The sequence below is a fragment of the Leuciscus leuciscus genome, assembly GCF_965113295.1.
Source record: "Leuciscus leuciscus genome assembly, chromosome: 22".
NCBI classification, from domain to species: domain Eukaryota; kingdom Metazoa; phylum Chordata; class Actinopteri; order Cypriniformes; family Leuciscidae; genus Leuciscus; species Leuciscus leuciscus.
The window spans coordinates 26,094,724-26,211,984 of NC_138746.1; the positions used below are offsets into that span (position 1 = coordinate 26,094,724).

The 117,261-nt window shown below is 38.6% G+C and overlaps 3 protein-coding genes across 3 annotated transcripts; 2 read left to right on the plus strand and 1 right to left on the minus strand.

The window, feature by feature from the left end:
- Positions 1–25,140: 25,140 nt before the first annotated feature.
- Positions 25,141–32,572, plus strand: prop1 (PROP paired-like homeobox 1). Its single transcript, XM_082154559.1, has 3 exons — positions 25,141–25,295; positions 26,407–26,633; positions 32,038–32,572. Exons 1-3 carry the CDS (start codon positions 25,226–25,228, stop codon positions 32,416–32,418), a joined length of 678 nt encoding a protein of 225 aa, XP_082010685.1. The 5' UTR covers positions 25,141–25,225; the 3' UTR covers positions 32,419–32,572.
- A 264-nt stretch (positions 32,573–32,836) lies between these two features.
- mcfd2 (multiple coagulation factor deficiency 2, ER cargo receptor complex subunit) lies at positions 32,837–39,159 on the minus strand. The gene is made up of 4 exons (XM_082153559.1): positions 39,019–39,159; positions 38,365–38,541; positions 36,295–36,454; positions 32,837–34,566 (listed from the first exon to the last, which is right to left on the minus strand). The coding sequence occupies exons 2-4, from the start codon at positions 38,535–38,537 to the stop codon at positions 34,435–34,437; spliced, it is 465 nt and encodes a 154-aa protein (XP_082009685.1). The 5' UTR covers positions 38,538–38,541; positions 39,019–39,159; the 3' UTR covers positions 32,837–34,434.
- A 1,157-nt stretch (positions 39,160–40,316) lies between these two features.
- Positions 40,317–107,610, plus strand: ttc7a (tetratricopeptide repeat domain 7A). The gene is made up of 21 exons (XM_082154442.1): positions 40,317–40,388; positions 50,658–50,844; positions 54,384–54,547; positions 56,492–56,660; positions 60,098–60,228; positions 60,540–60,664; positions 63,575–63,653; positions 63,730–63,899; positions 65,719–65,782; positions 68,234–68,371; positions 71,428–71,511; positions 73,300–73,404; positions 75,894–76,011; positions 76,132–76,189; positions 78,363–78,435; positions 78,731–78,891; positions 88,082–88,198; positions 90,389–90,492; positions 90,562–90,696; positions 93,699–93,901; positions 105,912–107,610. Exons 1-21 carry the CDS (start codon positions 40,332–40,334, stop codon positions 106,128–106,130), a joined length of 2,661 nt encoding a protein of 886 aa, XP_082010568.1. The 5' UTR covers positions 40,317–40,331; the 3' UTR covers positions 106,131–107,610.
- The last annotated feature ends 9,651 nt before the right edge of the window (positions 107,611–117,261 follow it).

Below are 117,261 nucleotides of genomic sequence, written 5' to 3' on the forward strand. Positions count from 1 at the left end.
ACATTTTTATCAGTGACTACGTTAGCATGCACCCTTATAATGCAATTATAATGAGATTTAGGCGAATCTTTACCTCATGTTAACTCAATACTTCGATCAAATTGATGCGATTAAGCTTATAAACGTAGCAACCATAATCGCAGTAAAATATGAGGCATATACCAATTTTTATCGTAATAAACAGGCATGTAAACAGTTTATTTGCATCTATTCCACTCTGACCAAAGTGTGAATGTGCTTGTGACGTACACAGATGCATTTCATGCTCCTGTAGTTATGTGCAAATGTGTAAACATGGCGGGAAAGAAGGCATCGCATTTTTGTGGTGCCGCAGAAAAATGAGTTCAGTGTTGACAGCATTGCGCGACATGAATATAATGCAGTGTATTGATGGTCGAAAACACTGAAATTGAGACATTGGAGACACACTTCCACATTTTAATGTTCTTAGCAATAATCAGAATAATGGAAATTGCATGTAAACGGGACTGAAGAGGTTTGCTTTTGTCATTTAAGCATCTTACTGCGATTTAGCCCTTACTCTGATTATTGGAAATAATCGCATTATTGGTACACTTGTAAACGTAGTCACTGAATGTCTTGCATCAGATAAGATGGGTTTTGGAAGCAGCATTTAACGTTGACTTTAACCTTTGGTTGAATTTATTTGCCTTGGCAGAGACTTCTGCATCTGTTGCTTTTCAGTACTATTCAATACCTGCTTTTTTTCCAATCCAGCATTTCATCTTTTTCCAATTGTTCAACCTTTTGTCATTTTACACTCTTACCTGGCAAGTGAATGATATAATCTGCCATTTTTGTGTTTTTTCCATTATCTCATTCTGTCATAATCCATACTGGATACGTCCTATCAAGGGTCTGTGTTTAATTTAGCTGAAGTCATGCTAAAGTATCCTCAAGCTGAATGTAATGTATAAAAAACTGATTTCAGTTTCATCTTATCATCAAGATCAGCATCTGCTTTGGATCATCAAAATGCATTTCCTAAGTATTATTTATTGATATCTGTCTCTCTCTATTCTTTTTCATCCCTATAGTTGAATCCACCTTCTCACTATAGTGTGTCATTGTTGTTTGGCTGGCCTTACTGTAAACCTAAGGACTGGGGTCTCTGGTCTCTCTCTCTCTCTCTCTCTCTCTCTCTCTCTCTCTCTCTCTCTCTCTCTCTCTCTCTCTCTCTCTCTCTCTCTCTCTTGCTTGCCTGTAAGACTCAAACCAGCTCTGGAAATTTTTCCTCAGTCTTAATCCTGGCATAGTTATTCCACTCTATGTACGTGTTTATGAAGTCCTGACAAAATCCTTCCTCTTCAGCCTCTCCCTCTCTCCTTCACTTCCCCTCTTTCTCCCTCTGGGGCTCCACTCTCATAGATTTAATTTCAGCTCTCCTGTCTAAAGGAGAAAGATTCTACTTTGTAAGGACAGAAATGAAGCTGTTTTTTAAATGTGTGTTTTAAAGTTAGACACCATGCACCAATGCAATCAAAATGTGTTTTCCCCCCACCATATATGTGTGTTAACCCGTGTGGTCAAAAAGTTGAACAAATGTTGACAAAATTATCTTTTAGAAGAAGAAGTCTCTACTGGGAAAGTGGTCCAAAAATATTAATGACTTAGCTTCCACTCGTGAGGGTGTCCAGACTATTTACCAATCAGATGCTTTCTAGAATGAGAATGTCCCTCCCCCTAATACCATCTGCCTATCAATAACAAGAATCAAATCTTTGTTAAAGGGATACTTCACCTCTGGAAAGATGAATGTGTATTTAAAATAGGTCATTTATGTAGAAGAAATGTGAAATTATTTTAGAATTTGGAGCTTTCTAGACTGAGAAAAGCCAGAAAATGTATTTTTGGCTTATGTGGACGAAAGACAACAACTCCCAGAATGCACTTGCTTCGCTGCCCTAGGAGGCCACTCCCAAGCCACGCCTACCGGTAAGAGAGCGCAGTTGAAAACAACAAGGCTAGGCTACTAGTGAGTCTCCGTGACGAGTTTGCCCGGGATTTCGAGATCGCCCAAAATGTCCGGGATTCGGCTTTTGCGTTCTACAGTCGTCATTCATTATGTTTACTGTGGCGAGCAGGACAAGGCTGAGGGGCGCGGGAGAACGGCGTGAGGCCGGTGGCGTGATTACTGATGAGCGACATCGGTCTCGTAGGCTATCTCTCACGGAGGAGTGGGAATTTTCTTAGTAATGTTAAAACGCACATCAACCGACCACTTGTTTAGCGTTCATGTAAACATTACATTCAGATTCACCAATCGAAATGAATTCAGTTAGATTGAACCAAAAGGTGTGCTTGTAAACAATGAATGGCGACTGCAGAAAGCAAAAGCCGAATCCCGGACATTTTGGACGATCTCGATGGCAGGACATGTCCGGGAAAAAGAGGATGGTAACCCCTACTACTCGGCTTTCTCCTATACTACTCAGCTTTCTCCACAGAACAAGAGCCTTCTAGCTTAGCTTCCAAAAAAAAGATGGCTGCACTGTGTGTACATTCTGTGAGTGAGATCCCACCTCCTATGGGCGGGTTGAAAACATGCGGGACAGCCCCTACTACTGGCTGTAGTCTTTAGCCTCTGGCCAAAAACTCCACCGATGACGCAAAATGACGATTTTTGCGGCATCGGAGGATTTTTTCCAGACAAAAAATACATAAATCTCTCATCTCAGGGGGATATGAGGGTGGAAAGCACGGTAATTCGAAAATACTACAGGTTCCCTTTCAAGGGAACTCGCGTTGCGTCGAATTGACGCTATGGGGAACGCTTTGCGTGATGACGTCTTGAAGCACATGTAAAATCAGTCCAATGGTGTGGCGGAACGTCAGAGGCGGGTGACGTCACGTACCAGGAAGCTATAAAAGCCGGCCCGAAACAGAAAACGAAAGCTTTCTGAGTCTTCAGTTGCGCTCTGTGTGAAATCTGTCTGTATATTTAGTGCTGATACGGTGTCTGAACTGCGTAGAGCCACAGATTTGTCTCTCAGGGCCACCAAGGAGACGGCTAAATCCATCGGCCGCTCTATGGCAGCCCTGGTGGCCACTGAGAGGCATCTGTGGCTCAACTTAAGTGACATAAAGGACAAAGAAAAACATGTTCTTTTAGATGCACCAGTATCCACTCAAGGGTTATTTGGAGATCAGAATCAGAATCAGAATCAGAAAGAGCTTTATTGCCAAGTATGCTTGCGCATACGAGGAATTTGTCTTGGTGACAGTAGCTTCCAGTACACATACAATATAAAGTGACAAGACAAGTGACAAGTAACATAGGTATAAATAAAAAATAGAAAAAATTAAAATAAAATAAAAATAAAAGATTATAAATTATAAATATATATAAAGTTATAAGGTGCTATAATGAAATGTCTGAGGGAAGTATTGCACATGTTTGTTCCACAGTAGGGGAACATTTAAGTGTTCATGAGGTAGATGGCCTGGGGAAAGAAACTTTTCCTGTGTCTGGTTGTTTATGTGCTCGGTGCTCTGTAGCGTCGACCAGACGGTAACAGTTCAAACAGAAAGTGTGCTGGGTGTGACGGGTCCAGAGTGATTTTGCGAGCCCTTTTACTCACTCTGGATGAGTGCAGTACTTTGAGTGTGGGAAGGGTAGTGCCAGTGATTCGCTCAGCAGTCCGAACTATCCGCTGTAGTCTACGGAGGTCGGTTTTGGTAGCAGAGCCGAACCAGACGGTGATGGAAGTGCAGAGGATGGACTGGATGACAGCTGAGTAGAACTGTACGAGCAGCTCCTGTGGCAGGTTGAATTTCCTCAGCTGACGCAGGAAGTACAGTCTCTGTTGGGCTTTCTTCACAATAGAGTCTATGTGAGTGTCCCACTTCAGATCCTGAGAGATGGTGGTGCCCAGGAACCTGAATGACTCTACTGCAGTCACAGGGCTGTCCATGATGGTGAGTGAAGGGAGTGCAGGGGGGTTTCTCCTGAAGTCCACGATCATCTCCACTGTTTTGAGCGTGTTCAGCTCCAGGTTGTTATAACTGCACCAAAGAGCCAGCTGCTCCACCTCCTGTCTGTACGCAGACTCGTCACCGTTCCGGATGAGTCCGATAACAGTAGTGTCGTCCGCAAACTTCAGGAGCTTGACAGAGGTGTCTTTAGAGGTGCAGTCATTTGTGTACAGGGAGAAGAGCAGTGGTGAGAGAACACATCCCTGTGGAGCACCGGTGCTGATGGTGCGGCTGTCGGACGTGATTTTGCCCATTCTGACTAGCTGTTGTCTGTCTGTCAGAAAGCTGGTGATCCATTGACAGATGGAGCTAGGGACAGAGAGCTGGGTCAGTTTGGTCTGGAGCAGTGATGGGACGATGGTGTTGAAGGCAGAACTAAAGTCCACGAACAGAATCCTTGCATAGGTCCCTGGTTTGTCCAGATGTTGTAGGGTGTAATGCAGTCCCATATTGACCACATCATCCACAGACCGGTTTGCTCTGTAGGCAAACTGCAGGGGGTCCAGCAAGGGTCCAGTGATGTCCTTCAGATATGCTAACACCAGTCTTTCGAATGACTTCATGGCCACAGATGTTAAGGCAACAGGTCTGTAGTCATTGAGTCCTGTGATCTTTGGTTTCTTCGGGATTGGGATGATGGTGGAGCGTTTAAAGCAGAAAGGGACTTTGCACTGCTCCAGTGATCTGTTGAAGATCAGTGAGAAGATAGAGGCCAGCTGGTCAGCGCAGGTTTTCAGACAGGCTGGTGAAACACCGTCTGGGCCTGGTGCTTTCCTTCTCTTCTGTTTCCTGAAGATCTGACGCACATTATCCTCACTGATCTGAAGTGCAGGGGGGGAGGGGAGGGGGATGGCTGGAGGTGTTGATGGCTGTGTAGAGAGATGGTCAGGGCGGGTATGGGGTGTCTGATCGGGGGTCTCAAATCTACAGTAAAAGACATTCAGCTCGTTCGCAAGATGCTTGTTGCTGTCGATGCTGGGGGATGGTGTCTTGTAGTTGGTAATGTCTTTCAGGCCTTTCCACACTGATGCAGGGTCGTTGGAGGAAAACTGGTTTTCCAGCTTTTTGGCATAGCTCTTCTTAGCCACTTCAATCTCCTTTGTCAATGTGTTCCTGGCCTGATTATACAAGATCCTATCCCCACTCCTGTAGGCATCTTCTTTGACCTGACGAAGCTGTCTGAGTTTTGGTGTGAACCATGGTTTATCATTGTTGAATGATAAGTAAGTCCTGGTAGGGATGCATGAATCCTCACAGAAACTGATGTATGATGTTACAGTCTCTGTGAGCTCGTCCAGATCGCTGGCAGCAGCTTCAAAAACACTCCAGTCAGTGCATTCAAAACAGGCTTGTAAGACCTGCTCTGTGTCGTTGGTCCATCTCTTTACAGTCCTTATTACTGGCTTTATTAGATGCCTGTATGACTGTATATTTATTAATATACAGTCCTTATTAGATGCAGTTAACAGTGCTGTAGCTAAATCACAAGAAGCTTCAAAACAGGCAGCTGCACTTCAGAAACTTCTCCCCCGCCGTTCTTTCATTGAGGCTGCTGAGCGGGAGCAGCCTCACTCATCTAAAAAGAGCGCTGAGCACCGTGCCACTCAGAAACAGAGCGTTTCCTCCCGTGCTCCCCCACAAAAAGCTCGGGGACACGGAGGGCGCTCTCAAACCCAGCAGTCTTCGAGGGGTAAAACGGATCTGCGGACCGTTATTACCGCCAAGAAGGCTGCTGGGAAAAAGTCCTGATGTCTGAGGGCTCAGGACAAATGAGGGTAGTCCCCCCGAAGCAGAGCGGTTAACACCTCTTTTCACGGTGCCCGTCTCTCTTCGGTGCCCTCAGGGGACCGTTCTGCCAACCCTGCCGCCTCCGGTGTTACAGGGCGCAGCGGTCTCCGGCGAGCACATATCTCAAGGTCCACCCGGAAACGTAGTGGCCTCGGGATGCCCGCCCCCTCTGAGGAGGGTGCTAGAGCAGTCTGTTCGGTCGTTCCCTGCCGGTGCGCCGTTACAGGGCGACGAACCGACTACTCAACAGCAGGAGAACAATACGGTGCCGTCTCTTTTCGGTGCCCTCAGGGGACCGTTCTGCCAACCCTGCCGCCTCCGGTGTTACAGGGCGCAGCGGTCTCCGGCGAGTACATATCTCAAGGTCCACCCGGAAACGTAGTGGCCTCGGGATGCCCGCCCCCTCTGAGGAGGGTGCTAGAGCAGTCTGTTCGGTCGTTCCCTGCCGGTGCGCCGTTACAGGGCGACGAACCGACTACTCAACAGCAACACAATCCAGAAACCAGTCTCGAGAGGCTGGTACCTCTAGTAGAATCTTTGACAGCGTGGAAGCTACTGTCAAATGTTTCTCGTTGGGTCCTGCAGACCGTGGCAAAAGGGTATCAGATACAATTCTAGAAACGCCCAACTCGGTTTATGGGGGTCCTGCCCACAGTGGTGGGCCCCGAGCAGGTTCTGGTTATGGAACAGGAAGTAAACACTCTGTTAGAGATAGGGGCCATAGAATATGTACCTCCCTCCGACAGGGAAACCGGGTTTTACAGCCGGTACTTCATAGTTCCAAAGAAGGACGGGGGATTGCGTCCCATTTTAGATCTTCGAGTTCTGAACAAGTCATTCATTCAGCTCAAGTTCAAAATGTTAACATTGAGACAAATCGTGTCACAGATCAGGTCCGAGGACTGGTTTGTCACGATAGACCTCAAGGACGCATATTTCCATATTTCCATCCGTCCTTGTCATTGGAAGTTCCTGAGGTTTGCTTTCGGGGGCAAAGCAAACCAATATCGAGTTCTTCCATTCGGCCTGGCTTTATCACCCCGCACTTTCACCAAATGCGTGGATGCAGCTCTGGCGCCTCGGCGCCTCCAGGGTATTCGCATCATGAACTACATCGACGATTGGTTGATTTTAGCTCAGTCGCATCAGTTGGCGGTTCAACATCGAGATGTTGTTCTCGCCCACATGAAAGAGCTGGGGTTATGGCTGAACGCCAAGAAGAGTGTGCTTTCTCCACTTCAGAGGACCACTTTTTTAGGCGTGGTTTGGGATTCAGTGTCGATGCAGGCGCGCCTGTCACCGCCACGTGTAGATTCCATCCTTGCAGCTGTGAAAAGTGTAAAGCTAGGCCAGCTACTCACTGTCAAACCGTTCCAGAGACTGTTGGGTCTCATGGCAGCAGCTTCCAACGGGATACCTTTTGGACTACTGCACATGAGGCCCCTGCAGTGGTGGCTCAGGACCAGAGGGGTTTCCCCGAGGGGCAACCCATTTCGCACAATCAAGGTCACGCGGCGATGCCTACGTGCCTTGGTTATGTGGAAGAAACCTTGGTTCCTGTCCCAGGGCCCAGTGCTGGTAGCTCCTTGTCGTCGCAAACTGCTAACGACGGATGCTTCCCTCACGGGTTGGGGAGCGATCCTGAGGGTCGCTCATCTCAAGGTCTGTGGGAAGACCATCATCGTTCCTGGCATTCTATAGCCTAGAGATGTTAGCTGTCTTCCGGGCTCTGAGGAGCTTTATCACAGGTCTCAGGGGACACCATGTGTTAGTACATACGGACAACACGTCGGTAGTCGCCTATATCAACCACCAAGGGGGTTTGCGCTCGCGCCCATTATCCAATCTGGCACGTCATATCCTCTTGTGGTCCCAGGGGAAGTTGCTGTCACTCAGGGCAGCCTACCTCCCCGGGGTTCAGAATATAGGAGCAGACACTCTGTCGAGACAGGGGCCGAGGCCCGGGGAATGGAAGCTCCACCCCGAGGTGGTGGAGCTGATATGGAGGGACTTTGGTCTCCCTCACGCATCCAGCTCCTCTGGGACTGGATGCTATGGTACAGACGTGGCCGAGGCTACGTCTGTACGCTTTTCCCCCAGTGGCTCTGCTCCCGGGAGTTCTGGAGAGAGTTCGCAGGGACCGGGTTTTCCTGCTTCTTATAGCCCCGCGCTGCCGGGCAGAGTATGGTTTCCCGATCTTGTGTCCCTCCTCGACGGGCATCCTCTGGAGCTTCCTGTCAGGAGGGGCCTTCTGTCCCAAGCAGGGGGCTCAATATTTCACCCCCGCCAGAACTGTGGAACCTGTGGGCTTGGCTTCTGAGGGGGCCCAGCTCATAGAGTCAGGTCTCTCAACTGAGGTTGCTGAGACCATTCTACAGTCCAGAGCTCCCTCCACGAGGAAACTTTATGCCCTGAAGTGGAGAGTATTCACTTCTTTGTGTAGTGACCGTCGGTTGGATCCAGTCAACTGCCCAATTGGTACAGTTCTGGAGTTCCTGCAGGACCGGTTCACTGCAGGTCTAACCCCGTCCACTTTAAAGGTTTATGTGGCGGCCATAGGTGCTTACCACATTCCTTTGGGTGGAATGTCTGTGGGGAAAGACCCTTTGGTATCTCGTTTCCCTCGTGGCACTTGGAGGTCCTCCTCCCTTTCGAAATCGGACCAGGAGGCGAATAATTTGCTTTGCCCTGTTCGGGCGTCAGACACATATGTCCACAGAGCTGCCCTATGGCGTAAGAGTGATCAATTGTTTGTTCGCTTTGGGCCCCCTAACAAAGGAGGTCCAGTGTCTAAGCAAAGGATGAGCAAGTGGGTGGTTGAGGCTATCTCACTTGCTTATGAGGCGGCTGGACAGCCTTCTCCTTTGGCTGTCCGGTCGCACTCTACTAGGAGTATGGCGGCCTCTAAGGCCCTTATATCAGGAGTATCTTTACAGGACGTTTGTGATGCGGCAGGCTGGTCCTCACCGCACACCTTCGTCAGGTTCTACTTGTTATTGTCTTCCTAGTGCTGCGCAATTGATTTCACACAGGACAGACATTTGTAGCTATGGTTTCATGCCTGTCAGCACGACTTCAGACTCTACGAAGCTTTCGTTTTCTGTTTCGGGCCGGCTTTTATAGCTTCCTGGTACGTGACGTCACCCGCCTCTGACGTTCCGCCACACCATTGGACTGATTTTACATGTGCTTCAAGACGTCATCACGCAAAGCGTTCCCCATAGCGTCAATTCGACGCAACGCTCGTTCCCTCTTCAGGGAACCGAGGTTACAGTCGTAACCGAGGCGTTTTCTACTAATACAAAGCTTAATGCTAAATCCTGAAGTATCCCTTTAATGACTGTGATAAACTCAAACCTATTGGCTATCTAAAAAGGCATATGTCCTTCGATGTTCTGCCCCAACTTCTCTTTTCAATATGAAATACAGGACAGAAAACTGTCCAATCAAACACAGTTGATGATGGTGCAAATTAATTTGGCTACTTAGATGATTGAAGGTATTTTATTTTACATAAATGAGTCAGCATCGTAATTAGGCTTAAGCTGCATGTGACAGAATTGTATTTATTTATTTGATAAATAGACTTCATGAGAAGCTTTGGTATGAATTTCTAATTGCCACACAGCAGAGCTGTGAAATATATTTTGAGGAAAGTTTTGAGAAGATTAGTAGGCTCTCAACCAAATGTGTTCATGCAATACAGTTTAGTTGCTCTTGTGGCAATAAAAATATGTATGGAGTAGGATTATTGTAAACCTTAAAATGGAAACCCGTGGTTTCTGAGATGAAGCTCTCATGGCCACAGTTTAGACCACTGTTAACCATGTTTTGGAGATGACTTGGCCTTGACTTGGCAGGAGATGTTTTCACCCTCATTAGATTTTAGACCAAGATACTGAGAATCCACTGTGCCAAGTAATGGTGTTTAGAAAGCGAATTTTTATCAAATGTTACAGCTCTAGCCACAGCTGAAATGATGTGAATCATAAAACCCCTGGTAGGTTATTTTACTGCTTTCATTAACATGTGAAATCACACTGTAAATCACAAGTTTTTTTGAAAACTTTATATTTGTTTAGCATTTCATTCCCATTGGCTGCATGTCCTAAGATCTGAAATCATGTGGAACAGCTCCAAGAGCCGCAGTGGATTGGATGCAAGATTAAACCTCAAGGACTTCTGGACTATCTCATTTTTTAAAAGGCACACTTGAGCAATGACAGTTAAAGTACTTTCACACTACAGCTTTTTGTAAGTCTGTTTGATGCCAGAGCTTGGCTCGTTTGATAGGTGTCAAAGCATTTTTTTCCGAACTTGGGTGTGCACCAACGAAACACACCAGTTTAGGATTTGATTCATGTAAATTCTGGTACAATTTGCTATTAGTATGAAAGCAATTGTCTTAAATTGCAGAAGTGAACCCCTATTGATAACATATAATTTGCATCCTTGCATGATTCCATTCACTCTATGCGAGGGTCAATAATTATCTTTCCATCCACACATTTGTATGCAGATTTTGAGGTATCGCATAAAGAAATGCTGGATGGAAATGCTTTGCCTCAATATATAACTGAACTAACCAGTGGACTAGTCTCATTGCACACCATCTAAAATATTGTTTTAGTCATTCTGAAATGCCTAAGCCAAAGTCTGTCATCAAATGATTTAAGAGTAGGCCTTTTAGAGTTGATTTTTTGTTACAATTCATTTTTATTTTGCTGTTCTCATGATAGCTGTATGAAACATGTAAAGACAACAGTACCTAGGGTCATGAAGCCCCCCCCCCCCCCAACACACACACACACACACACACACACACACACACACACACACACACACACACACACACACACACACACACACACACACACACACACACACACACACACACACACACACACATGTATCCACTAACAAGTATACATACTTGCCATTTGTAACTCGTGGTCACCCAGTGTTAAAATGTGACAATGAATCATATGTAGATGTGTATATCAGCTCAAGTTGCACTGTGTGAATGTATTGTTCTGTGCTAGTGATTTTCTGTAACTTAACCTTGAAGGGAAAGGATATCGCCTATGTTTGTCTTTGCAGAGGTTGTTTAGGAATGTGGTAGGCAAGTGACAATGCCAAAGGAACAGTCTCCAGGAAAAATCGACAACCTTCCAGATGAGAAGTGTCCTCACAGGATTGATGACTCACCTGTGACCCTTTTAGTTGCTTACGAATGAGAATGTGTCACAGATATTGACTTTAAACATATTTGTGTAAAGAACTGAACACCATGTTCAGACTGTACTGTTAACCAATCAGATACCTCAACTTTTCCTGTGTGCCTATGAGTATTGATTATTCTGTGTCCTAGTGTTAGTTTGCGGCTGGATCCTTTTACTAAGTTTCGATGGCCTTCTTTTATGCCCTAAACTCTGTCAACTAATTGAACTTCAGATTTGACTACTGGTCTCTAGTAAATAGTAAACATATTGATCTCTCTTTATGGGGTCAAACACCAAACTAACACATGGGATGGGAACAGATCCCATAGAGTTAAAAGATATTGCTGTATTTCTTTGTAGAAGCATACATTGCTATCTGCTCTGATCAATGATTTGAACGCACCTGATGTGCTAATTACAACCAATGTCCCTTTAAGACAAGTCATTTCACTTGGCGGCCATCTTTGAAACACCTCTCGGGCATGCAAGTGCAGCTCCTTGCATATTTAAAATCACTAATGAAATCTGAAAACAACTGCCTCATACATTTTGTTTCTAAACACTCGAATCATGACAGAAAACAACATTTTTCAGACTGGATCAAGCTAATGCGCATGCGCAGTAGTGGAAGCGTGTGTCTGACTGTTTCTATAGGAACCAGAGCTTCTAGCGGCAGCTGCAGTGACTCGATGACTTTACCAATCTGCGATTGGCTCTGATGCACTTTTCCCCATTCAAAACAATAAGAGTGACGCATTTTGTGTTATTCCATAGTCTTTGTTACGACTTCCCAACTTATAAATACCAGAGGACTTGAACACACTCAGCTTGACATATTCATTGCATTTACGACAAACTGTTGCCATAAGTTGTTGACCTGAAAGAAAAAAAACTGACCATAGAAAAAAACTGTCGACACTCAGGCAATGCTAGGAATGGTACACGTGTGTTACATTTTGAATTGTGGTCCGACACATTTCTGTGAAGAAATTAGCTAGAAGCGTTTTTGTCCACAAACTTGCCCTGAGTATTTTTCGCCCTCCATCTCTCTCTGTTGTCTTGATTGGCCTGTCAGTGAGATTGTAGCTCTAAAGAAGGAGGGAGCCTTCTGTGGTTTTCTCTCTCTGCTCTTTCCCAGAAAGATGAATCAGAGAGTGGTGACCGCTGAGTGGCCCAGGTTTCTTTCATCCTGCTCTTAAATCTCCCAATGCGCTGAAGGGGGTCCAAGACTGCACCATCTCAACACCCCCGCCCCCCTTTCCCAGAGGGAATACAGCTGTTTAGAGAGTCCTGGCCTCGGATTTAAACATTACAGATTAAATTAGACTCCGCACTGTGATCATACCAGTAATGTATTCGTGAGCTTGATGAAATGTTTTGTTTTCCCTTCATGTCTTGTTTAAAAAGACACACAAAAAAAGTAATTACTTTCATTAGTGTTGGAGCTGTGGTCTAGCGGCTTCTCAAACACATTGCACTGTAGCTTTTATGCGGGTTATGCAAGTTTGTATTTGGCCTAAAGACATATAACAATGGATTTCATTACATTACAACATTATGCACAAAAAACATCCAAAAGAGCAAAATCAAATAACTTTGACAACGCCAAGGTCTATCAGTACGTGGATGGTGAATGCACAAATTCAAAGGGACAATTCACTCAGTAAATGAATAATTTACTCAATATCATGTTTTTTTAAACCCATTTTGACTTTCTTTTTGAATGGAGAAATGGTGAAGAATTTCCGCACATGCAAAACAGTTTATGTCAAGCTCAAATAAGGACAAAACAACATGATAAAACTAGTCCTGACTTTGACGCTATTTTCTAAATATTCTGAAGAAAGGTCACATTGAGGGCCCTATCATACACTAGGTGCAAGGCAAGTGTTTTTTGCTAGTTTCAGCCCGACGCAGTTATAATTTTCACGTCCTGTGCTCAAACAAAAACCTGACCAACAAAACCTGGTCTAAAGTCAATGGCGTATTTTTTTTTTGTGTTATCTAAAGAGCGCATTAGTAATATGCGCCTATAGGCGGGTCCACAATGAGCATACACTCTGCTTAGTACACACGCAGCAGCACACTACAATGTAAAAGTTTATTATTGTGTACATAAAGATATGGTGGAATCCGGCTTGTCCCGTAGATGGTCTGCTTGCGCTTTAACCTCGCGAATGAGCTGATCTGTTTCCTTGCTAGAGAAGCGTTCAGTCTTTACGCTTGCAAATTCTGCCATGTAAATAGCGAATCCGCCATGGTCAGCGCAACTGACTTTTAAAGGGAATGGGAGATGAGACTCTGATTGGTTTATTTCATGTTACCCCCAAAACACACCCATTACTCATTAAGAGAATAGGGACAACCCTTTTAGACCATGCGCCGGGTGCGCAGACCATTTTTCCCGTCGTTAAACTAGCAAAAGTGGATTCGGACAAAGTGCACTATAAGTGCACTAGTGCCGTGCGCTTTAGACCATGCGCTTAGATCGTTAAAATCGGTCCTAATTCATTCTTGGGTCTAGTACAAAATCTTCATCACTGTCACCCTTTGTTGAAATCGCAATACCCTCAAGGGTATTTACTATTTACCATCATTCAATCTCTGTCCAATGTATAGCTTTGAATTAAATCATTCACATATGATTATCTTTTAAAACTAACTCAAAAAGGATATTACTCTACACAGATCTGATATGTATCAGTGGAAAAGTGTTGCTCCCCTCTTCCTCCTCTGGAGTAATGGGTGGATGTTTTCCTGGTAATGGTGATTAATACTTTTTACTCTCTATTACATCCAGATCTGCCTGCAGACACAAACTCCAGACACGAAGAATAGCATGTAACACAGACCTTATCAACTACTGTTCTAAGACAAATGAACCACCAGTCACATATCACATCATTTGGACAAGCACCATAACCGTTAACACCTCAATTTAAGTCCCAAACTGCAAATGTCAGACGACACCAGCCGCAGGAAATGACCAAACCCTGAATGCGGCTAAAAATAAGCCTCGTAGTTAGAAGAGAATAGGACCAGGAAGGCGGCAAAGTACAGCAAATATTATTCCTATTCAACCACTGCTCGACCACAGCACTGTTTTTGGAGTGGAATGGGGGGAGTGGGGGGCAGCAAAACAGAAAAGAAAGGGGGCTGCATGATGGGATAGAGAAGGGTGAAAAGAAAGGCCTCACATAGAGTGCTGGAAATCTGACAAAACAAACTATGAGAAATAAGAAAGGGGAGTGGAAGGAAGAGGGCGGAAACGAGCAAAAGGAAGAAAAAAAAACACCTCGCTCACATTGACACAGCTGAAGACGCTGTAAAACCTCAAAACCTGAAGAGCAGCGGCGCGAATAAAAGCGACTTTACATTGGAGAGCTGAGAAAAGTGTCTGCTCGCTCCTGCTGCTCTGTCGTTTTTCTTTTTCTCAGTGGCTTGGTCACACTCACTATTGTCAGAGATGAAAAAACTGCAGAGCTGTAATGCTGGCACGGGACCCACACCACAACCCCGCTCCCTGCTCCCCCTCCCCCTCACCTCCCTTCCTCCCTGGCAAGCGTGATGCAGCCTGGCACGGTGCTCAGCCCAGCCAAGAATGGAGCTCTTCTCGCCTCACGCTATGTGGTGTGCTGAAATTTCCTGCAGTAAAAGACTGATTGGGGAGACACCCATTAAAAACGTGTAAAGAGAGAGTGCCGGGCACGGCAGCACGCAAGGACGGGGGGCAAACACTGAGGAGAAACCAAAAAACAAGAACGATTCAAGACTGGTTACCCCGCCGCTGCTCTTTCGCCTTTCCATTTCACATTATTTCCTCCCTGCTTTTTCGAACCCTGTTTTAATTTAAATCGTGGCAAAGCTCCCTCTCGCTCGATGTGTTTCCCAAACCGAGAGCTATTTCCTAAATCACTCCCTCTTTTATATAATTATTCCACAGTCTTGCGTTCTCTTTTATTTTTTTCGTTAGCTTCTGCAGTTCCACGTTCTCATTTAAAAATGACGTCATGGCCTCCAGGTCCGTTGTGGTTTGGCATGAGTCTGAAAAGGGCAAAGTTCAGCAGAGATTTGGGAGAATGTGGCAGAAAGGGAGGGAGAGATGAAGGGAGGGAGTGAGAAAGCTAGAGAGAGAGAAAAGCTGCCAAGTCAGTTCTGGTTCATTGAGAATAGCATGCATGGTTGTTCTCTGCACAAGCACCCACAATCATGTCCTCGAACAGCTTCCTGGTAACTGTTGCTACTAAAATCTAATACATCAGTGCAAACACAGAATAACATAATTTGTTAGCTATTCTGTTATTTCAATAATTACAGCTATGGATTTAATAAATTAAATGAATAAGTTATATATTCTTTTTGCACTATGTTTAGCTGGACTGATCAGATGATTGTAGTTGTAGATGTGTTTTTAATGTAAGCTGGGTTTCTGCTATTTTTGACTTTATATCTCACAATTGCAACTTTACTCCTTAGAACTGATACTTTTTATCAAGTGACTATCTCTCACAATTTGCTCAAAATTTGTGACTATATCACAATGTGACTATATCCCGCAAATCCGTCTTTCTCTCAATTAGAAGTAAAATAAAGCTGATTGCAATTTTATATCTCACATTTGCAACTTTATTTCCTAGAATTTAGACTTCATATATCAAAATCTCCTGATTGTGATTTTGTAATTGTGAATCTTGCAATTGGGAGTTTTAAATCTCACAACTGCAAATCTATTTCTCAATATTTGTGACTTTATATCTCACAATGTGATTATATCTTGCAATTGCATCTTTATATCTCACAACTGCAACTTTATTTCTTAAAATTGAGACTAAGGGCCCGATTTTAATGATCTAAGCGTATGGTCTAAAGCGCACGGCACAAGTGCACTTAGGGCGTGTCCGAATCCACTTTTGCTAGTTTAACGATGGGAAAAATGGTCGACACATGGTCTAAAAATGTTGTCCCTATTCTCTTAATGAGTAATGGGTGTGTTTTGGGCATAACGTGCAATAAACCAATCAGAGTCTCATCTCCCATTCCCTTTAAAAGCCAGTTGCGCTCGTGCCATGGCGGATTCGCTATTTACATGGCGGAATTTACAAGCGTAAAGACTGAACTGTCCAGAGAGCAAACGGATCTGCTCTTGCGCAAGGTTGAAACGCGCAAGCATACCATCTAAAAGGACAAGCCGGATTCCACCATATCTTTATGTACACAATATTAATCTTTTACATTGTAATCCTTTTATTTTTAACATTTGGCATGTTTGTGTACTGCTGTGCATCCCTGTGTGTGTAATAAGCAGAGTGTACGCGCGTTGTGGACCCACCTATAGACGCATATTACTAATGCACCCTTTAAATAACAAAAAAATACTGCGCCATTGACTTTAGACCAGGTTTTTGTTGGTCAGTGGCGCAGTCTATTTCAGTTGCCTCAAAATAACAATGAACACACCTCGTTTTCAGACCAGCACACAAATAGGCGCAAATACATTTGCTATTTAAACAACGTGACGCAGGACGTGAAAATGATAACTGCGTCGGGCTTAAACTAGCAAAAAACATATGTGGTTTTATATCTCACAATTACAATAATTAATTATAATGAAAATAATAATATACACACATTTATTTTTTGTCTGTGTCTTCATTACGTTCATTTGATGTGTATGGCTAAGTATGATTGTAATGCTTCTTGCGTTAGCTGTGAGGGTGGTTTTGGTCATTGGCTTGATGATGAGAGATTTGCACAAAAATGAAGACGTTGTTCTAATTAATACTGCAACCAATGAGCAGCCACAATGACACATTCTTAGTCACTTTATTATACACAAACATCACACATGCTTACTCACCACAGAGAGGGCTGTGCTGTGACTGCAGTTTAAAATGGCTGACTGTCACGCCATACCCTCGTCCTCTGGACTGATTTCACTCTAATGTACCAAGGGCTTTTGAGGGTTGAAGAAATTATGGCTTATGTTCTTTAAATGAACTTTCTCTACTGGGAATGTTTTCATTGAGAAATAAACACAGTTGTACACACATTCAGTGATCTGTGTGTCTATGTGTGAACAAATGTAAAACATGCAACGTGCGATTTTCTTGGCCTGTCTTCATGTTTTGACTTCTTGCAAGCCATTTCCAACAGTGTTTGATATCGTGTATGTTTATGCATGTGTATATTTTTGTGTGTGGTCGTGTTTTTGCGTGCTTCAGGCCATGATCTGAGTCATAGCATGAAAAATAAAATGTCCAAACAAGCAGTCCCTGCTGGAGAGATTAAACAAACCTGCGATGACCCACAGAGCAAGGACAAATGCCATGACATGTGGCACAAGGACTTGCACAACTACTACTAGTTATATTTCACTATTGCCCAGAAAAATTACATTTCTGAAGCATCAGCACTAGAGATGCGCGGTTTGCGGTTACAGCCGCGAACTCCGCGGATAAACCGCGGATCGGGCGGATGACGTGACGAAAAATTATATTTTAATTAAATTCGGGCGGGTGGCGGGCGGTTGAACCAATCCAATGAAAAATATATGTATACACCAATCAGCGGATGGCGGGTGGGTGCGGTTTTGAAAATTGGTCAAAAACGTTGGTGCGGATGGATGGCGGACGGATGATGAGTTTTGTGATGCGGTTGCGGATGAAATAATAGCCCATCCGCACATCTCTAATCAGCACATTTGCTTTTACAATTACTTTACCTTTAAAATGTACAATTTACAATATAAAACTAATATTAAACATTTACATTGGAAATTTACATTTATAAAATGTTGTGTAGAAACTGTCCTACATTTGATCTCACAATCATTTCTCAGATGTGTGTATGTGTGATTCAGAGAACGAAGCCTCTCCTCCAGATGTGAAATCTATAAATCGCAAATGATCTTGAAATTGTGCGCAGCTGAATGGTTTCAGATCTCCCTCTTGTAAACGCTGCCTAATTAATGTCATTAGCATATAAAAGATTAGTCAAAGTCTAAATGCTTTACTTGAGAATGGCGAGCAGCAAGACTTGCTTAGATTTCCAAATACAGGGGCCAGTTGCATAAATATAGCCATTATGTTAAGACTGTGTCTTAATAACTAGTATGATCAACTAGAAGTTAGTTAGGGGTAATCAGTCTTACTGTTCGGTGTCAAATTAGACCAATCTACGTTTTTATGTTACTGACTTTAAAAAGTTATTAACAGTTTTAAAGAATAAAATTGGATGACTAACTTGTAAGACTAGTCTTAACAGTTTATGCAACTGGCCACAGGTCTGCAGTACCCCGAGTCTCTGTACATCTGCTTAGACCCTGATTTGGCGCTTTTCCATGTCAAAGACCGTTTTTATAAATATGAATGTTGGCGTGTGGCGCACACACACTCTGAGATCAAATCTGTGCATACGCACGTTTTATGGTGCTTGGTGTTTGAGTGGGAGTGTTGATCAAATTCCCCACAGGAGCCCAATAATGTTAAAGGGGTGGCATAATGCCCTTTTCACAAGATGTAAAATACGTCTTTGATGTCCCCAGAGTGTGTATGTGAAGTTTAAGCTAAAAATACCCCACAGATATTTGTATATAGCATGTTAAAATTGTACATTTTTGAGGGTGAGCAAAAACACACTGTTTTGTGTCTGTTCCTTTAAATGCAAATGAGCTGCTGCTCCCAGCACAGAGGGCGGAGCTTCAACAGCTTGCACTCACACAGACATGCGCTGAAAATTTCAAACACTTTTAGTTTTTTATGTTCAAACCGGAGTCAGACAAAGATGGAGAGACTCAAGAAGAAGTGACAACATGTAGAAGCAACAGGATGTTTTTAATGGTTAGTTGATGAATTTATGTAGCTTATGTGTAGTCATCTTCTAGTCATTGATTAGCATATTCTGTCTTGATCATCTATAAATCGTGTTCAGGGGGCGGGGTTTATGTAAATGTTAGGGTTGGTGATGTCACTAACCCGGGAGAAATGTCGTGTAGTCCCTACCAGCCGTTTGTTGTAGTCCTTAAAAAGCGATTTCTTTGAAAGCAAATATCTCCCTTTGCTTTGAACTTTGAGCCTTGTAACTTTGCAGATGTTGTTTATGCTCAAACAGCAACATTACACACTAACTAAAGTTAAAAAAGTGAAATCAAAATCAACCACCCCTTTAAGGTCGGGTGAATACTTGTTCGCTGAAGTTTTTTGAAGTGCTTGACTCTTGTCAATATAAGATCATTCTTAACCAAAAATGTATGCACCTCTTGATGGAAATAACATCACAACATTTAATTCCATGCAAGAGTCCAGCACTCTGTAAAGTCTACTCCAGCACATCCCAAATACTTTCAATGAACTTAAGTCTTGACTCAGAGGAGCCAATTCATGTCTAAAAATGAGTCTTCATGCCCCATCCCAACCATTCTTTCACACTTTGAGCCTGATGAATCTTGACATTGTCATCCTGGAATATTGCCATGATGTGTCTTCCTACATGGTTGTTTAATAAATGAAAAGCCACACACTCCATCGAGAGGGTTAGAAGTGTTGCCAAACATATAACATGCTAGAAACATAATAATCACTGCAATGATGATCCAGTCATAGACTCTTAAGCATTTGCTAATTTGAATCCAAACAGCAACTTTTTGACCAGGTAGTGTAAATTGCTTGTTAAAAAAGATCTGGGCTATTTCTTTTCTAAGTGTTCAAATGTATGAATTCTGCATGCCATACAATAAAATGACCAAAAAGTCCTATAGAATGAGATTCTCAGGAACAAGTTTTAGGATAGGCTAATTCAGGCATAGCAACCACCAAGAAAAGTGAGAGCAGTGTTATGGTGGTGGCTTATATGAGTAAACATCAATCGCACTAGCTTGAAAATGTATAATAATAATAATTATTTTCTCTCCCCCTTTTTTGTTTGAGTCTGAATATGAGCCAGAGCAGATCTGTGTGTGTGTGTGTGTGTGTGTGTGTGTGTGTGTGTGTGTGTGTGTGTGTGTGTGTGTGTGTGTGTGTGTGTGTGTGTGTGTGTGTGTGTGCGTGCGTGCGTGTGTGAATTGCTGGCAAGTTTGTCTGGCTGGGTAGATTTGCCGAGGTGTTGTCTGGATGCCTGTGAGCGACGGTGGTTTCCTGTTTCTCGCAGCCCCATCTGAGATCCCGTGGAAGCACCTGTGTCTCTTCTCGCTCTCCTTACAGCCACAGGAATATACTGAGAGGTCAAGCCCGCTGGGACGAGGGAAAATTCCACCATCCCACTCACTTACAGCTTTTCGTGCCCCAGACACAAGAGTTTGCACATCACTAATGAACCTCAGAAGCCTATACATCTGCTTTCCCTCTTGCTCCTGGAGAAGTGTACACTATGTGGGAGGGGGAAACGCCAGACAGCTGTATAATTGCCTGTCTAGCTGCACTGGGAGCAGCTTTTATAGGCTGATAAAGTTCTCATTTATAGATATAAACCTGTTTATTATTGCACGAGTCTCCATTGATAAAACTTTCTCTTTCACCTTGCACATGAGTTCGTGTTCTCATACACAAACAAATGGGAAAGTCACCAAAGAGATACATATTGGCAAGACACTAATCTGTCCAGTACGGTTCAAAGATATCCGTCTGATGTTAGAGCACTGACGTCTTTCAATAAAGACCATGTGTGTGAGACTGCACGAAAATGACATTTTCACAAACCACAAAAACAACTGTAATCAGTTAAGAACATTCAGTTTCCATTGCACTAACAAGTCATTTTTTTTGTTTATTTTTTGCTGGCCAGTATTGGTTTTCAAATACCATTGTAGAAATACAATATTCTCACAGGCACATTTGTCTCCCTTAAGTAATTTATTCCCCAACTGAAAGTGTCCAATAATGGAGGGTTCCCGAGATAAAGTCAGCTGGTCGTGTAGTCTCAACATGGCAGATAGCATGAGGGGCAACTGAGGGGTAAAGTTTGGCTGGCAGCATGGGTCCGTTTGCTTCTGGTAGAGGGCTATAACAACACCATCTGGGGGCAAAAAAAAACACCTATTTTCTGTTGACAAACATTCAAAATGTAGCTGTGTATTCTGAAAGAATATTTTTTTCAAGCAACATATATATATTGATATTAGTAGATGTTTTTGTAGCAATGATTAATTATTTTGAAATGTATTTTAATTTATATATACATAGTATATAGTATTTTAATTATATGATAAATCATGAATACGCTTACAAAAAGTGTATTCAAGTGTGCTATTACTGTACTTAAACCTTAAACTAAAAATAAGTATACTTTTTTTGTACTTCTCAGAAATATACTTAAAAAATTACACAAGTATACTTGACTATACTGACAGAAAAGTCTAAGTATATTTGGCCTATACTTGTACACAATCTTTTGATCGAGATACTTAAAAGCATAATTCAGTAGCCTTTTCTAAGTATACTTGGCTTGTAGTTGTGTTTACTCTTTTGATTGAGCCTATTCAGTTTTTATTTTATTTTACATAGGCTAGTTTTATACATATTGTCTTATAAACTTACATTGTTTGAATTGAAAATGTGGATTTTATAAGAAATAAATAATTCTGAGTATGTGAATTTTTGTGTAGTTCACTGGTAGTGTATATAGGAATTTACTTAAAGTACAGTTAAAGGTATATTTCAAGTATAAAAATAATACCTGAATAGGAACATAGTAGTATACTGCCAAAATAATATATAAATAATAAACTGTAAGTATGATGTTAGATCCACTTAAAGATAATGTACACGTATACTTGCAGAATTAGTGTATACTTCAAAGTGTACTTTCATAAACTAAAAAATGTGCCACAAGTATTTAACTAGTAAACCATCAGGATACTTATATGTGAACTTGTAGTATAGTTGCAGTACAAATGAAAATTCTAGTTGTAAGCTACAGTAGTCAACATTTGAAGTGGATCAAAAAAGTTCATCAAAGTTGTCCTAAGACAAGAACGGATATTGTTCAAAATGTATGCATAACTTTGATGAAAGGTTTTGATCCACTTCTGTTGACTACTGTAGTTGTGTACTCAAAGTTTATACTATTACACTAAAAGTATACTTAAAAAATATACTTTTATACACTAAAAAGTGCCAATTTATTCCCAAGTATGTAGTATTGAAAAAGTACACTTACAAGTATACAACTAGTTCATTGATATTAAGTATTCTTAGGCTAAGTACACTTAAAAATAAACTTGAAGTAAGTTTTTGTAAGGGTAGCTTTCTTCAGGTAGCCTATTATAGGTTTAGTAGTAAAAACTAGTATCAGGCTGAATCCGAAATCCCCCCATACCCTCAAATAGAGCCTTATATGAGGGGACAGCCATTTGTAGTGGTGTCCGAAATCATAGTGGACGTTATTGAGTGCAATCCCACACTGCACTGCAATAACGAGTGTATACCCGATGTATCAAGGGCTGTCCGAATTCGATCACTCCTTTTCATTCAATTCTTCAAGTGAACTGTATTAGTGGACTAACGTAGGGAATAGTGAACGATTTCGGATTCGGGAATAGTGAACGATTTCGGATTCAGCCTCAGTGTTTCCAATTTTGTCCCTTGTTCCTTGTCCACTGTGGGAGATGTTGATGCAGTTATATCCTGACATGTGCAAATTAGCATAGATCCAGAGGCCCATTGATGATTCAAACAATGACTTAAGTTCATTAAATAAAAATAAAAATGAATTGCAACGTAATACAAACAACTTATATGTAGTTTGCAAGATTATTACACCATGCCATCTTGGCTCCATGTGCACAGTCAAAAGAAGACTGTATGCTCTTGCACCAGCGCCCCCCTCCTGTCAGGGGTGGCATACTCAGAAAAATAAACAACATTAACAATATTATAACAAAATGGTATATAAAGGGATACTCCACTTTTTTGGGAAATAGGCTCATTTTACAACTCCCCCAGAGTTAAACAGTTGAGTTTTACCGTTTTCGAATCCATTCAGCCGAGTTTCTGATATTTAGAAGAATATCAGTAACCAGACAGTTTCTGGTCTCATTGACTTCCATAGTATATATTTTTTCCTACTATGGAAGTCAATGAGACCAGAAACTGTCTGGTTACTGATATTCTTCTAAATATCAGAAACTCGGCTGAATGGATTCGAAAACGGTAAAACTCAACTGTTTAACTCTGGGGGAGTTGTAAAATGAGCCTATTTCCAAAAAAAGTGGAGTATCCCTTTAAATGAACACATTTTCTACAAATTAAATAAGATTGTGCGTATGGCTCCTACAATAGGCGTCGATTGTGGGTGAAATAAAACAACGTATTAGACTACAACACAATTGTAGTTGTTTCCTTAGTAAATGGAAAAATGGTGAATCTGTGTCTCCATTACACGCATACACACACACACACACACACACACACACACACACACACACACACACACACACACACACACACACACACACACACACACACCCACACACACACACACACACACACACACACACACACATGCACACACACATGCACACAGACATGCAAGCCACCAAGTAGACCAGGGCAGAGAGTGTTGGGTTACATTCCTTCCATCGGGGCTGAGGGATGGCCAGGCAGGTCACTATTAGTTCAGTCCCAGCAACTTGGGAGGAGAGTTGACTATACTCTGAGCATCAATAAAATTTTGCATGCGCATGTATATTTGTGTATGAGTGCAAGTCTGTGCATGTGAGTGTATGGCCGTGGTTAAACTGTGGGCCTCACAGGCAGAACCTCTTCCCAGTTCTGTACTAGGTCTAGTTTAAGTCAGAATTCCTCAGACTTTTGGAAATTCCCAAAGGTCTTGGGAACGGGAGCAGGCTGGTCACAGCGTTGTGGGGGTCTGCAGAGTTTGGCTAGTCCCTGCGATTCTCCAGGTCCAGTTACCTCAGAGCAAAAGCTACTCTGAGTTTTTTTTTGTTGAGGTGAGTGAATAACATGTGAACCCAACTCGCTTTCCTTTCTTCTTGAATAAACCATTTTTCGACTGCAGAAAAGAACTGGCAGATCCTGGCAATCTGGGTCTGGTTGACTGTAAACTCCCTCAGGAACACTAAGTCACCAACCTTGGCAAAGATGAAGTTCATACTTGCCATGTCTCTGACTAGAAGGCCTGAGTGACTTTTATCCTTTCTGTCAGTGCTCTTCAGTATGGTCTTGCAGAGCCAATTAATTTCTTCAACAAATAGACATATTAACTGTTTGATAAAAAAGAAAAAATATATATATTTTGCCACACACTCTCATGGTAATTCATAACTATGGTGGACAATTTGCAACCCATTGACTTTAAGGTTTAGGAGTTGATCATGCTTAGCCTTCTTAAAAAAAAAAAAAAAAAATTCAAATCAAATCATTTGTTTTGTTCAAATCAACCACCAATTTGTCAAAGCATGTAAAATAAATTTTCTCGCTACGTTTTTCATGATATTTTGATATATGCCAAAATAAAGAAGTTGTCGTATTCATATCAGTGGTTTGGCTGTTGTTGTAAAGTAGGTCACATGGCAATGCCAACATGGCTCACATCATAGTCTGATATGCAAATTCGGTTTAATAACTATTTTAGATAAACCCTAAGTGGCATGTAAAAACAAAATGAAAAGACGCTTCCTGTTTAAGTGGGATGGGCTTAATTTGAATAAGCTACAAACAAAGTAGACAAAACTTTTATTTTGAATAAAAATTCAATTAAATTCTGGCTATACAAGGTGGTAGCATAACATAATGTTCAAACATTTTTTACATTAAGTAATCTAATTATGCCATGCTCCCAGATCCCAAATGTTATTGAATATTTATTGTATAAATGAAACACTGGTTAGCTTGTTTTTCTTTCCCTCTTGCATCTTTTTCTTTTGTTTACTCTCCCCCTGGTGGTTAAAATAGTCCATTACAATTTCATCTCAGAATTCCAAGACATATTATTATCCAAAATGTCACTGCACCTATACGATCCAGATTTAGGAACATTTTTACTCACACATGCTTGTCATTATTATGTCACCAGAGTACTACATTAATTAGTTTTATTTTACAATTGACACTGACAGTAACAGGTTACTGTGGGCTTCATCATGTATGGCTAGGTGAGAGGTGTGACTGCTCTGTGATGTCACATTAGATTGCAGTGAAAAAGCATGGCTCGGTTAGGACGGGGGTCAAACCTCAATCCTGCCTGCAGCCCAGAGAGAGTTTGAAATGGACACAGACAAACCTCAGCAACAGTTCTCTGAAAATTACTCTGAGGTCACAGTTAGCTCAAGCGCAGGTAAGAATATTACATTTAATAGGCCTACAGAAATAATTTAGCGTTATACATGATCGAGATATGAAGAATATTTACAATTTAGTCTTTTAGTTGATGCTTTTATCTAATGCAACTTACAAATAAAGAATTTATTTAGAAGCAATTTATCATACTGCAATAGCAATTTCAAGAGTAAACTGAGCTAGAGCACATATAAAAGTAAAAGAGAAAATAGAACAGCAAGTGTTCAAAGTGTTTTTTATTTGATTGTAAGGATAATATCAAAATTAAAACAATAATTTACATTAATATGTAAGCCAGCATTGCTGTATTGTGTTTAGTCTTGAGGTTTTTATTTTATTTTCACTCCCAAGGTGGCTGTACATTTAATAAAAGCTAGCATGAATTTCCTAATATATTTTTGTCATATTGTCATTAAAGAAAACCGTCATTTGAACAATTGTAATTCAGATGCAGTTTTTATATATATATAATAAAATGTTTTTTAAATGTTAATGCTGAAAATATAAGCTGCATTGAAAATATTATATTCAATTAGAAAAAGTGTTTTCATCTGTCGTCTCAGACTCGAGATCCCATGTTTCAGTCACTTTTTTGGAGCTGTATTTTCATAACCCATTTGGTACACTAGGACGCTCAAACATCCTACCATTTCCAACCCTCCACACTAAAGTGAATAGCCCCTGAAAACCAAGAGTCCCACAATTTGACAAATTAGTCACTTTTTCGGCCATTGTTTGCTTAAGCTGAGCGTAATCCTCAGGGTTCTGGCATGCCGCTCTCTCACGATATTGAGTTTAGGTGGCAAAGCCTTCTGTCTTTTGAGTTCCTGGACGTTTGTTTAGAAGCATTGAAGCTCTTAAATCCTCCGTCTTCAGTGAACATCATTTGAGAGAAGAGTACCTGCAAATCCAACATCTCAGATGTGTCAGTGGTTGATGAACTCTCACTGTCAATAGGAAATTGCTTGTAACCAGAGAGAGAGACCTGAGTCAAGACTCTTTCTTTTTGGAAGTTACAAAGTCTTTAAAATCTTAGAAATCTTTAGGAGTGACAAAGAAGTCTACTCATAATGATTTCACCTCCTTGAATTTCACCTTATTGGATGCAGATGTTCAAAATCACCCAAGAGAAGATTCTGGGACATCTGAGAGCACCAGGGGTGGCGGAGGACGAGCAAGACCGTACCCTTCACCGTCCCGCAGGAGACACCGAACTACTTTCAGCAGTGAGCAGCTGGAACAGCTGGAGTTAGCTTTCAGACAGAACCACTATCCTGATATCTATTTTAGAGAGGAGCTCGCGAGAGCTACCAAACTCAACGAGGCTCGCATACAGGTAACTGACCTATTTGCTATGATAACTGAACAGATATACTGTAGTTACATGTAACTGAAATAAATGTTCCTAGTTTTATGTTCACACTAATAGTGATTTAGAGTGGCACAGCAAAATATGTGGATAGAAAACTAGCTGTGATAGCATTGAGTGACAGTTTGGTTTCTCAACTGCTTCATAATGCTCGTCGCATTTGTTTAAAATTCTGAGGCCAGATTCACGGAAATCTTCTTCAAGACATAGTTCACCCAAAAATAAAAATTCTGTCATTACTCACTCACCTTCATGTCGTTCCAAACCCGTAAGACACTGACAGTCCACAAAACTACCACTTTGATGCTTCAAAAAGTTAATAAAGAGATCGTAAAACTAATCCATATGAATTGAGCGGTTTAGTCCGAATTTTCTCTTAGGATCACTTTATGAACAGATTGAATTTAGACTTTTATTCACATAATGAACATTCATCAACTCACACATCAGTTCGCTGATGAGAAGCTCAAGCATGTTCGCTTGACATCATTCATTCTCGTGTTACGCAGCATGTTTGAGTTGAGCTTCAGCAAGAAGCAATGAGGTTCATTCTCGTGTTACACAGCACGTTTGAGCTTCAGCAAGAACCAATGAGGTTCATTCTCGTGTTACGCAGCACGTTTGAGCTTCCACAAGAACCAATGAGGTTCATTCTCGTGTTACGCAGCACGTTTGAGCTTCCACAAGAACCAATGAGGTTCATTCTCGTGTTACGCAGCACGTTTGAGCTTCAGCAAGAACCAATGAGTTTCATTCTCGTGTTACGCAGCATGTTTGAATTGAGCTTCTGCAAGAAGCAATGAGGTTCATTCTCGTGTTACGCAGCACGTTTGAGTTCCAGCAAGAACCAATGATGTTCATTATTGTGTTACGCAGCACGTTTGAGCTTCAGCAAGAACCAATGAGGTTCATTCTCGTGTTACGCAGCACGTTTGAGCTTCCGCAAGAACCAATGAGGATCATTCTCGTGTTACGCAGCACGTTTGAGCTTCCCCAAGAACCAATGAGGTTCATTCTCGTGTTACGCAGCACGTTTGAGGTTCCACAAGAACCAATGAGGTTCATTCTCGTGTTACGCAGCACGTTTGAGCTTCAGCAAGAACCAATGAGTTTCATTCTCGTGTTACGCAGCACGTTTGAGCTTCAGCAAGAACCAATGAGTTTCATTCTCGTGTTACGCAGCATGTTTGAGTTCCAGCAAGAACCAATGAGTTTCATTCTTGTGTTACGCAGCATGTTTGAGTTGAGCTTCCGCAAGAAGCAATGAGGTTCATTCTCGTGTTACGCAGCACGTTTGAGTTCCAGCAAGAACCAATGAGTTTCATTCTCGTGTTACGCAGCATGTTTGAGTTGAGCTTCCGCAAGAAGCAATGAGGTTCATTCTCGTGTTACACAGCACGTTTGAGTTCCAGCAAGAACCAATGAGGTTCATTATTGTGTTACGCAGCACGTTTGAGCTTCAGCAAGAACCAATGAGGTTCATTCTTGTGTTACGCAGCACGTTTGAGCTTCCACAAGAACCAATGAGGTTCATTCTCGTGTTACGCAGCACGTTTGAGCTTCAGCAAGAACCAATGAGGATCATTCTCATGTTACGCAGCACGTTTGAGCTTCAGCAAGAACCAGTGAAGTTCATTCTTGTGTGTCAAGCAAGTTCGGTTGAGCTTCTGTTTATGCTCGCTGATCAATGTTTATATGTGAATAAAAGCTTATGTGAATCGTGAATTAAATATGTTCATCATATAAAGCATTTAAGTCTCTTGAGAAAATTTTGGACAACACTGCTCAATTCATATAGATTACTTTTACGATCTCTTTATGAACTTTTTATAAGCGTCAATGTGGTAGTTGCGTAGCTGTCAACGAAGGGGCAGAATGCTCTCAGATTTCTTCATTTGTGTTCAGAAGAGGACGGTGAGTAAATGACGACAGAATTTTCATTTTTGGGTGAACTATCCCTTTAAGAAAGAAGATATTTCTTAAGAATAATTCAAAAAAGTTCGCAAGAAAGTTCCAACTCTTATACATTAAACAAAAATATTTTCTTAAAGGGGTGGTTTACTGCTTTTTTTCTTTGCATGATTGTGTTTATGGGGTGCAATATAACATGTCTTCGGGTTTTTTTGTTTTTTTAAAGTCTTATTTTTCATAAATTTCACCTTTATTGTAAGCCGCTTTCTCCTCTGTCATTTGAACGACCGGTTGACTTCCTGATTCTATGAAACCACTCCCTCAGAAACAGGCAATGGGCTCAGATTGGTTAGTTGGGCCGGTGTGTTGTAATTGGCTAAACTGCGTAGTGCATGTTGTCCGGAAACTTCACGCCCATTTCCTTTACGGGCGAAACTTGCATGTGCTCCGGTCCAATGTAAATAATGGTGTCAATACTGCCGTATCAGTTTGAGCCAGAATCAGACCCAGAAAGCGGCAATGAAGAGAGTCAAGCAACCTCCGCAAACACGGCTCTTACAAAACGTTTCTGAATGGTAAATTTTTTATTATTATTATTCTATTCTATTCTATTCTATTCTATTCTATTCTATTCTATTCTAATCTACTATTATTTTATAAGAATTTCGATACGCTGTTACTTGAAAATGCTACTGCTGCTTGTTAGCTTTTGAGATACGGTTTTCTCCTGATTAAACATTTCATATAACTGAATAAATGACTGAGTAATACCGTTTTTTAAAGTTATTGTTTTAACTTCAGCAGCTGAAGTTGGCTGTTGCGATTACATATAATTTTTTGAACTTTATACACGTTATTCTTATACACACAAAATAGCATCGAACTAACTGGCTATAAACAAACAGCGTTGGCATTGGTTTACGTTCTTGATCAAATCGAAAAATTACGTCATAAAATATACATGGAAAATACATTTACAAAATTAGTACATAATTACACATTCAGGTCCAAAATGTTTGTACGCGTTTGTACGTGTAAGTGGCTACTAAAGCCAGCGCTGGCATTTGTTTACGTCCTTGATAAAACTAAAACATTACGTATGAAATTATACATGCAAACATTATTAAGTCTTACTTACAGGTTGTGGCCCAACAACTGCTGCCTCTGGTTTTAAAGTTGGAACTGCTTCATATTTTAACAGTTTCTTGTTGAATCCGGCATTTAATTCGTGGAGATTCTGGAAGCTGTCTTCCGTAAAATGCGCAGCACAGAGAGCTATTACGATTGAAATTTTCAGGAACATAATCAAACATAAATTTTAGCCATTGTTGACGAACTACAACATCCGTATGAAGCCCGAACACAGAAGACCTGGCAGCTGAGAGAAAATAACACACTTTCGACGGCATGGCTACAGCTCTTCACTAGAACTCTTCCTCTTCGACAAAGCCGCAGAAATATGGCCATGCCCCCTTTTTGGCATGGGTTAGTTACGTATAAAACCCGGGAAGTATCTCGTTGTAGTCCCATTCGAGTCGTTTTTGTAGGCATTAAACTTCCTGATTTTTAAAAGACGATATCTCTGCTTACGTTGAACTTTCAGCGCAGCAACTTTGCAGATATTGTTCATGCACCAACAGCAACATTACACACTATTTAAAATGAAAAAAGTGAAATCACAATCAACCACCCCTTTAAGAACATCTTATTTCTCTCTTAAGAAGAAATTACTTTGGAATTGGTTTTACTCAATATCACATTTTTAATACACTGTGTTTTAAATAGTTAAATGGTGCTGAAATCTGCTGAAAATGATGTTGGAATTATAATGTAAAAAACACAAATCCTATTTAAGTTGATTTTGTAGAGTTGTTACTAAATTCCAAATTTAGCAATACGCCACTTTACTCATAATAATAACAGATCATTGTTTACATTATCAATCATTGGTGTAAATAAGTAGGCTACTTGTGCAAATCCCTTGGAATATATATTGTGTTGTAATGTTTCATTATTTAAACAACCCACAAAACGCATTAAACATACATTTTTGGAGGTACAAATTTTAAGAGGTTATTTACAATGATTTTTTTTTTAAAGAACATTCTTTTCAGGAATTCAAATTATTCTAAAGTTTTGTCTTTAGAACAATCCTAAGACAAATTAACATTCTTAAGTGATTTTTTTGGAATACACAATATTCTTAACTTTATTCTTGAAGTCACCTTGAAATATAGACAGGTATTTTTAATGAAATATTACAGTGTTTTTTTTTTTTTTTTAAGTGCCCTTGTAATAAAAACGGTTTCATTCTGTTTTGGTTTTGTTTGCTCTGTTTCTATTTGCCTGTGTTCCTGATCGTTAGATTATTTACCCCTACATCTGTTTCAGTTCTTGTTAATTATAAAATTGCACCCTGAGTTCTGTTTGCTCATTGTTCCATGTTGTTTGAGTTTAAATGTGTTAAATTGAGTATTCATAATTTTTTGGATTAAAACTATTTGGATCAAAATCTTTAAACAAAATAACTTCCCCTTCCACTTGCAACGACATCTCTCTACTCTTCTTTGTCTGATGAAGTGTTTACTGGCGCGAGGGCTAGACAACCTGTCACTCACATGAGATCATAGCATTAGCAAACCACTATCCAACAATCCAATCCCCATTCCCAAATGGACAAAATCAGGTACAACCCCACATTTTTTATTGTTTGAGAAGCCATTCTAATATACGGTACAATAGGGAAGAACCTATTTTTTACAGTCTATGGGAAGAACAGACGATTGCAACTTTCCATTTCATGTCGACTTATGTTAGAAAATTTGAAGAAAATAGCCGTTACAGAGATTTTTATTCTTAGATATAAATCCGGCCCCTGTTAATTGTGCCATGTTGCACACACTGTGGACAGACAAATCACTTATCGCTGTAAACTTATTGCATCACACCTGGTTAGGAAATGTCTGGATTATTGTATTGATGCAGTTCTTGGCCATATCTATTATATGGAAGCTTGTGTCTGACACAGAATAAAATAAAATAAAAAGAGAGAGATAAACTCGTAATTGCGAGCAAAAAAGTCAGTCAGAATTGTGAGTTTATATCTCACAATTCTGACTTTATAGCACGCAATTGCGACTTTGTATCACGCAATTCTGACTTTATATCTCGCAATTCTGACTTTATATCTCGCAAGTCAGAATTGCGAGATGGAAACCCCCAACTGTGAGATAAAAAGTCGCAATTATCTTTTTAAATGTTTTATTCTGTGGCTGAAACAAGCTTCCATAATTTTAATATAATGACATGTTAGTGATTTAAATGCTGCTAAAGAAAATTATCTTTCGAATGGCAATCTTCAGCTAATTTGCAATGTTACCCAGCCAAACCTCGACTCCCTGGTCTGATTACTCTAGATGACTCTGAGCTAAACCTGCCTGCTTTTCACTTTCTGCTGCAGGTATGGTTCCAGAACCGTCGTGCCAAGCAGCGGAAGCAGGATCGTATCACCCAGAAAGTGCTGCCGGTGGGCATAATGCCAGGGCGAGGTTCTCTCTTTAGCAGTATGTGTGTGTCTTCCTCTGCCATGGGGCGGCAGTACCAGTGCCCCCATTCCCTGCCACACATCCCCCGATTCCCTTCAGTGCTGCCCCCTGGAGGCTTCCCACCCCATCCGTCCTCCAGCAGTCATTTCTCCTGCCCCTCCGAAACTGCTCCATCACAAGCCAGCAGACAGCCAGACGACTGGTACAATCAGCTGCGCAACATCGGACCATCCGCTACTTCAGTGCTCTCACTGGCCTCTGTGTCGGCACTGGAAACCACTAGTCACTGGAACTAGAGGAAGTGCTGCTGGGTGACTGAGTCGTCGTAAACTCTTTTGGTTTCACTTATTTTGATGGTCCCTTCAACACATTCTGTTGAGTAAGTAACACTGAACCTACATGTCTACTATCTCTCAATAGAGTGTTAGTAGAGTATTAGTAGACTGGTAGGGTTAGAATAAGTTGACATGTAATTGCAAAGTTACTTATAGTCAGGAGAATGTCTGTCGGAGGAGCATCACAATAAAGAGTTAGCAGATATAAAGCAGACAGACTACTAATTTTCTAATGAGAGTTAGCTGACTTGTAGTTGCAAAGTTACTTATAGTCAACAGAATGTTCAAAAGGGACCATCAAAATAAAGTGTTACCACTCGTCTGTCTTTCCTTTTGTATAAGAACAAATAAAGTTTTTTTTCAATGACAAAGCAAGATCGACATTTTCTGTCTTTATTATATTTGCAATCACACGTAACATATTTTCTCTCAATTATTGCTATATCTCCCTAGACAAAAATAACTACATTTATATTGATTTCCTTTAACAATACTAAACTGTGACAATTAAACTAGGTTCTGTTTACACTGTAGACTTTAAATAAGGATCATTATGAACATGTCATTCTCATCTCATTTGAAATGTACAATAGACCCTATGAGCTTTTAAATGACATTTCTATTCAGTCAATTCATCAATAACGATTTACAGATTTGGTAGAAATAAATTACACATGGTTTATGTCAAATGCTGTTCTTCTTGCCATTTTATGTACAGTATGTAAAATAAACAGACATGGGTCAATGACAATCTTTGAAATATTTTGTTGAAAACATATGTGCCAAGGTCTTAGAAATGTGCTCTTTTTTGCTGGTTACAAACATTTATCCTACTGTAATTTCAAGGGGGAAAAACTTCTGCATTTTGGTTGGACCAAACAACTGATTTGGCAGAATATTTTTTTGTCAAATAATAATAAACAGTTTTGTAAGAAGTATGTTTTTCTAGGCAATAACAATAGTATACCAAAATACTTAAAGGTTTCTTCTCAATAATTTCATTATTTTAATAATAAGGCGTTCTTCTTCATTATGGTAATTGCATCACCCAAGCTTCTTTTTTTTTTTTACATTTATGCCAAAAAAAAAAATCAAAATCATAATGATTGTTCATTATGGAATAAGTGCATTAAAGTCACTAGTATATGGATGAATTGCATTTTAATTGTTTTTCTGAATAACTTAATAGATCCTAACAAAAACAGCATCATGTCATTGACCCATATGGCATTTTGTGTAAATTCAGACTCTATAGCAAGCTGAAAATCAGTTCACCATGATGTTTTAGTGGACATAAGTTCTATTTCTGTTCTAGAAATGGATAACTTCATCAAATAGATGGTAGCTGTTAAATCCAACCAAAGTAGCATTAGCTCTACAGCGGGATTCATCCAGGTCCGAACAAGCATTTTGCACATTTCAATGTAAATCTAGGCAAACCCAAATCTACATAGTTAGATGTTCTGTGCTCAACATGTGAAAGTTCTGTCCTTTCAGATCGTTTTCAATGTGTATTTTTATAATGACAGTAACAGTGATAATCCCTTTAAGGCAGAAAGAGTGCATGTTTGCCATCATTCTTCAGCAGAGCAGCGATCACATCCCACTTTAGCTTCATTTAACCATCAGCTTTGCAGGAGAATGTCACTACAAAGTATTTATTCAATAATAACAATTTATGCTTGTTTACAGCTACTAAATTTGGCAGTTTATACATCAAGGGCCCATTCTGATAAGAGATGCAGATGTGAGTGCAACAATGAATTAATGTTACACAGATGGTATAAATACAAAACATCTCGTGTCACTACATGCCCCTCACGATTTCATTGTACGACATATTTTATACTGGTTATACTAAAGCATGAATATACTGTGCCTGTGAAATCGCAGACACGCATTAAGGAATGTGCTGGAGATTTGTACATCAGAGGTAATCTGCATTCACAGTAAGGCCACGGTTGTTCCCGTCGTCTTTTACTCCAGAGACCTCGCAAACTCTGCATAGTCAATGTAGCCATCGTTGTTTTTGTCATCGTCTCGGAGGACGTCATCAATGAGATTGATGAGATCCTCTTCCTTCATTGGCTGGCTATCATCTCCTCTTTCCTGGAAACCAAAGCCAAGTGACAATACTAATTATAATTGAATGGAATGAATAAAACATGACAAACGATAGAAGGAGAGGCTGATACAATTGTACTGAGGGAAAGATTATAAAATTCAATTAAAACTAAATCCCATAAAAATGTAAAACATTTATACGTGTCATTATAAATTAATAATAATATTTTTTTAAATAGAATAAAAAATGAAAAAAAAGAGTGGGTTTAGAGCTGCACAATTCTGAATAAAAAAAAAAATAAAAAAAAAATTTGTTTCAAATTGATCACGATTCTTCCATGATTCTAACAGACAACTACATAAAAATAACAATTTACTAGAAGTTCTGACAAAATATGAATAGCTGCAGTCTATTTAAAAATATGTTTAATGAATTAGAATTAATTTTTTTTTTTTAAATTCGTTTGAATGAATGATTCAATCATAAATACTTCACTTGATTCATTACTGGATCGATCAGTTTTTTAAACAAATCTTTTGAATCAATAGCCCTATTCGGGCAGGATAGGTCTAACATGGAGAGGTGGGGTAAAGCAATTATTACCAGAGCTTCTCAGTGATTTTGATAATGTCAGTAAAGATTACAGCGACTTTAACCTTCTGGAAAAAGGTCTGGAAAAATTACCTCAGGTAAAACTGATCCCCTGTGAATAGACCCACTGTAAATATGTATGTAAATATTCCATAAAAACACATTCCGTGTTTAAAAGTATGGAGGCGCTTGAAAAAACATTTAGTTGTGTTCTAGGCGGTGGGACAAGTCTGTGGCAAAACTCACTGTTTTCCACATTCCATTCAGATCAGAAAGAAGGTCGAAAGCACTTGTTAGAGGCACAAAACATCTTTTAGAGTTAGGTAAGGGCCTATTACCTACACAATCCAATCTTTAATTTAATGAATACATCGTTCGACCGAAATTAACTGTTTTATATATAGAAATATAGTTTTTAAGTGCTTGCGCACATTGATATCAGGAAGCAACGTAATACACACATGACGACAGGAGGGTGACGGTGATGCGATAATTGAGTTACTCCTCCCACTTCTTCTGGTTTTACTGTGATATCTTATCCCGTGAGAATTGGCCAAAATTATTACAGACGTCCTGTGGTAAAAATACATTACTCCATGTACCCTTGTAAAACTAATCCTGTCCGAATAGTGCTAATGATTCAACGACTTCACTTGTTTCATTACTGATGAATCTGCATTTTTGAACAAAATCTCTTGAATCAATGATTCGATGACAAATACATTTTTTAACAGGCACTTGTCACCACCTAGTCGATATATAATAGTTATTTGAAGCGTCAAGCTACTTTCAAAAGGGGATCTGCTCTATTTTGATCACTACTGTAGACTGAACTATAAACTTTTATCCCAGTACTTCTGTGATAATCTGAATTATTTTAAATCAGAAATAACGATACTATGTAGTTGAAAAGACTGTTTGTGAAGCTGTATTATACCTATACATCTCAATTTCTCTCTCTGGGTCAGTGGCAACGCAGATTTGAATGTTCCAGTATGATTTAGTCAAAGGTTTAATAGACATAACCAAATCATTGTCATTTAGGAATAAGATTGTGTGGGTGTTTGAATCGTTATCGCAATCTTTAAACAATTAATCGTGCAGCTCCAAGTAGGTTGTGTCCAAACTTTGAACCGGTAGTGTACACAGCATAAAGTCAAGCTCAAAATTAGAGCACACACCTCTCTATGCACATGAGTAATGGCAGTGGCAAGTTCAAGTCCATCCAGCAAATTGTTGCCATCATAGTCGTGCATCTTGAAATAGTGAAGCTGCAGCTCTTGAGGTGTCATGTCCGACTCCGGCTTTTCAATCACCCCTTCTAAATGCTCCATGATGTGGCTACAGCAGAACAGAAGAAAGGTTAGATTACAGACGGAATAATATTAGCCAGAGGTGGATTGGTATTTGGCCAATTTAAGATGATCAGCATCAGTAGATAACTGTAACCTTTGGTTGATCAAAGTCACGATAAAACTAAAGTTGCAACACATATTTTCTTTCGTATTGTGTTGTATATCCAAGGGAAATTGATTATCCCCCCCCAAAAAAAAAAAAAAAAAAAAAACTTGGTTCTGTGCATTGGTTGTTGCTTGGATTTTGAGATGTGGCTGTTACACTCAAAAGTGGAGGTTTGCAGGGCGGGTTTGACTTGACTAAATTATTGGAGAAGTTCTGCTGTCACTAGAGAAAAGTCTGTCATTTAACAGATGGTCCAGCTATGACAAGGTAAAAAAATCTTTTTAAGAATATAACATAAGCACGGATGAATTATTCACAATACGATCTATATGATGCATTAAGAAAAATACATAGGGTAAACTTTCATTCTATAGATAAATCTACTGACATCCTTTATATACTGTTATATACCCGAGTAGGGCCAAAAAGACTAAGGGCCTATTTCTATTTTACCACAATATTTCTTTATTTCTAATGCTCACCAAGGCTGCATTTATCTGATTTTTAAAAAAATACAATAAAAACAGTTATATTGTGCAATATTATTACAATTTAAAATAATTTAAATTGTTTTCTTTTTTTTTTCTTTTTTTTTTTTAGGGCTCATGAAGTGCAATTTTGTAAAATGTTATAATCTTCTCTGAGGTCCACTTACAATGTCAGCAATATTTTTACATAAAAAAAATAAAAACATCTTAATTTAAAATTAATAAGCCATTTTCTATCCTGTTTTTGACCCTCTTTCCAACACTTCATTTTGATCGGCATGTCACATTCAAGACTTGGAAATAAACAACCACTGCTATGAGTTTTGTATATTAAAATAATTTTCAACGTCCCGCCATTACACGTGTGGAATTGTTTTGAAAACTTCCGATGTTGAAATGGCAACCGGTGAAATTCAACAATACATGTTTGAGCCAGAGTCTGATCCCAAATCAGAAGACAACGAACCTACACCTCAAAAACCAAGGATAGTCCAGCATGGTGATTAATCATCTTTACTTATATTTATTCCTTATGTTTTATATGGCAGTTATTAGGCTACTTAATGTAAGTGTTTAAACAAAGACAATACAAAAAGATGTTTATCTCGTAACATAGTTCAAACATTTGCCAACTGTGAAGCATTTATGCATATTACATATGCTTTGTAAATCTTGGTTGTGGCAAACAGAGTTGAGGTACCACAGTAATTATAGTTGACAAAGGATAACTTATGGTGTTTCTGTTTGGTGTAAATGAATTATGAATTAATAAATGTATCATTGTTTGTCAAACTGTCATTCTTATATTCATTATTTTCAGTGAAGTGAAAGTAAAGTGAGTCCATATCAAAGATCTGTTTCAGACAAAGCAATAGTGACACATGGTAAAAACACTGTTACTCATCCTGTGTGTTGCCAGTGCGACATTACTCTCGGATCAACTGTATTTGGAATTGCATCATCTTTTATTCTCTCTCTCTCTCTCTCTAATACAGAAGATGCAACTAGAATTTACAAAATAATAATAATAATTTATTAGTTACTACTAAAATAGTAAAGAAAAATAACATTAAGATGATTATTGTGGATGGATTAAGTATGACCTTTGTTATTCTGACATATTATTCGCTGAAATCAGAGATCAGGACAGACTGCTCCGGTGCAGAGGTCATTTGGCAGAGAGAATCCAATCAAAATCAACAAACGCTATAAAAATACATTTCACTAGAACAGTTTCACTAAATTTGGATACATGTATAGGCTCTAAAAGCAGTTTTAAAGTTAAAAAAACCAACTACTCACTCTTTATCCTGAACCATGTTCCTGTCCAGCCGGATGATTGGTGGAGGGTCTTGATTTGAAGCAGCTTGTTCTCCATGCTGTCCTCCATGAGCCCATATAGACAGAGTACAGCTGGAGCAGAGCAGGAACCAGCTCCATAATCTGAGCTGCCCAGACCTCTCTTTCAATCTCATTACACTGAAATCACAAGGTAATAAGAGTTCATGCAAGAAAAGAATGACAGCATTCATACTGAAGCTGGAGCAACCCTTACTGACAAGTATTTGACCAATGAGGACCAATGATTTGACCACACATTTCAAGAGCCGTTATGATAAGATTAAACAGGATATCTATAATAAAAAAGCAGTATAAATCTGAGAAATGGGCTCATGTGGCTGACATATGGATGAACTTGAAAAATGAGGAATCTAAACAGATGGTGGAGGAAAGTAATGACTTCATTACTAGCAGAATACGGAATAGAATATATGCGGAAACGTGGAAAATTAAAAAAAGATAGATATGAATATTGAAACATTACAGGAAGAGCAGTCTAGACACTCAAACAACAGTTGCATACAGTAACGTTGCCCAGTCATCTGAACGCTTTTCTGCGTCTCTCTTAATACACCTTACAGCAATATAACAACACACACGTGCAAATTTACTCACCTGCTATGAATCACAGTTGACGGGTAAATATTCGTCCTATTTATTCAGGCACAGTGGAGTAACTGAAGTCCTGCTGATGTTTACTCAACACCGTTCTTTCTGACTACTTTTGCTTGCCGTAGTTGCCTTTCACCCCATGGACACGACAGCTAAACTCTGATTGGACACGGTAGCTTTTACATGTTTTATTTTATGAGGACACGGTAAAATAAATAAATAAATAAAAAATACAATACGACAGGATGTAGGATGGAATAAAAACTATATAAAACTACGCACTATATAAAAATATACACCAAATTTTACCTTAGTAATAAAAACTTTAAAATTCGATTTGCTCGTATATGTATGCATAAAGTCAGCAGCCATATCACCCTGTAGCCCAAGACTGGTTGCCCACTGAAGCTAAGCAGGGCTGAGCCTGGTTAGTACCTGGATGGGAGACCTCCTGAGAAAACCAGGTTGCTGCTGGAAGAGGTGTTAGTGAGGCCAGCAGGGGGCGCTCACCCTGTGGTCTGTGTGGGTCCTAAAGCCCCAGTGTAGTGACGGGGACACTATACTGTCAGAGAGCACCGTCCTTCGGATGAGACGTAAAACCGAGGTCCTGACTCTCTGTGGTCATTAAAAATCCCATGGCACTTCTCGTACACATTCCACCCATTGCCCTTACCAATCATTACCTCCTAATAATCCCCTTACATTGAATTGGCTCTATCACTCTCTCTCCTCTCGCCGTTGTACTGTGGCTGCCGTCGCATCATCCAAGTGGATGCTGCACACTGGTGGTGGTTGAGGAGAGATCCCCTGATATGATTGTAAAGCGCGTGTACAGTAGTACATATGAAAGCGCTATATAAATACCTCATTCATTCATAAAATATTTAGCCAAAAGCTAATTCAGAATAGTCACAAAAAAAATCTGAATCTTATTTTTTACAAACTAAAAAGTAAAATTTCAAAGAATAAGAAAATATCTCAAATTCTAGTGGCTCAGTAGGTAAATGCTGATGGAGAATTTAATTTAATTTAATAATTTGACGAGTCTTTGTTTACATCATTGCATTCTTATTTAAAACAGATATCAGGAATAATAAATTAGAAATTATGCAGAATCTTTTTATTTTTATTTTTATTTTTTCAGGACACGACAGCTGCACGCTGATTGGATTTGAGTGAAACGTCATAATAAGGCCGCGCACGCACTGGACAGTTAATCCACACGCAGCAGCAAAGCGGAGGAATGAATGAGCGCACCTATAACTCTCAGGGATGATGATTTTGTGCCTAGTTAATCAATCACCACGGTCAGCTGCATGGCAAACCTCTACAAAGAAAATGAGAGGGCCAAATCTATTTTCCGACAGCTGGAGGTTCGGTTTATTACATTCTTAGTGACGTAGAAATATGACTTTTAGAATAGCCAGTAGACATGCTTAATGTTTCCTAGCAACTTAGACTAGCCTCTTCTCTATGTAGATTTTAATGGATATATTATTGGCAGTCGATGAATGATTACTTTGTTCTTAGTTTTTATTGAGTTTTTAAAAGCCATGCAATTTTGATAGCTGTACGACGCTTTATTATTTGAACTGCCAAATTACTGACTTTGAATGTGTTTTTCGGAATACTACATTGTCTGTCTCTACCACTCCCACAATATATCGCTTAATCATTTCACAATACATATCACTGATCACAGCTGTTTCTTCAGGCTCTTTAAAAACAAAACAAACGTGAAAAGGTCAGAGTAGCGTAGAGAGAGGACCGCCCTTAGTAGCCATTCAGAAACACTTTTCGTCTGTCAATCATTTTACACGCTCGAGTTTTGGCTGATGTCGGACATTTCTAATATGTTTTCCCCGAAAAGAAATACTTTAGAATTAAACGTTGTAGATATATCTGCTAATGGCTCATTTTTGTCTACGTTCAGGAGTACACCAGCAGCATAGATTACCTAAAATCTAGCAGATTGCAGATGTACATTAAATGCTCAATCAAAACTGTCAACAGGTTATTTTAAATCGCCCGCTAGATGGCGCCACTGTCTCAGTAGAGATCAGGACAGGTCTAATTTAATTGGCATTTGCATTCTGTGGCAGGTGCTTTGCATCAAATTAGTAAGTATTTTCATCTAAACACACTTATGACTTGGGCTGCATCCAAAATCGCATATTTCCCTACTGTATAGTAGACGAAAAACAATATGTGTCAAATAGAGCATGTCCGAAATCACTGTACTTATAAAAAAGTAGGTAAAAGTAACTGGATGACCTTGCCTACTACTTCTGGTGAGATTCTGAAATGTGTATTTTATTGACACTTTACTATCCCATGAGACCATATGAGAGGATTTGTAAATGGCAGTAAAGCGACACAACTGACACTGGTATCACATGATAATGACAGCATGGCGAATGTACTGTACTATGTCTGGATTACATTCACACTACACACACTTTTAAGTGGCCGTGAAGTAAGCTATATACTTTTTCAAAATAAGTACCTACTCAAGAGAGTATGCGATTTCGGACACAGCCATTGTCTCATTCCAGACTATATGGAAGCAGCTCCCTCTCTTGATCTGATAGGCCTAATTCAATTACAACAAGCCCTGCAAATAGTTAACAAGATTTAATCGGTTAAATAGATTTAGTCATCTAGCAGTGAAGGGATTTCAGAGAAATAGGACATAGCTGTCAAGGACAAGGCTTTGCTTCAGAAAGAAGAACTGTTAAACTACGTTTATGGTCTTAGCAGACTCTTAACACATCCCTGTTGGCCCACATGATGTTGCAGCCCATTAAATGGAGTTTGCTGTCTTAATATGCACAAAGGCTATTATTACACTGTCAGAAAATGTTACTTTAATGTGTAAGTAACTTTAAGTCTTTCTTTTTAAGTCTGTATTACATTGTATCATGGTAACTGTGATTTAGAACATTGTACAAGATGGTTCTTATCCACTAATCAGCTACAAGTTGGTCCTACCAGCTTAAAGGGATAATTCACCCCAAAATGAATATTCTTTCATTATTTACTCACCCTCATATCGTTCCAATTGTTGTGACTATAAGATATTTTAAGAATGTCTCAGTGTTTAAGTTTTTGGTCCATACAGTGGACCCTTTTCACCAACAGTGATAACGCATTTTGTCTCGGTTGTAACCCTCGTTCCCTAAAGGAGGGAACAGGAGACGTAACGTCGACGTGACGACGTAATTGGGATCACTTCAGGGAGCCCTATCATCTTCGAGTGTTTGCAGAACGAGCCAATGAACGTTGGCGTGCGTGAATCGCGTCACGCGCCCCGCCCTGCAGCGCGGGTATAAACAGGAAGCGGGCGCACACACAGATTGTTTTTCGCTGAGGAACCGAGATCATGATGGCCATACAGCGGTGGTCAACAATGGTGGCGACGGGATGTTACGTCTCCCGTTCCCTCCTTCAGGGAATGAGGGTTACATTAGTAACGGAGACGTTCCCTATTAGTCGCTCACATTCAACGTAATGTCAATGTGATGACGTAATTGGGATCCCTATGGAAAACGCCACGGTTGCTGCCACATCCAGGGCCCTAGGCAAGACTGTCAGACCCCCAACTGGCTGCGTAGAGGGAGTTCAAACTGCTGTTCTGTTATACCCCGCACAGTGGAACTCTTGGATAACACTGGGAAAGCGTGCCTTTCCAGGGGAGAGGGACGCCGCAAAAGCCACATCCTGCCCGAAGGGAGGTACCATGTGGAGAATTCACATATGGAATGGCCGGTTAGGGGCAGTACAAAATGGCAGAATGTCACTGGGGTGGCTCCAGCCTGAGAAGGGGGTGGCTACACCGAACAGTGATGGCAGAGCGGACTCTGCCAAGGGAAAGACACAGGCTCAACGCAGGGAGCTGATCGTGGAAGAATTCGCATATGGGATTGCCACAGGGATCGCCACATATGGAACCCAGCCTAGCACAAGTTACACAAGCATACGAGCACTAGGTCTGGCGTCAGACGCTCCGCAACGTCTGACTGCCGAAGGGGTGCAGAGGTACTCAACAGGGTTCGCCTAAGTGGGGAACTCGACTGGAGCAGCCAGGTTAGGGTTAGGGTTAGGGCTAGGGCAAAACTCTTCTGCTGGCCTCCGTAACGAGTCGAAGAGCTGATCTTAGGTCCTGAGGCTTTGCGTTCTGTCCACGTATAGATGCAGAGCGTGAACTGGACAGAGAAAAGCCAGGGCTGGGTCTGCCTCCTCCGAAGGCAGCGCTTGCAGGTTCACCACCTGGTCCCGGAAGGGAGTGGTAGGAACCTTGGGCACGGGCCCGGGCCCGGGCCGGGGTCTCAGGATCACATGAAAGTTAGCCGGGCTGAATTCTAGGCACGATTCATCGACCGAAAATGCATGCAGGTCCCCTACCCTCTTGATGGAGGCCAATGCAACCAGGAGTACTGTTTTACAGGACATCATTTTTAACTCAGCTGACTGCTAAGGCTCAAAGGGTGGTCTCTGAAATGTGCCGAAAGGACCAGAGACAAATCCAAAGAGGGTATAGATAGTCTCCTCGCCCCCCTCAGGAACCTGACGATCAATTGGTCGTGCTTTCCCAGCGACTTACCCTCAACTGCATCGTGATGTGCGGCGATAGCGGCAACATACACTTTAAGGGTGGAGGGAGACGTTTGTGAGGCGTGAGGGGCCCACGGAGATTGCCTTCAGAGATAATCTTCAGATCACCCTGGCTAAGCGCCAAAGTAGACCTATTCTGAGGTCCAGAATAGGCACTAGATTCGGGCATAGGCGAGGGGACTCTACCTCCCTTGAGGTAAGCGAGTCTTGATCTTAACGCTGCCATAGTCATATCCCCGCAATGTATAGTTACATGAACTACATTTACATTTTACAGACGCTCTTATCCAAAGCGACTTACATTGCGTTATCCTATACATTTATACATAGGTATGTGCAATCCCCTGGGATCGAACCCACAACCTTGCATTGTTAACGCAATGCTCTTACCACTGAGCTACAGGAAAGCTGACAACTAGAATGACATCTGAATGACATCAAGAAAAGGATGCATGCTTGTGTTGGGGATTGAAGCCAAGAAATGGCCAGGAAACGGCTGATAGGCAATGTCACTGAACAGGTGGAAACAGCATCTAATTGGATTTGGATACAGCGGGAGGTGCGGTGGCAGAGCCAACCTGTTCAAGGACTGGTGTGTTGCTCTTTCATTTGAAAACAAAAAAGAGAAAATAAAACTTTTTTCCGTGCTGAGGCACCCAGGGGTAGCCGCGGCTGTAAGTGAGTATAAACTCAGGGAACACCCACCGATACCAACACACACACACAGTATAATGCTGTGAGAACAGCAGTTGTGAGCTATAAGCGCCGTCACACCAACGCTGGAACAGAGTTAGAAGATTTTTCCAAAAAAATGTCCAACAGTCTCTTCTTGCAGCACTTGCAAAGTCAAATAACCTCTTGGCTCTGAAGTGAAAGACAATGTGTGTGTGTGCCTGCTTCCTGTGCCTGTTTATACCCGCGCTGTGAGGCGGGGCACGTGACGCGATTCACGCATGCCAAGGTTCATTGGCTCGTTCTGTTGACACTCGAAGATGATAGGGCTCCCTGAAGTGATCCCAATTACGTCGTCACGTCAACGTTACGTCGAACGTGAGCGACTGATAGGGAACCACAGTTAGCAACATCGCAAATCTAGTACAGTTTTACATATTTTCATCTTTTTAAAAATGTATATATTATTTATAAAGCTATACACTGCTGCTTGAGTGTTTTGAATACAATGGCAGTAGGAGTGATGGCAAATTTCACATTATTCTTCCTTCTGACTGCTTTAATCAATCTCTTGATATGTTTCCCTCTTTTGGAAAGTCATGGAAATGATATTGTTTTAGTTTTTAGTTTTGTTTTGTTTTTAATTGGAGCAAATGCTAATACAAAAATTGTAATTGCTGTCATCTTCTGTTCACTACTATAGTTTACCCAACTGATGACTGATTCTGAGAACCCCAGAAATGTAAAAAAAAAAAAAAAAAAAAAAAGGTCTATGGTCATTGGACCACGATTTCAAGGCAATAAACTGTCCTGGGGGCTCAAAACTCTAGCAGCACCCCTACGAATATTCTTCAAAATATCTTATTTTGTGCTCTGCAGAAGAAATAAAGTCATAAGTCTTGGTATAACATAAGGTTGAGTAAATGATTTAAATTTTTGGGTGAACTATCCATTTAAGGTTCAGCTGCATTATGGCTTGTTATCCAGCTGCTTGAACAAATAATGGCCAACTTGGACCAACACAAGCTTTGCCAGGATGGGAGACCAGGGGCCTGTACCATGATGGTCGTTGAACAAACTCAGGGTTACAGGTTTAGTTTAGAGTAGACAAAACCAATCCAATCCAATCAGGTATTTGTTGGTACCATATATAATACCATTTGGAATATAATTTGTTCATGTAACTTCAACATGGAATGAAGTCATTTTAAAGCTACACTGTGTAATTTTTTAAGTTGATTCTTAGCAAAAAACACTTTGTTCTTTCAAAATTATATGTGCTCATTTATGTGTAATTACTTCCACCAACTAATCAAGTATTCTCGTAAGCATAGAATCTGTCATTCAGAATACATACGAGCACTGTGGCACTGTGACAAATGCAAGGGGGAGATTACTCGCGACTGGAATAATACGGCCACCGTAGGAGTTAAAACGCCATCGGAATGGGAGGGGGCTAGACAGTAATATTCAGTTGGTAGTCATATACAATTTCACCACTAGATGGGAGAAAATCTTACACAGTGTAGCTTTAAGTGATCTAATAAAGTAATCTAAAAGTGAATTTTTATATGGCTCCATGACATAATTCAGGCATTCAATTTCATATATTCATTCATCCAATTCAATTTCATGTACTTTAGTGTCATACAACTTAACCATTGTATAAGACTGCATTTGCTACCAGATTTTTGCTAGCTTTAACACCCAATAGCATTTTAAATGTCAGGCATTTATCAAATCAGTGAAGAGTTAAGCTGGATCAATCCACACCCTAAGCAAATGCTCCACTCTTCTTCACAATGGTAACCTATAGAGTTGGGGTCCTCGGACTCGGATTCGAGTCCAGACTCGGATGAATTTGTGCTCGGACTTGACACGGACTCGGACATTTTAGACTCGAGAAAAATTTCCGAGTACAGTCGAGTCCGGGAACTGGAGGACACATTATTATTCAAAAACGAAACTACTTGTGTTGTTTCAGCGTTGAGCATTTTAGCCAATCACAGACATGTATATTAAGTGCATGAACACAGTGGCAAATCAGAGGTGTTTTAGAGTCACCATGCAGAGAATTTGCTCAAAATGTATGTTCAGAATCAGCACGAGCTTTATACTGTCCAAATCCCCTCATAAACATCAAAGTCTAGTCACTATATAAATAAGGGATTCACTGTGCAGTGCGGACAACTTCAGTGTTTATGACGAGAGTTTAAGGGAGAGTGCAGAACACGGTAAGTAAGTGATGGTTTAAAGGGAGCGCTATTGACAATCTAAATAATAGTTTTGTTTTTCATGGTTCTAGAGGACCAGTGGTGACTTTCACACTGTAAATTATAAAGAGTGATAACTGCATTTAAATATGGGAGTGAATCCGCAAAATTTTAGTCCTGTGAGTCATGAAATTGCGATGATTGACATAGCAACATGAGAACGTGATAACCATAGCAACATTTTGGTGTCTAATAATGTTAAACACCGCTACCATAGACTGTTTATGACCGTGACCATGGAAAACACTGTTGTTGTTTTTTTTACAGTCTATGGACAGGACGTGCCAGAAGTCCAAAAGCCCATAATTCACCAAAGTCATGTTTATTCAACAAACATAAAACAAACACAACATAACTACTGGCTATTTACATGAGCATGTTAAAGCTAAAGGATTTATACTTTCATTATGCAAAATACGATGTGATTATCGCAGCTGGCCCACCTTTACATGTACTCTGCCCTGCCCCATCTATGAGCCAGTGGCATCGCTCTCTCCTCTCCTTCTCTCCTCCTTTCAAGCACCGTCCTTCTCCCTGGGCCAGCTCAAGGCTTGGCTACATCTCTCAACAATACATGAGTTTGGTGGCTGCAGCCGGTCATCAGATGAGCACCCCCTTCCTTGGTGTTTCGTCGATTTAAGCCCATAACACCTCGGGAGGGCTCGACAGCAAATCCAGCGTCCTGGATCTACCCCTGCTGACCACCACCCAACTCTATGCTAGTCCTTCAACAGGTTGGCTCTGCCACCGCACCTCCCTCTGTATCCAAATCCAATTAGATGCTGTTTCCACCTTTTCAGTGACATTGCCTATCAGCCGTTTCCTGGCCATTTCTTGGCTTCAATCCCCAACAATCCAAGGGTTCTCCAGAGCTACTGTCCAGCAAAACCTCTGCAGCTCACCTCTACTGGTAGATTCCAGGCCTTCCATCCTTTTTGCTGGCTCTCGAGGATAAGGCTTTGATATTTTTGGAGCTTACGCTCATGTGCCTCCTCCATCAGCGTACTGTTAACTCTATGAGCACCACCTGCTTGGTACTGTACCTCTAGTGTGTGCTATCTCATCTGGGAATTTGAGCTGCTTCTTCAGGTCTGCCCGCATCTCCCAGTCATTTGCTGAGGCCAGGACCCCTCAGCTCCTCCGTCCTGCTGCAGTGCTCTCTCCTGTCCTGACTAAATGGAAGGTCGTAATGGAAACGGAAGAGGGCCTGGAGACTGAGGCGGAGCATGCGTCCCATGCTGAGCAGGTGTCCAGAGCGGAGCAGGCAGAGCAGGCGCCCACGTTTCAGGGGGCCAGGGCGGATCCGACACTTCAGGGGGCCAAAAAAGTGTGATGCCCCTCCCCCAAAAATGTTTAAAGGACATGTCCTCCTCAACCTCCCCAACAGTGAAGGAGGAACCACACGAAAGCAGGGCATAATCCAAAAAGTCACTGTACGACCCTCAAGGAGCATCGTGGATTAATTTGTCTTTAAGTGGACAGTTAAGCCTGAAACAGAAAAAGTCGACGAGAGCACAATATGGCAGTTCAGAAACATAATGTCCAGGAAAACATGAATGTGCTCTTCGAGGGTGCGGTAACCTTGGCGCATGCGGACTAACTCAGTTGCTGGATCCATATTTGGTGTAGTCTTCTGTCACGAACTGCTCTGAGACAAGAAGGATTAGGATCCAAATGCAGTTTATTTAAAGGGTTTATTTAAACAGACAGAACGCTCAGAAATGCAGTGTAAACAACTAACAAGACTTTGCAGATAATGTATGAGAAAACCAGGCTTATATGGGGTGAGCTAAACAAGGTAATGACATACAGGTGGATACAATGAGTGGATACGATGACTCCAGGCAGAGAATTATGGGAGATGTAGTTTGTGAGGGAATGACAATAGTCTAATGTGGAGTGCCCTCTGGTGGCTCTCAAGGGCACAGCTGGTGACCATTACACTTATCATGACTGTTACAGATGTGACAGTCTGGTGGGAATACAGTATGTTTCCCACCGGAATTTCCCGTCTGCCAAGTTTGACCGGCATGCTGAAAGGACATGCTCAAGATTGGCTGGCTTTCCACACAGCGTGCAGCTGGGGCTCTCTGCCATCCCCCATCCCCAAAATATGGAGGTTTGATGGAGTAGGCAGGACATCGTAGACAGAACACATAACAAATTTAATCCGACATCCTTCCATGGTCCAGATGTCCTGCCACGTCAGGGTCCTTTCTCGTACGCCCTTCCACCTTGTCCAGCTACCCTGTTTTTTCATGGCAACAGCCTTGACCTGCCAGGTTTCCTTCTCTGCTTTACGGACCTCCCTCTGCACCATGCCACGGCGTTCTTTTGGGTCAGCTTTTTTCCAGCTCGTTCTGGTGGATCAACCCAGTCCAAGCCTGCCCAGAGCTACTGTCCCAACGATGTCAGCATGATGCAGTCGATCCTCAGCCTCCGTCAGTACTCTGCTGGCTTGGACTGGGTTGCTCCACCAGAACAAGCTGGAAATATTCTTCAAAATATCTTCTTTTGTTTTCAGCAGAAGAAATTAATTAATGAATTAATTGAATATGCCACGTAGGAAGAACATGCCAACTAGTTACGGACCTAATGCAGACACATAGCTGAAGCAGACTGATATCTTCTTGGTCTGTAGCGGTTTACGTGAAACGGGGCAGTCTGAAATATGCCCCTGCAGTTCCATTTTTCACCACAGATTTACATTGGATATGTGTGGTGTGCTGTAGAGCTGGGGAGGGCTCAGAGACCAGCTGCCCAGCTTAGTATCATAAATACATCCCTGCCGAATCCATGCGCTACATTTTAATAGGCCTATATCCTGCTCACTTTACGACTTAAAGTCTGGAAAATCCGAAAAATATAATTCAGTGTAGCCTATAGAGGTCTATGTTTGTTTGAATATTTTGGTGGGGCTCTGGCCCACCTTCCATAACAGATGAGGCGCGGCTAAAGAAAAAAAAGAAAGAATGTGTGCACATGCTGTGGATTAATTTAATAAGCTTAGTTACATAGCTTTCTCGATAGCCTTCAGTAAATTAACTTGTCTTGAGAAAATGATTCATAAAACATAAATATCAGTTGACCGACCATGTTTACGTTTTTTTCACTGACACAGACGGAAAAAAAATGTCAATCAAAGAATCTTTGGGAAGGGAAGATAGGATACTGAGAGAAAAAGAAAGAGAGAAGGTGATAGAGATGGAGATGAGAGAGGACGACCACTCTGCCCAGGATGAGAGAGATGTTCTTTGCTAATTACAGTGGAAATATAGGCTCAATTTAACAACACAAACATTTAACATAAATAGGCCTATATCGCCATAATAGTATTATTGAATAAATATATATTTGTAGGCTAACACTTAATTAGTTATGGTCCTCGAATCTGTTTGAACGAGACGCATTCCAAGAATTCTGGGACATTTCACCAGTAAATAACAATAAACATAGCCTAAAGCCTCTTGGTATTTCCAGCAGTGTAGATCATTCATTTGCAGTAGCCTATTTAACAGGTTTAAGAATCTGTTGTCTGCTTGACAAATATTTTGTTACTGCCATACTGACATGGATTTAAAGCTGTTATCCTTTTCTTTTCTTTTTTTATACAATTAAAATGCAAATATGTAGATAAGAGACATCAACATTTTCTAAATTCCCTATGCATTCTATCTATGTCGTTAAAATTATAAAATAAAATGTTTGAATGATGCCTGAATGATGTTCAGTTGCTTAGCTACAAATAACGACATCGCGATATTCTTAAATTTTCTTTGAAATTTAGCTATGGGCCTATCTAATATAAAGAGATGCTGATGAGATTTAGAATGTAAAATTAAATCAAAATGTGTGGGAAGTGGGAACGCTAGCCTATGTGACATTGTATGTAATTTAGGCTACCACGTTCGGTGCAAGTGCAACTGAAGGACATTTTTGAATACAAGCAGCCATAAAGAGGAATAATAATGTTTTAACTTTTATTGAATTATTAACGGGGATGATCAATATTCTGCAGTCCCTGAAATGGGCAAACCCTTCTAATGTTTGTTTGCACATGCTCAGTGAGTTTGTCGTTGACAGTCTGCAGTCACTCCTCTGGTGTCGGCGGAGCGCGGTCACAGAGACGCAGGCGTCGGGATGTCAACGCGGCTCTCCTTCTCTCAGTACCGCCTGGAAGCGGAGGTCGAGCGCTGCCGGGCGGACTGTCACTGGGACAAAATACCGTCTTTAGTGGAGCAGCTCACTGCCGCGCGCCTGCATGACGATGGTAAGTGCGCGTGCCACAGTAGAATAGAAGAGATCCAGCAGTGATGAGTGTGTCTTGTTCCGCATGAACTTTGCACCTTTCTGTTAAACTCTGCCCATGCTTACACGTGTGCTCTGATATCAGTCACAGAAACTCACATTCACTTTTTTAGACGTCTGTTTTGGGGTTTAGATTTGATTTGTCACTACACTTTTTAGAGAGAGAGAGAGAGAGAGAGAGAGACTGTGTGTATAACGCCAGTTACTCATGTGAATCAGAGATGTAAATGCAGTGCTTGCACACACCCTTTAGTTAATGCAGGTAGAAGCTGCTCGACTTAAAGGCATAGTATCATAATTTACTCACCATCACTCATCCAAACCTGTATTATTTGTATTATTTATTTTTCTGTGGGTACTCACACTGACATTTATTTAACAGTAAGCTGTTAATTCTCAATGATTGCTGGCTATTTCTGGTGACATAAATGACATAGGTTGTCAATGTAAGACAAGTGCAGATGGTGAAACTCACTTGATACAATTACTTTAGGGTGTGTACTGAATTTGATGTTGTATTTATCCACCGTTATATTGATGTAGCCTACTGTATAGTAGCAGGCTATAAATACTTTCCCAGACACACTACTGTTGGCATTGTCCTTTGACCCAGATGTTCTCTGACCTAAGATCACGTAAAAACAACTTTAATTCACTCTGGTGTTGTTAAAGATAGTTAACTTAAACATGTTGTCATCATTTACTCAACCTCAAGTTGTTCCAAACCTGTATGAGTTTCTTTTTTTCTGCTGAACACAAAAGAAGATATTTTGAAGAATGTCAGTAACCAAACAGTTGATGGGTCCCATTGACTTCCATAGTATATTTTTAAGTCAATGGGGCCCATCAACTGTTTGGTTACCCATATTCTTCAAAATATCTTTTGTGTTCAGCAGAAGAAATAAATTCTAACAGGTTTAGAACAACGTGAGGGTGAGTAAATGATGAAAGAATTTAACTATTTAACTAGGGATAATGAACTTGTAAATTAATTTGACACGCTTCTATTTGCATACCATCAATAAGATATTTGTTTTTGAAAGAAATTAATACATTTAATCATCAAGGACACGTTAAATTGATCAAAAGTGACAGGCCATTATGTTATTAATATGTTACAAAAGATTTCTGTTAAAAAATACTGTTCATTTGAACTTTCTATTCAAAGATTCCTGGGAAAAAATGCATTACAGTTTCCACAAAAATATTAAGCAGGGCAACTGTTTTCAACATTGAAAATAATATAAAATGTTTTTAAATAACCAAATGAGCATAAGAATGATTTCTGATGGATCATGTGACACTGAAGACTGGAGTACTGATGCTAAAAAATTCAGCTTCACTATCACAAGAATAAATTACATTTTGAAAAATATTATAAAATTGATCATTGTTAATTTAAATTCTAATAATATTTCACAATATTACTTTTACTAAATTTGTGTTTTACAGAAGAAAATGCAAATAGTTTTAGTTTTAAAAAACAGTGTCGCTCTCACTTTCTCAATTTTACAAAGGTAAGCATGGTAAAAGGTAAATATGCTGCTTAAACTGCCATGTTCATTGTTAAATCAACAGCAGTAATCTAGAAGTTAACACATGGCGCTCCCAGGAGGCGTGTGTGTCTGTCCACCACTGTCCAAATCAGATCTCTGACCCAGCACGCCTTGTTTCGCCACCGCAAACACCCTGTGGGGAAACAAACTCAGTCAGTAAAAGGTGGCCACAGAACAGTATTTTGTTTACTTTACAAAATGATATACTGTAGTTATTTCATATTTTGTTGAGGAAAATGTCATACCTAAACTTGACATAACACAAGTCTGGTTTCCGTGGGGAGTGAGAGATTGAACCAAACAGGAAACACCTCATCCACAGTGTTTATACAAAATATGCATGAAGGCAAAGGGAATATTTTTGAAGCACCTCCTTGTAGGACTGTATATTTCATCTAAAACAAACACACGTGACTCTCTAAACCTGATCAGAATGCAGCTGTAGATTAGCATGAAATCTAGACGTGTTTATCAGCGAATGCCATTCTGTTGCGATAAAGTCCAATGTTGGATGAAAAATCACAGTAATTTCTCAACAAAACCCTGTTCTAGACGTGATGCTGGTGAGGATTTTCCCCTTAAAAGAAGTGAAAGAAGATACACTACCATAATCAGCAAACAGCAAGCATGTTCTAGTAGGGGTGGGACGATACACTTAGACAAGACAGTACACGATATTGGGTTCAGAAGAATGAGACGAGATGGTATTTTTAATAAACACTATATTTAAGAAATCTTCATTGACAAAACATGACTGGAAAAAAAATATTTTATTTGCCTGAAAGTCAAAACAATGCAGGTGCATTTTACTTATCAACTAATACTTTAACTAATCTAGGGCTGTCACTAACAATTATATTGGTAATAGAGTAATTGGTCAATTATTTTGACAATTGAGTAGTAGGATCATATTTTTTGTGTTAATAAAAATAGACCTAAGGGAAAACGATATCGCTTTCAAAACCCGTACAAAAAAACCTGTACTTTAAAACCTACTTCAAAGTTTGCGATCTCAGGCCACCATAACACTGCTGTCATGTAAATGAACAGAAAAAAGTTTTCTGTTTTCAGTTGAAAACGGTGTCCTGTGAGTGAGTTAATAACTAATGATTTTTACAACGGAAATTAATCAATCAAAAACTTACTTAAGCTGGACAATGACTTTCTTCTAGAGCTGCTGTATAACCAAAACTATATTTGTTGCATTAGCTTTCTATTATCACTGTAAAGGTGCTTTGAAACAATCTGTATTGTAAAAAAGCTATATAAATGGAGGTGACTTGACTTGAATACCCTTTAAAATGACTTAAAATGCATATTATAACAACGAGACAATAATAATTGGTTTACATACATACATAAATTATCAAAAACAAGTCATTTTATGGTTTTATTGAACAACACTGTTAAAAAACATAATGTAATACAGTATACATAATATTATAAACAATCAACCTATGTACAATATATATTATAACAAATGCCTGCAGACGACGCCAACTTGATGTGATTGTTGACAGCAAATGGTGATTGTTGTTGTTACACTTTACAGCATGATCATCCTTGCTTAATATTGGCCAAACAACATTTAATTCAAGTGTGCACTTAATCTTTAATAGTTGGCCACTTGTTTATGATAGAAATAAAACAAGAACATGTGAACATCAAAAAATGCAAACAGAGCGAGGGTTTAAACTTTTATTTTGAAATCGCAATGAACAACAGTTTGCATATTTAGAAACAAATTGATGTATTCTCATGTGTTAGTCTAGATTTATAAATGATAGAACTATGTAATGCTATATTATGATTTTTAAATGGTTTTAATATATCGTGGACCCTTAGAAAAGCTGTTCATGGATTCTCGTGGCACAATATCTCGCCACACCTCTATGTTCTAGTCTTTCTTCTTCAACCTTTGCCCAGATTCTCTCTCTGTCTGTAGATGATTACAGGACGCTGCTGCTGGCTGAAGCTCTGTTGGAAGAATGTCTGCTGGAGAACATGACCCTGCTGAAGAATTCTACGCCTCTAACTGAACATTCACAGCCAAAACTAGCCCGAGCCAAAGCTCACCTCGACGGCATCCTTTGCAGAGGACTCCTGGAGGTCTGGCACGGCACCTACATAAGTCTCTCTGTTTCTCAAGTTATCCGTTAAGTATCTCTGAGAAAGAGAAGAAAGGGTTTCTGGATATCAGAAGAACTTTTGGGAATTCAGTTCTGTATTGTGAACCACTAAAATTACATCAGTTATTAATTGAACAACTATTAAAATGATAGGGATCTGCAAACAAGGCTGCTACGGTTTTGGTTAAATCTTAACTTTTCCTTTTTTGCAATTATTATTATTAGCTGGTGCTTTGCTGATTTTTAGTGGATGTCAAGTCTAGTCACCTTTATTTATATAATGCTTTATACAATAATGATTGTTTCAAAGCAGCTTCACAGTGATAAACAGGAAAATAACAATCAATGATGCTAACTTCGTCAAATATGAGACAAAGCAGCTGTACAGGAGACAACGGTGGCATTAGTCAGTTGAAGTCAGTTTAGTGTTGATTCAATTCAGTTCAATAACAAAGTTCATCAATAATAAAGTAAGTTCAATTCAGCTCTTAAGCAGCTCTACAGAAGACAATAGTGTCATTTTACATCTCAATTCAGTAGATGTTGATTCATTTCAGTTTAATGCTGCAATGTGTCTGGGTTGCAAAATAAAATGATGAAATTAAGTTATAAAGCAGCTCTGCAGAAAACAGTGGTGTCATGTATGAAGTCAGTTCTCCTCAAGTTCACACAGGTGTCTTAGCAGAGTTATTAATGCTGCATAGTTTGATATTTTATCATGTAATGCAATGATATTCATATTTGGTGAGATTAAATTTAGTTTTTATTTTTGGTCCTTGTTAGAAGAAAATGAATAGGGATGCAAAATCCCTGTAGTGCTTGCATGACTTCTAAACATGTATTCTCTGTTTAGATTGTCAGTAGGGCTGGACAATTAATCAAAATAAAACCTAAATTGTGAAATGGCTAAGTGCGATTATCAAATCGCAAAGGCTGCGATTTGATTAAATAAATATTCACGCTGCGTGTTTCAGAGTGAAATGCGGCCCTCTGTTCATTTACACGTGAGCAGAATGGGTTGGTTCACAGGAAATGCTGCTCCACATGAACACATCTCTGCATCTGCTGTCAATTTGGGTTGCTTTAACATGCATTTGGGAATGCATCATGCGCCAACTTTCTTCGCATTCTTTTAATGAGATGCACTTATCAACAAAAGAGAAGTTATAAGGGCTCCCTGTGGTTTTCCGTCGTAATAAAAGTTTTGTGGGTAACACTTTACAATAAGGTTTATTAGTTAACATTAGTTAACTACCTTAGTTAACATGAACTAAGAATGAATAATACTATTAATCTTAGTTAATGTTAATTTCAACATTTACTAATACGTTATTAAAATCAAAGATGTATTTGTTAACATTAGTTAATGCACTGTGAACTAACATGAACAAACAATGAACAGCTCTATTTTTATTAACTAACATTAACAGAGATTAATAAATACTGTAACAATGTATTGCTCATTGTTAGTTCATGTTGGTTAATACATTAACTAATGCTAACTAATTAACCTTATTGTAAAGTGTTACCGTTTCATGGTTTATCATTAGGAAATTTAGACAGCCTTAAATATTAGTATTGTAATTTTACAGTTGTAATGTAAAATAAAAGTATTATTATTATTATTATATTATTTAAAAAAATATTTTACAATGAAATATTACAGTAATATTTGTTATTTCATTTTAATTTATTTAGCAGTAGTAGTAATGCAATAATAATCATTATTAATATTTTGTAACCACGTTGATATATCACAACATATTGGGCAAATTGTGCAGCCATACAAACAAGCAAAGCAAGCCTAATAAAAAAATTTTAATCACATTTTAAATTGCAATTAAAATATCCGAAAAAATTGCAACTAACCCTTAAATTGTGCAGCCCTAATCGTCAGTGTGATTTCTGGACTCTTCCCCTGTAGCCGCACTACATGAATGAAGCTCTGCTACTGCTGGCTAAAGTGCACTACGTACAGGGACGTTACAGGGACGCCCAGGGCATGTGTGCCAGAGCGGGTGTCGATGATTTCTCCCGCCACGAGCAGCCTGTCTACCAACTTCGCATGCTGGCAGAGGCCTTTGTCATCAAAGGTACAAGTAATTGAGAAATCACTAATAGCTCATTAATCCTTCCTCATTATTGTATAATTAAGTTGTGACAAGGCAATTAACATAGTCTAAATGTTCAACTAATTATATGTGCTGTATGTAGCTTCCTGTAACGCTGACGCAACCTCTTTAAAATCAGCAATACTAATCTTGTGAAACATTTGTTCTCTAAGATTTCATTGTTACTTGGGAGAAATAAATTACACTAATTCCATGAGTGACTTTCAGTCCAATATTCACTCAATTTAAAAGCAGATGTTCCTTATAAGGTCTTATAACTGCTAGAGCAATTTAAAGGGATACTCCACCGAAAAATGAAAATTCTGTCATCATATACTCACCCTCATGTTGTTTCAAACCTGTATGAATTTCTTTCTTCTGCTGAACAGAAAGGAAGATATCTAGAAGAATGTGAGTAACCAGACAGTTTTAGATACCATTGACTTCCATAGTAGGAAAAAAATATACTATGGAAGTCAATGGTATCTAAAACTGTCTGGTTACTGACATTCTTCTAGATATCTTCTCTTCTGTTCAGCAAAAGAAAGAAATTCATACAGGTTTGAAACAACATGAGGGTGAGTATATGATGACAGAATTTTCATTTTTCGGTGGAGTATCCCTTTAAATACAAGATTTGTGTATTTATAGAGTTATCAAGGCATTTCCATTTCTCCATTCCATTGAGTATTTGCCTCAGGCATGCTTTTATTGGATTCATACCCAAGCTAAAGTGTACAGTGAAAGAAAAGTCTGCGTTGCATTCACAGTGTGCAGTTTGTGTGGGCAGGCGAATGTCTTTTCTTACATATCATACATATCCTTAGATAGAATGTAACCAAGGAGGAAGGTTTTACGTCACTGTCTACAGGGAAGCTTGCATATTTATATTTAGTTATCATTTAAATAAGGGGTTTTCCAACATGCCGCTCACCCTGTGTTTGTGTAATGTCCATTATTTTCACATTTTCCATTATTTTCTCATACTGTACATTCTCTCACACTACTTACAAGTACAAACAATATATATTTAACACCTGTCAACATCAGTACCACAATACTCCCACGGTAAGGAACACATATCAAGTATTTTAGAATGTTTTATGGTAGATTATGATGGATTTTATGATAGATATATTAAGAATGCTTAATATATTAACTATATTTGTTCATGTCATAAATGTGACATGATACAATATTATTTAGTTTTTAAAAATCCTCAAACCAACAGGGTTATGATTAACTATGTCCAATTATGTAATGTTGGTATTACATTTTACTAAAAAATTTTTTAGAAACAAAAGTTTTAAGTACAACAACCAGTTATGTCTAAACTTCAAAATCAAATTAGTTAGACTTGCTTAAAAAAAAACAAAAAAAAACATGCAAACCGATTGCCTTAAACAAACCAAGTGAAATAGTAGTATGATGTACTGACAAATGCTTAGTTAGTATAGTTTACTTAAACTAGAGTTCTAGTAACTAAGAAAAGAACTGAGAATACTTGATAATTTACTTCAAACAACATGTAATTGTTACCATTGTTGTGTTTTGCATGCTGAATGTTCAAGTCTGTGTGTGACTCACATGGTCAATTGCAAGATTTTGTCACAAATATAAAGGGATTATATCAACCCAATTAAAATTTCACAAGGTGTTTATGACCTAAGTGTTAGCAACAACATTTTAAAAGATCATTATTTGACATGAAATTTAGTTATATATAGTATATAGTTATAGTGATATAGTATATCACTCAAATTACTGTAATTTCTTGTTGCATCGCTTTATCAATGGGAAGAGAATTACAATAATATAAATGAAGTTCCAAGTGCCCAATCAAATGGAACACTGATCACCATAATGGTTAATTTTAGGAAAATCAACATCAATTTATGAAGTCAGCTTATGTGTTCTCTCAAAATTTTCAGTTGTATTGACAATTGAACGTTTAAGATGACTTTATGAACATCAGTGAATGTAAACAGAGAAAAACAACTGCAGAAGTGGAGGAAATGAGTGAAAAGTCTTAAGAATTGCCCCGCCTCAGAATTTTTTAATTTTTTATTTTTTTAATTTTTTTGCTTGATAAAATAGTACTCAAACAAATCAATTAATCTTAACTTGGGTTTTCTGAGTAAAAAAGACATAGTATGTGAATATTACTGATTACTAGATTTTAACAATTAAGACATTGAGTAAAGTTAACTAAAAAGTGCTATTTACATGGACCCCACCATCTACCCACACTACATGTTCACTCACAAACACATATTTTCAGACAGTAGGCTGGGAAAGTGTAATATTAGCTTATCTTGCGTAGGAAGCAGAACCCACCCAGAATCGGTCCCTCGAGAGACTCAGCAGGCAGAGCTTGTGACAGCCGTTCCGCTCTGACTGACCAATAGTGATATATAGTAATGATAACAATAATGAGCCCGGATTACATTAATTTACTGCTATCTATCTATCTATCTATCTATCTATCTATCTATCTATCTATCTATCTATCTATCTATCTATCTATCTATCTATCTATCTATCTATCTATCTATCTATCTATCTATCTATCTATCTATCTATCTATCTATCTATCTATCTATCTATCTATCTATCTATCTATCTTCTAATCATTATGTTGCAGTTCATTATTCAGTTTAGTTTTATATACTTATCAAAGCCAGTTTCACTTGCATTAGGCACTTGATGAGTCTTCATTTTGGTCCATGTCTACAAGTCTTCTCTTCGTATTTGTACAAATGGGGAACTGTTCTTAAGAGTAGTGGTTTGGTAAATTTGTCCTGATTGTGTAGTTCCTCTTTTTCTGTTCTCCTCTGTGTACTTCCTCATATATGGCTGGAACTAGTGACTTCTGGGAAATTCAATGTGGGCAGCAGTCTCTGTAAATCTGAGATGGCAAAGCATGTCAGCCACAGTCGTTGGTTGTTTGCTATATTCAGAAAATGGTCTGTTTAATAGGACTTCCTCCATGTTGTCTAGGAGATTCATAGATTTGTTTGTTTATGACTATTTTCTGCATCTTGCCCTGTCGAATCACTGGATGAGACCAAGACTCCATGTTCTAGACTGACTGAATAAATAAAAAGTCCCACTAATGTCATTTAAAAATACCCGTTTGTTTGAAAAACTATTTTTGCACTTGTGTTTTTCTCAATTATAAGGATTAACTGGCACATATTGATTAAGAATTGACACTGTAGCAAGCAGAGATTATTTCTTGTTCCGCATGTCTAATTAAGTCTAATTAGCTGTACTGTAATTGGAGATGTAGTGCATTGCTAAATGTATTTTGCATGTCTTGGCTTCTTTGTCAAACTATGTTTCATTCTCTCTTACAGTCATTGTCCATAATTACTATAAAGTGAATCATAACCTAATTGTTCTCCATAAATGTCCAGGTTTGTCTTTGGACCATCAGTCTATGTCAGGTGCTTCCCGTGTTAGACTGTCTGAGAGAGAGGAAGAATGCCTGACCTGTTACCTCATGGCCTGTGATGCTGGCCTTTTATATCTGCAAGAGCTTGACAAGGTCTGTGTGTGCGAAGTCTGTGGTTTCACACAGAATGTGTTTTTCTCTCACTTTGTGTCTCACTGTATTTTAAGTATCTCAGTTTGCGTGATTCAAATAAAAAAAGACATTCAACTTTTAAAAGCACTGACTTTTTCCTTACTGGGGTCAGGGTGTCTCGCATTTCTAAATGCAAGAACATGTTCTGTGTGTACGCAGATTCAGAACCTTAGAATATAAGACCTTTTATATATAGAAAATAATGTTTTTGCATTTTGTGTTTATTTGTAAGCTAACATTACATCTCACAGCGTATGTGTCCTCTTCACCAGACTGTTTGCACGCCAAGTTCCAAAACAGCTAAAAGCGGTTCATCAGCCCATCATTTTGATTTGGACCCAGGCTTCTTCCTGCAGGCGGCTCTTCAGAGCGCATACCTGTCGCTGCTGAGGAAAGGGTGAGCTTGCATGTTACTGATCTCAGACTCTTTACCCACAATTCTCTGCATTTTATATCAAGCACTCATGTTGCTATGTACACAAAGTATTCACAGCACGGCTTCACTTAATCCATTAATGAACTCCACTTGAATATATGACGGGGACTGTGTAAACACACCGCTGGTATTCTTGTCAGCATGACCTTTGTGTGGTGTGGATGTGCCAGTAATGTCCAGCAGGTGTCAGTGTTTTAACACAGGTGATTTGTCAGTCACTCTGATATTGGCTTTGTTTGAAATGGCATCCTAGCATACTACAACTTAAAAATATTAGGGCTGTCAAGTTAAATGAACAGATCATAAAATTGACATTAACAAATATGAAATGTCATTATTTTTTCAGTTCAGGAAAGAAAACAAAATAACAAGTTGTGTTAATTTGTGTCTACGATATGAAACGTGTGCACCTATAGCCTATAATACATAATATATGTGCAGAATAACCTATAAAGACAGTGAACAGAGGTAGATTTCTACATAGTGCTCTTTACTCATCTCAGTTGCACTTCACAGCAATTCAGTGCTCTAACACAGAAATCAATTACTGTAAATGCAGTTATGAATACAGCCTTTATTTCTCAAACTGCATGAAAACACATGGGAGATGCAAATAGTTAAATCAATACAAATCCACACTAATTAAATATAATATAAACATTACTTTTTGTTTTTACTACATTACTACAACTTTTATGTAACATTGTTTTTGTGGTGAATCATTGTAATAATGGCAATTTTAACAATATGAATGATGATGCTAAATAATATATATTATATTATGAATGTAAAGGAACACATTTCAGTTTTGATGCTGTTGCTTAAAGTCCCCCTGTGGTGAAAATCATGTTTTTAATGTTTTATATGTCTATGTGGTGTTTTTAATATGCTTTAAGACAAACCATGTGCAAATTCATCAGTCAACCCCATTATTGAGTATTTTCTACGGTGGCCGAGAGAGCTCAACGCGCTGCAACTGAAGAAAACACATGCAAATAGAAAAACACCTGCAAATTAAGAAAACATCTTCATCAGTTTCACAACACATGTGTGCTCCAAATACTCACAACACAACCAAATACAGAAACGCGCTGCAAAAGTTCACAACACAACCAAATACAGAAACGCGCTGCAAAAGTTCACAACACAAACAAATCAGAAACCTGCTGCAAATAGGACAGAACACAACGGAAATGTTTCCGGGGAAGCCAATAAGTGACGGACCCGACTGGGACATGCTTACGGAGCGGTCTACTTTAATTTAATTTATTATTTTATTTTTGTTGCAAAACGTACAGAGATTACACGTTTATGACATACAACTTTGTATACAATATACAAAATGCATTTGTAATATGTTCAATGTCATAAGAATACTAATCAGAAAAGAACAAGCTGAAGACTAAAATAAATTAAAGAAAAAAAGATAGAGAAAAAGAACATGAGGGAAAGATATTAATATATACATCAGTTACATTGTACACATTCATGTTATGTTAAAATAAGTTTCATAAGAAATGTTAGAATGAAGGGTCCAAATCATAGACAGTAGGCTATATAAGAGGTCCAAATATGAGACAACGCTGCGTTGTCATGGGAACATCCCAGGTGAAAATAATGAGGAAATTACATTGGCTTTCGTTACTCCCTTCATCAAGTCCGTTCCAAACGGCTACATAATGGCACACAAGTGCCCCGCTCCCTCCAAAGTGCCCACTTCAAGGGCTCTGCCGTCTGCCCTTTTAAGGGAGTAACGTTAGGGCATAGGTAATGCTCACGAGCAATAAAAAACCGTTTATATACTGTCTATGTAAAAAACGTCCCAGCCAGGTCCGTCACTTATTGGGTTCCCCGGAAACATTTCCGTTGTGTTCTGTTCTATTTGCAGCGCGTTTCTGTATTTGGTTGTGTTGTGAACTTTTGCAGCGCGTTTCTGTATTTGGTTGTGTTGTGAGTATTTGGAGCACACATGTGTTGTGAAACTGATGAAGATGTTTTCTTAATTTGCAGGTGTTTTTCTATTTGCATGTGTTTTCTTCAGTTGCAGCGCGTTGAGCTCTCTCGGCCACCGTAATTTTCTCCTTAAAACTGCAGTGAACCAAAAACAGCCTCAAAAATGGTTTTGAAATCGCTGGTGTTTCTGACATCACAAACTACTTTGTAACCAATCACGTCAACGTGTGATCGTCAACGAGTGGATCTCTGAGCTGGTGTGAGTGAGTGGAGGCGGGGATAATTTGCATATTCATAGAACCACGTATACTAAATGAGGCAAGGATGTAGAGTTCCATTCAAGCTATTTTAAAGCATGAAGAAATTTATTTTCAAGGAAAAACCATTTAAATATGTAATTTTGGTGATCAGAGATGAGTGGATAAAATGATTGACTACAAGGGGACTTTAAGTACTTGAGCCTGTGAAGGTTGAGAAACACAGCTGTTTCCTATAATGCAATGCGCTTGACTTGACCATCCATTTATTAATCGACAAATGAACCTGTTGTAACATCACCTGTGAATTTTTTCATGTGATGGCAATGCTGAATTGCCAGCATCATTATTCGAGTCTTCAGTGTCACAGGATCCTTCAGAAATCATTTTAATATGTGTGTGTTTGTATTTTTTTTTTGTTAGGTGCGATTAATCACGATAATCGATTTGACAGCACTAATATATATATATATATATATATATATATATATATATATATATATATATACATCTGTCTTTCTAATGTATAATTAACACAGTCAAATGTAGTTATGAAATAATGTCCATCAGTCTTATCTTCTCCTTTTGTTACATCAGCCTTCTTTCATCATCTTATCAATCATGTTGTCCTCCCACAATCACTTCTGCCTGTGTGTGTTAGTCACTTGGCTCAGGGTACACACCAGCTGCGGCGGGTCATGAGGGCCGTGGAGAGTCGGGGTTCGCAGAGTTTTCGTAAGGTGAGATCTGAGTAAATGAGATTTTTGCTGTTCACTTACACACAGCAGGTGTCAGTGGTTGTTTTGTGTTGTTTAGACAGTAGCGCGCAGGCTTGCAGAAGTGTTGCTGGGTTCAGTGTGTGAGGATGCGTACTGGGATCCACTGTCTCCTCCACCACCCGGCTGGCTGAAGAAAGAAGGAGTCACACACCCCAAAGATGCCATCTACCCCTCGTCCAAACCACCACAGCGCTACAACACTGAGGGGTCAGACTCTCTTTCCTTTCACATCTGATATTCTGCTCACTTTTTCATGTAGGAAACATTATTTAAAGCATAATCAGAAAATAAAAGCAGAACAAAATAAAACTAGATAAGTTAAGTTTGATGACAAACTTTAATGTTGGCTTGACAAAGCCCTGTCTGAAATGTAAAAATACATTTTAAAAGCTTGAAGTGTGAAGTTTTACTTCGAGAAGTCGAAAACAGTCTTTTTTTTAGACATACTTCCAATGATATACTACTTTATATAGTCTACTCTGCTAAGACTCCTAAGAAACCACATGAAATGCATTCAAAAAACACTAAGTACACACACTGTAAAGTTTAAGGAGTGACAACCACATTTAAATATTGGATTTTATCCTTTAATTTTTCATTCCGTGAATGTCAGAACACAACTTACCAAGTTTACCACTTTTCCAGAAAGGTTGTGTATTGTGGCCTCTACTGGGAGTTGCTGGCCTCTTCTTGGGTTTTGTTAACATGCTTTATCTTACTTTAATATGTAGTATAAAAAAATAAAAAATAAATCCAGAATGTTTAAGCAAATTGCTAGCATGTTTCTTACATGTTTTTGCATGTTGCTTGCATGGTTTAACACATTTTCCGAGCATTTTGAACGTTTTCATGTTGCTGACATGTTGCTAAGATGTTTCTAGCATGTTTTAGCTTATTGCAAACATGATTTAGGATTTGAGAGCCTGTTTCTAGCCTGTTTAACATATGATTTAGTATTATGCTAGCATGTTTCTAACATGATTTATCATGTTGCTAACATGTTTTAGCTCACTGTTAGCATGTTTTAACATGTTTCTAGTTTGTTTCTAGCATGTTTGTTGCATTTCAGCACGTTGTTACCCTGTCCAATAAGCAAGTTGCTAGGCTTTGCTAGTGAGATAGATAGATAGATAGATAGATAGATAGATAGATAGATAGATAGATAGATAGATAGATAGATAGATAGATAGATAGATTAAGGTATGGTATGAACTTTGTGGATGCAGCTTAAAATTCTCTAAAATAGTTTTTGTATTAAAGTTTTGATCCCCTCAATGAAAGTCTATAGGATTGTTCGGTTTACGAAAACCGTAAGTCAGATAAGTTAGAAAAGATATAGCAGACCAAGTCATATTGGAGGTCTGTGCCGAGTTTGTGGGTCATAACTTTGTCTAACCAGAATAATAAGTGTTAATTTTTAGCAGTTGTATGTACAGTATCTCACTGCTATCATTAAATTGTATTGTGTACATCAGCCATTTGGCAATATTGATCGATCACTAGAGTCAGGGAGCAATGAACAAGGAGACGAGCCGATGACAGTGCTGGGGTTTGTTTGCCTGCTTTAAAATTCAGGACACGGCGGAATGCTGTGTTGTGAATAAAACATACTGTAACTGTACCTGTGAGTCTGCAGACTCCAGGCAGAGAAAGGAAAAATACAAGAGAGATGAAAAGAGATGGAGGGACTTTTGAGAATATGTCTGAAGAACAGAAATTAAAACAGATAAAAGGAATATTCTAGTTTATTATTCCTGGTACAGCTCAGTAACATGCTATGATGGGATTCCAGATGCTGGAGGGAAGTAGGATGAAGGGATGAGATGGGGAAAAAAGGGATGAGAGAAAACTGGCTGTAAAGAAAGAGGAAATTGTTCAGAATACCAATTAAACATTTTAAAAAAGGTACAGCTACGAGGATGGCAGTAAGTCCAGAGAGCTCAGTTACAGACTGACATATGTAACTAGAGACCGACACGCACACATTTGTGACGTGTTTTTTCTTTTTCCCGCTGCCACCATGTAGAGCGTTCTGTCCACAGGACGTGGTTGAAGAGGCGGTGCTGGTGCTCCTCATCACAGAGTCAATGGTGAGACAGTCTTTCTCACATTCATCCTTTCTTCCTTAACATGCTGTGCTGTGACGTCTCTTCTCCTTAGCTGCATCTTAAGAACTATTGCATGAATACTGTATAGCATAAAAGAATAGTTCACTGAAAAATCTGAATATATTAATAATATATTTTAATCTTAATAATGTACTTATCGAATCATTTCAAAACCATAAGCTGTTATTTTTTTAGGTAGTTCACAAAAGGAGGAATTTTTAAGAATGCTCCTCTTTTCCATACATACAGTAGTTTAGTGTGACCTCTAAATTGTCCTCAAAAGGCGAATTAAGTTGGATGCTCCTGAATATACTTTATTTGGCAGGCAAACAGTTCAGTTCAATTCAATTTAAGTTTATTTGTGTAGTACTTTCACAATGCTTATTGATTCAAAACAGCTTTAAAGAAAATGCTTGTTTCAATGTTACAATAAAGTAAGTATTCTGTTATCAGCCAGAGATGAGTGTATCAAAGTAATATCCATATGGCAGTAATAAACAGTTATAATATAGTGCATTGTGTGGTTAGTTAACTTCATGTATTCAGTTAAGCTAACATAACAAACATGCTAAACAGCAATTACAACTTGTACTCGGAATTATTACAATATAAGGATCATTTTATAATATGAGGATAGTATTAAAAGTTTGAATGTCGATCCAAAGTTGCGATCCATAGCATTTTAGGCAAAAGATGATGTGTATTTGGAACTATTTCATCAGATATAATTCTAGTACAAATTTATGAGAAGCATAATGTGAATGCTTGGCTAAAGAGATGCGAGTTTTATCTGATTTAAACAGAGAGAGAGAGTGTCTGAGCCCCGAACTTTATCAGAAAGGAAGTCTATTTTATAATGTAGGAGCCAAGTGCGAAACAGTTACATGCTTCACATAAATCGAGTTGGGTCAGTAATTTTTTTTTTATTTAAAGAAATTATTGCTTATTTTCACCAACTGGCCATAAATGATAGTAAAGACATGTATAATATACAGTATATAAAGAATCCTGAATTGTTTTTTTACGGTTTTCAAGCTGTTTTCAACATTGATATTAATAAGAAATATTTATTGGGCATTAAATCAGCATATTAGAATGATTAATGAAGGATCATGTGACACTAAAGACTGAGTAATGTGCTGATAATTCAGCTTTGCATCGAAGGAATAAATTACCTTTTAGAATATTTTTTATTTTATTTAAATGGTAATAATATGTCACAATTTTAGAGTTTTTACTGTGTTTTTGATCAAATAAATGCAACCTTGGTAAGCATTAGACATTGGTAAGTATAGACATTAATTAAAAAAAAATCTTACTGACCCCTCCCAACTTTTGAATGGTAGTGTATGTTTTCTAGCAGATATCAAGAAAATGTTGAGATATGTAGGATTAATTTATGTCATTCCACATTAGTTGATTTGGTCTGTAACACTTTATTATGGGGAACACATACAGTATTCACTACTAACTATGACTTTTGCTTCAATAAACTCCTAATTTACTGCTTATTAATAGTTAATAAGGTCGTTTTGTAGCGTTTAAGTTTAGGTATTGGGTAGAATTAAGTGATGTAGAATAAGGTCATGCAGAATAAGGCATTAATATGTGCTTTATAAGTACTAATAAAAAGCCAATATCCTAGAAATATGCATGCTAATAAGTAACTAGTTAATATTGAGAATTTAACCCTAAAATAAAGTGTTACTATTTGGTTTCTGACTGTGGTAAAACTTTACATTTTTAACATCAAGGGCTTTAATGTAATGCAACTATGGACGCTTTTATTTTAATCATAGAAAATGTGGTTATGCTTTATTTTGATTCTACTACTTATAAGAAACTTTGCAACTACATGTCTACTAACTCTCCTTAGAGTATTAGTTTACTGTAGTAGACTGATAGTAGACTGTTAGGTGTTTGTAGAATAAGTTGACATGTAGTTGCAAAGTTACTTCTAGTCATTTGAATGTCTATTGGAGGAGCATTAAAATAAAGTGTTATGAAATATTAAGCAGACAGTCTACTAATACTCTAATAAGAGTTCATTCATATGTAATTGCAATGTTACTTATAGTTAGTAGAATGTCTAAGGTTTTTAATTTGTTTGTCAGATACTTAATTTTATATTATAACCTTTTATATTCCACTGGCAAAGTAACACCACACAAGCCTTGAGGGTGAGTAAATATTGACAGGATGGTGAACTATCCTTTTGACATGGGCTTCCAAACCCTAAAGGCATTTTGTGTTTGTCCGTATTTGACACCCAATTCAGTTCTTGAACACTTCACTAATGAGCTGATGAGTTGAATCAGACGTGTCAGATAAGAGAATCATCTAAATTGTGCTGTGCTGGAGGTTCTCCTGGACTAGGATCTAGAGATGCAGCTTCAACAAAACTCCTGAGCCTCTCTCTGTTATCCCCTATAGGCCAGTGGCGAGGCAGTGATCAGCCGCACCCCGGAGCACCGGGAGGCGAGGGAGAGCAGCATGCAGGACGCCTCCTCCGTCTATGACCTGCTGAGCATCGGCATGGCCAGGAGGGGGCAGTACTCCATGCTGTCCGAGGTAAGATGTGTCAGCACAGATCCGTATCGACCCCATGCTTTGCAAACAGGAGCAAGGAAGTGACCAGTATTTTATGTAGTGGCTTCTTTCACCTTCTTTGTCGCAGGTCGCCTCTTCCAATCTTTCAATCTCTCTCTCAATCTCTCCTAGCTGTATGGGTGATTTTTTTCCCTTCTTCCTCCGTCCTGTCCTTTCAGTAGTTGAGCCGTTGCGTGATGGTGAGCGTTTACTCAGAGGCGTTCTCAGGTGAATCTGAATCTAAGCTCAGTGTTTTCAGTAGGTTCATTTCAACTGAATCCATGTCATTTCACTGATAACCCACATTACACTGCTATTACTCGGCATTATCAACAAATGCCTGCATATAGAATTGTTAATCCCGTTCTCATCAATTTTATCCCCACTTTTTCATGCATGTGCCATGATGTGATGTGTACAGGATACACACAATCCCCTATCGGTGCTGTAAACAACAAGATCCTTCCTAGAAATGCTGAGTTATGCTGAGCAATGTCAATCACATTAGGGTCATGCCAAATCAACCAAATATCAGAAACTTCCCCGGTTCAAACTTTTTATTTTGTTCATATTTTTCTGAAGAAAGACAAACATAAATAGTGATGAAAGCCCAAATATTAAATGTCAAATCAAGTCACTTTTATTTATATAGCGCTTTTTACAATACAGATTGTTTCAAAGCAGCTTTACAGAGATAACAGGAAAATAATGCAACAAAGTTTGTTTCCTAATTTACATTCATTTACATTAAATTAAATTATTGTATATTGACTGAGTAATCCTCTTTTTTTTTGTGTCAAAATTACAATTTTCACCTGAGATTTATAGCCAAATTACAGAGGGGTAAAAATGATTTTAGATTTTTACATGGAGATTGGTAGGTCTATTAGTAAAATCTGTTAATTGTTGTTATCTTTGTTGCATTTTATGCCAACAGTGACAGTTAAAAAATGGGAAAAGCACTACTTGTGTTTTTGCCCCAAGTTTTTGCCTGTAACTCAAGAAGTATTAAAGATATCTTAATATCCTTTTAAATTATGGTTCTTAACAAACTTTTCTTTTGGTATCTTAATTTTAAAGGCCCTCTATGGTTCAACCCCAGAGATATGGAGATCTTAATGTGGTTCCATAAAGTTAATTGGTCAATTGCACACATTTTTAGTGGTCGAAAACCACTTTTCTTTTAAAGAGGAATATCTTAACAACAAATAATGTTGAAACTAGAAATGTATCTCATGTATTTTCTATCAACACAATTGTATAGAATGTTCCTGTCTGAGTGCCATAAAGTTTGTGTGCCTGTAACTCTAAAACTGTTAAAGAAATATTAATATCCTTCTATACTTTTCTTTTGGAATCTTAATTTTTAAGGCCCTATATGGTTCAATCCCAGAGATATTGGGATCTAAATGCAGCTCCATGTTCAATTTGTTGTTTACCCATTTTTAATGGCCCAAAACCAAAATGTGGTTCACTTTTCACACAGCTGATACTTATTGCATTTAAAGATGAATGTCTGAAGAACAAATAATGTTTAAACTAGAAATGTATCTTGTTTCCTTCCATCAAAAAAATATAACACACCTGCCAAAAATACACTGAAATGGCCAAGTTGAGGCACATTAACTTGCTCTCAAAAGTGTATTTATAAGATTATATATTTTAACTAGGTTTAGAGATATTTGTATGAAGGGAATTTGTTAATTTTAACAGCTTCTGAAGCTACCAAAAGTTCAAATATGCAGTATCATTTGTAACTACACGTTACCGCATTGACATCTGTATATCTATGTGATTGAACCATATACTGTAGGGCTTTAAAAATGAGGATTCTAAAAGAAAAGTTTATTAAGAGTTAGAATCTATAATAAGGATATTAAGATGTCTTTAATACTTTTAGAGTTACATGTATGCAAACTTTATAATATTTATGGCACTGATATTTAATATTTATGGTATGTTCTATGCCATTGTGTTGATAGAAGAAAAAAAAAAGAGATACATTTCTAGTTTCAACTTTATTTGTTGTTAAGATGTTCCTCTTTAAAAGATAAAAGTATCAGCTGCATGCAAAGTGACCCACATATGTTTTTCGACCACTAAAAATGTGTACAATTGACCATTTACTTTATGGAAACGCATTAAGATCTCCATATCTCTGAGATTGAACCATAAAGGGCCTTTAAAATGAAGATTCCAAAAGAAAAGTATGTTAAGAGTTATAATCTAGAAGGATATTAATATATCTTTAACAGTTTTAGAGTTACAGGCACACAAACTTTATGGCACTCAGACAGGAACATTCTATACAATTGTGTTGATAGAAAATACATGAGACACATTTCTAATTTCAACATTATTTGTTGTTAAGATATTTCTCTTTAAAAGAAAAGTGGTTTTCGACCACTAAAAATGTGTGCAATTGACCAATTAACTTTATGGAACCACATTAATATCTCCATTTCTCTGGGATTGAACCATAGAGGGCCTTTAAAATGAATATACCAAAAGACAAGTTTGTTAAGAACCAGAATCTAAAGGGATATTAAGATAGCTTTAATACTTCTGGACTTACAGGAATGCAAACTTGGGGCAAAAACAAAAAATTTTCTCATTTTTAACTGTCACCGTTGGCATATAATGCAACAAAGATTTCTAAAGTTAACAGATTTAAATAATAGACCTACCAATCTCTGTGTAAAAAATTAAATAATTATGTCATTTTACCCAACCTGTAATTTGACTCAAAGGTCGTTTTGACCCCCTCTACAAAATAGTGGATTACTTAGTTAATATACATTCATGACATTTAATATTTTGGCTTTCTTCTTCATTTATTTTTTTATTTCACCATAAAAAAATAAATAAAAATAATAATAATCTAAATCAAAGATTTTAGCCGGGGACCTCTGGTTGAGTTGACACGGAATGACCCATTATCATTTAGCTCTATTTCTTCTCTGGTGTTTCTGGGAAGGCTGATTCCCTGATTCAAAGTAATTTTTTTCTGACTGTGTTGTGTGATTGTTTGCCATCAGTGTTTGGAGCGGGCCATGAAGTTCTCCTATAATGAGTTTCATCTTTGGTACCAACTTGGCTTGTCTTTGATGGCAAGTGGGAAGGTGAGATTCATGTCCTGTTGTCATCATCAATGTTTTGTTGCTAAATCAACTAAATAAATGAGTTCTAGTAACTGAAAGAAACAAAATACATAAGGTTTTGTACAAAGTAAATGTTTTTAAATTAGTTTGTATGAATGTTCCTTAGTGCAATTCTTGAAAAATTCTTAAGAAATTCTTCATTGTTTTCTTAAGAAGAAAATGACATGCTTTGGTGTTATTTGACTGAAGGTCGAGTATTGCTGAAGACTCGCTGAATGAAAAAACACCTCAAAGCCAGTCTTTTTGAGCTGCCTGCAGATTCATCGTGTGTGTTGCACAATCCCAGCGTGATACAAATCCAATCACTTCTGGCCAACTGTCATATGCATGTTTTAGAGAGGGTCGAGTTTACACTTGACATAAACATAAGCATGTTTGGAAGCGTGATGTAAGCGGGCTGTGAAGTTTGCGTGAGAAATGACACAGATCCACAGAGGACAATACTTCTCACGTGAGCTTTACAACACTCTTAAAGGACAAGTTCGGTATTTTACACTTAAAGCCCTGTTTTCAGATCGTTTCTGATGAAATACAATGGTTAAGATTGAAATTTGGACAAATGCTGCTGGCCCGAGAATTTTCGGTTTCTGTGGTAGCACCCCCCCACCTCCACAATGGTTGCATAGGTGGACTGGAACAATCCTTCCTAAAACGCATTAAACTTTCGTTTACAAAGACGTGAAACTCACCGAGTGGTCAGGGGTGTTCACTGATATGCTCACACAAAAATCGCTGCAAAAGATGCTTTCCAACAGGTTTTATCGTAGTTTTTGTCCAACTCCATTGACTTGTATTGGATGAAAAACTACGATAAAACCTGTTGGAAAGCATCTTTTGCAGCAATTTTTGTGTGAGCATATCAGTGAACACCCCTGACCACTCGGTGAGTTTCACGTCTTTGTAAACGAAAGTTTAATGCGTTTTAGGAAGGATTGTTCCAGTGCACCTATGCAACCATTGTGGAGGTCGGGGGGTGCTACCACAGAAACCGAAAATTCTCGGGCCAGCAGCATTTGTCCAAATTTCAATCTTAACCATTGTATTTCATCAGAAACGATCTGAAAACAGGGCTTTAAGTGTAAAATACCGAACTTGTCCTTTAAGCCGAGCTTCATGACATGCTTAGAGGATGTTTATCTTAAGTGTAAACTTGACCCTCTCATGAATATGCATTCAACAGTTGGCCAGAAGTGATGCTTTGTATTAAAAAATTATAAGTATGCTTCTTCTACCCACCTATCATTTGCTTCAGAAGATTCATTTTTCTAGAAATCTTTGTGTTCACCTGCAGAAAGAAAGTCAGATACTGTATATCCGGGTTGGATTGAGGGTGGGTAAATAATGAGAGAATTTTCATTTTTGGTTGAACTATCTCTAGACTCTCTGAGTCTGAATTGCCATAAGTGCACAATGTGAAACAACGCAGTGCTTGAAAGTTACAGATACTTGTTTAGTAACCGACCACAAATCGTCAACTGCCTCAACTTTCAACTGCAGTGTTCAGTGACGGTAATTCCCACTCTGCATTTTCCTTTTAGTGTTTTGTTGTAGATTTATAGTAAGTTTCAGAAGTCTCAAACGCATAACCGTTGTGCACTCCACTTGTCCAATCAATGTTATTAACCTTATGCAAATAAGAGCGTTACAGATGTAGGCCTACAGTGCGATAAACTAAAATGACCCTAGGTTTATCTTACATGTCTGCATATATAAATGAATGAAACCTGTATTGTTAATGATATTGTACAGAATGAGAGTGCAGTTTCAGTCCTGAAAGAGTGTGTGACAATGAGACCACAGGACCCCATCCCACCTCTGCTTGCAGCAAAAGTGTGCATCAACCAGCTACACTGGGTGAGAAAAACATTTACATTTAAATGATTTAGCCGATGCTTTTATCCAAAGCGACTTATAAATGAAGAGAGCAATAGAAGCAGTCAAATCAACAATAGGGCAACAATATGCAAATGTCGTGACCAAACTCAGCTAGACCAGCGCAGCACACGTAGCATAGATTTATTTTTTATATAATAGATGTAGAATAGTTAGTGTTCATACTACTGAGTCAAATGTTGGCGAAAGAGATGCATCTTTAGTAGATTCTTGAAGATGGCTAAAGACTCAGCAGCTCGGGTTGAGATAGGCAGGTCGTTCCACCAGCTTGGGACAGTGAAGGTAAAGGTCCGTGAAAGGGATTTTGTTTTAGGATGGTGCCACAAGGCGCCGTTCACTTGCAGAACGCTAGTTTCTGGAGGACATGTAGGTCTGAAGTAATGAGTTAAGATATAGGGGTGCAGAAGCCAGTGGTTGTGCTGTAGGCAAACATTAGTGCCTTGAATTTAATGCGAGCGAAACACACCAAGCACATGTGAACAATATTCATATTCATCCTGCAAAAAAAAAAGGATCTTATATACAAAAAATGTCACACAGTTTTATAGAGCAATTCAATTCAGTTAAAGTTCCAAGAGTTTCAGTCTCTAAATATACACTACCAATATAAAATATAAAAATTTAAACTTTTATTCAGCAAGGACACATTAAATTGATCAAAAGTGAATACTGCACTATTAATCAATGAACCCTGGGGAAAATATGTATCATGGTTTACACAAAAATAGTAAGCAGCTCAACTGTTTTCAGCATTGATAGTAATAAAATAAATGCAGCCTGAGTGAGCATAAGAGACTTATTTCAAGAACATAAAAAAAAAGTCTTACAAATGCCAAACTTTTTGAATCATAGTGTACTTTCCAGCAAAGTGATTCAATATGATGAAGACTATTAAATGAAATAAGCAATGTGCATTTCAGGTAAATTCATTCATTTTGGCATCTATAAGTCCTTGAATCCATAAATCCTAATACCTAAATCCTATATAATCCTAATATATTTATATAAATACTAGCTATTCTTATAACTTTATTATTTATGGTATGAGAAACATTAAATCTGTATTTTCAGTTTTTTTTATATTATTCAGCTCAGTCTTAGATGGGGCCCAGATTCAATCACTAATAAGTGACCTCTGTGTTACAACATTAGTAACATTGCCACACTATTAAGACACAATGCAATGTACAGTCACGACACTATCAATCAAATACACACTACAGTCCTGTTGAGATTAGGGCACATCTGGTAGAAGCGTAGTGCTTAATACAGACTGTATGGCATAAGAGGCTTACTGAACAATAGGGTCGTATAGCCACAGAAACCTAATGCATAGGCTTTAATGTCAGATAGCACGCCATCCCAGTCACACTTCAGTGCAGCCCTTTATCATCCCTGCATCAAAACAGGGAATGTGAGGACTTCTCCTCAGGCAGTTGTCCTTCCTGATTCATGTCAGCATGTCAAGCTTTTAAATTAATGAATATCATATGACATTAAGTCAGCTTATTATGCTCATATGAATGATATATAATGTGAATGCATGATTACATGTAGGGATTTGTCATAATTTGGCTTCAAATTTGGGCAGTTGACATGACCTAAAAAGTGTTTACAGATAAAGAATTATAAATAAATATGATTTTTTTAAGGGTTTAAAAGATGTTTCTTTTGCTCACCAAGGCTCAATAAAAATCACAAAAGAGTAAATTAAAGTCATATTGTGAAATATTATGCCAATTTAAAGCAACTTTACTGTTTTATTATTTATTTTAAAATGTAATTTATTCCAATTATGGCAAAGCTGAATTTTCTAAATTGACATTTGATCCTTCAGAAATCATAATATGTTGATATGCTCAGTTATTATTGGTACTCAATTATTAAAAATGGTTCTTATTATTATAAACTGCTTTTGCTGCTAAATATTGTGAATATTGTGGAAACCGTGATAACAATTTCTTTTTAGGATTCTTTGATTAATAGAAAGTTCAATGAACAGCATTTATTTAAAATAGAAATCTTTTGTAACCTTAAAACTATTTCTTTAATGTCTCTTTTAATCAATTTAATGCGTCCATAGCATATCACAGTTTCCAACAAAAAAAATAAAATAAACAGCACACCTGTTTTCAACATTCAACATAATAATGATACATGTTTCCTCAGCACCAAATCAGCATATTAGAATGATTTCTGAAGGATCATGTGACACATTGTAATGTAAAATATTGTTATTTTTTATTTAGCTTATGCTTTTGTTCAAAGTGACTGTTATGTTTAGTTTATAGTCAATGATGATGTTGGATTCAAACTCCTCAAACCTTTCAGTTTCCTGCTTAGTTCTTTAACCACTATGCTACAGCTCCAATATATCACATCATCACAAGTTGATAACCACTGATATAAATCATCCAAATGTCTAATGCGTGTTTAAATGTGTGTGTCAGCTGGAGGATGCAGTGTCCCTCGCAGCAGGTGTGGTTGCTTTAGGAGAGTGTGCTGGGGAGTCTCTTCCTCGAGCTCATCTGGCCATGGGACTGTGCCGTAGTATGCAGGCAACTGACGGTAAGCCCGTTTATCCTTCTCTGAACCTACAAAATGAGCTAGGCCCCCAGCTGTCCTCAGCTGCTCTCTGCTCCCTCTCTCATGTCTGCAGTGACTCACTGTTTAACTGTGTGTTTGCAGCCACTCTGAAAGCAGACCGCGATGAGTTCAACAGAAGAGCGCTGCAGTCACTACGGAAGTACGCTTGATGTTTACCTTTTTCACTTCAGATTGTGTTAAGGAGGCTTCAGCCACCCACTTTGTTTTGGAATTGTTTGGACTCTTAAAGCCTTTTCTAAACCCCGTCTAAGTTGATTGCAGAACTGTTATTAATATTAAAACACACTGATATTAATTTTATCCTCAAAACAACACCACTGTTTAAAAAGTGTGGGGTCCGTAAGATTCTTTTTTTATGTTTTTGTCTCTTAAGCTCACCCAGGCTGCATTTATCTGATCAATAATCAGATAAAGCAATAAAAACAGTAATGTTTTGAAATATTATTACAATTTAAAAATATCTGTTTTCTATTTCAAAAATGTTATTTATTCCTGAATTTTCAGCATCATTTCTCCAGTCTTCAGTGTTACATGATCCTTCAGTAATCATTCTTATATGCTGATTTGCTGCTCAAGAAACATTTATTATTATTATCGATGTTGAAAACAGTTGTGCTGCTTAATATTTTTGTGCAAACTGTGATACATTTTTTTTAGGATTCTTTGATAAAAAGAAAGTTCAAACGGCAACAGCTGTTCAACAGCATTTATTTTAAATAGACATTTGTAACAAATATAAAAGACTTTACTGCCATTCTTGATCAATTTAATGAGTCATTGGTACAGTAAATAAAATGAATTCTTTAAAAAAATCTTACTGACCTTTTGAACAGTAGTTGTATATATATACTTTCTATTAAAAACTTGTGCTGTCAATAGAAGAAAATAATCACGTCATTGATCAGTCTTAAAAACACTGAAATTGATGACAAATTTGGTGAATGTAAACGTAACAAAATCACCATTTACAGTAAGTGTATTTTTTTGTATATTAAAATCATGGAATCTTTTAAACCGTTGCCCAAATTGAAGGTGTCATACAAACTTCTGACATTGAATCATTTCTGTTAAAGGTAGGGTAGGTAATCATTTTTCTAAAAAAAAAAACATTCCAAATTTGTTTAAACTGTCTTTATATACCAATACATAATTAAAATGTAAGTACTCTGAAAAAGAAAATATAAAAATCGAGTGACTGTAGACCTTTTAATCTGCAATAAACACAGCTCATTATTTCCATTCACTCCACCCCCTCCCTTCTGAGCTCCTTCCAAAGCCACGCCCCCAAAACACATGAACGCGCGACGCCAAACGCTCAGGCTGGAACAAGACGCATTTATTACCTGAGACGAGTGGAGAGGAAGGAGCGCAGTACATACAGTGACATCATGTCAGAATCACATGTAATAAAATACCTAACTTTATCACTATGAATATAAACAAATAAGATTTCTTTTAGTACTCACTATCAAGCTAGCATATCGATAATGGTAAAGTTTCATTCGGTAACAAGCTATATTTATAAGGCAAAACTAAAAACAGGTTGCATTGATACACGTTTTTCCATTACCATCAGTTACACTGTGATGAAGATGAATTTCGTGTAAGATTCATAACATATACGGTGTTTTGCATGTAAGAGTTTCCATGATGAAAACATTGTTGACTCTAATGAAGACTAACGTACACTCCGAGTCCGGAGACAAGTACCGCATCGTCGGTTCGAGGACAGGTCCGGGGTTGAGGGCGAAGCAGAGGAGGTCGTTCAAGAGCGCGGGCAGGGTCCGAGGAAGTAGTTTTTGCCTTGTTTGCCTTCGCTGACTGCATATGCAGGTGCTTTGAGCTGAATATTTCCGGGAACGGTGACATGTGATGAGTGCACGCCGGGCAGTGCGCGGAGTGGGGCTCGGGGCGGGCACGAGACATGAAGGCATCTGATTGGTTCTTTACATTCGCACCGAATGGCAGTGATTGGTCAGAGTTTTTACTGTCCTGCAGCTGCTACAGAGGTCTGATTTTTTTCATTCCTTTTTCTAAACACATAATGTATTGACTACTATCAGGATGGAAGGACCATTTCACCCAGTATAAAAAAAAGTGTTTCTGAACAGGATTACCTACCCTACCTTTAATTTACACTAATGCAATCTGTTGCAATCAGTTTCAAATTAAATTGTTTTTAATCCCGTTACTATGTAATTTAACATCATAGTTAATTTCAGCGTGTACGCTTAGCGAAGGGTCAGTTGTGAGATGACTGGCAGATGTCAGACTGATGAGGACTTCACATAGACTTGTTTTTTTGATTGCAGAGCACAATCGCTGGATCCTCAGGACCCTCAGATCTCCTTCTGCCTCTCTCTGCAGCTCGCTCTGGTTCGACAGGTTAGCATGTTAACACGTCAATCTTGCTGACTAGATGCGGAATCGCATGATGATATCAGATTTCTGTTTTTCATATCTTTCAAGAAAATAAATTTACATTAATCTCTCTCCTTATTTTGCATGACTGTGCATTTTTGTAGCTTTTGTTTACACTCAATATGACTGTCAAGGTCACATAATTGTGTGAATTATTATTTTATCATATTTTGAACATGTAACTGAATGTATGTGTAATATTTCGCCTGTTATTTCAGTCAGTGCTGGTCCCTAATGTGACCTCTTGTGTTTGTGGTAGGTGTCAGAAGCGATGAAGCCCTTGGAGTTGGCTCTGAATGTTCGAGGGGATGATCTGCACTCTCTACACCTGCTGGCTCTACTACTCAGTGCCCAGAAACACTACCAACACGCTCTTGATACGCTCAAACTCGCCCTTAACCAGCACCCGGACAACTTTAAGTATGTTTATATATGCTTGTGTTCTACTTTAAAGGGATATAGTTCACCCAAAAATTTAAATGCTGTCATCATTAATCCTCTTGTAATTCCAAACCTGTATGACATTCTTCTGTGGAACACGGAAAAATTATATTTTGAAGAAGCAAAAAAATTGACTTCCATTGTATGGACAAAAACACTAAGACATATTATATCATCTTTTATGTTCTTTTGGGTGAACAATCCCTTTAAGTCACATTGTCTGATTGTCAAGTCACTTTTATTTATATAGTGCTTTTCACAGTGTTTCAAAGCAACTTTACAGAGAAATATTGTTATAATAGTGTCTTAAATTATATAAGGACATTATTTAGCAGTTCAATTTAAAAAAATGTGCCTTAATTTATTTGACTGTAAGCCCTATAAATATCCGCTTTAAAAAACAAAATAGCAAAACCAGTGGCGTCTGAAAGTAACTGCTGGATCTTAGTTCAGAACTGACTTCACTTTTCTGAGTCAGTTTTGCATTTTTAGATTTTAATCAGCTGATTTTGCAGTGATTTTTGCTGGACATATGAATTCAGAAGTTAGTAGCTATAGGTATAGTTCATCACATGATCTACTTACGTTTGACAATGCTAGTCTTATTTTTCAACTGTTTATAATTAAGCGTAAAATACTTTTTTACTTGAAAAGTGTGCTTGTGCACATTTTCCTAATTTTTTTCAGTTTTTACATTACCATGTGGGGTCAGTATTGCTCTCAGTGACAGGCAGAGATGAGAATGGCCAGAAAATAATTAGGATCATGCTCACGTGTGAGAGCAACACACAGTGTTTAAAGACCCCCCAGCATTTCTTACACACTGAATCTATTGTGTGTGACTGAACACAATGGTCAAATTGTTACACATTTCTCATTCCAAGAACCTCTGCCTCTGGAGAAAACAAATAATCACTTTTATTACTGGAAAAAGTTAGCTCCGCTTTCTAGAAACTCTGTTAACATATTGGAGAAGGAACAGTTGAACCAGGGTGTAAGTAAACTAAAATTACTTTTAATCTCCTTTTTAACTTCCGTAATCTGACATATTTTTCTGAGTGAAACAAGTTGTCCATCAAATTGATTGTGTCATGAACAATGAGCGTTAAATCCCATAATGGAACCAGATGTTTGGAGAGGAGAGCTGGAAACCAAGAGGTATTTGTGATGTGGAAATGTATTCGAGAGGTGGAGCACGTTATTACATTTTGTGACTGTGAAGATTATGAAGACAATTTGAAATAACATGCAATGCTCTTTCACAATAAGGCCAGGTGTATCAATGTTTATTTCATGTTGATCTTAACTATTAGAGTTTTAGTACGTTTTAGTACTCTTTTTAGTCATCTTGTTCCCTTGTCTTTACCTGCACTTGGTCTCCAGTTGTTCCTTGAACTCCAGTCCAGTTCTCCTGGCCCAGTGTTTTTATTGTTAACTAATTGTTTTTGTTATTTGAAGTAAAGCTGAAATAAAATTATATATATATATATATATATATATATATATATATATATTATATATTTATATATACATTAAATAATACAAATGACAAAAGCACATAAAAAAAAAAATATATATATATAAACTAAATTACTTGAACCAGACTGGACAACTAGTTGTCTGTCACATCATACAAATGCTCCACTCTCCACATAGATACTGTATGCTGCTGTCGGTTAATGAAGATTTGACAGATAACCTTGCGACTCAATTGGACTCTTGTCATGTCAAAAGTGATAAGACTTTTCAGTGATGGACGTCGCCATCTTTGATATTACTTTGGTTCTTGGTCATTCCCTGCTGAAAAATCCAGCATTGCTGGTTACCAGCATAAGTTATATTTTGCATGCTGGTTCCCAGCATGGGATGCTGGTTGCTGGTGGACCAGCATATGTTGTCTTTTGATTCCAGCAAGACCACAACAAAACTTATGCGTTAAAAGTTGTTGAAGTCTGTTTGAAGTCACCATTATGGTGATTTGTGTTTTCTTATGTGACTTCTAGTTGGTCACTTGGCCCTAGGCCTTGGCCCATACCTTTTACTATAAACATTTTTGGGGATCAATGACGGACAGCTAGATTTTGACATGGGAGTTTCCAAATGACCATTAAAGTCTTTAAAAACAGCAAATAACAATTTTCATAATCAATAGCTCTTTCTTAGCAAGAGCTCTTCTCATAAACCCTGTTATTGAACAAACTGCTTATGATTATGCTGTTATTTGGCTTTTTTCTTTGTTTTCATATCTATAAACATTTTTGTTTTGCGATGTACACAACCTCTTTTTAGCTGATTTCTGTATAGATCCTTTGAAACAAAATCCTTTGATACTTTGAAATGTTTCACCAGAATTTTGAAAAAGTTAAAACTTCAGATGACACTGATTAATAATTTAACCATAACTAAAACAATTAAAATTCAGTTCTACTGTCAACAGAGGAAACTAAATAAATAAAGTTATAAATATACATTTTAATAAACCATGCTTTAACCCCTTAAACCCTAAGCGTCCCGCCGGCGGGACGCCACCCCATGAAAAATATTCATAATCAAATTACTAAGCAACCACTGAATGGAACAACACAAAATAGGTATCATTTTAAAGCTTAGAATCTCAGCTTTTTAATGCATCTAATTACTTCGATCAACTTCTAATGATTGCAGAGTTATTCCACTAAATACGAGTGTACCCGCCGCAGGCGCCACCTAGCTGCAAAATTAATAATCATAATTTTTTTTCAAAAATATTACCTGGATCAACTTAAAATAGATGTCATTTGAAAGCTTAGAGTCTGAAATTTACAATGAATGTAGCCAATTTGATAAACTCCAATGTAGTGCTGAGTTATTTGCTGATAAATAGAAAAAAAATGTTTTCATAATTTATAAACTACTTTTTTGTACCACATACTGCAATATGTCAAAAACATCATACAGCTCAGATAGTCCTGTGTCATATGTCATTTGAAAGGTCTCAATGAGTAGAATACAACAAGCATAATTGTTCCAGGGTTTTTAATAAACTTGAGCAAGGTTTTTGTAAAATAACCCCTTAAGAGACCCATGTGTAAACCATATATGGATGCTGCATTTTAGACACATTTCCGCTTGTAACTTCATGAAACATGCTCCAATTGTGGAAAATGACACATCATTATTTACAGCAGATGCTTACAATTAAAAAGAGTCCAAACTCAACATAATCCATCACTCAGAACTAAAGATATTCCTCATGGAGTTCTAAACCACAAAAAATCCACTGATTCACGTAGCCTAGCAAGGTAGCTTAGACTTGGCCTTTTTACTCGTATCTTCATGAAACATTCGCCGATCATGAAAAATTATACATCGTTATTTACAGCAGGAGCTCACGATTACAAAGAGCCCAAACTTAATATATTCCATCAATCAGATCTAAAGATATTTCCTCATGGCGTTCTAAAACAAAAAATACCTCAGACGCGCCTATCCTAGTATATACTCATGAAGCACTCGCGTTTGGTTTTCACTTATAACTTCACAAAGCATGCACAGATCGTAGAAAAATGCACATCATTATTTTCAGCAGACTCTCACGATTAAAAAGAGCCCAAACTCAGCAAAATCCATCACTCAGATCTAAAGATATTCCTCGTGGGAGTTGTAACACACGAACCACCACCGGCGCGCATAGACCGTTTATTATAGATGTAGCACTTGTCGCGTTTTAACTCATAACTCAATGAAGCATGCATCAATTGTGGAAAATGGCACATCATTATTTACAGCAGATTGTTAAGATTAAAAAGAGCCCAAACTCGCCATAATCCATCACTCAGATCTAAATATATTCCTTATGGCGTTCTAACACAAAAAATTCCACAGGCGGATCTATGAAGTAGCAATAGCAGTGATGCGATGTTGTTTTGATGTGACGTTTCAGCTCATAACTCAATGAAACATGCATGGATTGTGAAAAATCACACATCTTTATTGACAGCAGATTCTCACGATTACAAAGAGCCCAAACACAACATAATCCATTGCTTTGATCACGAGATATTCCTCACGAAGTGATGCATACTTGGCTAAAAAACAAGTCTCTCATCCTCCCGGGGTGCAAAGTGTTTTCCAGTTTTCCCGGAACCATCCGTGCTCGATTTCAAACGTGGAATAACACAAAATATGTATCATATTAAAGCTTAGAATCTCAGCTTTTTAATGCATCCAACCACTTCGATCAACTCTGAACGAGTGCTGACTAGTCTCTCTCAACCGGAGTGTACCGCCCGCGGACGCCCCACAGGCGCCACCTAGCTGCGAAAATATTAATTATCATATTTTTCCAAAATATTGCCTTGATTCAAACAAAATTGGTGTCATTTGAAAGCTTAGAGTCTGAACGTTACAGTGAATGTAGCCAATTCGAAAAACTCCTAAGTACTGCTGAGTTATTTGTTGATAAATAGAATATTTTTTTTCATAATCTATAAAATAGTTTTTTGTACTATGTACTGCAATGTGTCAAAAACATCATACATCTCATGAAACATTCAAAAATCATTGAAAATTGCACTTAATTTTTTACAGCATATTAATACAATTCAAATGAGCCCAAAATTTACTTAATCTATTGCTTTTATGACAAGATTTTCTTCATGGTGAAACAATTTTAAAAATGCCCATGAGGGGGCGTCAAGGTCTCAACAAAAAGGCTATCTTGGTTCCAAATGCTATAACTTTTGATTGCTTTATCCAATCACCACAAAATTTTATCGAGATGCAGCTCATATGTAGAGGGACTTCCCCAAAAAAGAATTTTCCTTCTACCTTATTTCCTTCCTGAGTTATTCCATGTCAAATAAGAAAGATATGCATTATCATAATAAAAATTATATATATTTTTTGTCTTTTATCAGCAGTTTCTCGGCAGGAGAATGTCCAAATGTAATGTAATGTATATTTTCAAAAAATTTGAAAAGTGTTCTTTCAAACGATACCTACCTTTAGAATCTCCTTGCTATAGTTTTGAAGTTATGAGTCTTTAGTTTTGTGTATGTCACTAAGAAAACTCATTTTTTTTATTGCCTTCCAAATGTGTGAGGACTTAACAAAAAGGCTCCCTTTGTTCCAAGTGCTGTAACTTTGGATTACTTTATGCTATCATCATAAAATAATGATCCAGACGCAGACCACACATAGGGGAACATCACAAAAAAAGAATTATTTTGCTACCGTATTTCCTTCCGGAATTATTGCATTTCAAATAAGAAAGATATCTAAATTATTAAAAAATAATATTAATATTTTTGTCTTTTATCAGCATTTTCTCAGCATTAGATTGTCCAAAAGTAATAAAAATTTATATTTTCTAAAAATATAAAAAGTTTCCTAACAAATGATATCTACCTTTTGACTCTCCTCTCTATAGTTTTGAAGTTATGAGTCTTTACTTTTTTGTGTGTCACTCAGACAAAAAACTCCAAAAATGGCCTCAGTGTTTAAGGGGTTAATCTTATGTTTTTTATCCTTTACATAACTGTGTTAAAAATAGAAATATGCAAGCAAAAACAATGCTTGTCCCCAAACACTGTTTACATATAGACAACTGGCCTACTCACTCTCAACCCCACAAGACCATGCTGGTGAACCAGCTTCACCACTTCTGTTTTGCTTGAGAACAGCATGACTATTTTTTTGTCCACCAGTTAGACCAGCACTATACCAGCATAAACCAGCCCGGATCAGCTTGGAAATCATGCTGGTTTATGATGGATTTTTCAGCAGGTCTGGTAAGAGAATACAGGCTTGACTCCCGTTGCACGTTCATACAGATGCTACTGTAAATTACTGTGTGAACAGGGCATTTCAAGTCTCACACCTGTAAGTAAATGTGGTTGTCAATCCCAAAAACTGACGGTGTGAACTATGTGTACTTCATCACTACACTACTGCTGCTCCAGCACAACAGCACACCGCAGCATGAGCGTCTGCCAGTCAGAGCGTCTCGCTACATCTCGTTCTCACTGGTGTGAATGCTCTGCTGCCACTGTTTACACACACATTCTTAATAGCACACATCCGCACACACACCTTCACATTCATCTCGCTTCACCCCTCCACCCTCCAGCTCACACAGACGTCCACCCACTCGCTGTACCTTCCTTAAAAGAGAGACAGTTCAGGGGAAGAAGAATGTCCCCAGACAGGCTGCCAAATTGCTATTTTCTGTCAGAAGCAACTGAAGCATTGCCCACTGATGGAGAACTAGGGTTGATAGTGGTTGAATACCCGGTGAAAATGATCTGTTAGCATTCACACATCTCATTGGTAGTCTTCTGTGCATTTAGCTCTGGAAGGGACATCCAATTCCAGAAACATTTATTGACACTGTAAAAGTCTGACTGACGACTCTGGATCAGGAAAATTACGTCCTAGGCTGATTGGCTGATGGAAGCATATTTACTTGTTCCATTACGTCAAAGGCAGTAGACTAAAGATGATTAGTTATCTCTGAACACAGCCACATACCCAATGATAAAAGTGTGTTCACACATATGCAGTTAGTTATTCTGAGTTTTTCTTCTGAAATGTGTAACTTTGGTTTCAGTGGCATTGCATAAGTTGTAATTTTTACTTTAAACGAGCAAACGTTCTGATATGAATATCTTTCTTTTCTCTTTTTACTTCACAAAAAAACTGCTGTTTCTGCAGGGGTGTGTAGACTTTTTATATCCACTGTATACTTTATATTATTTAATCTTGAATAAAATTATAATATTTTGTTCCTCCTCTAAAACAACTATTTTTCATGAACCAATCAATTCCTAGATGATTCCCTTGTTTTTCTAGGTCTAGAGTACATATGTGTTGACTTTAATTTTGTCATCTGCAAAAATTAATATTTGATATATCGCCCAGTCCTATGTTTCATCTTTTTTATGTTATACAGGACAGTTCATAAGTTTGGGGTTCATATGATTTTTTGTAATGTTTTTGAAAAAATTATCTTATGCTTACCAAGGTTGCATTTATTTGGTCCAAAATCCAGCAAAAACGTTGTGAAGTATAATTTAAATTCACTGTTTTCTATTTTAAAATATTTTAAGATTTAACTTATTTCTGTGATGCAAAAGGCTCCGGTTACTAACGTAACCTCAGTTCCCTGAGATACGGGAATGAGCATTGCGTCAGTTTCTCCGAATACTGAAGCCTGATTGGTTCACGTCTTGCACTTTTTCTTGACTGAACAGCAGTAACGTCGACTCGCGCTTATGCGCAGTAGCACGGCAGAATACACAATGCTAGTTTCCATATCTCAGGTAACCAAGGTTAAGTTAGTAACCTCAGCATTCCCTTTTCAATACAGTTCACTTCGCATTGCTTCTGTCTCTGGCGCGTTTGGGGAACGCACTGCAAAATGCTGTGCTACTAGTGCAGAACAGAAGCTCAGTAAGGAGGCAGGCTACTAGAGTCAAGGACTTAGAATGCCCAAAATGGCAGGCTGGGGTACAGAACTGCAGCCTGTGGATATGGTTATCTCCTTAGGAAAAAACTCTTAGGGCGGAGACCGATTTAGGCAGACAGAACCCGCGCCTGAAGGGCCGGGACATCCAAGTTGTAGAACCTGATAAAGGTGGACGGCGAAGACCAGCCGGCCACCGCACAGATGTCAGCCATGGATATTCCGCTAGACCATGCCCTAGAGGAAGCCATCCCTCTGGTGGAGTGGGCCCTCACTCCAATGGGGCACTGCAAGTCTAGGGACTTGTAGGCTAACGCTATTGTGTCCACTATCCAGTGGGGCAGTCTCTGCTTCGTGACTGGCAGCCCTTTAGAGCGTCCTCCGAAGCACACAAACAGCTGCTCCGATTGCCTGAATTGGCTAGAGCGCTCAATGTACACCCTAAGGGCCCGCACTGGGTGGATTGGGTGTGGTGTCCGTTCACCCTCAGCAGAGAGGAGAGCAGAAAGTGAGAAAACCTTCACCCTCAGCAGTGAGGAGAGCAGAAAGTGAGATAAACTGAGCCTTAAAGGGTGTGGAGAGCACCTTAGGCACATAGCCTCATCTGGGTTTATCGTCTCTAAAACGCTGCTGGGGGCTGACCCTTCATGATTTGTGAAGGTGTTTGTTTTTTATTTGGCTCGCTTTAACAGCGGAAGGAGGTCTGGTCGGGCCTGACTGGTATGGCGGACACAGTACCAACAAACACAGCGCCTCCAACGCCCGGACTGTATAGGGGGTTGGGAGGTGAACACATGGTCTCTTGAGGGTGGTCCGGCCTTGGCGGGACTTGGCCCCCTCCTCCTCGTGCCCAAAGCATTAGTGACTGCTTGGGCTGCTCAAAATGGAAAGCGCTTAGCTGGGCGCAAGTGCTGCTTCACCTCTTGTCCTCTTTAGGCTGGGGCTGAGCGGGTGCGGGAGCTGGCATGGTGTGCTGCTGAGTCGACGATGGTGACAATAATCAGCAGAATAACTCACATAGCCTGCAACGCCCTTCAGGCCAACGTGAAACGCTTACCAAGACTTGCAGAACTGAATAGGCCAGAGGAAGAGACAGGGGAGTCAAGAAGGGCTGTCTTGTCAGCTTCCTTGATCTCCAAGTTTACAGTGCACAGACATGAATCAATCAGGCTTCAGTATTCTGAGAAAATGCGAGAGACTGATGCAATGCGAAGTGAACCGTATTGAAAGGGAACTGAATTTTCAGCAACCTTTAGTGTCCGCTGGGTTCTTTAGTGTCACATGAGCTTTCAGAAATCATTTTAATATGCTGATTTGGTGCTCAAGAAACATTTATTAATATTATCAATGTTGAAAACAATTGTGCTGCTTAATATTTTTGTGGAAAGAGTGATCATTTTGTTTTGTTTTTTCAGGATTCTTTGATGAATAGAAAGTTCAAAAGACTTTGAAATAGCAATCTTTTGTAACATTATACATATCGCTACTATCACTTTTGATCAATTTAATGCATCCTGGCTTATATTAAGTATTCATATCTTAAAAAATAAACTTACACCAAACTTTCGAAGTGTAAATTTTTATAACGTATTGTTAGGTTTTGACTAAAGTACTAAGCAGAAGCACTTCCTTCTTTTGTAGCAGCCAGAACATTCTTATTCTGTCTCTTTTTTGGTGCGTATTGCTCTGTAGTTTATTAATTGTTCTTGTCTTTGCGTGTTTTAGTCTTCTCTTTACCAAAGTGAAGCTGGAGGAGGTTTTGTTCGGACCTGCTGCAGCTTTACAGACCTGTGCAGAAATGCTGCAGTTGTGGCAAAGTCGCTATGATTTTACCCGACTCAGGTAATGTGTGTATATGTCACGTCTCTGTTCCAAAAAAACTCTGATTTTGATATTCATTTTGCTCCGTTGTTCCTCTCTTCTTGTTACTTGTGCTAATTTCCTGTTTCCTTGGTTTCTCTATGGGTGCTTCTCAAACAAAAGGCTGTGTCTTGGTAAGGCTGCATATCTCGGCTGCCACGTCATCAAGCGCCGCTGAAGGCATTCTCAATTTGGAGCCTTCATTTCGCATCCTTCATTCAGCCCATTTTGAAGGATGCATCAAGTGTATCCTTCGCGCTCTTCAATCACCCACAATCCATTGCACACTTTCCAATTCATGAAAAAGAACTGACGGAAAATAAGTCGGCGCTGAGCTTGATTTCTGAGTTGAAATGTAAGACAAAAATAATGTTTTCGGAGATGTTATCTTTCGTTTTGGTGTAAATTAATCACTTAACACTAAACTGCCAATACTGTAAGCCAGTTAATTTTCCATTAGTCAGTTAAGATTTTTTATTCTAAGTATTTTTCCAAAATTAATCAAATTAATTAAATTAGTTATAATAGTATTTTTGTGCTGTGACCGTGGGGGCGGGAACACATGTGACGTGGCCATGTGCACTTACTAGAGCATCTCCTTCTAGCGTTTAATACTGAGGTAGGGCTTTTACGTAGATAACAATGATAAGCTCTGGACATTTTGACTCAATATGGATTAATCTAACAGCCTATCACACACCAGAAATAAAGCGTCAAAAGCCAGTCAGTGCATGTCGCTAATAAGTGATTTCTGCGTGTCTGTGTGTGAATGAATCATCTGATGATACACAAACTCACACGCATGTGATGCTTACGGTGTTTTCATCATCTGCTGTCTCAATATGTAAAGACATGAACACATGAAATTCATCTCCAGAGCTGCTTTGAGGGTCACTTCACAAGCTTTTCACTAGGAAAAACTACCCTCAAATACAAAGTTCTTCACGACAAACGGTCAAAATAAAAGTTTGGTTTTACTTCAAGAAATTACGACAGAAATACTGCCTATACTAAAATGTACTTCTCAAAGTAATAATGATATTATTATGATAATAATAATAATATTATTATTATTTCTAAGAAATATCATACAACCAAGATATTTTTTAATCCATATTTTAAATGCATACAGTTCTGTTGTGCAGCATCTTATTTGAATTTTTTTTTTTTATGTTTTGTTTTGTTTGATCATTTGATAAAATTATTCAAGTTTATATAAATTTGTATTAAATCAAAATAAAGGGAAAAAACTGAATTTAGACAAAAACAAAAAGGATTTAATGGGGCCCCAAATTAAAGGGTAGCTACTCTGCGGAGTTTAATTTGGAACAAACAAGTTTATATGTTTACATTCATTCTCAAGGTCTAACAAATATGTGGAAAGCATGTCCTTCCCCTTTAATGGTTGGTAAATGTATATCGGGATGAATATCAATATCGTATTAAAAAATATACGCTGAGGAAGACTCCAGCCTACAAGCCTCCAAAGAACTAGACTAGGAAGGATACAGTCTCACTAGGATGCAGCCTTCCATTTGTGAAGCACCCTATGGCCGTGTGTCCACCAAAGTGTTTTAACAAGCTAATAACGCCAGCGCTCTTCTGAAAACATCTTCATGCGTGCGCTTCATCGGCGCAACATTGTTTTTCAGTTGAGACAGTATATGTGCTATATGATTTGGATGGAATATCCGCAGAATTGTTACTAATATCTGATTTCCTAGATAGTATGTTTCTGAATATGAAAAATGTTGATACAATGTAAAGTATTTGCTTTGGCTTTTGTTTTCAATGGTTTTGTTCCGTTGTTCTCGTCTGTTGCCATTGTCCCGGCAGGACGTGGTCGCTGTGGTATTTTTCCTGCCCCTCCTCCACTGTGATTGGACGGCTGGGTAAAAAGTGACAGTGATGAGTGCTGCGTTTTACCAAAGTTGAACATTCTTCAGCTCTCGGCGACCGAAAAAAAACCGACGATCGCTCAGCTCCCATTGAAAACAATTGAAAAATTAAGCTAGCCTCAGGAAAAAACAGTTTGGTGGACACACGGCCTATATGTTCTGATTTGTTTCTGTAGCTAGTAGCTTTTTTTATTTCCTCATTTAGTCTGTGAATTTATAACCCAGTAAATATCTAACCCATGTGATAGAGATGATGTGATTTCATGTGTTCCAGTGAGGAGGATGACACTAGTAGCATTCCCCCTGATCCAGGCCCACTGAGCAGGAAACCCAGCGGCCTCCATCTTACCCTCCCAGACTTCCAGGAGACAGAGACAGGTGTGTATCATGAGCATGTGTGGTTGCATGTATATTTATGTAACTGAGATGTGTGTCATGTTGTGTCAGGGTCTCAGAGCGCTCCGTCTATCGCGGTGTCCCGTCTGGAACAGGCCATGTCGGAGGTGTCGGCCCTCAGCTCCACCCACAGACACGGCCCTGCCTACATTTGGACCACCCTGGAGCGCATCTGGCTGCAAGCAGGTACGTCGTAAGTGTAGAAATTACACTTCCTTTTTGAATATCATTATTTCTTATAGCTCTACATTTTATTAACATTAACCACAATTAAATTACGCTTTGTTTACAGTAACAGGGTTTCTGCAGGTATCTTAAATTTAATGCTTTTTAATGCCATTTTTAACCTTTATAATGCCATACATGACACTAACCACAGATGATAATATATATATATATATATATATATATTAATATATATATATATTTGTGCGTTCATTCGATTAAAAAACAACAACAATTAATCACTGTTTTTTTCTGTGATTAATTGTGATTAATCACAATTAAAAAGACTTACATTTTTGTAGGTTTATATCTAGTTTATATATTTTATAATGTATAATTTCACAATTAATCTCCAAATTTAATGTAGAAACAACATAAAGACAGTATATTTCAAATATTTGTTTAATGGCATCTTTTTTATGAATGAAGGTCAGTCTCACTGATACTAATACAGCTATTGATGTATGGATAAAAATGATGTTCTGTTCTTTGAACTTTGATCAAAACTGTTATTTGATTAACTTTACTGTCAGACAGAATTAGTGTCTGCTGTCCCTTTAAGACCAGCCGCTGCTGACAGAGACGTGGATCTCACACGAGCCTCATTCTCTCACAACTCTTCACGTTCATTTAAGACTTTATTTAACTCAAGAATGCTCTTATGTTATGAGGATACTTGACAAAACTGACGTTTTGGCATAATTGTGTGTGTTACTGTTAGTTAAAGCCAAGTTCAGGTTCAAAGTATTTGCATGAATTAGAGCGGGATCATAATGTAAAGCTTGCCAAAGGATGACAAAAATGAACGAATGCTGCGTTAATTGCGTTAAATATCCACTTCTAATGGAATTTGCACTTTCCCATTTTTCTGGTCTAGTTTTATTCCTGTCCACCGCTGTACAAAATGCCTGCGTCACCTCCGCATCATGGCAATTTTGCTCCGGACGGAAGCAATTATCAAACCGGTTCCGCATGTTTTTAACACTAACTATATTTTCCTAGATGACGTCAACTGAAAGTAAAGTGTTTCATATGCAGATCTTCTTACATTTTAATGAAATATCAAGTTTGTAACTGTTTTTTGAGATTTCTTTCTGTACTCATGTTGACTTTAATACATTTGGGAAGTCATTGACGTACTATGACATTATTTGGATGTTATTTTTGCGTTATTTATATGCTGCTCTGCATGAAATGCGTTTCCCATGGATCTTATACTGGGTGTTTGTGCCCTCTTGTTCCCATTCCCAGCATTCCTCTGGCATGGGTTCATTTCCTGTCTAAAATGGGACATATCCTGGTTCTGTACAAATGAGTAAATGTGAGAGCACAAGAGCGGCCCATTGAAAGAATGGCCGTGATGTCACACTCATAGTTCAAAATAGTACTGAGCACAAGGGCCAACTGAACACAGTCCACCATGTAGCACATATGTTTTACATCAGCTGTCATTTGTAATCTGTCTGTGTTTTTATGTGCTTTGTATCAGAATAACACAATAATATAATAAATAATTCAAATGTTTCAAATAAATGTATTTTTAACATTTAAATGTTTAATTCCATTGTTATGCCACTCAGCATGTGTTGTCTGTGAAGAAACAACATAGCACAAAACTGTGTTTGCAGTGCAAAGACAGCTATTGATGGTAATAGATGCAAGAAAGGCCTATCACAACTAAGTATGCAAATAATTACCAGAAAGAAGACCAGTTACGCTTCAGTATGCAAATATTACAACAACGCCAGCACTGTTGCATTTTGAATGTTGAACATTTCAACAAAATCAGTGGGAGATCTTATATTTTAAAACCAAAACATTCGCAAAATTTTGCTGTGGGAAAAAGGACCATTGTCTATTATCAGTGGTGTAGCAATGTATGAAATGCAGCTATATATATTTATATTTAGCTTTAATTTATTTGTATTTCAATCTGAGTAATTTTAGTGCTTATTTTATTTCATTTCAGTGCTGAATCTGCGTAGGAAAATCTTTTACCCTTACTCAAACTTCCGATTGCTTGAATTACTATTAAAATGACTGGCCTGTAACAATTCAGGAACAGCAATAAATGTGACCACATCTTAAGGCTGCAATTATCTACAAAACATAGTTTGAATAAGTCTGTATGTTAAGCAGTTCAGTATGAATTAATTGCAGATAGGTGTGAAGAAAAAATGTAAATACACTGCTGCTATCTTGGAAGCACTATACATGTATGCAATTTTCAAAACTTATTTTTTTTGTGTGTGTGTGTGTGTGTGTGTGTGTGTGTGTGTGTGTGTGTGTGTGTGTGTAATAGCTGCCTAAATTCTCCTACCAGTTATTCTGTTTGAACAAACACAAATACACAACAGGCAGCAGTTGATAAGAACTGTTTATTTGCTCTGGTGAGTCCTAAATGCTAGAGTAGAGCTGCAGATGCTTGTACAACACTCTACACATGGCCTTATTTAGACATGAGCATGAATATCCCTCTATGAGCCTGAGTGTGAGATTTAAGGGTAGAAAGGGGAGAAGGTCATCGTGCATTTGTGATTGCAAATATGTTGCCTAAGATGCATTTTAAATCATCTAGACAGAACAAAATGCGGCATTCGTGCGATTCTCCTGGTTGAACCACAGCTTGTCTGAAATGAAGCATGTTGGTATTCACTCCTTTACTCTGAGAGAGTTGTAATGCTGTGGCAGCAGATCCGTCTTTGAGAGTGTTGATGTTCCAGATGGCTGTGTCACGGCCGTGAAGTCAGAGACGTTTCATAAAGATGAATCATCATGCACTCGATTAGAGATAATCTCACAATAAGAGAATCTCACGATATGACAAAGCTGTCACTGAAACGAGAGTTGTAACTGTAATAATATCGTTTTAGTGTAATGTCACAAAAACAATTATGCCATCAGAATGGTTTATTATTGCTCTCATTGATCTCTTGTATGTTTTGTGATGTCGTGCCGACCAGGGGAGCTGTTCGCTGCTGACGGGCGGATGAAGGAAGCTCAGTTCTGTGTGCAGGAGGCAGGAACTCTCTTCCCCACCTCACACTCCGTGCTGCTGCTCAAGGGCCGTGTGGCTGAGCTTAGGGGCAACGACACAGAGGCCAAGAGCCTGTACGATGAAGCTCTCGCCATCAACCCCAGAGGACACCATATACTGCTGCACCTGGTGAGTGACACACATCCACAGACACATGCTGTGCATCACACTCACTCACTTTAACATCTTGAACCCTAAAACTAATAGATATTTAGTTCCACTTTGATGCCCCTGAATAGCGATCTGACCCAATAACACCCCCCCCCCCCCCCATTATATATATATATATAATTTTTCTATATATATTTGTTATTTTGCAATTTATGTATGAATGTATGTATGTGTATATATATATAAAATGTATATTATTTTTTTTATCTTTTCACTTCACTTAAGTCTAACTGTGTTTTGTTCTATGTTCTGCTTTAATAAAAAAGAAAAAGAAATATAGAACAAAATCACATAACAAAATTACTAAAACTTCAACTAAAATTAAAATAACATGAAATATAAAAATAAAAGTTAATTTAGAATATTAATAAATGATATAATTGTATATAAATAAACACTAAAAGAACACATACTAAAATAATCCGCTGGTATGAGACCACATTGAAAGTCTGCCATTTTAGTCATTTACTTTGTACAGATGGTCAGACGTTCTTGCGTCCATAGAAGCTCATGATGCTCTTCTGATCATTTTCAAATCATGTTAGAGAACAGGCAGCTTCAGTGCTGCTGTTATTAAAGCAAAAGAGAAAAAACTAATATTAAGAGAATATTAATTCATATTAATGCATTTTTCATAACGTATAAAGCTTTGAAGGTGACATGGGATATTTGTATTAAGTCGTTGCATATGCAACTTACTGTACATACAGTACAGTATGTGCATCTTTACAACCCACAGTGATGTGTGCTAACATTAGCTCTGCCTCCACTCTCTGCTCTCATTGTGACTGCATAATGTCAGGCCCTTCATTACTCATCTTCACTGGAGTAAACGAAGTGAAGCTAGGCCATTTTCTTCCTACTGTACATCTAGCCAATCAGAGTACGCGTCCCCACTATTTTTGGACAAAAGACGTAAAATATAAATTCCCTGAGCTGATGAGAACTAATTCTGTGCTTGCTGGTGATGCCCTGCATAGTTCACACACGCACACACGCACACGCACACGCACATGCACACGCACACGCACACGCACACACACACACACACACACACACACACACACACACACACACACACACACACACACACACACACACACACACATATACAGACAGCCTGTCTTCATCAGAACGTCACATCACTGATTTCTCTGACTTGAGCTGCTATGATTGAACTGAAGTGGAGTTTTGAGGGAATTCTCCAAATGGATCCAATGGGGAGAAGTTAAACATTTCTGTTCATTACGACTAGAGAGACCAGCGCTCTCGTTACGCCCGCCAATCCTCTGAGAGAGAATGTATTTCAGAGCCTATTTTTTCACCTACTTCTAAAAGTAGAATATTATGACACAATTTACTCACATGTTGTTCCAAAACCAGGTAAATCTCATGGATATATTTTCAATTCACACAAGTCAATGTAAAAAGGAAATAGCAACAGATTTTTTTTCTTTTGTATTATGACATACATGTGATTATGGAAAAAGACATAATTGTTGGGTGGGACTTAGCTGTCCATTGGTTGTTGATTGGATCGAGGTAGATCTGAATGTTGTCAGAATTATGTTTAGTTTCATTGTGTTTTTGATCATGTATTTAGGTTTCTGGTATTTTTTTTCAGTGAAGTGTTCTCCATACCCTTGATAGTTTCCTTGGTTACTCATTAGTTAATAATTATGTTCACATCTCTCCCATTTAATTCCCTTGTTAACTCTGTGCATATATACTCCCTGTTCTGTTTAGTTCCTTGTCAGCTCTCACCCTTGCGTTATGTGGTAATAATTATCTGTGTATTCTCCAAGTGTTTATTAAAGTACCTTTGTTTGTTAATTCCGCGTCATGCATCTCCTTGAGACCACGATATACATTACAAATGTGAGCTTGCAATCTGTTATAAGAAAGGGGTCAGGTTTAACTTGACTAAATGATTGAAGAAGTCTGGAATACATCACCAGAATCATTTCATTGGAAGATCGAGTTATTACACCCCAACCCCACCCCAAAGATCCATGCATTGGTATCTTTCATGTGGTGAAGCCACTGCAGGGGCGAGTGGTCTGAACAGAGAGTGAATTCCCATTCCAGGAGATAATAGTGGAGGGTGAGAATGGCCCATCTAATCGCCAGACACTTTTTTTCAATGGTGCTGTACTACGTCTCTCGCTTAGAGAGCTTACGACTCCTCTCCCTGTATCTCCTGGGACAGGACCACTCCAAGCCTCCTGTCCGACGTGTCAGTCTGCAACCAAAAAGGGAGAGAAGTCAGGAGAGTGTAATTGCAGCCCACCACACAGAGCAGCCTTTTCCTGGGAGAAAGCCTGCTGACACAGCTCCGTCCACTGGACCGGATCTGGTGCTTTGTTTTTAGTTAGGTCAGTCAGCGGGCTGGTGAGGTCCGCATAATTTGGCACAAACCTTCTGTAATATCGCGGAGAATCTGAGAAAATTGGCCAGCGCCCCAAACAACCTGAAAGGAATCGTAACAAATTGGTGCAATCAGAACGGTGTTGTGAAGGCTGTTTTTTCTTTGGAAATAGGCGATAAGGAGATCTGCCAATACCTTTCAGTTTACACCAGTGTTGAATAAAAACGAGCTGTACCAAGCCGAACAAGCAATTCGTCAACCTGCAGCATTGGATATGCGTAAAATTTCAACATAGTATTCACCGTGCAATAATCCACACAGAATTGTACAAAGCCGTTGGTTTTATGCATAGGTTTTAGTTCTATTACTCCCGTTTCTAGCACCGCCTCTAATTCAGTCTGAACCTCCTTTTTTTGTGTTTAGGTAAACGATACAGCCGGCTGTGCACCACCACGCCCTGCTCGGTCTCAATATGGTGGTGGATGAGATTTGTTTGACGTCCCAATTTTTGGCATCTTTGTGAACGAACTTCTGAATCATGGTTTTTAACGTGCGATTTAATCGTTCCACCAGGCCGGTTGTTTGAGGGTGATAGACGCTGGTGCGATCAATTTAATGCCCAATAATCTGTAAAGTTTGTTTAATGGTCATGTCATAAATGCCATGCCCTGATCAGTGAGAATCTCTTTCGGGATTCCCACTCTGGAGATTAAATGAAACAGTGCGTCTGCTACACTTTTTGCGGAAATGCTGCAGAGCACAACTGATATTGTGTTGCATAGTCCACCAGCCCTAATTTAAAGCGATGCCCACGTGCGGATCGTTCTAATGGCCCGATGAGGTCCATACCAATTCTCTCGAAGAGTACCTGCATTAGAGTAAGAGGGCGCAAAGGTGCTTTTGGGGAGGCCGGTGGATTCACCAATTAACATTCACGACAAGCCGCGCACCATCTGTGCACATTGTCACGAATGCCTGGCCAATAGAATCGGATCATGAGACGATTTACTGTCGTTGCTTGTCCTAAATGTCCTGCCATAGGGTTACAGTGAGTAGCCTGGAAAAGCATATCCCGGTGGCTTTTTTGGTACTAATAATTGGGTTGTATCTTGATTTGTCTGCGTGTCTTGGGTCACTCAATACAACCTATCTTTTAAAATAGCTAAATATGGATAGGAGAGTGGTCGAGCTGGTTGAAGCTGACCGTCAATAGAATAGACCTGTTCAAAAGCATGTTTTAATGTCTCATCCTGAGACTGTTCGAGGGGGAAAGTCATTACGCTCTGTGAGGATTAGCCTCTCAATAGCGCTCTGTTCCCCTGGCTGCACGACCTCACCCCTTTCATGCTCTCTCTTACCACAAGAGACATCCGCACACAAATACCCCAATAATTGGCTAAAAGCTGGCCAATTTGTTCCTAATATTAGCGGATGTCAGAAGCGTGGGTTTACTGTGACCAATACACTATGCTAAATTGAATAACAGCAGGCATTACTGGATATTTCACCACATCCCCATGTACACACTCATGTACACACCTGAACCATGCAGCTCTTATCCAATGCCTCGGGCTGAATCAGGCTTTGATGAATCGAGGTTTGGTTACATCCTGAATCCACCAAAGCCTGATAAGCATTTGGTACAAGCCAGCTTGATCTGGGACAGCCTGCAGTGCATCCGAAACCCAGATCAGTGTCCCCACCTCCATCACCGGACACCTGTCAACAAAGTGTCCCAGGTCCCTGCAATGCCAACAGGCCAGGCCAGACCTCCCTAGTGGCTGGAAGTGGGTCAAGGAATTGACGTGAAGAGAGCGGAGGAACGGGAGCTAACACTGCACCTGCACTCTGGACAGTCCTCTCTGGCCAGCTGGAGGTTCAGGAGCCGAACCACCCCTCCATCGGGGTTGGGCTTGAGGAGGGAGATTTACACGGGAACTAGGGAGAGGGACCGGTTTAGAGGAAGAGAGAGTGGGGGAAACCACTGGGGAGGGGAGAGAGAAAGCGACAGATGGCAGGGATTCACCGATCCCGGGGCACGCCACCATCTGGTCCTCCGCCAGTTGAATGGCCAGGTCCAGCGATATCGGGCAGTGGCACTGGACACACTGCACTCATCGTCGCTTCCCCCAGAAAACAGCCATCTGTGGCACGCATCCCAGAGCTGCTGAGCCATTATTAAGGACCGGCCACTCTTGCCCAGGTCCAGTGATCAGAAGCGCTGGCGCTTTTACTCTGGGCTGAGGCCGACCCCCTGTAGGATGGCTCGCTTCAGGTCTTCATAGAGCAGGAGGTTCTGGACCGGCAGCTGCTGGGCTGCTGGGCTGCCACTCTCCCTAAAGCGGCTCGATGAGTCGCACCGGCCAGTGGGCTTGTGGCCACTCACATGTAGGGGTGGGGGAAAAAATGTATTCTTAGATGCATCGCGATGCGAACGTGGGCGATTCTGAATCGATACACAAATATCAAAAATCTATTTTCTAAAAAAAAAATATTTTCTAATAACGTAATATTGACGAAACAAAAAAGGCGGAACTCTGAAGCGTGGAAATGCAGTGCCTGGAAATTGCGCGAAATCCGAACGCCACCCTCTTTGTTAAAAGCTAACGTATGTAAAATTGGCATAATTTCATTGTGACCCATTTTTATTTTTGTATGAGCTGCTTTCTTTATTGTTTAGTTTTCACATCAGTATGCTGAAAAAAATATCTGTTATACGTACGTTATACGTAGGTTTACTGTACTGGCCTTCACAGTCACAGTGTGTATCAGTGCAATGCCAGTCACAAAAAGTTACATTTTGACGGTGCTCTCTAAAGATGATTGTACTTTTTTTTTTGTATAAGCTGTTTTTGATTGTGGTATACAGCAACAATTTCAAGTCATAAATCTTAGACTCATTATTTATTGGGCAGCTTTGTATGTCACTAATTATTCAGAATATGCGTAACTCCACAAGTATTATTTTTGTATGAGAGCTGCTGGTTCATAATTCTATATTTTTGTATGAAAGCTGTTTGTGATTTTATTCTTGTGATTCTATTATTTATTTATTTATTTATTTATTTATTTATTTATTGTCTGAAGGAATATATTGCTTATTGCACATAACAGGAGGATGTTGGTTAGAAGTCTATTATTTTATGTTAGAGATTCAGAATATGCTGAAGTTTGTATTCATTTACTACAAGAATGCTGTTAGTACAGGCACACATTTATTTTCCTGGACATATGCTGGCAAATGTAACCTTACAGATGACTTGCAAAATCACTTCCATTTGTTCTATTAATAAAATATATTGGAAGTACATTCTTTATAGGTCATTATAAATACTTTGCCTTAAAAGTACCAAATAGTCACACACACACAAAAAGATGCATCGATAATCGTTTTAGCATCGCATCGCAGCCCTCTGAATCATAATCGAATCGAATCGTGAGGTGCCTAGAGATTCCCACCCCTACTCACATGCCTCCGCGGTTCTCTCAAAGAGATCAATTAAAGCCTCCGGGTCGTCCTCACGTGCCCCATCTTTGTTAAGGGCATGTAAGTGGGCGGGGCATGGTCATGCCGGTGGCGGCTTTTCTTCCTTCCCAGGTTTCTGTACCAGTGTGATAATGTTCAGAGTAAGGAAGGAGGAAGACAGGGTCAGCTTACTGAGACTTGTGCGTTTATTTGACTCTTTCGATAAAAAAAAAGTCTCCAGTCCAGTCTCTCTCTGCCAGCTTCCCGTTTCCCAGTGGCTTTATCCGGTCTCTCCACGCCAATTACTGCAACAAGACACAGGTGTTTGTCATTTTGCACTTGACCTACTTATGCACTGCTTGTATCCTGTCTCTCTCTCCCGCTGCAGACCTCGCTGAACCATGGCCACCAAATTTCCATTGCTGTAATGCCTCTGGGTGTCCTACATTTTTTTGTAATTTCCATTTATTGTAAAGATTCTCATTATTATAATACAATTTCTATTAAGTTTATGAAAGTTATTCATTAACATTCTTTTTGGTCATGCTGACCAGTCAAACCTTGACCCTTTGAGTAAAACCAATACCGACATAATATAAAAATACTTTACAATTTAAAGTATTTAAATGTATTTGTTTGTTTGTTCATTTAATTGGTCAAAAATGTTACAAAATATTTCTGTTTTAAATAAATGCTGTTTAACTTTCTATTCATCAAAGAATCATGAAAAATACACTTTTCGTGTCACTTGAAAGTGTGAATCAATTTTTTTTACAGAAATATGTATCAGCACAACAATTTTCAACATTAATCATAATAAGAACTGTTTGAGCACCAAATCAGCACATTACAATGATATCATATGACGCTGAGGACTGGAGTAATGTCTACTGAAAAATCAGCGTTGCCATCATGAAAGCTTACACTTACAGTCAAGTCAAGTCACATTTATTTATATATGCTTTTTACAATACAATACAGCATATATAAATCTGTTTCTGTGGGGGACATATGAACGTATGTATGAGTCATTACTCAGGGCATCTGGATGGGTATTTTTTCATTTAGGGATATCAGCTGATGTGAGTCAAACACGGTGTCTCTGAAGTCTCTGTTCTCGTGTTATATGAGTTTAAGCACACTGAGCGCTGTGACTCAGCACCTCAGAATTTTCTCTTTCTGCCTATACATCTGCCTGCTTTGAATCTCTGGGTCCTTTCTCTGTGTCTATTGCTTTCTCCCTCCCTCTTTCTCTCTCTGTCTTCTTTCTGGCTCTCTACCATTGCCCTGTCAGTTGATTAGATAATGCAAATACATTATTTATAACACTTCACTCCTTCTCAGGCCTTTATGGGATGCCTAGCAACCAGGCAATTGTATCATACGGTGCAAGAGATCTGATAATGAGACATAGAACCAGTGTTAATGCTGTTTCACACGAGATGTGGCATGCATTATAATCAGTTGAGGCAGAGTGAGCTTTACGGTTTCACGAGCTGATGTTGCTTTGCTCATTAAGTACATTCAAGTCACCAATGTAACATGTTGAAATCGGCCTGCCTGGATGCTTTTTATTGTATTTTATATGTTGAGAACCACAGGGTAAAGCTGCTTATTCACTCCCAAAGTCAAGCCAGGGCTACAAAAAAATTCCAAGGCATTAGATATACCATGGAACACAGTCAACAACTGTAGAAAGTACAGGGCATCCCTTCATCCAAGCCTGGCTAAAGTTTGCAAAAAAACTTATATCTGTATATTTGGTTTTATTTTACTGTAAAATTACAGTAATAAAATGTATGTTTTAATTTCTTCATTTTCAAACGTTCAATCATCTAGCTTTTATTTTGGCGAAAAACTGTAGAGAGCTCCTCCTTCGTTGACAAATCTGATAACGGCCGGAGCATATTGCATTCCCAAATGCACGTTATAAGCGACCCAAACTGGGAGCAATTGGGAGTTAAGTGCTTCGCTCAAGGGCATCCTCAGTCGTTCAATACTCTGCCGGTATTGAGAATCAAACCTGCGACCTTCGGGGTTACAAATCAGAATCTCTAAGCATTAGGCCACAACCGCCACATCTACAAGATGGTACTCCAGTAAAAAATGCATGCAATCTAATGGTCTAATAAAGTAGCACAACCTATTCACTGCTTAAAGAAATTTATATTCAATTAATTATATTTAGTACACAAAATTGGTAGTGTGTTGTATCACTCAAGTTTTTATTAAGAACATTAACATCCAACATCACTGCAAATAGGTTTTACTTTTAACATAAACCAATATACTATGTACATAATATGCTGCACAGTGGCTCAGTGGGTAGCACTGTTGCCTCACAGCAAAATGGTCCCTGGTTTGAGCCAAGAGTCTTTTCTGTGTGGAGTTTGCATGTCCTCCCTTTGTCTGCGTGGGTTTCCTCCTGATGCTCCGGTTTCACTTTCCCCCAAAATCCCAAAACATACAGTATACTATAGGTGAATTGGCTATACTCGAATGACCATAGGTGTGAATGTGTGTGTGTGAGTCCCAATCCATGGAATGGAGAGGGTTGGGGAAAGACCTGGCAACCTACACTATTTCCATGAAAATGCATGGTATGGCAAGAGATGGCCATAGAATCACCAAGAGTCAGATAATGGTCAGATAATGACTGAAACGGTTAATGAGAGAGATTAAATCGAATGAATATAACAATAATAAGTTATTGCTCTACCACATGTCCCACATTGTCCTGCGTAATCAATCTGCTGACCTGCAACAAAGCAATAATCAGGTCATCCTCAGAGCACATGCAGAGATGAGTTTGTGTGGAGCAAAGCTGTGGAAACAGCTTTGGAAAGAGCTGTGGAAACACAGTGCCTCGCTTCGCTCTGAAATGCGCAACTCATTTATAAAAAAATAAATAAATAATAGCATTAAAGTTTTGATAATTATGCTAAACCATATCACGATTTCAATTTTATTTTGATAAATTGATCAGCCTTACAAGAGGAACAGCAAGAAAATGAGTCACTGCATGTGTAAATGTTCTGGCTTTGTGTTTTTCTGTAATTCTAGTTGTGTTTGTACATGAATCAATGGTTTGTCTATGTTAGGGTTGTCTGCTTGCAAACACATGCATTGTTTGTACACTGTGTGTGTATTGTCTGCCTAGTAGCTGACACTTGTAATCGTAGCTGGTCCCAGCTGGATCGGATCAGCATCCTGTTGGATTAGCAGAGTTCAGATGCAGGGCCGTGACCCTACAGCAGTTCTTCAAGTGCTACCTCTGCTACATCCAGATGAAAATGAGGCAATTTATGCCCAAATGTGCTAGGCTCAAATCTGTTTATATTTTAAACCCCCTTCTTGTGCTCTGCTGTACAGTCCTCCAGCTATAAGACTAATAAACACCTGAATCACCAGAACAGCCTCTTACTGAGCTGTGATTGGTCCACAGGCTTGTCAGTCTGTGTATTCCTGCAGCTGTGTATTCCCACATGCTCTGCCTGTGGCTGCTTCTTTCACTCGTGTCTGTGAGAGCCTCATTTCCTGCCTCGCTTTTCTCTCTCCCCAGCGGAGTCATTCTCTCTGATGTGCTTTTGAAGTGCCTGCATAATCAGCAGTCATGTGCCGCAACCCAGAAATACAACTGCATATGTGCTGAAAGAGGGGACGATGAAATGTAATTGCAATGGGTAAATCATGGTGTTGTTGGCAGGATTGGGGAAAGTAACACAATTTAACTCTCTAGGCATAACCACCGATTTACTGTGCACATACACTGTTGTTCTTAACCCACTTTTCATCTCATACCAGTGATTTACAATGTATATTACATTGAGATTTCAGATTTAAGAAGCTTTGTTGGCATGGGGAACTAGCTTCACGTTGCCAAAGCATTAGTAAATATACAATACATACTGTACATACACATTTACAAAACAAGTCTTATTTATCATCAATATTTCTGGTTCATTTTCCAGGAAATGAAGACTGTACATTTTAAATAATATTATGCTGCAAATTAGGTAATTGTGTGTAGGACTTGCCAGTAATTTACAATAAAATGTATGTATTTGGCAGATGCTTTTAACCCAAAAATAAAAAGTTTCACAAATTTTTAGTTAATGCATTCACTGGGAATTGGACCCATGACCTTGCTCTACTGTTTGAACTGTAGTATTGTCCTGAAAATTCTGAAAAATATATTTTAACCTTTGACCATATTTGATATATCTTGATATTTATGTACTTGCCAAATTGCCTTTAAATCAGAGAAATCATAATTTCATTAAAAAGTAAATTATTGTGAAGTAAATTTTAGTTGAATGTTAATTTAGTTAAAAAATAACCATACAAATTTTTTCTACACTGTATTTCACCAAACAAACACAATCAAAAATGTTCATCATTTTTATGCATCAAAATAACATATGGTGTTACACAGCAATGCTTACCTATGAAGTTTTTATCTAATATTTACTTAAGACATTTTAATACCTGGCATGGGAAACCCATTTTTCAGTGATGAATGCCCCCCTGCCCCCAAAAAAAACAAAAAAAAAAACAGATTATCATCAGTGTAATGCAAAAGGTGTATATTTTTAAATGATCCAGTATTTATACTGTAGGTCTTGATATTAAATATTTTGAGTACTGTAGAGTACAGATGATTGTTTTTTCAGTAATGAGAGTTTAATGAACATCATCAATGAGAATAGTGGGAATAACAAAATGGGATATTGGGAATTACACTAAATTAAAATGCAGGCCCAGCTCCACAGGCGGGCTTTTCCCACCCTGCCCCCACACCAAAAAACAACATATTGCAAAATTGGTGCGATGTTCAATTCACCCCCAGATTTTGAGGGAGATTTTGGTATCAAAAATCTGCTTGTTTTTTAGAAACTAGAAAGCAGTATTAGAACGTGACAGCGGTCTTCATAAACCGTTCAAGCGCAAGAAGCGAAAGAAACTCAATTCGGTCACCTCGCACTGTGTTCTGTGCGCATACACACAAAGCACACACACAGAGAGCTGCGTCTCGAAACATTACCGAACTGAGTTCTCTTTTGCGTCTTCACTCTTAAACAGACGAATACACACACAATAATAATAAACGGAGCAATTCCAATAGGGTCCTCACACCATCGGTGCTCGGGCCCTAATTGGGCTACATCAAAATGCCTGTTTTGGCTAGTATCCTCGTAAGCCCTGTTTTAACTGCGTTAAAATAAAAAGTCTTAATGAACGTAAACAGTTGGGAGAAAATCTGATGCGTGTCGGAACTGTGCATTTGATCTTAAAGTGACAGTAGCTTAATATACATGCTGCTGTCTTGTGTCATTAATGTTAATTAAAGAACAAGATAAAAATTTAAAAAACTGTTTAAATCTGATCTTGACCAAGCGGCAACCTTCCTGTGTCTCTTTTGAAACCAACATGGAAGTGACTTAAATTGCAATTCATCGACTGGCCGCTAGAGACAGGCTGCAAAAGAGTGTCAATCCCATAGGGTGGCGACGGCAGGCTCCGCCCACTTTTGGCTTCAAAAATGCTCTTCAGAAACCTACGGGTGACGTCACGGACACTACGTCCATATTTTTTACAGTCTATGATCTTGACTGAATAACTTATTTAGCTTTAATAGGATTAATATATTTAATTTCTACATTATAGTCTGTCTGTCTCTCTCTCTCTCTCTCTCTCTCTCTCTCTCTCTCTCATATATCTGTATCTTTGTTCTATTGTATTTATTTGTGCTATTGTTTGTAATTTGTAAAGTTACAAAATCTGTAATGGGGAAACAATTAAATAATGTATGAACTCCGGCTCACAAGGAATCTCAAAATTGGAGCCTGGCCTGTTTTTAAATCAGTTGAGTCTACTCAACTATTTTGTACTGATTCCAAGTTGACCCCTTTCCACTCTACCCATACCCTTCCCTTATAAACAAACTATTTTATTTATAGAGCAATGTATAACATCAGCACACCATCACAAACTCCCTACACTCATATTTTTCTTGCCCACAAGCATTTTAATTTTTAATCTAGAATATATAAAAAATGAACAGTTCTGCAAAAATACATCACGCATCAGAACAAAAAAAAACAGTGTAACTCTCCCTCGCTTCCTGTCCACAGGGGAAGTTGTTGGTGCGCACAGGCCGCGTGGGTCTCGGGGAGAAGATGCTGAGGGACGCGATACAAGTGCATAACACGGCACACGAGGCCTGGAGTGCCCTAGGGGAGGCGCTACAGAGCAGAAGCTGCTCACAGGCTCCCGACTGCTTCCTCACCGCACTGGAGCTGGAGTCCAGCTGCCCTATCCGGCCCTTCACCATCATCCCACGAGAACTCTGACACATCTATGGCACTCGTATATATGGAGGGAATGCTGGCTTTCAATCACTTTAATGACACATACTGTATAACAAAAACTTTGCACTTTTGGCTCTTGATTGAAAGGGAGCGTGATCGCATTAGTGAAATTTCACAAGCAAACAAGGTCCGTCGTGAATAGAGTAGCGACGCATGAAGCACCGCTCACCCAGCTTTCTGTTGATCAATGTGGCAAATGAAAATATATGACAAAATTCAATGTGGGACTTTTTTTGTCGTCACACAAAATTCCAGACTGCGAGAATTCCCATTGAAGCGTCTGCGCTATTTCACAGAGCAACAGAAAATGTGACCTTAAAGGGATAGTTGAAAAATGAAAATTAGCCCATGATATACTCGCCCTCAAGTCATCCTAGGTGTATATGACATTCTTCTTTCAGACGAGTACAATCGGAGTTATATTAACCAATGTCCTGGCTCTTCCAGGCTTTATAATGGCAGTGAATTACTGTTTCTGTTTTGAAGTCCATAAAAGTGCATCTATCCATCATAAAAGTGCTCCACACGGCTCCGGGGGGTTAATAAAGGCCTTCTGGAGCGAATTGATGCATTTGTGTAAGAAAAATATCCATATTTAACACGTTACAAAGTAAAGTTCTAGCTTCCGGCCAAACGACCATACGCTGTCTATTTGCACCTAAAGTGTAACTTACACAACTTGTGACGTCGGAAGTAGCGTAGTGTGTCATGGCGTAGCGTAAATATCAGCAGTACGTCGCATTACTCGCATAAGTTGCGCTTTAGACTTTAGTGAAATCCGTATGTTCTTTTGGCCGGAAGCTAGTTATTTTACTTTATAAAGTTTTAAATATGGATATTTTTCTTACACAAGAAATGAAAAATAAAGAAACTTTATTAAACCCCCGGAGACGTGTGGAGTTTGTTTATGATGGATAGATGAACTTTTATGGACTTCAAAACAGAAACAGCCATTCACTGCCATTATAAAGCCTGGAAGAGCCAGGCCATTTTTTTATATAACTCTGATTGTATTCGTCTGAGAGAAGAATGTCATATACACCTAGGATGACTTGAGGGCGAGTATATCATGGTCTAATTTTCATTTTTATTATAAGAGCACTCTACAATTTTTGTCGACTGCAACTTTAAATGCTTGGACTCTTTATAGTCAGGTTGATTCTGATAGACTGTCATTGATCCCAACAATATTGTTCTTATTTATCTTGACAGTTGTGGTGTGGACTTCCATATTCTCAAATAACTTCAACATATACGACAGAACACATGAAACATTTTCTTTCTATCTGCAATATTTTTTTGCACACGTGCTGCAACATGTTCAGATACTGAGTCTTGTTTTTCAGGGACAAAATTATTGAATTCTTTTGTTCATTTTAAAATCTTTTAGTATTTATATCCCGGTAATCATCTGTACTGTATGTTGGTTAAAGATTGTTCTTATAAAGAGTGATTTTTGCAATCCCAGTGTCATTGTTTTCTGTTGTTTTCATTCCTTATCAGTTTCGGTCCTGTAGCTCCACAGCACTTAAATATCTTATGTAACGTTTCCAGTGCTGTTGGTGGAGAAACCCTTGGTCTTCTTTCTCTGGGGCGGCTGTGGTTGCCTAGCAGCCGAGCCTTGTTTGAGTTTCTGGGGAGGCTGTTGGATCTTCAGCACGTGGGTCTAAAGCCTCATGGAAAACAGCGCTGTGCTATTTTAGCCAGTTCTGTTTGATGACGGGATCAAGATGTTAATTAGGGAGAGCATTGAACAAATGCATAGACTATTGAGTTGGGTTATGTAAGTGTTATAAGTGGGATTCTTGTTTACTTGCACACATCTACAGTATACATGCCCACTGTTTCTCCTGGCACAGTTTAACAAGTGCTCTTGAAATTGTATCTCTATTATCCTCCCATTTCTATTGTTTGAAACCGGTCTTTCTGGCCTCTCTGCATGTTTTGGCATAGTATTGTTTTGAATCACTTCCACATAATATTTTACAGAGCTTTCTCTGTTTTAACTATTGCTGATGCATAATTCAAACGCTTGAATAAGAAGGTCTTACTAAATGGGGCAATGACATACTTTTTGTGTTCTAAAATACATTAATATGTAATTCAAACCGATATAAATACACATTCACGTTGAATCTGTTAGCAAAAGTTTTTCATGGCATGGCTGGGTTATTGCGGGTTGTCAAATATAAACATAATTTTACTTAATATTATTGATTTAAAAAATCTTAAATGTGTTCATGCTGCATGGTAATATTCTATTTAATATTTGACAGTTATAGCAGCTTTTTAATTTTTTTTTTTTATAAAATAAGCATTTTCTTACGGAAGCCCTGAATCGTTGCGATTCAGGGCTTCCGTATGAAAATGCTTATTTAAAAAAAAAAAAATTATTAAACAGCTGCTATAACTGTCAAATATTAAATTGAATTGTTAAAAAATCTAGTTAATAAAAATATTTAACCTTCGAGATTAAAGTCAAAACATTAGGAGAATAATTCTCACAAGATTATATTGTTTAATGGTAGTCATATGGTCATATTTCACCCATAATGAAAAACAAATAACATTAGATACACTGCGGAATTATTAGGCACATTGATTTTCTGATCATATTTTTTTTCCAGGTACATTTTACCAATTCCAAACCACATTAATCTTACTAATTACTATTCATTTGTATGTAAACATTTATAAGTGATATATAATTGTTCATGAAGGTCTTATATTCAGGTGTGCATAGTTATTAGGCACGTTTTGTTTTACAGATAAAATAAGCCAAAAAATATTTAACTCAGACTGAAATGAGAAGGATGCAATACTTGAAATTGCCGTTAAGGCATGACCATTGGACAGTGAAATACTCATTGGGTCAGCAGGGTCAGATAAAAACAGGTGGATAAGAAAAGACACGTGTTAACTGCAAAATAATTAAGAACTAAAGTAAAGAACTAAGTGTGAAACCATCAGGAACCCTTTAGTCTCCAGCGCCACCATTTTCCAGAACTGCAACCTCCTGGAGTCTCCAGAAGTGCAAGTTGTCAGGATCTCAGAGACTTAGGTTAGGTAAAGAATCCAAAAAAATGACCCACACTTAATAAGAATCCCAAGCTGAAGTGTAGTAAAATACACGAAGACAGCATCATCCTCTTGCACCACTGTTTGAAGAATTCATCTTCCAGAATCTGGCAGTAAGTTTTGGGAGTTCATTTTTAGTCCATCTCCTACCCTGAAGTCTGTTTCGCAGAGATGGACTAAACATGAATAATTCTAATATGCTGATTTGATGCTCAAGAAACATTTCTCATTATTATCAATGTTTAAAACAGTTACTTGCATTTTTATTTCAGGATTATTTGATTAATAGAAAGTTTAAAAGAACAGCATTTATCTGAAATAGAAAGCTTTTGTAACATTAAACACTACCGTTCAAAAGGGAGGAGGGGGGGGGGGGGGGGGGGGGGGGATCCCTTTAGTCTCCAGCGCCACCATTTTCCAGAACTGCAACCTCCTGGACTCTCCAGAAGTGCAAGTTGTCAGGATCTCAGAGACTTAGGTTAGGTAAGAAATAAAATAAAATCAATACTTTTATTCATCAAGGATGAATTAAATTGATCAAATGTTATAGTAAAGACATTTATGTTACAAAAGATTGCATTTCAAATAAATAAATACTTTCTATTCATCAAAGAATCCTGAAAAAAAAAAATTGTACACAACTGTTTTCAAGATGCATGGATAATAATAATGAATGTTTTTTGAGCATCAAATCATCATATTAGAATGATTTCTGAAGGATCATGTGACACTGATGACTGGAGTAATGATGCTGAAAATTCAGCTTTGATCACAGGAATAAATTACATTTTAACATATATTAAAATAGAAAACAGTTATTTTAAATTGTCACAATATTTAACAATATTACTGTTTTTTTATTTTTTTTATTTTTTTTTATATAAATGCAGCCTTGGTGAGCAGAAGCGCTTCTTTTAAAAACATTAAAAATCTTACTGATCCAAAACTTTTGACTGGTAGTGTATATATATAACGATGATAATGCAGTAATTATTTATCTTGATATTAATTATTTAGTAGTGTACAGTACAAATTATTATTACAGTAATGAAAGTTATGTGAATTATGAATTATGTGCCTAATTATCACAAATATGTTCTGAGATTTATTCAAATAACATGATACCAAGTATTGGTTTATTTCTGTCTCTCTGTTAGCGGTTGTCACGGTATAGGAGCAGTAGTGGTGATATATGTGATTATTTGGAGAGGTTGTGACTGATAAAGAATGCTATTCATCACCAAGCATCAGCCTGAATGATTATCCTGACCAGGGATGCATTTCCCAAAAGCATCGTTAGCCAACTATGGTCACAACGATAGAACTTACAACAAAAGTTACTTTTAGGAAACGCACCCCAGGCCAGCCAAGCCCAGTGTCCCCACATAAAGTTCCCGTATGGCACACACAGGAGAACTGGGCTCATTATGTTTCACAAATTTTGAAAGAAAAGGGAATGATTAGATGGAGGCCTTTGAAGTGGAAGCTTGTCCTTTGGGATTTTTTAGTTAATCACTTAATGAAGAACAGGGTTCTGGAAGTAAACCTCTCCATAGAGAAATATATTTACTATGCACAAACCTTTTAAAACGGAACTACCATGAGCTCTGATATTGTTAAAGGAATATTTCTGTCATAATAACAGGGCTTGGACACAATGATGATGGTAGAGTCAGATGAACAATGAACAGGTACGTTTATTTATAGAAGCAGCAAGAACACAATTAAATGCAGGTAAGTAATGACGAGCAGGAATAGAAACAGCAATAGAGTCTATGAAAGATGATTACTGGTTTTGTCTTACAGGTTTCCAGACATACACTCGCACAGATGGATGACTAGGTTTCAACATGGAACAGGAAAAACCAAGGTAAGTTTGCAGGCAATGAGTCTGTGTTCTTCAGACAAGGCCAGACAACTACTGGTGGTGTGTATGTGTGCTTTTTATAGTGCAGGTAATGAGGGCTGATGAGTGACGTGTGCGTGATCAGTACTCAGACTGTGAAGGCTGATGGGCCCTTTACAGGACACCGTTTTCAACTAAAAATGGAAAACTTTTTATGCGTTTTGGCCATTCATTTACACGAAAATAGTGGTTTTGGGGCCTGAAAAAGCTATTTCTGAAAACAATAACATAAGTGTCTCCATGTAAACTACAAAGACGTGAATTTGTGAAAACGGTGACATCATGCGTGTGAGTATTACGTGTTTAGTCTATAGGCGCGTAGTTTTTCTTTACAACATGATGACATCACCAACTACTGGCCTGGCAGCATAATATAGCGTTTTCGTGGATCCGTGTGAATGGGTATCGTTTTGACAATGTTGTCATCTGTACGTGAAAAATGCAAAGGGAAAACTTTTTTAGTACATTGTTGTTGTGTAAGCTTGGCATGATTGTGACAAGTTCACCCAAAAATAAAAAAGTCTGTCATCATTTACTCATGTCATTCCAAACCTGTGACTTCCTTGCTTCTCTGGAACCTAAAAGAATATATTTTGAAGAATATAACCAGTTTCGGTTGCTATTGACTTATATAACTAATATATAAAATACTAATACATAAAATACTGTGGAATTCAATGAAAACCAAAACTGTTTGATTGCCAGCATTCTTCAAAAAACTTCTTTTGTGTTCCCCTAAAAAAGAAAGTCATACCGGTTCGGAACAACATGAGGGTGATTAAATCATGACAGAAATCAAGCATAGAGTTAGTTCTGGCAGGTCACGTCAGTCAAGCTCGCATAAGCTGACTCTTAGCTGATCCACGTCTACCTATAGGAATACGACGTCTATTACAACATCCCTATATAAGGCTGATTCAGTATTATCGGCAGTTTTATCTTGTTGCTCAGGAGCTAGTTACCCTCCTCCATCCCCAGCTCCTCCTCTTGTCCAGTCAGGACTTGGCCTTCTGATATTCCTCTTCAAATCAGACTTATTTTTCTCGAATTGTTTTGTACATTCAATTCTTGAACATTAAATATATTTGCAATACATCTATGTTGGTTTTGTTCTGTTTTCCCTGCTGCTCTCCCTGCTCTAATCCATGGCTTCATGGATGCGCTGGGAGTTCTTGCCCAGAACAGAATCATACCGCCAATCCAAGCTGTATGCTAATTGCCAATCATCTTTGACGATAGTGGTCCTGGCAGAATTTATATTTTTGGGTCAATTTAGTAACAAAAAAGTATCTGTCAAATTTATAGTTCAAAACTAAACTACCCGTAATCCTTAATAGAGATCCACCAATAAAAGAAAATGCTGAAACCATATAACTTTTACATCTCAGCAGCAACCACCCCCTCCCATGAAGCATTGCAAATTAAAAAATACATTTCTAATAAGTCTCCCTAATAAGACAAATAAATAAATAAGTCTCCATACACTCTTAAACAACTTATAAAGAGCAGGGTTTTTTATTATTTATTGAATAATTTCTTTAATTATTATTATTTTTTAAACTAGATCTATTTTTTTATTTCTGTTTATGGTAGGTGAGGCAGAATTATGACTGACAAAGTTGTTAGGATCTAAATCAAATTAATTTCATGATTAACAAAATTGAAATCAAGATCAAAATCAGACTCATAATGAATAACGAAATTTTGCCGCTCTGCATATCTTACGGAAAGTTGTGTTTAGCAATGTCTAAAATCATATCAGTCTGACTCTGATCCATTGTGTAAAATTACTGGGTAATGAGAAGTCCGAACATGCAGGTCATCGCTAATGAGCATGTTTGTAATGTTCCTGCTCATTTGTTTATTCACGTGGATTGATTATGTGCTAATGAAAAAAAGTGATCACCGTCCTGAGAAAACCTCTCTCGGGTTTCACTCTTCACTGTGTGTGTGTGTGAGAGAGAGAGAGAGAGAGAGAGAGAGAGAGAGAGAGAGAGAGAGAGAGAGAGAGACTGTCCCTGGCTCTCTGGTTACTCACAGGTGGCAGGCCAGCCCTGCTGCTCCTGCTCAGACTGTGGTGGGACTCTGGAGTCGTGGAAGGTCAGGTGTCCAGACTGAGTTACAGCCCTGACAGCTGGCTGCCCATAGATTGATGGGTTTCTTTTTTGATGAAGAAAGTGCGAATGTATGATGATGCAAAATTACACAAAATGGGGCAGTTAAAAAACATTTTAATCTCAACAACATACCCACAGATCATATTATAGCAGAGAAAAGGGAGAGGATGAAAAACGGCCATTAAAAACACTGGTTTGGTTGGGGGAAAAATCTTGAAAATTATTAACTAACTTTTTAGAAAAAATGCGATTTAAAGACATGCCACTTTAAATGTATTATTAGCCACTAAATTAGCTTCAGCAACCACAACATGAGTTTTCAAGGTCGCCTTGCATTCACCCTCACATTAGGTGTGCTCAATCAGTTGATGTTCTCTGGAAGGAAAAGTTTGTACTGTTTATATTTCACAAACAATTGTAGCCTACAACCACTGTCCTGATCCCGAACCCGAACCATCCTCTTTAAAGTAATATGAGTCATATAATTGACCTGTGATGTGGTACCAGCACCTGTCCATTGCAATGTAAAAGGATACCAGGCCTCCAGCCACTTTTGTCTAGCGTGATATTGACTCTGAACATGACCCTGTTAAAAAAGACTTGTGTCATTGCACGAAGCCTTATAGCGTCACCTGACTGCACACTAGTCTCACTCGTTCATAATCTATTTTGGGAAAAATGGAAATGGTCACCATTTTTTCATTACTCACTTATCTTGGGTGTGTGCACACTAATTTTGTACTGACTTTGTGCAGTTGTTGATTTGTCACCAATAGTTTCCCTTTTATAAAACGACAGCACCATCAATATAATTTTTTTAAAATAAATCCAATAAAGAGTGTGACGCAGACTGAACGAGAAATACAGAGAACAGCACCGAACAGAGAACTTAGAAAACTGAGGGCCTATGTACAGAGATGTCAATCAACAGAAGAAGAAACAGGTGTGAAACTAAACAGAAACTATAGTAACAAACAATGAAATGAGAACTCGGGCAAAACATTAGCCATGCTTACATGGACACAAAACTTTCCAGTTTCGGTTTTCAATCCGATCAAGTGTTTATGTCCTATCAAACGGATTAGAAAAGGTTTATCCCACCCCTCTCAACCCGATTTCAATTTCAATCAGTTTGGGCATTTTTATTCCGATTGAGGTGTTTATAGGGAGCATTTTCATCCGGATTGGACTTTTAAACCAATTGTAAATGGATTACAATGCTCCATGTAAACTCACCTAATGACAAGGAAAATGAAACTAAACAGGACATGATCTTTAAAATTACAACATGTTCTTTTGATCATTTTTATTTTAAAATTGCTATGCGAACAATATAATTAGTTGTTGAAGGTAAATTCAGTAGTTCTTTAGCTAGCGTTATCATCGCAATTTTTTGTTCATTTTAAAGTCATGAAATCAAAATTGAAAGTTCCTATTTTTAATGGAATTTTGCAGTATTTATTAAAGTGATTTATCTGTGCACATAATTTTTGCTTTTTTAAAATCCATGTGCTCTTGTAATCTTTAATCAAAATAAATAACTGAGTCTTGCAACAGTGTTTACTAGTGTGAGGGCAGGACAACCTGTCACTCACATGAGATCGACCAATAGCCAACAACAACAGTCCAATAAATTCCTGATAGACAAAATCAAGTCCCACCCTAAATTTTTTCTTGTTTGAGAAGCCGTTTCACTCAGGTATACGTAACAATAGGGAAGAAAGGACTATCGCAACTTCCGACTTCAAGACCAATACCACAAGGTGTTAGACAGTGCTGACATCTATCGCTGTCAAGTCACATTTATTTATATGGCGCTTTTTACAGTACAGATTGTTTCAAAGCAGCTTTACAGAGATAACAGGAAAATAATGCAAAAAAGTTTCATTTTTGTTTAAAAAAAAGTTATTAATTTAGTTTATATATATATATATATATATATATATAGAGAGAGAGAGAGAGAGAGAGAGAGATTTTGATTTTTAACCCACACTTTTATTAAGTCAGTAACAAAGACCCATCATTGCATCACAAAAACAATCAACACAGCAAAAAGCTCAAAATTAGATCCCCCTCAAGCACAGCACAACAAACCTCATTGAAACACCACTGCAATATAAAGGTTCCCAAATCTTGCATCTCCTTATAATACTTAAACTCAACTGAGATCCTAGATCTAAGAAATGCCTTAAACAACAGTACACTATCCTGGCAATGCATATTTTGAATCACGTTTTTCCTTGAAATATATATTGCCATTTTTGCTTGGCCAACTATAAAGTTTATCAACTGCCACTTGAATCTCTGCTTGCGGTTGTATCCTGCCCCATAGATGAAAACCTTTGGTGTAAAACTTTCCTTAAAACCCAAAAACAATGTTCCTAGTAAATCAAAAAGGGGTTTCAGCCTGATACATTCCAGAAAACAATGGTAAATTGTTTCTCTGAGCCCACAAAAACCACAACCTTCATTGACACTTGGGTTAATGATCGAGACAAAAGCATTCACAGCAACAGCCCCCTTCAGGATTCTCCATTGTAGATCTCCTGATTTTTTCATCAATGGTGGTTTATATAAGGCCCTCCAATGTGGTTTAACTTCATTCCCCACATCAAATTTCTCTCTCCAAACATTATCCATTTTCTCACACAGTGTTGACTTGTACAAAATTTTAACAAAACATTTATACATCACTTTTCCACTTAATTCATCTAATATTAAGTCCTGAAGTCCATTCAAATTTAACAAAATGCCAGACATCTCCTTTAAGTCTGGTGTAATCCAGTGCTTAGGAAAAGGGTCTCTCATATCAGGAAGTAAAAGTCCTTCCTTATATCTTTCAAGAAGTAACAAGTCCTCTGCTGTCAGTTTCTTTCTCCATAACTCCATGATTGTTGAGGTTTGTCGCATAGATTTTTGTCCTAATAACGATGCCACAGCCGTAACGTCTTTTAATTCAGATCCGGCCACTTTAATTATATGACTCATCTTTACCGTCTGGGTGTCACACAGCCTCTGAGAAAGATTCGGCACTTGATCCGTTATGTCCAAGCGGGCCCCCCTAACTAGAGGCTCCTCCAACAACCAGAACAGAGAAATTGCATTTTCTGGTCTTTTAATGATGAAAGATCCCCAAACTTTGAACAAACCAAGATAAAAAGAAGATAATCCACTCAAATGTAGCTTTTTGGTATCCGTGAGGAATAAAGCAGTATCTAATCCAAGTCCATCCACTCTATGAAGAATGTTTTTAGCAACTTCTCTCCATACCACATCCACTGAACCTGTTAGAAACTTCTGGATGAACTGTAATCGTAATGTTGCGTACCTGCTTGATAAAGACATCAACCCTTGTCCTCCCTCCTCCAATGGCAAAAAGAGCACACTTTGAGGGACCCAGTGCAACCTGTCCCAGAAGAAGTCCACCAATATTTTTTGCAGCCTTGCTAATAGTCCAGTGGGAGGTTCAACACAAGAGAGCTTATGCCACATAGTTGAGGCTATTAGATTGTTCAATATTAGTACTCTCCCTCTAAAAGACAGCTGAGAATGAATCCATCTCCATTTCTTTAGTCTGCCTTCCATTTTTTCTATAATCCCATCCCAGTTTTTCTGTTGCACAGATACTTCTCCAAGATGCACTCCCAAATACTTAAACCCTCCTTTCTTCCAATTCAACCCACCAGGTAAAATTGGTAAGCCATTCTTCCATTTTCCTCTAATCAGTGCATCACTTTTCTCCCAGTTCACTCTTGCAGCAGAGATTACACCAAATTCATTAACAGTAGACTCCAAGTTAATAACATCTTTTTTCCCATTAATTAAAATCATCACATCATCCGCATAAGCTGATATTTGATGTTGAACACTGTGAACATTCCCTAACTTAAAACCTTCAATACAAGAACGCAGCTTGTTTAACATTGGTTCAATTGCCAGGGAATATAACATTCCGGAGAGAGCACATCCCTGTCTTATTCCTCTCCCAATTTCAAAAGGGGCACTCAAACCA

Excerpts from the sequence above, each read along its gene's own strand:
- prop1 (XM_082154559.1), top strand. The coding sequence starts at position 25,226 with ATGGACACAGACAAACCTCAGCAACAGTTCTCTGAAAATTACTCTGAG. Across the intron at positions 25,296-26,406 it reads CACAGTTAGCTCAAGCGCAG|ATGTTCAAAATCACCCAAGA; the intron begins GTAAGAATATTA and ends TATTGGATGCAG. Across the intron at positions 26,634-32,037 it reads TCAACGAGGCTCGCATACAG|GTATGGTTCCAGAACCGTCG; the intron begins GTAACTGACCTA and ends TTTCTGCTGCAG.
- mcfd2 (XM_082153559.1), bottom strand. The coding sequence starts at position 38,537 with ATGAGATTGAAAGAGAGGTCTGGGCAGCTCAGATTATGGAGCTGGTTC. Across the intron at positions 36,455-38,364 it reads AACATGGTTCAGGATAAAGA|CCACATCATGGAGCATTTAG; the intron begins GTGAGTAGTTGG and ends GTTCTGCTGTAG. Across the intron at positions 34,567-36,294 it reads TTACTCATGTGCATAGAGAG|GAAAGAGGAGATGATAGCCA; the intron begins GTGTGTGCTCTA and ends TTTGGTTTCCAG.
- ttc7a (XM_082154442.1), top strand. The coding sequence starts at position 40,332 with ATGGCAAACCTCTACAAAGAAAATGAGAGGGCCAAATCTATTTTCCGA. Across the intron at positions 54,548-56,491 it reads TTTGCAGAGGACTCCTGGAG|CCGCACTACATGAATGAAGC; the intron begins GTCTGGCACGGC and ends CTTCCCCTGTAG. Across the intron at positions 71,512-73,299 it reads CTTTGATGGCAAGTGGGAAG|AATGAGAGTGCAGTTTCAGT; the intron begins GTGAGATTCATG and ends GATATTGTACAG.